Source organism: Choloepus didactylus, chromosome 14 (assembly GCF_015220235.1).
Source record: "Choloepus didactylus isolate mChoDid1 chromosome 14, mChoDid1.pri, whole genome shotgun sequence".
In the NCBI taxonomy this organism is placed as follows: domain Eukaryota; kingdom Metazoa; phylum Chordata; class Mammalia; order Pilosa; family Megalonychidae; genus Choloepus; species Choloepus didactylus.
The window spans coordinates 75607782-75751960 of NC_051320.1; the positions used below are offsets into that span (position 1 = coordinate 75607782).

At 39.1% G+C, this 144179-nt stretch overlaps 1 protein-coding gene across 4 annotated transcripts; it reads right to left on the reverse strand.

Annotated features, from left to right (window-relative positions):
- Window positions 1-15180: 15180 nt before the first annotated feature.
- Window positions 15181-115556, reverse strand: ENPP2 (ectonucleotide pyrophosphatase/phosphodiesterase 2). Of its 4 annotated transcripts, none has more exons than XM_037802798.1 (26): window positions 89746-89892; window positions 89412-89514; window positions 79389-79544; window positions 75335-75460; window positions 73196-73256; window positions 70880-70977; window positions 70542-70621; window positions 69644-69763; window positions 62325-62380; window positions 57751-57816; window positions 56997-57069; window positions 52415-52570; window positions 50424-50532; window positions 47590-47715; window positions 44341-44372; window positions 43490-43617; window positions 41399-41486; window positions 41149-41236; window positions 36346-36530; window positions 33845-33896; window positions 26562-26698; window positions 25582-25717; window positions 24854-24931; window positions 21529-21661; window positions 19358-19514; window positions 15181-15779 (listed from the first exon to the last, which is right to left on the reverse strand). In XM_037802798.1, exons 1-26 carry the CDS (start codon window positions 89776-89778, stop codon window positions 15609-15611), a joined length of 2748 nt encoding a protein of 915 aa, XP_037658726.1. In that variant the 5' UTR covers window positions 89779-89892; the 3' UTR covers window positions 15181-15608. The 4 variants fall into 4 exon arrangements, with proteins under 4 accessions (XP_037658726.1, XP_037658723.1, XP_037658724.1 ...); XM_037802795.1 differs by lacking the exon at window positions 52415-52570 and adding an exon at window positions 28023-28097 and having other exon boundaries at window positions 89746-89778; XM_037802796.1 differs by lacking the exons at window positions 52415-52570; window positions 89746-89892 and adding exons at window positions 28023-28097; window positions 115324-115556 and having other exon boundaries at window positions 15609-15779.
- Window positions 115557-144179: the final 28623 nt, after the last annotated feature.

Below are 144179 nucleotides of genomic sequence, written 5' to 3' on the forward strand. Positions count from 1 at the left end.
TAAGAATAGTCCTTTCATTTAACTCTCTTCAATTACCCCCTTTGAGTGTGCCTCGTTTCCTGCCAGGACTGACCAATAACAGGAATGAACAAGACCCATATCTTCTCCAAGAGAAATTCCAAAAAACACCTCAAGAAGACTAGGAGAGAGAAAAACGAAAAACAAGAACAAACAAACAAAAAAAACTGAAGATGATCTTTTTCTTGAATCGAATAAAATGCTGATTTAGGTTTCTATATAGAAATCTTCCCATTTAGAGGTCAGCAATGATTTAATTTGGCATTTGGAACATAGTGTTAGATAGCTAAGGTATAATAAAATGGAAACTGCCCAGACTCCTCCCCATATTTTCTTGGGTATCAAGATTTTATTGGCCCAAACTGTCAGCTTTAGCCACCCCGAGTGAAAATTCACCTTGGGCGAGAGAGTAAAGCGTGGTATTGTCCCATAATTTGTATAAGCCAAAAACTTTCATAAAGTAAATTAACCCCAAATCTAGAAGCTTAGCTTGTGAAAGAGAGAGGTAGATGGAAGAGGGGAAAGTAGTTTCTCCTTAGCACATTCTAGAACATACTTTTTAATAATATTTTAAAGGTAACATGTTGATGTGACTGTTGGGTCTATGAAAAAGACAACAGAAGAAGCAGTGGGGAAGCTTTGAGACATGCAGAAATATAAGGGGACAGTTTCAGCTTCTTAGGGCTGTTGTAACAAAGTACCATAAACTGGGTGGCTTAAAAAAAAATAAACAGAAATGTATTGTCTCTCAATTCTGGCAGCTAGAATTCTAAAATCAAGTTGCTGGCAGGGCCAAGCTTACTCGGAAACCTGTGGGGTAGAATCCTCCTGACCCCTTCTACCTTCTGATGTTTGCCCACAATCCTCAGCGTTCCTTGGCTTGTAGAGGCCTCCCTCCAATCTCTACCCACTCCATCTTCACAGGGTCACCTTCCCTGTGTCTGTCACTTCTCCGTTTATTATAAGGACACCAATCGTATTGGATTAGGACCCTACCCTACTAGAGTGTGATCTCATTTTAATTTAACTAATTCCATCTGCAACTACCCTATTTCTAAATAAGGTCACATTCTGAGGTACTAGGGAGTAGGACTTTAATATCTTTTTGGAGGACATGGTTCAACCCATACCAGAGGAAAGCATTCTTTTTTTTAAAAAAAAGCAGTTTTGAGGTAAATTCACATACCATACAACCCATCCTCAGTGTATAATCACTGTCTTCTAGTATATTCAGAGTTGTGCACACATCACCATAATCATTTCTAGAACATTTCACATTTCACCCTAAAGAGGGTTCACTAGATTATACAGTCCCATTTTTCATCCTCTGGCTTTCCCTCTAGTGACATGTGACCCTAAAGTTTCCCTTTCAACCAGAATTGCACCCATGTATCATCACTGTTGGTTAATTCACTAAAATGTGGTCCCATCACCTCCATCCATTTCCAGTCATTTACAATCAACCTTACTACATATTCTGCACAAATTAAGCATCGGCTCCCCATTTTCTGCCCTTATTCTATCTTCTGGTGGCCTATCTTCTAGATCTTAACACCATGAGTTTTCTAGTTATATTTAGTTCATATTAGTGAGGTCATATAACATTTGTCCTTTTGTGTCTGACTTATTTCACTCAACAAAATGTCTTCAAGCTTCACCCATGTAGTCGCACATGTCATGACTTCATTTCTTCTTACAGCTGCATAATATTCTATCATATGTATATACCACATTTTGTTTATCCACTCATCAGTTGATGGACACCTGGGTTATTTCCATCTTTTGGCAATTGTAAATAATGCTGCTATGAACATTGGTATACAAATGTCTGTTTGCATCCCTGCTTTCAGTTCTTCTGGGTAAATACCTAGTAAGGGGATTGCTGGATCATATGGTAGTTTATACTTAGCTTCCTGGGGAACCATAAAATTGTCTTCACCAGCAGTTGCACCATTCTACGTTCCCACTAACAGTGAATAAGTGTTCTTATTTCTCTACGTCCTCTCCAACACTTGCAGTTTTCTGTTTTTTTAAATAGTGGCCATTCTAGTAGGTTTGAAATGACATCTTATAGTAGTTTTAATTTGTATTTTCCTAATAGCTAGTAATGTTGAACATCTTTTCATGTGCTTTTTAGCCATTTGTACATCCTCTTTGGAAAGATATCTCTTCATGTCTGTTGCCCATTTTTAAACTGTGTTGTTTGTCTTTTTATTGTTGAGTTGAAAGATCTCTTTTTATATTCTGGATAGTAATCCCTTACTGGATATGTGGTTTCCAAATATTTTCTCCCATTGAGTAGGCTGCCTTTTCAACCTCTTGACAAAGTCCTTTGAAGCACAAAAGTATTCAGTTTTGAGGAAGTCCCATTTATCTACTTTTTTCTTTAGTTGCTTGTGCTTTGGGTTTAAGGTCTAAGAAGCCCACTCCTACCACAAGATCCTGAAAATGCTTCCCTCCATTTTCATCTAGGAATTTTATGGTTCTAGATTCTATATTTAGGACTTTGCTCTATTTTGAGTTAATTTTTGTATAAGGTATATGATAAGGGTCCTTTTTTATTCTATCACATATGGATGTTCAATTCCCCCAGTACCATTTGTTGAAGAAACTGTTCGGTCCCAGTTGGGTGGACTTGGCAGCCTTCTCAACAATGAATCGGCCGTAGATATTAGAGTCTGTTTCTGAACTCTCCATTCAATTCCCTTTGTCAATATGTCTATCTTTATGCCAATACCATGCTGTTTTGACCACTGTAATTTTGCAGTATGCTTTAAAGTCAGGAAGTGAGAGTCTTCTAACTTCATTTTTCTTTTTCAAAATGTTTTTAGCTATTCATGACCCCTTACCCTTCCAAATAAATTTGGTAATTGGTTTTTTCATCCCTGCAAAGTAAGATGTTGGAATTTTGATTGGGATTGCATAGGTTGAATTGACATCTTAAAAATATTTAGTTTTCCAATCCGTGAACACAGAATGTCCTTCTGTTTATTTAGGTCTTTTATTTCTTTTAGCTATGCTTTGTAGTTTTCTGAATACAGGTCCTTTACATCTTTGGTTAAGTTTATTCCTAGGTATTTGATTCTTTTATTTGCTGTTGTAAATGGAATTTTTTTCCTGATTTCCTCCTCAAATTGCTCATTATCAGAGTATAGCAGCACTACTGACTTTTGCATGTTAATCTTGTATCCTGCCACTTTGCTGAACTCTTTTATTAGGTCTAGTAGCTTTATTGTAGATTTTTGGGGACTCTTTAGGTATAGGATCATATCATCTGCAAATGTTGAAAGTTGTACCTCTTCCTTTCCAATTTGGATGCCTTTTATTTCTTTTTCTTGTCTAATTGCTCTAGCTATAACTTCTAGTATGATGTTGAATAATAGTGGTGACAGTGGGCATCCTTTTCTTGTTCCAGATTTCAGTGGGAAAGCTTTCGGTCTTTTACCATTGAGTACCATGTTACTGTGGGTTTTTCATATATACCCTTTATCATGTTGAGAAAGTTTCCTTTAATTCCTACCCATCAAAATGTTTTCATCAAGAAGAGATCTGGCTTTTGTCAGATGCCTTTACGGTGTCAATCAAGATGCTCATGTGGTTCTTCTCCTTTGATTTGTTAATATGGTGTATTACACTGAGTCATTTTTTTGTGTTGAACCACTGTTGCATACCTGGAATAAAACCCACTTGATCATGGTGTAGCATTCTTTTAATGTGCCATTGAATTTGATATGCAAGTATTTTGTTGAGGATTTTTGCATCGATTTTCATTAGAAAGATTGGTCTATAATTTTCCTTTCCTGTACTATCTTTATCTGATTTTCATATTAGGATGATGTTGTTTGAGGGAAGCATCTTTCTAATGGGAGAGTTCCCTTCTACCAAAGCAGAGGTCACAGTACTCCCCACCTGCTGGCCACAGTCCCAGGATCCAGCCCCCAGGTGACTTTGCTTCTTGGAACCAGGAAGGAAATGCCCTAAGGATACCCACTGTTTCCTGCTTCTCAAGTTACTGCAGGCATCTGAGCTCCCTCTCAGGTCACTCTTGCTTGGCCTCTGTCCCAGGATCATCTCCGGCACAACACACCAATGAAAGGCATATTTTCATTAGAGAAGCCCAAACTATTACCCACCCATCAAGCATCCCCATTCAAGGGACAATGAAAGTCATTTTTTTATTATTATTATTTTTAATAACGATTGCTGAGGAAAAAAATTTTGTTGGATTTAGGAGAGAGTTAGTTTTGCCCTCAAATACTTTTGTCATTACGGGGGCAGAGAAAATATACACTTGTTGTCAAAGACAAACTGACACTTCTATATTCAGATCCAGTAGAACTGTTCATAGCTCTCTGAATAGAACTTTTGAAGTTGTAAATACAGAGAAAGGGATGCTTTATTCACCCTGATTCAAAGCATCAGAACTTCTTTTAATATCAACAGATTTTGATGTGGGGGGGGTGGGTTGCACTAGCTACACAGCTGTTTACAATGACCTTGAGAGGACTGGGTTTATCTTGTGCTAGGAGTGCAAAAAACAAGAGATCAGCCTTTACCCCACCCCCACCTAACAACCCCTACCCTCATCCCTAGTTTAAAATACTTTGTATCTGGTATTAAAGAAAGGCTAGTCTTTAAAACACTCCTCTCCCCACTTGCCACCCCCCAAAATGTCCAGGCTGCATATGTAGCTGGATGATCAGCTAACTGCCTTTTGGGAGGGCAACTGCAGAATTAGACAGTCTAACTCTCCCACATCCACTGCTGCTAGAGAAGAGGAGAGAAGTATTGGGTCAAGGTTGAGAACTCTGGATCTGACCTCACACATGCATGGCTTGGGTTCCCAGCTCTGCACAGACATGTGATCTTGAGCAAGTTACTTAACACCTCCAACCTTTAACTTCCTCATCTATAAAATGGGTAAAATAATACATTTAACTTATGGGGGTTGGTGTGACCAATTCATCTCAGTTTTCCTGGAACTGTCCTAGTGTTAGAAAGTTAGAAAGTCTCCATCCTGGGAATCCCTCAGTCCCACGGTGGTAGGTCACTCCAAGTAAAGTGAGGATTAAATACAATAATGCACATGAAGGGCTCTACACAGTGTCTGGAACATAAGTTCTCAAAATATTAACATGATTAGTATTCCTGTTGCCAGACCCTTGGGTATTCTACTCAACAGAGATAAGAAATATTTATCATACTAGGCATAGTACTAGGTGTTGCACTTTCATTATCTCAGATTTTCACAAATATTCCAAGATGTAGATAGGTGTATCCCTAGTAAGTAATGAGTTGGTCACAACTTGAGAAGCACTGCCAAGAACTGGTACATGGGAAAGCCAAGACTTGAACAGGTATCTGTCTGATTTCAAAGTCCCAGAGTCTTCCCTCATGTTGCAGATTTAAGGTGTTTACATGAAAGGAACAGCAGAGAGACTGGAAATTTATGACCAGGTGGACAACTGAGTTTTAGCAGAGTGGGGATACAGGACAAAAAATCTTGAGATCCCCCACTGGGGTGTTTTGTGGCCCAGGGGAGTTGTCATCAGCACACAGAACAGATGCAGTTCTCATTTCAGGAAGCCAAAGGTGTGAGGAAGATGTGAGCTTCTGGACTACCCTTTAATCTTTATCTCAGACTTAGGTTTTCACCTGATGACATCACCTATCTCAGAGGGTGATGAAAGAGTTAAGTTTGATCAGTCACTCAGCGATCACCTAATAGTAATCAAATCTGTGCCACATGCTATGCAACATTCTCTGAATATAATGACAAGCAAGGCAAGCTCCACCACTTTGGAGGTGGGAGAAGTTGATAGATTGAAGTGTAATGCTGGCTAGAGTTATTACTGAGATGAAAGATTAATTAATTAAAATGATGATGCTTTTCAACTGTAAAGAACTCATGGAAATGTAAAATAATGTAAACAGAGAGACAGGGTGACCGGTTAATCCTGGTTTGTCCAAGACTTTCTTGGGTTTAGCACTGAAAGTTCCTCTACCCAGGAATATCCTCAGTTCAGGCCAATCAGGGAAGGTTTGTCATGCCCTACAGGAGCCAGATCAATCTACAGTCAGGTATATTACTGATATAGACTAAGTGTGAGAAAAACAAAAGCACAAACACAATGGACAATGGCAACTGGTAGTCCAGGCAGGGTGGAGAAGGAGCAGTAGCCCAGCAGTGATCTACAGCAAGGGGTCACAAAACCCATGGGCCCAGTGCTCTCCCTTGCCTGTTCCTGTCTGCTCTACAAGCCAAGAATGGCACATTTTTTTTAATGGTTGAACAAAAAACCTAAAGAAGGATATTTCTTGATGTGTGAAGTTATATGAAATTCAAATATCAGCATCCCTAAAAAAAGTTGTAGTGGAACACGCAAAGCCCATCCGTTCATGTATTGTCTACAGTTGCTTTTGTACCACAACAGCAGAGTTGAGGAGTCGGACCAAGACTGTATGATCCACATAACGGAAAATAATTATCATCTGGCTCTTTGTGGGAAGAGTTTGCAAACCCCCCTGATCTAGAGAATGCTTGCCCTGCCTAAAGGGCAACCAATTAGGCTCCAGCTGAACATTGACAGGTTCCGATCCTAGAAACAATGATAAGGTGAAAAATCTTTTAGCAAATTAGGAGAGGTCAAAAAACTGTATCTTTATGTGAAATCTGTTGATTTTTAAATATTGGCACTTAATTCCATTTTTTAAATATGTAGACACAACAAAACAACTTATGGTCTGTAAGCAGCCTGCAGGCTACTATTTTGCAAAGTCTAATGTGCATCATATGTTCTGTAATGCCACCTACCCCAGGAGGTAATTATATTAGTTCCCTAATTTGAAGGCAAATATATTACCGCTGACTATTCATCAATAGCTTTCAATTTCAAATTTGCTAACAATTCATTTGCTTTACCCATTAGCCCCTTTCTAGAGTCTTCAAATCTTCTTCCTGATAGCATATAATATAAAGCTTTTTCACAAACTAAATAGGATAAAATCCTCCCTCAACTCCATCTCCCTCTTCCAGTTAATATCTCTCTTATTTCCTTCAAAAATTTATTCAAAGGGAAATATGTCCCCAGTCACTGCCTCCAGTGTGGTCTCCCATTCTCTCCTCAATCCAGTTGCAATCTGGCTGTTTTCCTGACCATTTTATTGAATGTGCTTCCAGGAAGGTCACTGATGACCACCTGATTGCAAAATTCAGTGGAGACTTTCAAATTCCCATCTGATTAATTCTCTCTGGCATTTAACATCAGTGACCACTACTTTCATTTTTAAAGTGTCTCTCTCCTTGGATTTCACAATACTTGCTCCTTCTTCATTCTCTCCCTACCTCTCATGCTACTCCTTCCTTGTGGCTCATTTTCATTTAGCTAATATTTATTCCTCACCTGTCACATACCAAGCACTGTGCTAATCACTTTTCAAATGTAGCTGGAATATATCTCACTCCAGAGGAATTAAAACTTTATTTCCTTAACATAAAGGTAATTTCTTATTAAAGCTTCCAGCTTGCAAAGTTTACCTGATGTTTCAATTCACACTATGGAGGCCCTCATTTTCTCCCCCAGGGCCACACCAGAAACTAATAAATGGAAAATGAGAGGAGAAGTGCAATGGGCATGCATGTCTTCACCATCCCTGTCCCTTGGTCCCTTGAAGTCTGTTAACCTTCTCCTTTATTCTTCTTCATGGCCAGGTCCCCCAGGGCCTAGGGTTACATCTCCTAGAAGGATCTCACATTACCTCCTGGAGTATAACTACTGCTTAGGTCCATGGACTTCTCTCCACTCCTCAATCCAGGGAAATCTTTTCTCCCTTGGCTCTTTAAAGGCTATTTATTTTCACATTTTCAGTGGGTTTAAATTTCACAAAAGACAGGGAAATCCATTAATTTCAGGCTGCTTTTGCCCCAGCTCCCATTCTGCAAAAAGCCTCAAATCCAAGGAAATATTTTAAAAGGGCATACCTTCTTTGGTGGGAAGGGAAGATAAAAATACAGGGAGACATTTACCAACTTATGTTTCAGTGAGCTCTCCTGCCATATTCTTATGCCCACTCTGAGGAGTGGATATTATTATCGCCATTTCACAGGTGAGAAAATTCTCATCTAGATAGCTGAGCTGCCCAAGTTGTTGAGTTTCAAATTTCCAGTTCTTAACCACTGCCTAATGTGGCCCGTCTCCTTGCCTCTACCCTGAAATGCTTAAATGTCCTTTCTCTCTCTGTTTTCTTGCTCTGTACACTTCCCAAGGGCAATGTCACCCATACATTTGATATTAACTGCCACCTACATACAGGTGCCCAAACCCTTCCTTGGTTCAGGTCTCCTCCTTCAGCTGTCACCTGGCCACCTTCACCAGGAGCACTGTTCACACTTCAAATTCCACTTCAAGTTCAAGACTTAATTGATCTTCTCCTTGTACCCTGTCATCCTTCTACCTGTTCCTGCTCCTAGAATTCTTGGTTAATGGCCCCAACATCTCCCCCATTGACCAAATTAAAAGACTCCACGTTTATCCTTGATTCCTCTCTGTCTATTAAACATACTATTTGTCTTTCAATTTTTCTCTCCTTTCCATCTCCAAAGCTACTGACATTGTTTAGACCTTCATCCTTGCCCCCAGTGACAGTAAGACTTTTTACTGGATGTCTACTCAAATTATACACTACATTAATAGCATAAAGAGCTTTCTAAGTCCCAAACCTCATTATATCAGTCTCTAGCATTAAAATTTTCAGTGATAACCAAGCGCCACTAGGATGAAGATCCAATTTTTTAGCAAGTTCCTTTGTTATTTGAACTCAACCATACCAGTCTAACTTTTGGCCGTAATACCCCAATTTCAAACCCAGCATGAGTATGCTACATGATACTAATTTCCATTCCCTGAGCAGGCTGTGATCTCTCAGAGCAGTTAGTTTTACAAGTGTTAGCTAAAATTGGTTCCTTTAATTTCTCCATGAAAAAGATTTACTGATCTTTCCAAATGCTTTACTGGCTTAAATGGCTTCACTTCTTGACTTTTTTTGATCTGTTACTCCCCTCTTCCTTCCTGAAAGGTAGCTTAGCATGTAGTAATAGCATGGGACTTGATGTCAGAGAATTGAAATGCTGCCTTTCTTTTCCCTACATGATCTTGGACAACTAATTTTGCATCACTGACCCTAATTTATCTCATCTGTAAAAGGGGTGGGGGTGGGGGTGCCATATGTACCTCAGGGTTGTTGTGAGTAGTGAAAGAGATAAAATATGTAGAGTCACTGTTTCAATGTCTGGTATGTAGTAGTTGCCAAAAAAATGCTAATTTCCACATTCAGATAGAGTTATTCTTCCTTTCTCTTTTCACCAAATGTATTTTGTGTTGTAAATATGTTTTAACATATATGCATGACCCATTATACTGTAAGGTTTTTAAGGTTAAAAACTGTTACTTATGGATTTTTATATCCCCGGAGCCTATGTCACCCTTACTCATTAAATATTAAAGGAATTCAATGTAGAAACAAAGGTATCTATTACCTACTATGTGCAAGGTTCAGTGCTCAGGTAAGTAGGGACTACAAAGACAAGGGAATACAAAGACAAGTAAATTCTTCCCTTCAAAAATCAAGTAGGACATTTCCAATTTCAATCAAGTTGGAGTAACCAGGACTGGATTTTCTCTCCCACCTGAAACAACTAAAATCTGGACAAAATATATATGCTAGTTTAAATCTTGTTTTTTAATTACCAGAAATGCGAATAAGCAGAGAAATATAATCCATAATGAAGAGAAAAATCAATCAGTTGAAACTGATCCAGGTGTGACACAGACAATTCATAGACAAGGAAAATAAAATGATTATTATGATTGTATTCCATGTGTTCATGAACTTAGAGGAAAGATAGAGCATGTTAAGTAAAGACACGGAAGACATAAAAAAGATTCATATTGAAGTTTTATACATGAAAACTACGTTTGACATGAAAAGCAAACTAGTTGGGATTAATAGCAGATTCAACATTGCAGAAGAAAAGATTGGTAAATTTGAAGAAATAGCAACAGAAGTGTGAAATTAAATTCAGAAAGAAAAAGTCTTAAATGAACAGTGGGACAAATTCAAGAAACCAAAGGCATGTATAATTTGAGTCCCTAAATATTCATATTGATAGTGTTCAATTTATCAAGAGGACATGGCAATCCTAAATGTTTAACACTTAATAACAGAGCTCCAAAATAGATGAAGCAAAAACTGAGATGACTGCAAGGAAAAATCAACAAATCTACAATTATAATCAAAGATTTCAACACCCCTCTTTCAATGAAAGTCAGTAAAGATATAAGAAGTCTTAAAAGACATTATGAAATAACTGACATAATTGACGTCTATAGAACAGCATAACCAAAACAACAGAAAATGCATCCTTTTCAAGTGAGCATGGGCCATTTATTTACTCATAAAGACAACACACAAAAAAATGCCTGAGTGTAAAAGGACTTAAGTCATACAAAGTATGTTCTCAGAACCAAATGGAATTAAACCAGAAATCAATACAAAAAGCTTTCTGGAAAAGTCTGTAATCTTTGGGAATCAAATAGCACACTTCTAAATAACCCATAAATCAAAGAAGAACTCAAAAGGGAAATGAAAAGTATTTTGAACTGAATGAAAATGAAAATACAAAAATTAACATTTTGTAGGATGCAGCCAGCAGAGGGACATTTATAGCATTTAAATGTGTTTATATATTAGAAAGAAGGTCTCAAATAATGACTTTATCCTCCACCTTAAGGAAATGGATAAATAAAAGCAAATTATACCCGAAGAAAGCAGATGCAAGAAAATAAGGTATATGAGTGGAAATCAATTAAGTAGAAAATAAAAAATAATAAATGGAAACCAAAATCTATCTTTTAAGATCAGATATGGATCTTAATACTGATATACCTATAGCCAGATTGATCAAAGAAAAAATATAGAGAAAATATAAATTATCATTATCAGGAATAAAAGAGATGACATCACCATAGAGTTTACATATATTAAAAGGATAACAAAGGAATAAATATTATGAATAATTTTACAGTAATACATTTTACGCAATCTACCAAGTTGACTCAAAAAGAAACAGATAACCATAAATCTTTTAAGTTTAATTTAAGATTAAACATCTTATCACAAAGAAACATCTAGGCCCAGATGTTTTCACTGGTGAATTCTACCGTACATATAAGGAAGAAATAAAAGCAATATCATTTGCAATAGCATCAAAAAAAACATGAAACACTGAGGAATAAATTTAACAAAAGATGTGAAAAACTTGTACACTGAAAACTACAAACTATTCCTGAGAGAATTTAAAGACCTAAATAAATGGAGAGATATAGTTTGTTCATGGGTCAGAAGGCTCAATACTATTTAAGATGTCAGTTCTACCCAAATAGACTTATAGATTAAACAAAATCACAGTCAAAACCCCAGCAGGCATTTTTATAAAAATTCATAAACTGATTCTTAATTCATATGGAAATACAAACGACCTAGATTAGACAGAATTACTTTAAAAAGAGAAAGTTGGAGGGCTAACACTACCTGATTTTAAGAATTATTATAAAGTTATAGGAATTAAAGCAGTGTGATATTGGTTTAAAGATAGACAAAGAGATCAATGGGGCAGAATAAAGAACCCAGTAGTAAACCCACAGGTACCTGCACAACTGATTTATGACAAAGGAGGAAAAACAATGCAGTGGAGAAAGCATTAACTTTTTTATAATATGGTGCTGGAAAAATTCGATATCCATATGCTGGGGGGAGAAAAAGGAACCCAGATCCATACCTTACTCCACATAAAAAAATTAACATAAAATGAGTCCCAGACTTAAAAGTAAAACCTAAAATTATAAAGTTCAAAATAAAGAAAAATTTTGTGACCTTGGGTTAGACAGATTTCTTAGAAACAATACCTAATGTGTAATCTATAAAATAACAAACTTATAAATGGGACTTCATCAGAATTTTAAAATTCCAGTCTTCAAAAAGCACTGTTAAGAGAATGAAAAGACAACACTTAGACTGGAAGAAAATTTTTGCAAAGCATATATCTGATAAAGGACTTGAACCCAAAATACGTAAAGATGTCTCAAAACTCAGTAAGAAAACAAACACCCCAATTAAAAATTGGGCAAAAGATTTAAACAGACACTTTGCAAACAAGATATATGGATGGCAAATAATCACATGAAAGTTGTTTAACATTAGGAGTCATTAGGGAAATGCAAATTAAAACTACCATGAAGTACCACTACTCACCTATTAAAATGTCTAAAATTAATAAGGCTGACCATAGCCAGAGTTGGCAAGGATGTGGAGGAACTGGAACAAGAGTTCAGTATATAAAATTTTAGAAAATGCAAACTAATCTACAGCGACAGAAAACAATTTATCAATGGTTGCCTGCTTGGGGATGGAGGAGGCAGAGTGGGAGGAAGTGATTACAAAGGGCCATGAAGAAACTTTTGGAGAAGTTTGAGAAGAGAAACCCCTTTTCTCAAAGCCATGGGAGAATTCCCACTGCCTTTACCACTTTCCCACTTTCCCACTTCCCACCCACAAGGCAGCCCGGTCCTGACTCAGCACGAGCACGAGCGAGGGAGAGCAAAGTACGAAGACAAACGGGCAACTTCCCCTGCCTGTTATCCCCAACCACCACGAAGAATAAGAGATGGGAAGTTGGGTGTTGTGGCTCTTGCGTTGAGTTATGTATACCCAGTTGGCACCAGACACTGTTTTTGTTCAGAGAAAAAGATCAACCCCTCTAAAAACAATTTGGAATGTTTTTGCCGTTTGTGAAACTGTGGCTGCTTTCCTGGTTTACTCCAATACAATGAGCTCATTTTAGAGAGTCAGGTTATGAAACCGTCCGCTAGAACGGGACCACCATGCTAGCGAGTGGTTTGCAACTTGCTCAATGAAAGCATGAATGGACCAAGGTCTCAATATAAAAAAAAATAAACACCCCAACTTAAAATAGTCTCCCAGACCTCATTTTAATAGAGTCCCTGTCCATTCAGGGACTTTCATAAATAACCCTACAAGTAATTACATGTATTTATCGGCAAAGCCACTCACCTGAAGTACACTGGTGGATATTCTCTGGGTATGGAGTTTATTTATGAGAAAGACTTAGCCTGAGACTAAAAATAGAGCAATAGCATTCAAATAAATTTGCAACTGCTCTCCCCAGAAACCTTGGGTATAACTTATTTTGAGAAGAGTTCAATCTGAGGTGATGTAGAAATTTAGCTTAGTAAGGAGCTTGGAACTTAAAAAAAATGTATATGTATTGACTCTTCTCCTTTGTAATGCTACTGTTGGGAGACAGAATTACACCACCTATTAGGTAGAGCCTTTCTCATCAGATGTGTTTGTGTGGAATTATATCAACAGCACAGCATGTGATGATTGCCTATTCATGTCAATATGCATCATCGCCTAAGATTCTAAATCAGATTTTGTCACACCCCTTCTTGGGATTTTTCAATTATTTTCCATTGCACTTAGAATAGATTGCAAATGCCTCACTGGTCTATAAGGACCAGCCTGAGCTGACCCCTGCTGCCCTCACCAAACCATCTCAGGCCACTGTGCTCCAGGCATGCTGGCTTTATTTCAGATCTTCACACGCCTCAAGCTCTTTCCTTCCCCCAGTCCTTGTTCCCATTGTTCCCATTCCTCCGGAGGCCCTATTCATCCCTGGGGCACTGGCTGAAAATGAGGGGGCCCTTCCCCTTCCAACCCCTTATCACTCTTTACCTCAAGACTCTGTTTAGTTCATATCCCACCTAAAATTTATTTTTTGTTGGGGTCTCTTTATTTCATTAAAGTGCAAGCTCCATGAGGTCAGGAACCATGCTAGCCATAAGTCACCACTTTATCCCCAATGGAAAGTGTAAGTCCTGGCATGTAGTAGATGTTCAATAAGTCATTGTTGAATACCGAATGAATAATGAACTATCTTCCATTTCATTTTTACCATACTTTAACCCAACCCCAAACCTCAAAACCCAATTCTTTCCCATTCCTATCTGTCTTCCTCCCTCTTTCATAAAATCTTCCATGCTCCCCATTTTTCATGTGTAGAGATAAAACACCAAAACATCAAAGACATGCCTGGAACATAGTGGTGCTTGATAAATGTAGCTATCATTAGTATTACCATGATCACTTCTTCCAGTGAATTCCCATAGCTGTGTTTCCCCAAATGTCTGTTTTTATCTTACCACTGTCATGATTTTCCCAAATCTTCAGTGCCATCTGTCCTACTTTGTAGGTAATGAATTATTTGACACAAATTCTTCCTTTTTAAATCAATTTATTTTTAATGGAATATTTTATAGAAATTAAAATCCCATTTCACTAACCATAAAAGGAGGTAAGCTGTAAAAATTAACATTATGAAAACAAAACAATATGCTCGTTTCTTTTTTTAAAGGGTGTTTAATAAGTGTTGTTAGAGAATTGCCAGCACCAGTGTGAGCCTTTTTCCATGATTCAACCAGAAGGACTAAAATAGTTTTAAAGAATGACTTCATCATTCGGGCTTCATTATTATTTACTGCCATAACTGTGTCCATCTGAAACTATCCCGCATACCATCAGACCCTTCAGTCATATTGTGTTACTGACACTTCTCACTTGGCACTTATTATTTTCTACTTTGATGGGTAATTACCTTTTTAATGTCTGTATCCCCTCCCACGGCCTTATTTCTCTTCATCTCTTCCATGGTTCTTATGTAGACACCTGTAAAGAATATATACTTAACACAGTCTCAGCTGAGTCTAATACTAAGAGTTTTGAACCAAGTTGATCAAGAGTCTACTCTTCCAAACTTCAAAATATTTTTTGAAGAAACATAAAAAGATCTTCAGGAGTTCTTCTGTTCCCTCTTTCTCCTTGCCTTCTGGTTTCCTATAGATGCGTACCTAAACCATTTCATTCAGGCCACTGTAGTTGAACATCCTGGATGCCCCTTTGGCCACATGAACTACATCCAAATAGGAAGAGGGCCCAGTCCAGGAAATGTGCTCTTTACTGCATGAATACAGTTGAAACAAATGCTCTAATTTATAAGTGAGATAAAGGCCAAATAAGACAAGGAAAAAAACTGAATGTGTGATTTATTATATTTAAGATTGGTCTATAAAGCTTAAATATGTCTGTCATAGTTAATAGTAAATGAATGCAACTTTACAAAATCAGTATTTTGAGACAGTACAGAACTAAATGTGGCAACTGTCCATTGGAAAATTAGTATTTCCTCAATGCACATCTCAAAACTGCAACACCATTTAGAAGCCTCCACTAAAAACGCAAGCTGCAGTATGTATTACAAGCTCTACTCAGAACACGACACTATCTAAATCAAGCATTAGAGAAAAACAGTGGAGTCGTTCAGGCATAATATGTCAGATTTGGTACAGGATTAAAATACTAACTTTTTTTAATGTCCTGGTTTCAAATTAATAAATACAAAAACAATACAAAAATATACACCACTTGATAAGACTGCACTACAGATGATCAGAAAGTTAAATCTCGCTTTCATACGTATGCAGGTAGGTCTTTAGTGACAGAATCTCTGAATAACTGCGGCTGGTCTTTCGGAAGAAATCCAGACTGGTGATTAGTTCAATGTCCCGCACCCGAGCTGTGTGCATTTTTATGAGTTCTTCTACCCATTTCGACTCATCCTCTGAGCTCTGCAATGGAAAGAGAAGACGTTCAGGGTCAGAATTTTCCAGAGGAAGTTCTCCAAATAGTCAGTTTGCTCCAAGTCCACAGTTGCCCTCTACGTGCTCCTGCCCAAGGGCCGATCAGTACCTGTTATTCCCTCCTGGCCTCCCTGATACTCAACTGTATTCTTGTTGGTAATGTGCCACAAATACCTGCTTTTGACTATAAACATTTCCAACTGCAATCAGCTGTGCCACATAAACAAGACGTTGTGTGAGAGGGTATTGACTCAATAGGTTCTCAGAATATGAATCAAAATTAGGAAAAACCAAAGGCTCTGGAGAATTCAGTGATTTCTTGTCCAGCTGTCAAATTGCAACATTGCAGCACAGAACACAAGTGATTTGGAATGTTCTTCTGCCTCCCAAGGAAAGTAAAGAGCTTGCACCTGATGTACAAGACTGTGTGTGTGCAGTCCTAGTCTTTCCAAAGAACCTGCAGCATCAATGGCATCATCTTTTATACTGGAATGGCTTGAGTTTTGAATAATGAGTTGGACCAGAAGGAGCTCAGTTGATACAGGTGGGCTTGAGGTGGAATTGTGGCTATGAGACCTTGGTCAAGCTACCTGATCTCTCTAAGCTCCAGTTTCCTCACCAGAATTCAAGGATAATGCTTGCTTTGGGAACTGAGGTAAAAGGTGAGGAAGGAGGGAAAGAAGGAGCTCTCTGTCTTAGCTGCTTGCCAAGAACTACCTCATTGATACAAATTCCTGATGAAAGTCCTTCAGATGTCCCGCAGTGAACAATTCTTTTCATGTCTAACTTGGAACTAAAAATTAATCCAGGCAAAGCTGTTCTTTGCATCTTAAAAATATCTTCTTTCACTTTTGAGGGAAGTTGAGGGAAAGAGATCTGAGGACCTGTGAATTATGGGGAAATACTCCATTCATTAGTAGGAACTGGGAAGGAGAGCTTTTACAAATAATTTCATCCCTAAATGCCTCCAGAATTTCAATGGCTCCCAAGAGTCTTTCTACAAATTTAAGAGGGAATGCATGTCCCAACACTTAGAATACACAGACATGCTCTCACCCAACTCTTTACCACTAGTGGCCTCAGTGAACTACCCATCAAAGCCCAAGAACCTGCAATGGGTTTTCTCGGAAAGCTCTAACCCACACAGACCTGGACAGGGAGCTACTGCAGCTTGTGCCAGTGCTAAATATGTACCAGGAGGGTGTTGGTTCAGGAAACTGATTCCTGGGCATCCCAGGCAAATTGAAGAAATAGGAAGACATTGCTTTGCAGGCTGGGGAAGTAAGGATTTTAACCCTCCACACCCCACCCTCCTATCCCAACTTAACCAAGATCTCTGCAATTCATAGGCAAGGACAAACCTAAATATAACTCTACCCACAACGGTACTGACCAACCTTCAATGTGACCATATAATTAACAAAGTAGGAGGTCTCTACGGGTCAGGACCCCCTCAGAATAAGCAAAGTAAGCATGAAGCTCTATATTGGGAGAATTTTCATATTCAGCTCATTTGATATTTCTATAGCCAGTCCACTTATGCCTTTGTAAATACAGTCATTTGAATGTATGAACACAGGGTGAAAAAGGTTTTTCCTGATTTATATGATGGTCAGCTAGGATCATAATAATGTAGGAAAAATATGTCTTCCTATTTGTTTACTTGGGAAGTGATATATATATGTGGGTGTGTGTGTCTTTAAACAGAAACGCATAAAACAAGGTTACATATCGAATGGTTGACGAAATTGTAACCAGAGCCTCACAGAAACCAAAGTGTATTTTCCCCAGAAGCAGTGGTTTAATATTTGCTAATTCAGTGTTAGCAGCAACTCTATAGAAGATAACTACTGCAAATACCAAAAAAAAAAAAAAAAAAAAAAAACCAACTGTATGTGTGTTTAGTCTTTATGCAAAAAGTTTACCTCCCTACAACAAGTTTTAGTAAAACTGAAACATGAAGAAAGGATGTCATGACACATTCCCCTAGTGTAGCATTAGCTCTTCTGTGGTTACAAACAAGCAAGACTGAGAAGGTCAGGACATTAAGACAATGATAGCTTGTCTCTGACTTGCACTTCCCCACTCCTACATCTCCCATCCAGTCATTTATAAGATCCTATTGATCCTTGGGGTAAGGAAGGCAGCAATATTATACCCATTTTTAAATGCCCAAGACCACAACCCCATTTCGAGTTCTGTTACTTAACTCCCATGGGTCTTGTCAAGCCCTTTGAGTACATGCTTGCCCTCCTCCAATTCAAATTTATCTCCCTAAAAGCAGAGCCTAAAATTGCCTTGGAGCATGGGCTTTCCAGCACCTCACAGACATCTAGAGAGGTGATGGGATTTGTCCCTGAGGGCAGAATTAGTACAGGGCCAGGGGTACACAGCATGAGTCCCGGCTTCTTGACTGGGACTTTTTCATCATACACCACTGTGCTGGTGTGGATGTATTATGTCCCCCAAAGTGCCATGTTCTTTGATGCAATCTTGTGAGGGCAGACGTATTAGTGTTGATTGAGTGTTTCCATGGAGATGTGACTCAAAGTATTCCAGCCCAATCAACTGTGGGTGAAACGTTTGATTGAATTATTTCCATAGAGATATGAACCCCACCATATCTTGATTTAATCACTGGAGTCCTATGAAAGAGCTTGCAAACAGAAGGACCTCAGAGCAGCTGAGAGCAACATTTTGGAGACAGCCATTGAAAGCAGACTTTTGCTGATGATTTGGAGATGCTAGCCCGGAGTTTGCTCCAGAGAAGCTAAAAGAGGACAAAACGCCCCAAGAGCAACATTTTGAAGAATGCAAAGGAGCTGAAAGAAGAGCTGGAACACAGCCCGGGATCAGCAGATGCCAGCCACATGCCTTCCCAGCTAACAGGTTTTCTGGATGCCATCGGCCTTCCTTTGGTGAAGGTGTACTTGTGTTGATGCTTTAATTTGGACATTTTCATGGCCTTCAGACTGTAAATTTGTAACCAAATAAACCTCCTTTGTAAAATCCACTGGGATTTTGGTATTTCTGGTATTTTGCATGACAGCAGCATTAGCAAACCGCAACAGCCCATCTTCCAGCTGTCACCAAGTTGAAATAATTGGGAGTTAACTGCTACTTGAGAATGGAGTGACTGTTACATCTGTCCTCATAACTAGTAGCTAAAGAAAACCTTGCTTGTAAGGTATATATTCCTGTGTGTCTTTTACAGAAGATTTCTATTACTGAAATTTTCAAATATCCACAAAAGTAGAGAACATACAATAATATTAAAGCTAGGTTCATGGGAGTTCATTATCAAAATGTTGCTACTTTCTACTTTCCTTTTCAAAGTATATATACCTTTTACAAAGCTAAAAATTACATGCTTGGATTTTTTTTTTCATAACACCCACACACACCAAACCCTTGCTTTGCAAAATAAAAAGATATTAAAATACAAATTTCCTAAATGTTAACCAAAGCTCTGTTTTAAAAGTGTGTTCCAGTTTAACCATGAGAGTATAAGCTCAGAAGCAAAGGTGAATTCTGTAAGCAGAAGCAAAAGGACTTTATGAACTCACATTGCAGCTCTCCTCATTGTCAGGTCGGTGGGGAAGGATGAACGAGGAGACAGAGAGGGGACCATCACACTTGTCGGCAGGCTGCGTGAAATCCAGGCAGCTGGTGATGATGCTGTAGTAGTGAGTGGGAATGGGAATAGAAGTGCCTTCCACATACCTGGAACAGGAAAGTAAAATAAAATTACAGAAAAAGAAAATGTGATCAATCAGTATTGCCTAAGTCATGACAATTAACTTCTACTCAGTTGGGTCATCTCTCACTTCTAGGTGCTAGCCTGCCTCTGTATCTTTGAATATGATGTTTTCTCTGCCTGGTAGCCCCTCCCCCTCAACCTGGCAGACCGAGAAAGGTATTCCAGGCAGAGAAAGCAGCTTGAACCAAGACTTGGATGCTGGAAATGGTGAGTAGATCAATGCAGCAAAAACATAAGGCTGTGGTAGCACACTATGGTGAGTGCAATGAACAACACTGAAATATATGTGTGATTGTGGTTGAATGGGGAAGTTTAGAGTCATGTATGTCACTAGAAGGAAAGCTAGAGGTTAAAATATGGGACTGTATAACAGTGAACCTGTGGTGGATGATGACTGTGATTACAGTACAAATATTAAAAAGTTCTTTAATGAACTAAAACAAACGTATGTCACTATTACAAGGAGTTAATAGATTGGTATATGGGGAAAAATGCACCTATTGCAAACTAGGGACTATAGCTAACAGTAATATTTTAATATTCTTTCATCAACAGTAACAAATGTACTACATCAGTGCTAGGGGTCAAAAATGGGGGCTATGAGGTATGGGATGTTTGGGGTTTTTTTTTTAGGAAGGGAGGGTAATGAAAATGTTCTAAAATTGTGGTGATGAATGCACAACTATATGATGATACTGTGAGCCACTGATTTTATACTTTGAATGGATTGTATGGTGTGTGAATATATCTCAGGAAAACTGCAAAAACAACAACATCAACAAAAAAAAAAATAAAACTACATAAGGCTGGGAGAAGCAATAAAAGCCAAATTATGGAAGATTCTAAGTGCCAGGGTATAGAGTTTGGGCATTGTTGTTTAGGCTGTAACAGTCCATTGAAGGTTTTTGTGCTAGGGAATGTGATTATTAGATCCATGTTGTAGGAAGACAACTTTCACAGAATTGTATAAAATGGATCAGAGGCAGAAGACATTGAAGACGGGAGAATAGTTTTTTAAGCCACAATAAGACGCTGAACTCAGTATATAGAAAACTGACTTACCAAAGGAAATCCTAAGGGTGAATGGTAATGATAAGCATAGAAATATAAAAAGTCTTTTCCAGTAGAGAGAAGTATAGAAATTCACAATTCCTTAATGATTGTCTATTAATTTTGTTTTCCAAATATCCTGATCAATAACTTATCCTAATAACTTAATATGCGCTCAAAACTATAATAGTGATCAGAAATAAAATGCATAATTAGATCAAACTGCTCTTATGAATAACTAGAAAGCAAGTGAAATATTAACTTCTATTTTGCTAATTGTTTGCTACAGCTAAGTAGTAATCTGTTCTAATTATTTATAAATCACAAACCCTTTCATATTTTGTGCTACTCTGTTTCATACATGTATAAAATTAAATGAAGACATATTCAGAATTTGGAGTGTTTGTATCTTCTTGCCTTCTCCATTAGACCATGAGTTCTTTATGAGCACAGAGTATGTCTTACCTTCTGTATCCTCAATAGGGATAGAGACATAGCAGATGCTCCACATTTGTTGTCTATTGGATTCACTCAACATCCACATGCAATTTCCTATTGAGATGTATTGTCTCAGAATATCCAAGGGTTTCCAAAATTCTCTCTCCCCCCCAAAATGGGGATAAGTAGAAATTATTATCTTTCCACTGAAGAGTGGTTGAAGAACAAATGAATTTTTAAACTTTTGATACATACTTTTTTCACAGATTTGGAAAAATGCAGTCAGTTACCACAAACTCAATTCCATTCCAACCACCAACTGCATGTCTGGATGAAAGGTTTAAAAGAACTGAAGAACTCAAAGGAAATTCTCGGAACAAAAGATTTAAAGGGTATCAGCCCTTCCTTAGCATATGAATATTTGAGGAAGAGCTTTGAGTGAGATCTTGAAATTTGAAAACTCACCCTGAATGGGAATGAAAAACTTACTGTTTGATTTTTTCCTGTGTGTCATGTAAGCCATCGTAGTCGTAGTCAAAAATTGGTCCACTTATCACATTAACTCCATTTCTTTCCAAAGCATATTTCTTCACCAATACCCTTTGGAAATAATTCCAGATACCTATATAGAGACCAAATCAATTTTTCATGAACAAAACTCCTTCCTTTGACCAAATCCTCTCTAGTAGGTGTTCTGTAAGCTACATGTCACAAGCCAACAGATGGAAGAGCTACTGTGTTTCAGGAGAAAAATCTATCTTTAAACTATCCGTATGTGTGTCTTTATGAGCTAGCAAAGGGAAAGATACAAAGCTATGCGACAGTGAAGGAGAGGGGGTTTATCCTAGTCCAGAAAGTCAAGGAAGCATTCCCAGATGAAGTGGTTACTGAGCCGAGATCTGAAATATGAGTAACTGAAAGAGCTGCAGACAGAACATTCCAGGCAGAGGGGATAGTATGTGCAAAACAGGAAGTATGGTACTTCTGAGGATTGAAAAAAAAAAAAAAAGGCCTGGACCTACCTTCTCATCCTTCATGATCTTATCCACATGCTATGTCTCTATCTGTGACCCTTCCACAGAGCTCCACACATGCCAACCAACCACCCATGTCATAATCTCCTTGGCTACTTGAGAGCCACGTCAAATGAAAATTAACTGAACAGAATTTCTGATTTTTCTTCCCAATGCAGCTCCAGCCCTAGGCTTCTCCTTCACAGTTGACTACACTCACTTTCACCCTGATATTCCAGCCAAAATTCTAGAAGTCATCCCTTCTTCTCTCCTGACTTCATATCTATGTGAACAAGTGCTATCAGGGCTACCTCCAAAATTCATCCCAACAGTCCCAAATCTGACCCTTCTCACCATGTTCATGGCTTCCTCCTTTTCTAAGTTACCATCCTTTCTTCACTGAACTTCCTCTCTTTGAAATGGCTCCTTCTTGGGCTCTCTCTGAAAAAGTCTTCCTGCCCTATAGCCCATTCTTCATACAGTAGCCAGATGGATCCTTTTGCGCCATAAATCAGATCATATCACTCCCCTACACACATCCATTTCTAATGCTCCAGGTGATTTATCATTGTAATTAGAATAAAATCTCAACTCCCCACTACCACAGGGCCTACCTCCATGACTTTACTTTCTACTGATTTCTCCCTTACTCCTCATTCTCGAGCTACACAGCTTTCTCCCTGTCCCTCAACCTTGCCAAAGTTGTTTCAGCTCAAACTTTTGCATTTGCTTTTCCTTTGGTCTGGAAAACTCATTCCCTAATCTGTGCATGTCTGACTTCTCCCCATTATTCATTTCTCAGCTCAAATGTCACCTCCTCAGAGCATACTTCTCTTTGTCCACACTAATTCCAATTTATATTATGGTCAATCAGAGGGGTACGAGAGGAGCAGAAAAGGAAAAGAAGAAAACAGGCAAAATAATGGAATAATAAAATAGGACAGAAAAGATAAACAATGAGTTAGTTTTGAAATGTTAGGTTCAACCCACACATTCAATACTATGTGGGGATTGTGCATTTCAGGCTGATATTACGTCTTACTTCTACTTATTAAAAAGTACTTGGCCGTTTTTCTCATAGTGCTTCACCTGCTCTTTGTACCTTCAGATGCTCGACTCTGAATGAGAATGACAGAGCAGCCCATCAAAGCCAAAATCCCTTAGATAATTATTTTCAGGAAAGAAAGGAGGAGGATAGTGGGAGAGGCGTTCAAATGTTAAATTGAGCATAAAAAAAATGGAGAGGCAGAGAGGGAAAGAAATTACAATGAGAACAGTCAAAAGGCCAAACCCGCAGAAATGTGGCATGTGAAGAAGCCATTCCCCTGGGAAAGAACAGCAAGCATCTGTGAAAGGCCTGCTGCCACGGCAGCCTCGGGGTGGTGCCTCTGTTACTGCTTGGTCAAAACACATCAATAAAGAAGAAAGAAATCCAGTTAAACCCTGGCTTGTGGAATTAAATGAAGCTGTATTCCATGTAATATTGTGATAATTGTATCTACAAGGATTTCCAAAATGTTTCCCAATTGGTTCCAAGAACAAACTAAGGAACCTCCTTTTAAGAGCATAATTTAAATTTTCACTCATAAGCAATGGGTTCTACCTTTGAATAAGGCTTTATTTAATAACTAGGTCATCAAATAAACATTATTTCTGTAAAAACTTGTGGGCCATTTCGCCAATGTCAAGATGGGAGGCCTGCCACTGTGAGGTGACTCTCTACAATAGCTAGTCTCTATTTGAGGTTATATATCAGCCCCGAGAGCCCTATAACATGGCCCAACCCTCCTTTACCAAGTGGCATTAAGAAAAGGAATAAAGTCTACCCTCTTTCCCACTAGCATATGGCTCTGCTCCCTAAAAAAATAACTAAATGGAAGTAAAAGCTATTCCCAATGTCTTCTCTCTCTTTGAATACATGGATGGATGAAAGGATGGATAGGTGAAGGAACTCTGTTATCAGATTTTAAAAAATGAATTGTTTGGTCTATTGGACAATTAAACCACTGATCCTTATAAACCTTAGCAGCCTTGCAATCAAACCTCTTACTTTTACAAATGAGAAGTTAAAAGGCATTTCTGTCATCATAGAGTGAATGGCTCCATGGTAGGGTGGGGACCCATTGTGCCTAGCCATTCACAGTATCACTGTCATTCACGAATATTTGTGTCACAATACAAAGAAATTACAACTGTTCAGAGAAATTAAGACTGTAATTTGCACGCCCTAAGCCATCTAACACTCTGGTGATTCAGAAGACTCTTGAGGCTCTTGCTGGGTTTCACGGTCAACATTCAGAATACATCATCACCCCCAAGGAAAGAGGTGCTAATGGCTCTTACTGTAATGTGCAATAAATAAATATAAATATTGTTTATATTTAATAAACATATTTATTACTGTAATGTGCAATAAATATAAATATTGTTAAATGTCAGTTGGCTTCCAAAATACAGAGAAGACCCTTTTGACCATCACAATAATGAGCATAGAAATAGAAGAGCAGATTAGAAGGAAAACACAAACTTGGTTTAGTTCAGTTTCTGCCATTTATGACCTCTTGAGACTTCAGTTTCCTAATGATAAACAAAGGATAAACTACCTGCCTGCCCCACTCACAGACTCATACTTTGGATCAACAGTAGAAAATTTATATAAAAGGTCTTCAAAAAACTATAAACTCTAAACACATGAAAGGTTTTATTATTAAAAGTAATATAGAATCAGAAAAGGTAAGAGGTAAATTTAGAAGTATTTGTTTTCATAAATAACAGCATACTAAGGTAAATATTGGACTTACGTTTGAATGCAGGATACATTGGAACCATGTTGGTTATAAGGAATGCGTCATATTTAGCTTCTGGTGAAGAGCTCAGATCTAAGCATTAGGAAAACAAATAGTGAACATCACGCATCAAAATCTACACCAGTATACAAGAAACAGTCCAAAATGGTTCAAACAGCATGAAGTGAATGGATCTACTCTTTTATTCCAACTCATTACTTCCTTTAACAGCATTTTCTCCTCCCCCCACTGACCCCGCTCAATCTCTGTCTTAATAGCTCTCTCAAAAATTTTTTACAATGCTTTTTCTTCCTATCTAGTTTGAGTCTACTGAGTATTATGTATAAGAATTCACTGCCTCCAGTCAAGCAATTTAAACTTTAAAATGGTCATCAGGATAATGAGAGACAATTAAAGGACTCTGCCTATTTCTGAATGATTACCTCTACAGTGCTATTTAAAGGACTAATATCTTAATGATTCATTATTTCACTTTCAGATTTTCATTAATGAGGTGAGGGGGACATTGAAGTTTCGCCCTGGAAAACAGGGCTTTTGAAAGTTGGTCTCTTTGGGGGCTGATTTTGGAAGGATTCCAATATGTTTAGGCCTGTAATCTCTCGAGGGTCCCCTCCTGAAGATATCCCGAGCTACCGAAATCCCATCTGCCAAGTTATATGCTTCAGGCTCCACAAAAACAGCATGCTTCCAGTGTCATCAGACCCTGATACTCTCTAACTTACAAGGAGGAAAGAGGAATCCATAGGACATCTGCTTGTCGTTTTTGTAGGCCAGACAGCTCTGACTGAAAAGTGGAGACACACGGACGTCAGGTCGGACACAGCAGGTGAGGTGTTCAGGAATGCCCGAGACTTCGGCCTGCGTGGGGAGGAAAAGGCGCTCAGCAATGGCAGCTCAAAGGCAGGTCAAACCAGTAGGACACACTGAGATAATACTGCTCTCTTATGAGCAGCCCAAATCAAAAGCCTTGAGCTTTTAGTAAGCTCATCTCTGACTCCATAAAAAACATCCTCAGTCTTAAATACGATAAGCCAGTAATTTTCAAACTTTTGTGTTTTTTTTTTTAGCAGCAGAGCCATTTTATCAAAGTCTTAAAACAATATAGAATGCAGAATATAGAGCAGAAATCCCATTGTTGAAATAATGAGTAGCTCTCAATGGAACACAGTTTGAAGTGAATACCTGAAGGAATAATGTAGGCGTTTCCCCTATAAAGACTGTGTGTGCGCACATGCACACGCAAATGCATACATGGGATCACACAGTACAAATGAGCAAAAAGCTCAGTTTGGGGCAGTTGAAATATCCTCTTCATTTGTATTCAGAAATTTAAAATATCCCTCAAATGCCAATTTTACGATACCTGATGTAACCTATCTCATCTTTGTCAAAACTAGACTCCAACATAAAGCCTTCATTGAAAGGCAAGCAAACAAATCTTGGGGACTTCTGCAACTATTAGCCAGTGACTTTAAGCAGTGTAAAAGAAACTAAAAGAATTAATATGCTTCCTTCAGTATCATGGAGTTATTCGAACATTGAATAAAGCCGAGTTCAAAGAATCTTAATGGATCCAACACAGAATTTCTCTTGTCAAGAAAAATTAAGTTTTTTCCTAAGAAATATTATATTAATCAAGAAACCATTGTATTTATGCAAGGATTAAGATGAAAAGAAGATTAGACCCAATTTTCTCAACAACCTGTTTGGAAACAGTGTATGATGTCCAGAGTGGCATTAGGAATACTTCACTATAGCCACTTTCAAAATCAGTGTGATATAAGATATCATATCTAGTTCGATAAAGCACTGCAGGTCGTCCATAGAGGAGGTGTCTCTCTAGGAAAGAAAAAATAAACTGTATTAAATACATATTAAACTTTACCTTGACTATTAAAGAAATTCTGGAAGAGAGTCAGTTGTCCAAATTTTGCTTGCTTTATTTATTAATGATGTAGTGCCTTCCCCTTAAACAAATTAGTTGTCCTGTCCCTTTTGTGGTTTATCTGATCACCTGAGCATGGGTCAAGTTTAGAGTTATCAAAACTGTAACGTAAATGCCATATTTATATTAATGCTTTTGTGTTGTAAAAATTTAAAATACATGGAAGGAAACATTATATAGTAAATTTTGAAATGACTCAGCTGAATAGAAATTCAACAGCATCGAATTTTTGTAAAATTTATTTGACCCCTGAAGAGGCTCATCAAATTAACCAGTGATTTAATTAAGAGGAAGCCTTCTTTGATTATTATTTGCAAACTGCAACTCAAATATACATTATTTGAGTCAAAAAAGTGAGTAAGTAACGAGCATTTAAAGTAAGCAGCTTTGCCACCGGGAGGAAAACTTAGGTAAAAGGATTTAAAGGAACATGTATAGATAAAATAAGTGGGCATTCAAGAAGGGTCCTTTAAATACACAAGTAGAAAGGTCATCGGTTACTGAAGAACTCAGTTAAGACCCAGAATGCAGATTCAGACCCCCAAGGAAAAGCCCTCCTCTTAGGAAAAAAGGTCTGAGACCTTATTCTTTGAGGAAGAAGAGATGTGAACTTAGCATGCAAACCTTCAGTTCACAGCCAGAATAAATGCCTGGAGCTTGCTCTGCACATTTTGGATAGGCTAAAGTGAGAATTATCAGAGATCTTGGAAATTGTGGTCTGAAAGACCAAAATATTTAGAGATTGGAGCTTAGGAAGTCACAATTCCCTAAATGATAATCAAAATATTTTTTATTTGTTTCTATTAGAGAAAGGCAGTTCTGGCGATCACTTCTTAAATTATGTATACATGTTGCTTTAATTAAAGTGGTACCATTCTATGCAAGTTATTGAGAAAACACTTTTATAGAATACTTCGGAAGACTCTCCCAAGTAGAACTGCTGATTTGAGGCAAAAGGGCCCATGCTGTTACATCACAAGCCTGCTCTGGGTATTTTGGCTTCTTCAACATTGCAGTAAATGTAGAAGCCTTGGTTAAGCTTTCAAATTTGGGAACCCACCCCTAAGAATTAGAACATAATATGATAATATTATATAAATAAAACATAGATGGACATCAACAACCCCACTCCCACCCCAAAAAAAGCCAGCAAATCATGACATTAGTACTTGAGGACAGTTAACCAACCCAGACTTTCTGTCAAAACTTAAACCAAACCTTTTCTAGGCTCAAAATTTCCATTAATGCTTTCCTTGTTTTCATTTTTGCTGCCTCTGAATTTCCTGGTTTCAGCTAGAAGCAGAAGTATCAAGACTCTTTGAGAAGCTATTCTCTTTTTACCACACAAATTTCATTGCTTACCAAACACATTCCTCCAAACTCAGACACAAACCTAGCATCCAATCTATTCCATCAGTCAAAGGAACAAGATGGCAGCTGTATTTCTCCAAGCAACACCCCTCCTTAGAGCAGCCACCAAACAGCAGCGTTGGACCATTTATAGGCTTTACCAACTCTGGTCCCTCCTGCAGTCCTTCTCATTCCTCAGCACAACAGCCCATTCCATGAAAGCTGATTAATGGGCAACATTCTGCTCATCATCGTGATTGGAAAATTTATGTTTTTATATCTGTTATTCCCTTTATCTTTACCAGGAATACCCTCTTCAGTCTTCTCTACCAATCCTATCACCTGTCTCCTTTCAAATTTAATCACTAATGCATTCCCCCACTCATCCAACACTTACTGAGTACCTTCCTTATGCCAGGCTTTGGACTATAGTCTGAAGATACTGTGAAAAGACAATTAAAATAGAGCTCTTATCCTCAAAGACCTCACAGTTCAGTAGGAAAGACTAATGTGGCACAAATAAACTAAGATGCAATAGGAATTACTGTATCAGCAATATCAATAGTGATGGGAACACAGACAATGCCTAATGCTGCTGATGGAGGTGAGATGGCACCAGTACAGTCCTTACGGAGCATATGAAGTTAAGTCAGAGGGACCCTACATCCCGGTTTATGTCTGTTGACCTGGCAGAATTGTTAGCATGACCCTTCTCACTCTCAAGAGGAGATGACAAATAGTATGGTCACATAATTCAGCTTACCTGGAAGAGAAGTCAGGAATAGAAAAGGAGAAAGGGAAAGAAGTGAGAAGAGACATCTTAAGATTCTCTTTCTCCTGAAAGATTTCCCCAATTAAGCTTCTCCATCTTTGCTCACTCGTCTCTTCTGCATTTATACACTCAGATTTCCTCAGAAATTTGGACCTCTTAGCTTCCACTTGGCACACAGCTGGACCACGAGTATATAGTTTTCTAACTGATCATTGCTCAGTTGTTACTGGACATAATTGGCACAAAGAAAAATGTAGTGGCTTTCACAGCCTCCTAAAATCCAACCAAGGTCCCCTACTGATGAAAGAATCCACTTGGGTCTTTCTGAAGCATAATAGCTTCATTGAAGGAAAAGGGGAAGTCATCTTTGCAGCCAGAAACACAAACTTTAGGGTCCAGAATCAAGATTTCTATTTGATTTTTTCAGCATATCAGAGTGTCAAAGAATCACAGGTGCTCAGTCAAAGCCTGACTCTGCTACTCTGTGACATCTTGGGCAGCCCACCATCTGCACTTCTGCTTAGCTAAGGTTCTACTTGAATCTCAGTCTCTGAAGATATGCTTGAGCTCTGTTTCAAGACCAGCAGCCTTGGAGAGCCTCTGCTTTTGAAACCTATTTGTCATGATTTCTTGATGTGGGTCTAGGATGGTCTCGTATCTTCTCAGGCTGGGTTCTTACTCCATGGAATTCCAGACAGAGCCTTCATTCCACATCCTGGTCCCCTGTTTACAATAGTGTCTCTGGCACTTTTGTTATAGGCCTAGGTTCTCCTCCAGATACCACATTTGGCAAAACACCGAGAGGCAAATCTTTTTAAGTGGTATGGACTTCCCCAGTACTCATTCTTTTTTAAAGTCTTCCAAAATTTGGTCATCCAGATTTGAGTTTGTGTTTCTTTCCCCTCCTTGGCTTCCTGATTCATATTCCCACAGATTGGCTGTCTGACTTCAGAGCCACATAAAAATCTCTATTTTTTTTAAACCTTCATTCCCACAATGAGGTGCTCTTAAATTTTACCACAAAATTTCTATCCAAGATAGTTCCTTTTCCTGCATCCATTCCCCTACTTTGCCATTCACTGCCATTTCAGTTCCTTCTGGGATTAGATTAGATGACTCTATGCTTTCTTTCCTCAATCATTAAAACACTATAATTCCTTAATGGGCTAAATAATAACTTTATGATAGCAGGGATCATATCTGCCTTGTTCACTGTTGTATCTAACCTATCTATAACAGTGCCTTGAATATAATAAGTACTCAGTAAAACTCAGCTGAATAAAAGAATAACTGCTTTTTTTAAAAATACGATTCTTTATGGCTCTCCGATTTTCTATATATGATCTGCCTAATGTAACCCTCAGAGATAGACTGGGCAGATATCAGTATCATTTCCATTATACTGATGAAGGAACTGAGGTTTAAGATTTGTACAAGATTATTCAGCTGTAGAGCAGCACCCAAAATCTCTGCCTCCAGCCTCCTGGTCCATTATTCTGCTCCTTATTCTTTTGGGCGTGCTACAGTTGGATGCTGACTGCTGGGATACACCAATGGAGGGCAGATTGGAATGAGGGTCTGACTGGCCTGGGCACGAGTTCTCCCCGAGTCATGCCTGCTGAGAAGCTAATGAGGACAGTGGCATGTCTCAAGGCATCGAGTACTGCAAAAACAACTTCCAAACCCTGACATGCACCGAGGTTCTCTTTGGGCATGTTCTTTGTTCCAACCCTTAGGAACAGTAGCATTTTTGGAGGAGGGCACATGGCTTTAGAGTCAAAGAGACCGGCAGTCAAATCTCAGCTCAGCTCTTTATATTAAGCTCTGTATCTCTAACTTACCCTCCCCAAGCCTCACTGTGACATTACAGTGTTGAGAGGCAAAGTAAGATTTTAGTAAAGAACATATGCTCTACTTCAATATCAGCAAAGAATATTGGTAGACAAAGGCTATTAAAATTCAGTTTCTCTATTCCATCAAATTCATCTTAAATCCTACTATAGTCATATACAATTGTACTATGTATTGATTTCTTCCAAGTCTTCCCCAAAACATGCACACACGTGCGCATTAATCCACACAGACACAGGGGTGCATCTCCTTTCTTTAGCACAGCTAGCATCTGTGGCGAAATAACAAAAGTGAAAAACATTTCAGAATTGAGAAGAACCTTGGAGATTATCTCTCTAGCTATATTCAGGACTTTGCTTTAAAGGTAACAGGAATTTCCAATGTTGAAGGCATTTTTCTGTCCAAATTTACATCTCATTGTGTGTGACAATGGACCAAACATATATAAGTGTTAACATAATTTTTAATTCATTTTTTACCAAGATAATACTGCTACCTAAGACAATTTAAAACATTTCTTGTAATAATATATTTCAACAGAAGACCAAGATGAAAATAAATGGTGGATTACTTTTATAGGAAAAATTGTATCTGGCTAAAATGCTTAAATTGCTTTGTTATGAGAGATTTAATAATTTCCATTCCATCCATTCATTTGTTCATTGATCAATTCAATGTCTCAATGAGTTTTTAATGTTTCAGTAAAGTTTGCCATTACCTTAGAGACATATAAGCCAGAAACAACAGTCATGCAATTAAAATCTACAATCCACCATCTATCTAAACATATTTTAGCAAGCAGTTTAGAACACTGTTTAAAAATTATATTTTCTTCCTCTTCATTTTAGCAATGGACTTTATAGGAAAACATTGCCTAAGATTAATTTACTATACCTCTCTCTTATTTCCTAAAATATTCCTCAGGTTGTTTGCCACATGGAATATACAGCTTTTGCACATCTCTTTTCTACAGACGTATCAGTGATTTTGATGGCCTATGACATTCAAACAGTTGCATATGAATGTTACAAGGGAAATAACCAAATTAAATGCAGGAATTCTTTTTTACCAGACAGAAATGTTTTACTACCATGAATAGTCAGAACTTAAATCAGCAAAAGCCTGGGAGTTCAATAAATGCTATTACAACTAATGATTTCACTGGTAACTTTTGGAAGAGAAACATCTCATTACTATTTCTCTGCCTTGATGACTGAATATTTGAATCATGAGCCACCAACCCACTGGTCCTGGCAATGTTCCAATTTTTCTAATTATTATGATACTATGATGATTATGACACTATGATATTATGACACTATGATTCCATAGGAGCTAGGTGTCAAGCATTTCACATCACTGGTAGAGTTTGCGAAGGATTTGTGTACTCTTCCACCAACTAAGCCCTATCTTCAAAGCTGTGTTCATTCAATTGTATACCAAAGGGTCTGTGTGTTCTATGATCAAAGCAGAAGGGGGAAGGGTGGTGATCCAGGAAAGGGAAGGAGGAGGCAGATGAAGATCTTTGAAAAGAGGGAATATAAGTCAAGTAAATAAGATCTTATACTGCCTTCCTCAGCTTCTACTTAATCAGATTGTAAACCATGTGTATGATAAACATGATAAACAAAACCATATGTAAGCTAATAAAGTCAGTAAGAAGAAAGAACATTCCCAGTCATTACTTTGCAAAGTTGGGGAGATACAACAGTATGAGGTTAATGTATAATTTTTAAAAAGATGACACAAAATAATATAATTAATTACAATTCTGGGAATAATTTATTTCTGGGTAGCTCAATGCTTACCATTTTAAGCATGAAACTACTTTATTTTAGCCATTTGAGGAGAATCTCTCTAAACAACCCCTTGCCCTCATAAACAGAGATTTAATACAATTTTTTTTTTTTTGCTTTATTACAAAACTATACTGACATTACCAATATTAATTACAATCCTGTGCACAAAAGTGATGCTTTCAGGAGGATTTGACTGTGCGATCTTTACAACATGACTTGGGACTGCTGTGTTTGAATTCTATCATCTTTTTAATAAATTTTTAGTCATTCCCCCTTGCTGTTACAACATGCTATCCCATCTACCGTAGTAATTTGTATGGGTCTTTCCCTCTCCTATTTTCTTCCAATTTTCCAGAATTTCAAATTCAGAAAATAGGGCTAGTGTGGTTCCCAGTTATTCACTGCCCTTCTTGTAAGACCATAAATGCCCACCGACTGCCACTGACGGCCACCAATTACAGGACAGCATCCCTGTGGGGAGACTATACTTCTCTGTCCCACCAGCACCCTGTGCTCGGATTTGGCCAGGGAACTGTGAATGGAAGTGACACATGCTTTACTATAAAGCAGAGGGACTAAGCCCATTGCATGGCATTTCCATTCCTCTTTGCCCTCTGCCAGGAAAAAGGCATGTCCTGGATAGGGTCTGTTCCTGCATCCTGGACTCCAGAATAAACAGTGTACATGGGCAGGGCCACACTGGGCCTACAGCAAGCAAGAAATACATCCGATTTCTTGGTACAAATTGCTGGGATTTGGGGCTCTCCCTCCCAATCACCCACCATAGCATAACCTTGCAAAGTTAACTAATACATGATTGCTATCATTGCATATAAAATAAGAGGAGAACAAGTTGGGGTTCTTGTCAAGAGAGAGTTCTCATTCAGTTCCTTCTGTGTATCTCTCCCACCACAGCATACACACTGACTTTCTAGAAAGGTGAACTTCAGTACAGCTACCAGCTGTTATCATTTATAACTGTGACCACAATTTCTTTATAAGAATTCCCATCACCACCGTAACTTAGGACCCATTAGATACAGAATGCATGTCTGTTTTTCAGAGGGTTTAAAAGCTATTGGAGGGATAAAGTGAACTGAATTTTTCTATTATACAGCTACCTTTTTGGAATATAATAAACCAGCAGCCGGCCAGATATAAAAATCACTTTGCAATCTAAATTATAATTTTAAAATATATTGTGCCGACTCCATAAGGTAAGAATTTTCTTCAGTTTTTGAAAACTATCCTTTGCATAAACCCCTTACCTTCTGTACACCCTTTTAGAGGAAGGCATTTGTTGAGTCCATCCAATTTGTTCTTCATGTGTGAAAAACAGAAAAGGAAAAAAAAAAAAAAAAGCATATCAGAAATGTTCTGTCTTTCCTGTACTCTTCTCTCTACTTTGCACCTTGACTCAAGTTAAAAGGGGATCCTAAGCTCCATCACTAAGCATAAGCCTCATTGAGGAATTATTATTTTACCTCAAACGAACATTTTAGGTTCCACTTCCTAGTAGTACTAAAGCCATGTGCACCTTCTTGAATCTCTTCACAATTCTGTTTCCTTTTCTTAAAATTGTGGGTAATCATGGTACAAACTTCCCATCTTGATAATGATGATTATTTTGAAAGATAATATATTAGAAACGCACCTCAATTTTTTCAGATTAATCCCAGGTCCACTTAAGTGATTCCTATACTGGTTTATGAAATCACTTTTTCCAAAGCTGAAAAGTAGTGACTCAGCAACACTACCCCTCACTACCTATCTTGAGGCTACTCTAACATATGTGTACAATAAAACATTTGTAATAACGTCTATTGCAGCACTTTTTGTAAGGGATAATGTCAGAAAAGACCAAATGTTCTCAAATAGGAAAATGAATGAGATTATGGTATAGTTATACAATTAAATACTATTAGCAGTAAAAAAGAATTCAAATTTCATGTATTAACATGCACAAATCTCAAAAAGATGAGGAAAATTATAGAATTCATATAGTATAATAGCATTTATATAAAAATTTACAGTATGCAAAATTATACTATGTATTATTTAAGGAAACTATACTAAAAATTACTGAAGATATTATTTAAGAGATACATGCTACGGAGTAAACATATAGAGACACATATATTCAAGATACTAGTTACCTGAGGTAGAAAGGAGAGGGGATAGAGTGGGGGATACACATGGAGCTTCAACTAAATTTGTAATGTTTGCTTTCTTACAATGTATGCACAGAGATATTCATTTTATTAGACTCTATACCTTTTCAGAATGCCTGAAAAAGGTTTTTCAAGAAAAGTAAGGTCATTTTGGAGAAACCCATAAACAAAGTAAAGGCAATCCAGAATTTCTCTAAAATGGTTTAGGGAGAAGATAGCCCAAAATTTCTTGATCTCCAGAAGGAAGGTAATTCCAAAAACAGTGTACAACTAACAGATTCCTCTAAAACTCTATCTGGGATCCTTTTCAAAGGATGACCTTTTCAAATGACCTGTCTTATAGAAATTAGACTCCTTGTTCCTGTCAGAAGAAAAAAGGAAGAAGGGGAACAAAAACAGGGAAGGACAAAGTGCAAACTGAATTTCTCCAGTGGTGAGCCCCCCCAAACTGACTCCTAGACCCCTTAGGAATCCTGGAAGGTAGTAAATGGAAGGAGAAAGGGGGGGTGGGGGATGGAATAGGACAATTTTCAATTGTTCTGAGGTCTGACAGAAAAATCACACATCTACCCATAATAATACCATACAGACAGAAACATCAGATTTCCCTGCTTTAGACTGGAATCACATCAACTCAGTGGGGTAACACGGGTTACTTCCTATTTATCAGAAGTGCTGACTGGCAACTCTACAGGTCTTTGATCAATATATTTCAATAAGCAAGCTATTGCAAAGCGTTTGAAGTCTGTTTGGAATTCAAAAACAACCAAAACATGGTGTGCTGGGTAGTCTCCATTTCCACCTGAGATCCATTTTGCAGTCTCCCTCACTGTGGCCTCTGCCCGGAAATGCTGCCCTCTAGGGACTGCATCGAAGAGGAAGCCTGCCCTCCGCTTCCTGTTGGGCTTCACTCGCAGGAGTCTAAAGGGAGAGGCAGTTCCCTCCGTGACTGGCTGCAGTGGATTAGCAGTGCCCCTCTACCAAATACCACAGTTCCTTCCCACACTGCTCTCTTTCCACGTTGTGGCAACTGCTCCGTCCCTTCACCCTTCAGACCAGGAGGGATAACCTGCTAGCCCCAGGGTACATCACCATCCCCCGTGGCATCCTTCAACCCTGCCGAGCCTTTGGAAATAGTGCTCTCTCGCTAAACATAATAGAAGCTGCCCTGTAAAACCCTTTAAAAACCTCTACTGCACAGGCCAGCTATCTATTTCCTTTCAGGATCCTGAAAAATACACACACAATCCATGGTTGAAAAAAAAGAAAATCCTTTCATTGGGAATTCTGACTCCAGAGAATAGCATCATGAATTCTATCTTTTGCCCTTCATTGTCAATTCCTGTGCTATCCAATATTCCAATATGGCAGCCATGAGCCCTTTCAACTTAAACGTAAAGTAATTAAACTAAACAAAATGAAAAATTCCTCAGTCACACTAGCCACATCGCAAGTGCTCAAAAGACACACATGGCTAGTGGCTGCCACTTAGGACAGCTCAGAGATGGACCATTTTCATCATCACAGAAAGAGCTATTGGACAGCACTACTCTACACCCAACAAGCTTCCCCATGATAAACACAAAGATTATTTCTACCTTTGTCTCCACCTTATCATCACAGATGCAGCCCAGATCAAAATCAGACTGAAGGAATGTAATCCCTGGATAATTGGGCCTGGTCACTTCCTCTGGCATGGTTGGCCTGAAGGTATTAGTACGTAGGAGATGATTCAAACTTCCATGGGTCCCGTTATTAGGAGCTGGCTTCAATCCCAGGAGATCTGATGAAAGAAAAGGGGCCAGGTGCTTCTTAAATGGTTTTTTTTTTTTTTTAGATGAGATAATATTTTATTTTTTATAGATTTTTATATTTTCTAAATTTTCTATAGTTTATTTTTTTTAATTTAATTTTATTGAGATTGTTCACATACCATACAATTATCAAAGATCCAAAGTGCACAATCAATTGCCCATGGTACCATCATACCGCTGTACATCCATCACATTTTTTTATCAATTTTCAGAGCATTTTCATTACTCCAAAAAAGTAATAAAGACAAAAAAAGAAAACTCATATCCTCCCATACCCCTAACCACCCCCCCCTCCATTATTGACTTATAGTATTGGTATAGTACATATGTTACTATTGATGAAAGAATGTTAAAATACTACTAACTTTAGTACATAGTTTGCAATAGATACATATTTTTCCCCCGTATATCCCTATTAACTTCTAGTTACAGTGTCATACATTTGTTCTAGTTCATGGAAGAGATTTCTAATATTTGTACAGTTAATCATGGACATTGTCCACCACAAGATTCACTGTTTTATACATTCCCATCTTTTAACCCCCAACTTTCCTTCTGGTGACATACGTGACTCTGAGCTTCCCCTATCATTCAGCATTGTTAGTTATTCTGACAATAACATGCTACCATTACCTCTGTCCATTTCTAAACACTTAAGTTCAACCTAGTGGAACAATCTGCTCATAATAAGCAACTACTCCCCATTCTTTAACCTCATTCTATATCCTAGTAACTTATATTTCATGTCTATTAAGTTTACCTATTATAATTAGTTCATATCAGTGAGACCCTGCAATATTTGTCCTTATGTGTCTGGCTTATTTCACTCAATGTAGTGCCCTCAAGGTTTCTTCATCAATCTTTTTTTTTAAAGATGGTTTTGTTCACCCACCATACTTTCCATCCTAAGTAAACAATTGATGGTTCCTTGTAAAGTCATATATGTATGTATTCACCACCATCACCATTTTCTATATAAGGACATCTCCATTTCTTCCACAAAGAAGGAGGAAGAGTCAAAGAACATAGAAAGACAAAAGAAAAAGAAAAAGAAAGAAAAAAAAATGACAGCTAAGAAAGCAACAAAAGGAAAGATAGAGTTAACCTAAAGTAGAATAAAAGAGTCAGAGAGCATCACCAATGCCAAGAATCCCATACCCCTCCCTTATGTCCCCCTCTTAAAGGCATTTAGCTTTGGTATATTGCCTTTGTTACATTAAAGGAAGCATAATACAATGTTTCTGTTAACTAGAGTCTCTAGTTTGCGTTGATTGTATTTTTCCCCTAATACCACCCTATTTTTAACACCTCGTAAGGTTGCCATTCATTTGTTCTCCCTCATATAAAAACGTATTTGTACATTTTATCACAATTGTTGAGCACTCTAGGTTTCACTGAGTCTCTGTCTTTCCTCTTTCCTTCTGGTATCCCACATTCTCCTAACCTGCCTTTTTCAACCATACAGTCATCTTTGTTCAGTGTACTTACATTGCTGTGCTACCATAACCCAAAATTGTGTTCCAAACCTGTCACTCCTGTCTTTTCCTGTCTGTCTGTAGTGCTCCCGTTAGTATTTCCTGTAGGGCAGGTATCTTGTTCACAAACTCTCCCATTGTCTGTTTGTCAGTGAATATTTAAAATTTTCCCTCATATTTGAAGAACAGTTTTACTGGATATGGAATTCTTGGTTGGTGGTTTTTCTCTTTCAGCATCTTAAATATATAACACCACTTCCTTCTTGTCTCTACAGTTTCTATTGAGAAATCCGCACATACTCTTATCACGCTTCCTTTGTATGTGATGGATCACTTTTCTCTTGCTGCTTTCAGGATTCTCTGTCTTTGATGTTTGATAATCTGATTATTAAGTGTCTTGGCATAGTTCTATTCAGATCTATTCTGTTTGGGGTATGCTGCGCTTCTTGGATCTGTAATTTTATGTCTTTCATAAGAAATGGGGAATTTTCATTGATTATTTCCTATATTATTGCTTCTGCCCCTTTTCCCTTCTCTTCTCCTTCTGGGACCCATGACACATACATTCATGCACTTCATGTTGTCATTCAGTTCCCTGAAACATTGCTCTTATTTTTCCATTCCTTTCCCTATCTGTTCTTTTGTGTGTAGGATTTCAGGTGTCTTGCTCTCCAGTTCCTGAGTGTTTTCTTCTGCTTCTTGAGATCTGCTGTTGTATGTCTCCATTGTGTCTTTCATCTCTTGTGTTGTGCCTTTCAAGTCCATAGATTCTGCCAGTTGTTTTTTCAAACTTTCAATTTCTACCTTATGTTTGCCCAGTGGTTTTTTTTTTATAGCCCTCATCTCTTTTGTTATATCTTCCCTGAACTCATTGATTTCGTTTTCTGTTTGATTTAGCATATTTCTTTGAAAATCTTTAATAGATTTTTTTCATTAAAGTGAAATAATATCTCAACTGTATCGTGATTTAGGTGTAAGTTTGTTCCTCTGACTGGGCCATATCTTTGGTTTTCCTAGTATAGATTGTAGTTTTCTGTTGTCTAGACAGATTTTCCTTGGTTACCCCAGTCAGATTTTCCCAGACCAGAATGGGTTCAGGTCTCAGAATGGGCTTATATTCAGGTTGTATCTTAGAAGAATGACAGACTTTCCTGTGAGGTCTCCAGTCATGGTGCTTTTCCTAACCTGCCCAGCAGGTGGCACCTGTCAGCCTGTCGCTCCCGACTGGTGTAAGGAGATGTAGCCCCTTCACTTTCTGATTTGACTGTTTTCCCCCAGGCTCTGAGGTCTGGTTCTGAAGGGAAAGCTGGGGCCCCACCTCATTACTCTTAGGGAAGATACACCCCCTAAGGAATTACTATTTGCATTTGAATTGTCTTTCTGACTCTGTTATCTCTATCCCTGTCTGGGTCAGAGTGCTGCAAACTGAAAATGACTGAGGCTCTCTCCACTGAAAATGGCTGCAGCTGTCTTCTCTGAGACCCTAGGTTGAGAAAGAGAAAAAGGGACAGAAAGCCCCCTTTTAGAGCCAGTACATGGCCCTCCAGTTTTACTCGTCAGTCAGAGGTAACACCTGGTATTCTGGGCTCCCCCTCCCAGGACAGATGAGACTTCTGGTTCTTTAAGATCAGTCATCACTAAAAGCCTTTGCTTGTTGGGGGTCTGTAGCTTGTATTCAGCAGTCCATACTGTTAATTGAAACCCCAGTTGGAGCTTGGTTGAGCTATATTTGCTTGCTGGGAGAGTGCTGCTTTTTACCACAGCGAGGCTTTGCAGCTAAGCCTGCCGTGGGGGGAGGAGCTCCCGGCACAGTTCAGCAGTTCTTACTTACAGATTTTCTTCCGTGATTTCAGGCATTCCTCCCAACCCAGGTTGGTGTACAATGTGTGGACAGTCACGGTTGTCCCCCAGCAGTTATTCCTAATTATTTACTAGTTGTTCCTGGTTGTTCATTAGTTGTTACAGGGGACTAACTAAATTCCACTTCTCTCTATGCCGCCATCTTGCCATCCTCCTCTTAAATGTTTTTTTGATGAGGTAAGGTAAGAATCAAAACTATTCAGCTTCTAACAGCCTGAATGTTCTGAACACAAATCAGAATCGGATGAAACAAAACTAAGATGGTAGACACCCCCTTCTTATTTCCTGAACCCTTTTAGCCTGATGATGTCTTGCCTCAGCTTTCTCAAATAACCATATTCCATGCTTGACCACAGGGAGAGATATGCCCAAAAAAGAAAGAGTGAAGGAATAGGGCCTTACTCAGCTATTGCCTATGTCTGTGATAGTTACAACCAAAGAGGAAAAATGGGGCCATAGTAGCACCACTTTCCTGAACCTCTATGGGCCTTTTTAATCCCAAATTTCAAAACAAGACTTGCAATCAATAAATAGTCACAAGTGTGCCCTCTAATGCACTCTACAGAAGAATGGGGGCAAGAGACAGCTTTGGCCCTGGGCCTTGAAGCACCGCTGTGAGATGAACAGGCCGATTTCATAGCAAGTGAATGGTTGCCAAGTGGGCACACAGTGACTTGCCTAAGCTGAGAGGCAGGGCAGGGGAGAGCCAGCAGCCAAGCTGGGAAAAGAACCCAGGAGTCCCGACTCTCAGACTCCCCCTCTAACCACCAGCCTGGCACTCCTTTGCTAAATAGGAAAAGTTGTCCTCATTCAGGAACTAAAAGCTCAAGGAAGAAAAATAATTAGAAGTACATAAATAGCTGGCCAGGATACATGCTGGCAAAATTTTCAGTGGGCTGCAATGTTAAGAGATGTAGGTGGGAAAAAGTTCTGTGCCGAACTCTTGCTTCACCAGGTCTCTGACCAGCGGTGTCAAACTGTAATGCTATGTTGGATCAGTCAGAGGCTGCCAAGAGCAATACTGTGAAAACTCCCCATTAGTCAACTGCTGAAGGAAGACAAAGAAGCCTTAGAAGGAAATGATATTCTGTCCTTCCAACCAATAGTCAAGTTGCAGCGCTTTGATGACAGTAGGGGTGGGAAGGGATGAGGTAGTCCCAGAAAAGAGACACCCCATTCCTTTCTCTGACACTGAGGAAGTTCATGTTAACTATAGATTGTTTCGTTAGTTTTGGTTAAATAAGTGACTTACCACACATAACATTGTAAAGTTCTATGTTTTCAAATGGAGGCACTTTAGTCTTGTACTTAAATGTTGGGCCATAACCTACAAAGACAGTCTTCCCAAAGAAAAGAAAAACAAAATGAATCACACATTGCCAAGGTCTGGTAGCAACTCTTCTTCTATTCACAAATACTACACTATGTCACTCACACCACCTGCCCCATCCTTTCCAAAAATCACTAAAACCTTTTTTCAATTCATGGTTCCATGATCATACCTGCATGCTGTTGACCTTGTTATCAAATCCATGGTCTCCCTGGAAAAAACATTTTCCTGATGGTTTCTTATAAACATCCATGGGTTTCCTACAATGAAGCAATTTTAAAATCAGTCAGGATTTCTCATGACATCACTCTGATAAAAAGCCAATTATAGTGCACAAAGAATCTCTAGGAAATAGTTTTATTTAAAAGTATATTTGTCTCTATTTGACTTGCATGATCCATGTGTTGATGAGAAGATGATGCTGTTCATTTTCCCAAGTGCTTTTGCTTTGACCATCACCCCAGGATAAATGGAAACCTATGAACAGTTTATTCTACTAGCGCCAAGGCTGTAAGATCCTCGTCTGCTAGGGCAGTGTTTGGTTCACTTCTGTATACACATTACTAGGCACAAAGCCAAGCACATAGTAGGCACTTTTTAAATGGTTAATTTTTAATCAGTGGAGATCTGTATTTTATAAAAATGCTGGCTTACAAAATCATCTATCAGTATATAAACCAGAGAATACAACTGAGTAGTAACTTAACAGTGATAGCAACAAAATTAGTAAAACCCCGGTCTCATGTAGACAATGTCTCTATTCAGAAATAAAAAATGGTACCATTGACCTCTAGACATCAAAACCATTTGACTTTCCTTCTTGTGGAAGGAAGACACCTTTTGCTTCAGTATCATATGGACCCTTTCCAAAAATTCACGTTTATTAATAAAAATATTTCCTATGTACGTACAGGGTAGATAGCACTAAAGTCAAGTGCTTTGGGGTAACCAAAGAAATGGAAGATATGGGCCCCCACTGTTAAGAAAAGTATCTTCAGCTTGTGATAATAAGATATGTAAATAACAGAACTTGACAGTACAAGAGTTAAATTAAAAAGGATTTTACTACTCATTAAAATGCCTGGCTTTGTCTATAAGAATAGCGTCTACCTCTGAGAAGGCAATTGCCCGCCTGTCATCATCTTTCATTTAACTTCTCAAATCCTGTGTTTCATTCAGCTTAATTTACCAACTGTCCCCTACGTTGGGTTTGCCCTCTCTTCCAAGTGGTCCCATATAAAAAAGTCCTGCAGAGAACTTTATCAGCCGAGCCTTATAGGTCACATCTTTGTAATTTTTTTATAAAGACTCCCTATGTCTATTCTAAATGATTCCAATATTTCTAGTCTTCATATAGCTCTCTTCATAATCCCATATATTTAACTCTTAATGTACTCCCCTGTGTAGTTACAGAAGGATATTTATGCATTTGTCACATGTGGCTTTCCAAGTGTTCCATATGGATACAAGTATCTAAAGGATCAAAATTTTCTCATTTTCCTTCTCTTATTTTCCCTTGTAATGCAGATTACCTTCCTAGAATGCATGTAGGGTTTGTTCAATTATTGTTTACAGACTGATTCACAACACTTTTCTTGAGATTGGAGTAAGAATGAATGAGGGAAAGTTGCTGCCAAGTCTGTGTGATAATGGATAATCCTTTCACGATTAACTCTTTGTAAGAGGTTATCACATTCAGAGGCTTTCTACCTATTCAGAAACAAGGAATAATTTCTTCCATATTGAACACCCCCTATCAGAGCGTGACCTCCTAAGCAATTACTTCTTTTCCTAAATTGTGGGAGAGTCTTTTGTAATGTAAAAGAAGGCAAATACCTGAACTATTTAAGGCAATGTAAAACACACAACAACAGAGGTTTGAAGATTAACATTTTCTGAAGTCCTCTATCAACATTACCACAGGCAAAGTCTGGTCAACTGAGACCAAATCAGCCCAATATCCTAAGGCAAGGTCCCAGTCATTCTCTTGTCTTACTCAAGTACAGAGAAAAGAAGCTAGAATGTAAATTCCAAAACTAAAAGAGACAGACAGACACACAGGTACATACACACGAACGTGGCGCTGCATCACCTCACCTCTAATTGTTTAGAGTACAGAACTTTGGAAACAGATTTCCAACCGAGATTCCATTTTCCTAACCTTGTTCCTCTTTCTAATTGCAAAGGACCTTAAAGCATTCCAGTTGCCAAATCAATTTGCTGGCTGTCAAGATGAGAAAGGGACAGTCCATCCCCAGGTTACCTTGCGACGTGCCATCTGCGCTCCACCAACAGATGAATGTCTTCAATCCTTCTGTTGTTAGCATAGTGCAAACGTTTGGGAAGGTGCTGCTTCATGTAAGCCTTAAAGTGCTGATCTGGCTTTTTACACTGAAAATAGAAATGGAAGTTGGACTTTATATGGAATGATTTCTTGAAAAAGTCCTCGAAATTCCCTCTCTAGAAAGTTGGAGGGTTGACTTAAAGTGAAAAGCTGGTTAGTGAATAAATGGAACTTGTTACCCCCTATCAAATAATACCCGCAGAAAACAAATAGGTTCACAAAGGTATTAGATAACTTTGGCTATGAGACAGCAGGTTATCAGAGCAGGGGTAGGAATTTTCAAGATATATTCCCAGCTCGTGAAACCATCAGTGAGCACAACCCAAACTCCAAGGCCTTTCCCAACAGCTTCAAGTCACAGGTGGGAGGTGGTGCAGGAAGACTGGAGACCCTGTGTTCAGACTGAGGTGATTTATGTGCTCTGTGCTTTTTACATCACCGTCCGGGATCGGGGACCCAGGATGGGCAGATCTGTTTCAGGGAGAGCAAAGATTTGTTCACCCATGAATGATTACTTTTCAGTTCTAAAGGAAGGATCAAATCATCTCAGTTAACATCATTGCCAAGGCAATTAGGGGCCTGCAGCTGTTCACAGGCTGGAGGTTTTGCATACTCTTAGGGAAACAAATATACAGGATGGCAGGGCAGCGAGGAAAATGCCCCTGGGCCCCACTGGGTACTCAGGAGTCCACTGTCCCGGGTCTAATTCACCACAGGACGGGAGCGTCTGGAAGCTGGCCTGAGGCCAGGGGCCTGGTGACTTCACTTACCGTGAGATTAGCGATGATGGCTTTAGGGTCATCTATTCAAAGAGAGAAAGAGATGGTGATAGTTATTGAGAGGAATCTTTTTTTTTTTTTTTTTTTTTTTTAAACAAGACATTCTCAATTCTTTCTCTCTTTACCCCCAGAAGGGCTATCACTTTAACGTTGTGCTGAAAAAATACATACAATTGCCTGAAGGTATTTAATATTTCAGTAAGGGAAATGCAGCTAAAGAGGACCAGATCCTATAGGAAGTAAACTGCTCTGCTAGGTTCTGGAAGGGAATTCCTGCTTTTACAGCACCAGGACACTGCCTGGTAAATTGCCTCTTTAAGTTCCCCAGATGGTCCTGCCGGAGCCTCAACTCAGTTTATTTGCAACTTAATGTCAGGAATTAAACTGGGCATCTGGGACTTTTAATGCAATTTCCTATTTATCTGCAGATCTTTGACAGAAGTCATCATTCATCTTAAAGATGGATCATTTAATCCATTGACTTATTTTTTTAGAGGGAATTTTGTGTCCTCAGTAATGTCATGGGTCTAATTACATAGCTGGCTGCTCCTCCCAGGCAGGCACACACGTATGCACCTCCTTTATTTTCACTACAGCAAACAAAGGAGATCTTAGTCAATACCCTAAATTAGCTGAAAGCAAAACTATGTAAATGATGGCTGGGTATTAACTGCAGACAACATTGTATTATCTAAAGGTCCCCTTTCGAGGGGTGTGGGGAGAAGGAAGAGATTGTAGGTTGGTTGGATTTTGTTTTGCTTTCAAATAATTTGCTTCAGTTGGTCATTATGGCAGCAGCAGCAAAAGGTTCAGAAGAGATCAAATGCCGTGCTGTGGCTCTCCCTGGCACTCGCCAGCACAACAGACCTTGTCATTTTCATCTGCAGCTGTATCCCTGGTACCTGCCACACAGCAAGCACTCAATGAATATCTGTCAGGTATTTGTTCATATTTGCTAAAAACGCATGAAAAAAGCTTGCATTGGGGGTATAAATATAAATACCCACAAAGACTATTTGCAGAATATTAGTTCTAAAGCCAGGGAATTCAAAGCTAAAATGTGGATTACGTTCTACTCCAGTTGGGACTAAATTTTACTCTCATTTTAATGGTATACAAAAAAGTAATAATGGTTATAATAATGGCTAACATGAATTGAGTCCATACCACATGCCAATCTCTCTATGGGAGCTTTGCTGGCACTTTTCTCTCTGGTCATTCACAACATCCCTGAGAGGCAGATAATGTCAGTGCCCTCACTGAATCAGTAAGTATTCAGAAGGGCCAAGAGTCTGCACACTGGGACCCAAGCAATCTGACTGAGCAAGCCATCACTTTTAATCGCTACCCTCTTTAACCTCACAAACTGCGGTCCTCCAAGGCACCAAACAGGGGAGTCCACATTCTTAGATAATGAAGAGAAAGAAATAGCACAGCGCAATCGTGCTCAGATGAATCTCAAAAGCTAGGCAAAGAATTATGAGGAATTATTAGATTACTCCTAAATCCATGTTAAGGAGGCCGATCCTGCAGTTCTGAAGTCCCTCAGCCTTCTCTTGCTAACAGTCCTCTGTGTGAGGAGAAGAGGTCTTCAGCACGGTGTGGTGGTTCAGAATCAGGAAATTTGAGTTCAAATCCCAGATCAGCCATATTCTAGCTGTGCCATATTCCAAGCAAGTTACTTTACCTGTCTCTGAGCCTTTATTAAGGAGAATATGGTATGTATCACACAGGGCCACTGGAAGGATTAAATGAGACTGTGTGCATATCTAGCTGAAATAGTGATGTGAGGAGACATCATCACAGCTAACAATTATATAACCTTGACTATGCGCTAAACACTAAGTACACACATGCACATCTAATCTCTCATTTGACTTCAACAATCCTTATTTTACAGATGAGGAAACCGAGGCACGGCGTTTAAGTAGCTTGCCCACAGTCACAGAGATAACACCTGACAGAGCCAGGATTTGAACCCAAACATTCCGCCACCATTGTCTGTGCCCTTGACCACTCCCCTCTACCACCTCTCACAAAATGAAACCCCGTATGTGAAAGCGTTTAGTAAAATACAAAGCATTTAACTATTGGTAGTTCTTATTTCCTTGGCCCCAGGAAAGTTTCCCCCCACCCTAAAACAACCTCCCCATTATATTTACTGATGTCTGAAATGCCTTTCAAAATAAACAAAACCTTTCTTGCACAAACTTTCAAGTGTGAACACTAAGATCAAAGGTGCCAGAGTGACCAGTGCTCCGTCTTTGGCGAAGGCCCTGCTGTCTCAAGCGGACATAGGAGAAGCAAGCAAGGACACTGAGGACAGGAAAAGGCACAGAAAAGAGAAGCCATCAATTCTCTGTTTATTTCACAACGTTGCCTGGAGCTAACCTTGGAGCATGTCCCATGTGTGTTGACTCAGGAACGTAATTTGGGAAAAACAATTTTCCCATGTTTTCAGCTTGGTGTCAATGGTTTCTGATTCCCAAGGCTAAAAGCTCCAACATTTGTCCCCACCACCACCCAAATGCTGTATTTCTCCAATAAAACCGCGGACTTCTCAAAAGCCAGGCAGACAGCACCTAAAACATCTTAGTCCACAAATTAAAGCTCTTGTCAGTGGCATGTCATAACCTGAATGGGTAAAATATAAGCCGCAAGATTACTCTTTTTTTTAATTTTATTTCTTATTTTCAAAATAGCTGCTGCTCTCCAAGGCTTAATGTTTTTCCTCCTGGGTTCTGCCAATTTTCAAAAGTAAGAAGGCTCCGAAAGTCTCCTAAGGAACATTCGGGGTCAGACTGTGGTTCTGACAAGCCTGTCATGGACCCTGCAGTTTCAGTGAAAGAGCAAGCTTGAAACTCTTGTTCAAAAGTTCTTCCTTTGTAAACAAAAATCGATGGTTATAAGCATGCCTCAAAGTAAGTGCATTTTCCACATGATAAAAACAATAGCAAATATTTATGTAATGCTACTATGTGCTAGGAACCATTCTAAATGTTGTAGATACATAACTATTTACAACAACCCTATAAGGTAGCTACTGCCATTATCATCCCCCATTTTTTTCAGATAATAAAACTGCGGCTTAGAGAGCTTCAGGAACTTGTTCAAGACCATACAACTAAGAAATGGTAGAGCCAGGACTTGTACCCAAATATTCTAGTTTGGGAAACCAAACTATTACCTACTCCATTGTGTTACCGCTCTAACAACTCAAAATTTTAAGAAACAACTTACATTTAGCATTATTGCTAAATTTGGATCGAATTCTTCCTAGAGTTCCAGGCACTAAAAAAATATCATCCACATTTGTCAAGTAATTGCTCAAGAACTCAGTTCTATCACATGTGACATCTTCCATTCCTGTGGGGAGAAGGAAAAAAAAAAGTAATTTTCAGGCAATCTTGAAATTAAAATCTTAGCACAGACACAGAAGATAACACCCAGGCATCCCGTTAATTAGTTTTTAACAACTTAATGAGAGGCACTCTCTCTTTTGAGTTTTCTTAACTTGACTTTAAAGTTTTAAATGCTACTTTAAGTATCTTTCACAAGACGATTTTGCCACATCGTCTTGCAAGCATTAGAAGATTGAAAATGTATCCTCCCAATTATCATTTCAAGTCATTCAGCAAGAACAGCCAAGACAAAGGAAGTAACCATGATTAAAAAAAAAAAAGTCTATTTACATAATCATTATGAAAAAGATCTACTCTTTAAAAAAAAAAAAAAAACTGCCAAGATTGCTTCAAACTCTTCCCCAGTTGGGGGTGGTGTCCATAACTGGAATATACAATTCGGTGTCTCTTTCACAAAATGTCATTGTCCCGCTCTCTAATATATCTCCTGTCTTGAGGACATAATCACCAGTCCTGGCTGTCTCCATTGGTGGCCTTGGATGTTACTGACAAAACAATGTTGGCAACAAGAGATGAGAAAGAAAAATGTCAGCCCAGTGACCACCCAAACTGAAAAACAAAATAACCCAGAAATCAAGTTGTAAACAATGTACTCAGGCAGAATTGAAAGCTAGCAACCAGAATACAAAAAGAGGTCTAGGTAGGGAATGTTTTTAACCAACAAATAGTCCTCTGCCCTAAGATTGGTTTCCTGGCTCCCATCCAAGGATAATTTCTTCATCAATGTTAAAAATAAATAAATACTCAAATCTTAGAGACAGAGGCTTATTGAGACCTTTGTTGTCATTTTCACAATTTATGAGATGATTTGGGATTTGCAGGTTAAAATACTGCTTTGCATAATTCATCACCATGAATAATCTCTAAAAGGGAAACGAAGTGATACTATAAAGGACACCCTAAGGTTTTCGAATAAAGACATATAATCCAGAGTGGTCCACATCTGGTAAAATTCAAATTATCACCTTCTGGGATCCCAGATCCAGGCATTTTTACAATATATATATAAATTGGTATGAAAAGAGGGAAACATATGGAGAAATGTACTCCAACATACCACAAAAGTTATATATCCTGCCCTTTTACTTTTAAACCCTGAGGAAAAAGTAAACACAATAAACAGTCACCATGTGCTAATACAGTGTTACCCCAGGAATCTAGGAAGCCACACTTGCGCTACCCCAAAGGGTTAACAATCAACCTTGCTTTCAAAGACAGCCAAGCCCTGTGCTCAGTGCTGCTCAGGCTTCATCACCCTTCACTCTCCAGACCCGCTCTGTGAAGCATCTGTCAATGTTCTTATTCTATAGATGAAGAGACTGAGGCTTGCAGAGGCCACCTAACAAAAAGTGGACAGCATCACATAGCACTTAGGTGGCACCGTGCAGTTTGAACTCCCTTCATCCTGACTCCAAAGCTTGTGCTCTGAAAACCAAGCCCATACTACTTTTTAAGAAAGATATGTTGTGGCTTCCCAAAACCAAACGAGTCCACTCATCTCTGAAGCCTGCACACTGGCAAGACAAGGTTTAAATCCGTGGATGGCCTCAACGATGTTCCAGCACGTGACTCCTCAGAACCTATCTGCTTCTTAGACATATGGCTCCAACAGGTGACCAAATGCTTTGACACCTCTGGGCAACTTAAACAGCATCAGCCATGTCACATGCTCCACATTCCCTTTCCTGTCTGCAGCTCGCCACTAAGCCAAACTTACGGAGCATGATTTTGCAGAGGGTAGCATTTAGTCCCTGCAGAGGAGCAAGTTAATCCCAGCGGCTTTTTTGTACTTTCTCATAGATCTACCCCTGGAAGTATGTTCTGGAACGAAATCTTTGCCTAGGGAGATTTGCCTGTCATTCTTAACAGAGCTGCCACAGATCATACCCAAAGAGCCAACCAATTTTCTTCTTCCAAATCCTCCGCTAAAAGGGGGCATCCCAGTACTCCAGAGTCACTACTGCGATTTGATAGTTCTGGAATGCAAGAGCCCCTCTCCAGAACTGTCTCCACACCTGGGAAATAAGAATGCTCTCTAAGCTCCCCACCCCCACTCCCAGCTCTATAATTAAATAATATTTACAATGCTCTTGATCACCTCAAAAAAGTGGTCATGAATTTCTCTTTTTAAAGTAACTTCAAAAAATTGTTTCTTCCTCTCTTTAACAGCCTTCTCTATTCTAGCAGTACCCTCTGGTTTTGGCCTTGAATTCCCTCAGTGAATAGAAACTCTTTTACTTATATGCTACTTCTTTGACAAGAATTCTATCTCTGCTTCCTTTTCATATTTGGATTTATTTTTTCACCACATCAACTCGGTGGGCTCTTTTTGGAGATGTGGTTGGCAGGGACCATGCACTGTCACCTAATGTCACATTCACAGGGAAGCAACTAACAGCACAAGCAAATTGCCAGCAACACTTGAACAAGAGACAGAGTTTTGTAGAACAGCCTTTCCTGGAAAGAATATGGAGATAGAGCAAAATGAACCCAGGGTCCTCTCAAGACATACTTTGGAGTCATGGCCTGATGATTCCTTTCCCAACCTGAAGATAGGGGAACCAATTGACAGCAACCGGAGAGGGCAAAGATTCCTTTCTACAACCCAACATTTATGTTTCTACCCTATTAGAAAACAAAACAAAGTTTTACCGTGGTCTCCAACAAAGATGACATTTACACAGCGATGCAGATTTAATTGTTTCAGTCCATCCATTAATTGCCCCACAATCTTGTCAATTTCCCTCAGAGGATTTGTCATCTGGAAAAAGGAGCAAGTTAGTCCCCACGGCGTCAAGTTTCTCACAGATCTTCTACCCCTAGAACATTCTGGAAAGAAAATTTTCAGCCCAGAGGCAGAGCTTTGTCTAGGGAGATTTGCCTGCCATTCTTAACACAGATCTGGTCTTTGAAGAGAAGACAAATACCAGAAATATTATCAAGGACAATTCTTTTTTTAGAGATATATGGCCTTTCTAAAATGTAACAATGTTCTTAAAACACAAGAATTTTGAGAATGAGCAGAAAGTCAGATGGATAAGCCTCCGGTTCCCTGGTTGAAATTACAGTAGGCCTTGAGTCATGGCAAGAAGATGGAGACTAAGCGAATCAAAAGCAGTTCTGAAATGGTAACCTTCCACTGGATGTTGAATTCGGACATCATTAATACGATGGGTCCATCTTATGTTCCAAAGAACTTCACTGTCAATTTCTGAGATCAATAGCTTCCTAATGGAAGAACCTATTCTGAGAAAGAAGCTGCTTCTCAATCTAGTTCCTTTCAAGCCGATCTTGAGTGAAGTAAGAATTTACAAGAGTCCTAACCAACAAAACCACTGAGTTTGTTCTAGAAGCCTTCGTATTTAGCCTCACAAAGAAAGAAAACTCAGTTCTCTGAAGAATATTTCTAAAACCTAAGAAACATAACTCATCTCTCATTTTCTTGCTTCAAACGGAAGGTTCTAAAAGCATGCACAGAGGCCTGCCCTCTCGCTCTCATCTCTAACTATGCAATGGAAAGATTTTCAAGAAACATCTCATCAGACAACAACTCGACGGTACTTAAGATGACTTTCACAAATTAACTATGAGCAAACACAAACACCCACAATGACTAAGAACAGAAGGGATCAGTCAACATAATACTCTCTTCCATCAGCATCATTGTAGATTAATCAAGACCTTTCCTTATGTCATTTCATTGCCAAAATCAGGTATAAATATTTTTTTTCTTCATTCAGGAGTTGGTATTTCACTTCCTACCACAAAGAGTAGATCACAATTGAGAGCTTCAGGATGATATGTGCAGCATAATCTGAAGAGGCCAACAAATGAGGACCACATGGAATTTGCCTCTGAGGAAACCATCCTCTCCTCTAAGATCTTTGTCCAAACAAAGATATACCAAAAGCACAACATATGTCAAACCCTGGCAATGCCTGACTCAGCCTTACACAGCAGGACCTCTCAGGTAAGATCTCATGTCTGCTTCTTAGTGATCAGTCAGACAATCACAAGATACTGCTTCAGTAGCATTTGAAGGTTTCAGGAAAAGTAAAAACATATAGTTTGTTCTGAGAGTACTGGAGAGAGAAGATGACTCATATCTCTATGAGAAAGAAAATACAACTATATCTGCTCATTGTCTTCTCTTTGCTGTTTCAGCCATCCCCTTCTCTTTAATCTAAGACCTTGTTTTACGTCCAAAGGTAGAGACCACTAGTCTAAGCCAATTTCCTATTGATTTCTATTCTACTTTGTCTTTGAGGACCCTTCCCTATACCTTGCTGGGTAGCCCTCTAAGAACCAGGGCTACAAACCATTGGGATTAATTTTGTGAAAAAGTGCAAGCAAAACCAATAGCTTTCTTAACAGTCACTTGAGCCTAAATGTTAATACTAGTTTTAAGTTATCTAACTCCAGAGAAGGGAAAGAGCTCCTTTCTCCTGTCTTATTGGGAGTTCAGGAAGTCTTCAAATTAGTGTTAACCTCTGAAGTACCAGATTCTTTCAGACTTGAAGCCAGGGACAATGCAGCAGAGTTCTCCTAAAACTCATTCACCGGATTTTCAAATCAAGACCCTGAAGCAAACCTTCAACTCAAACCTGCCCGCCACAAAGCTTTGGAACAATGGATAAACTTACTTTGTCCTGGCGAGTTTCCGCAGCATAATGATCCATCCTATGTAATTTTCTTCTTCTTTTCTTTGGAGGAGCAACTGGTCTTTCCTGTCTCCTCTTAGGGGCAACCTTCCTCTTAGGTCTCTTAGCCGGAGTAAGAGGTGAGCCATAACTACTCTCCTGTACTGGCGGATAGAGATGTCTGGACTCAGAAGCCGTCTGTCCCTCTGGGTCAGATAACAAAGCTCACACTCTGCCATCGGGGGTCAGCAGAGTCTTAGTTGGAAAGACTAAAGCTCCTTCACTGAGAAAAAGTTGGTATAAGGGATGATTGAGGGCACTCTATAGAGAGAGGTCTCCTGAATCGATCTCAATGCTGTGGTCACAGTGTCTTCACTGGGAACAAGAATATATTTGAGGAGAACCTAGTCAGGTGGGTTTCTGCTGGCTGAGAGCCTCCTCCCAGATACACCTGAAGGTGACACAGTGGACAAGTTCTGTATTCCGTAACTCCTACATCAGGGAGAGACTGGTTCATGGTTATGGAAAGTTCCCCACTTACAAAATACTAGCTTAAAACTGAACCAGAATACTAGTCACTTGGCCATTTCAAAGTGACAATTAGGGTTTATGTGGGTGGTTCCAGTTCAGAATCTGACAAGTATCTGTTAATGCCACCAAATGTATCAGAGCAACTGTCACCTTCATGGCAGGTATCAGGAAAAAAATTTAAAAGCCAAGTATGGAATAAAACATAGCAAGTGATACTCCTTAGTCATAAATGCATCTCTACAAATCAGGACTTTCAGCAGGAAACAGAACTTCTCACTGACAGTTTAGGCTTCCAAAACAGAGGAAGTCTAAGCCAAAGGATAATCACAAATAGAACTGAATTTTTAAAATTCTTTTTGAAAAAAATCAAGAAGTCATCAAGATCTCTTCATCTTTGGTATGCATATGAAGAAAGAGTCCACTTATCCTGTCACCAGAAACCTCCAGAGTGTGGCCATGTTATGCATTTTGTTTTGAAAATCCAGAAAGCAATGAAGGCTCACACATAAACTGAGTAAGGACGAGAACCTTTTGGAACCTCCAAATGTTGGAGAAAAACAGCCCCCTGATTTACTGATGGTGCAAAGGTGAATTAAAGCAGCAAGCCCTACTGTCTGCCTAGCTGACTTCTCTCGGTGGGACTGTTTAGAGAGTCATTCAGATGCAGGAAGGGGCAGGAGGAGGGTCAATGTTAGTGTATCCAAGGAGGCTATCTGCCATGCGATTTCACTGTTTCAAGGGCAAGCGACTGCAAAGGCACTTCGGTTTCAGTCTCATCCTCCCTCTCTCCGGCGGAGCAACTGAAAGGCACAACCCCACAGACTTCGGGGTTTTTAAAAATGCTTCTAGCTTTAGGCAAAATCTCCACAAGAAGAGCAGTGAAAGGAAAAAGAGGGTTTTTCCATTTCATGGTCACTGAATACATTCAGCTAGAGCGCTCAAGTCTGCCGATCAGACACTAGGCCATTTGCAAGAGACCCTGACATTCCAAAGACTCCAAAGGCGAGCCCTGCCAATCGCAGCAGGTTAGAGGGGCAGCAGGAAAGACAGAGTTTAGTCAAAACAGGTGTTCACCCAGGGATTATGTTGCATGTATTTCCTCTTTCAAATGTTAGAGGTAGATGAAGGTTAAGTTCTCATTGATCAGCCATACTTTAGCCTGACTTGAGAAGATTTAGCCTGAGGTTATTTAGAGGATGGAGGGAATAGAAGGCCAAATTTCCCTGCTTTTCAGAAGGATATTTTGCCATCTGAAGGTAGGAACTAGCCAGCCAAAGCTCTGCCTCTAGGCCTGGAAGAGCAGCCGATTGAGGGTCACAGAGAAAGCATAGAAAGTCAAAAAGAAAGATTGCGCCAATGATCAAAAGCAAGCATATTTTTGAACATTCACCAGTACACTATGAAACCAGGAGTAATACACCATTTCTTGAAGTTATTAGCTCAACATTTGGTCATCTCATTTTTAGCCTTTGAGAAATAGTCCTGAAAACTTGTTCTCAAATATTAACCCAAAAAAGCACCAATGTAAATGAATTCTTATCATAGTACACAGCGTATTGCTAGACTCATTTCAATTAAACTTTAAATGCAAAGTATTTTCTTATTATATGTAAAAGAGAACGCATTACTGATTTTTAAAAATACTTTCAGCTTGTATAATCTTTTCACACACAACAGATGTATATGATGAATATATAATTATGTAAACCAATTAATCTATGCTAGAAAAGATGTTTTCTGGCTTGCTTTGGTTTCCTGTTTTAAAAGTGTAAACTACTTTGGTTTTCATTCATTAAGATAAGATTTCCTAGGATCCAATGAGAAATAGTTGAAATTTGAAAATTGTCTTATGAGAAGAAAGTAACTGGTTTACCATAACTGAAGAGACACTGTAAGGTATCCAATTAAGAGTGATTTACCCAGTGGATATATGAGAATACCCCAATTGCAATAAGTAGTAATGCTAAAAAGAACATAACATGAATACTTCCAATTCTTGACTCAAAAATACTACTGGAAAAATCCCTGTTTCCACATTTACAAGCAATTCTGGGCATAGAACCACCACTCCAGCAATTTAAAGCATCCTACGCCATGCTTCATTCCTCATTGCTCAGTATTTAAAGAAAAAATTGCTTGGTTCTTGATTAGAAAACACATACACATATACTTTCAAATCGGCCATTGTAACTAACTATATACATTAGATATCCAAAGATGTGCATAGGTAAAGAACGTTTGTTAAGCCACATCACTTTTAAGGAAATGAAGATCATAAGTTTTACCTCATCTATTTTGTTCAAAGTCAATTTTCGACATAAAGAAAAGGTCCTGTATGATTTGAAGATATTTACTGGCCACTTTGTTTATCCTCTGGAGTGAAAGTATCAAATGTTCCTGTGGGAAGAACTCTGGCTTGGGAGTCAGAAGTTCTGAGGTTCTGTCTCCAAGTTCACCATCTACCAGCCAAGTGATTTGGTGGCCTCAAATCTCTTTACATACCAGCCTCCTTCTTTTAAAAGTCACTAAACCAATCCATGTTTTGCCTACCCCACAGGGATTTTTAGGGAATTCTGCCCAAGCAAAGTTGAGCTTTTAAATAAGGCACATGGAACTGCTTAGTAGTTGTTTTTTTTTTAACATTTTAATAAAATGTCATACTTTTTGTTCACTTTAGTGTAATCTCAAAGAAACTCATCCTAAAGATAAAACAGCCATTCTAGCTCTGTTTTCCTTCCTAGCAAAATAAGATTTGTGTTTCATGTATGCAGATGTTTATCTCATTTTATCATTTGTGTTTCACAATCATGGCAAGACTAGTTAAACATCAAAGGGATAGGGAAAAAAGCATCAGACTTACATGACTAATGATTTAAGACAAACTAGGAATGGTTTCACGTAGCCATAGTTTCTACTGATTAAAAAAAAAAATCACCAATGAATTGATGTTAAAATATCCAGAAATACTTATGGTTCCTTAGCATTTACTGTCTTTCTTTAGACATGCTGCATTTTGCTCAAACTATTTAAACCACAATATTATTTATCTGTATCTCCAAGTCATCCTTATGCTGAATACATTGAACTTAATTATCGTCAACTGTGTTCTCATAAGCTATTAGAGAAGTGGAGGTAATTTCCATCAACAAAGAGTTTTTGAAATAATTTCTCATCCAAAATCAAGTTTGGTTATGTTGATGTAGACCTCACCCCTCTATTAAGAAAGAGGTGGGAAAACCTCTGCAATATAAAAAAAGGTTTAGAATTGCAAATTCTATCATATTTTCAAATGATCTATGCTAAGACTCTAGGAAGATTTTCATGTCTAGATGAAAGAAGAACATAACAAAACACAGTCATCCCTTTCCCACTTCTTGAATTTGGAGCTATATTGGGTACTATCTTACAAATAAGCTATTTCTACTAAGATTTCTGAGTGATTCATAAAAGGGTGTCCATACTGCTTGGCTGAACAGATTCTTTCAACACACAACGTTCTGTTCCTCTCAGTTAAGAATTAGTTTCACTTTTGGAAGTGATGGATATGACATTTGGTAATGTCAAAACTTAGCAAATTAAGTGGCCAATACTCTAACATATATGCCAGGTTGATTTTACCTACTTAGCCTACTGGAGTTGCTTAGCTCCATAATCCTTTTAAGGCAGCTGAGACTCAACTGCAATGCTTGGCGTTGCATGTATCTCCAGATTCCTTTCCACTCCAATCCCAAGGATGGCAAATGCCTACACTTCCCAACCCTTCACCTTATGACTGATGCCTGCCGGGCTGGAATATATCCCGTTTCCCATTAACACCAAGTTTAGGATATGTTTGAATATCAAATCAATCTGAAATGAAGTTCCTGTAAGAGAAATAGGTATGTTTAAGATTTTTAAAAAATGTTTTTAGTCTTGTAATTATCTGAACACGAATAAACCTCGTAGATATCAACATCCCCCAGAGACTTTGTTCAAATCCTGAAATAAGGTCAGTAGATCAGACAGCCCAGTGACACAGGCTTTCCTCAGGCAGATGATGTAATAAACTACTAACCTCCGGGCCAAAAGGGCCGTATTTGTGTCCAGACAAATCAGGTTGTTCCGAATAGAAGGCATAGACTGAGGGCCTATGGGAAAATTGAAGGGTTCAGAATCTCTCCCAAACCACACATAACAAAGAACATCAAATATCCCTACACATTAAAAATAAATCCTCTCAAATCAAGTTACTTAATCTCCCAACCACTGTTATTATTACTAATGAAAAACCCATCTCCCTCTGTTGTTTTTTTTTTCCCTATTGCTTCCACAACCACTGCCACCCATACCACCCCATTGGGGCAACTGCCTGGTACCACCTTCAAAAACCAAAAGTCACAAAGGAAAATCTGAAATTGTACTCAGGGCTTTAATTCCCAAGATAACAGAGCCAAGCCATGTCATCTGTGCCCTAAAGAATGACTCCACTGAAGTGATATCAGTCTTGATGCTTGCCCAATCCTTGGGAGACGGCTTGTCCACTTTATCAAAGCCAGGACCTCCCCCTTAAGCTCTGCTGCTGGGACCAGGAAGGACCAGGATTAATACTTGCAGTAATCCATGTAATTAAATGGTCTCCATAACCCAAATTCATTGCACTCTTCTTAGGGAAGTAATGCTTAAGGATAAGAACCACAAAACTTTTAATAACACCAAACCTTGGCAATGATTCTGTTTCACGGTCCATCTAATTTTTCACACAATTCTAACAGTAGATGGAAATTTACTGAAGGAAAAAGTGAGAAAGGCAGGGAGAAGGAAACAAATACCTCTCATTGTCTGGCAGGGTGAGCCACTGAAGTATGGTTAATATTCTCCGCTCATGAGGGATGACACTGTGGGGTAATAACAAGCAGAGCATGTTGTTAAGTTGCATCTCTACAGACTAGAGCCTGATGAGCCCCTGGCTCTTGCACCCTGGCCAAGTGCTCTCCGTTCACCACAATCTGTTTTCATTTCGTTGTAGTAAAAGGCCTTCTTTCGAATTAGTGTTTAAACATGCATTTCCATTGCAACATATTACATTGCTCAAGCTCTGCCACAGAAGGCAAGACTGGAAAGTCTGATTCACCGTCCAAATGGGGAACCCGCCTTGCTGATCAGAGGCTCCACTCCAGGCAGCTGAATGTGGCAGAAAGGACCCTGGGTTCAGAACCATCGTGGTTTGGGGGTAAGATGGTAAGCTGTGGCCACAGACTGATCAGCACTCACATCCCCGATGTGTCATTTGCTGGCACTGTCCTTAGACCTCTTGTCTTCTCTCAGCCTCAGTTTACTCATCAGCAAAAACAGAGATAACAGCAGAATGCACTGCATAGCTTTGTTATAAAGACGAATGAGATGAGGCATTTAAGGAGCGTGTACAATGCTGAGCACATAGTAAGGGCTAAAACGGTTTTAATAGTGATCATAATTAGCTGTGGTTCTGCCTCAAATTAGCTTTATGACTTCAGAAAAATATTTAACCTAAACCTTAAGTTTCTTCTCCATAAAATAAAGGGTTAGGGAAGGCATTCTTGAAATTCTCTTCCAGCTCTACAAAACTCAATCAAGATAGTCACGTAAAATTATGAGACTGACAAAGAGTATATAATCTTCATCCACAATGACTTTTGTGTTTAAGTCACATTCCTCTGTTGAAATATAATTACCCTAAATCTGGCACAAGCTGTAAGAGCTCAGTTAACTCTGTCTTAGACTGACATATTGAGATGCTCAAAAGCTGAGTGGTATCTTTACTTAAGAGGAAATTTGTTCATGCCTTTCCAACTAGGAGAATAAAACTCCCCTCCACCCAGCCCCCATCATGACCACACATTAGAAGTATGTCCATAATGAATTCAAACCAAAGAACAAGTTTAATGGTGGTTGGTAAAAGTTATTTCAGGACATTGAGCGAGTCGGTTAATTTTTCAGTTTTGCAGGACTTGAACAAGGGACACACCTAGGAGAAAGACAGATCTTCAGGGCCACCACAGATGGCTAGAGTTGACGGGGGGGCTCCAGCCAGGTGTCCTGCCTCCTCCCACCACCACCACACCCACCACTAACTCCAGCCTTTGCCCTCCAGCCCCCTCTGTCTAGAACTATCATACAAGCCCAGAAAAGTCTAGGCACTAGATCATCTATACTATCATAGTTAGAACATTGGTAAGAGCCTATTTACTATAAAATGAGCCCTCATTTAAATATATTCAGATGCCATTGAATAAATGTGACCCAGCTTATTATATTCTATAATTGAATTAGAAATAGGCATGGCAAAGCCAGGTTAATCACTTACAGCATTTAATTCTTCAAGCCTTAGAAATCCCTTGTATCTGAACAAAATAATTACATATTTTGAATTCTTTCCTAACTTAAAAAAAGCAAATGCTGTAGATTTTTTCATTTTACCTTACTTCACAACCTACCTAAAAGCTGCTTTATTTTATATAATTGGTGTTAAGTCACAAAAATGAGACTCTGATGAATTCACTTGATGCTAATGGAAAAATATAAGCTAATAGAATTTGCACACAGCTCAGAACTCCTAACCCTTTAATTCTGCCATCAGTGGGGTACTTGATCCGTGGAGGACAGGGGATCAAAGCACCCAGAGCAGATCACCTGGGTTTGAATCCCGACTCCAACATGTTCTGGTTATGAGACTCTGGCAAGTTTCTTAACCTTTCCATGCCTTGGTAAAGTGAGGATAATAAAAAAATCTCTCTCATAAGGTTGTTGTAAAGATTAAAGGAGATAATACATGTAAAATACTTAGAATAATGCCTGACACATAGAAAGCCTTTTCAAAATGTTAGCTTTTATCATTCTGTACTGGATTGAGGTCCACAAAGATGATACACTCATTCATGAACTATTTGTCAAAGGCATATTATATTCAAGGCATTTGTATGAATATAAATAAAGATATAAGACGCCCATATCAAAAAAGACAACTATGGAGAAATCACCATCATCTTCTTAGAAAGATAATCGGGTCATTATTATTTTGGGGGCAGGGACTTAGTGTGTATGGGAAGACTCGAGGTTTGAGTATTTGTCCTGAGTATATGATCTCTAAAATGAATTGGACAAACTGGTCTCTAAGTTTCCTAGGCATGCTCGATTATCTTTATGAAATGACTTCAGAGACCAAAAAGACAACAGCCCTTAGATATGGCCAATATGTTAAAAACAGAATGCAGAAACAGCACAAACAAATCTAAGGAAGCATATGTTTCCAAATGGAAAGGAAAATATGGCTCGTGTTGTTGTCTTTACCATCGTTGATTGATGCAAAAAGAAAAAAGAAAAAAAAAAGAGGAATGGAAAACAAAGGGCTAGATGAGGTATTTAGTGGTAAAGGGGAACAAATTACCTTAGGACATATATATCATTGGCTGGTCAATGTTTAAAGAGGTGATGTGAATAACAAAATGCATATAATTTATTGGTTGTTCTCTATGGATCAAGTACCCTGCTCAGGACTTTAAATACATTACTTCATTCCATCTTCACGACACACTACAACACAGGTAACATCATTCTCATTTAAAGATGAGGAGATTCATTCACTGAGAGAGTAAATCACTTGTCCAAGGTCATCAAGCCAATAAGTAGCAGAGCTGGGATTAAAATCAATCTAAATACTCATACATTATAGGAATTACTGCCTTTGAACATGAATTGACATAAAAGACCATAGCAAGGTATTAAGCTGAGGATGATTCTGGAATGAAATATTATCATTTTAAAAGCAAGACTAATTCTAGGTTGCAGGGCAGCACCATGCTAAAAAGATGGCCTTCAAAGTCTAAGCCTATGATTTGAATCTGGTTTTAAATTTCACATTTTTTAGAATGTACTATGTGGAAATATCGTTGATCAAGATTTCATTCGATAACTGCATGTATAGTTATATATATTTTTTAAGTTACAAGAAGCTTCAAAAAAAGAAAAAAAGAAAAAATATGAAAGCAAGTCACTTCCAGGATATAGAGATAAAAGAAGAATAGTCCAAAAAGCAAAGCAAAACTGCAGACATCTTTGGAGCACACAAATCTACCTTCTTAAAAATAGTTTGGCATGGGTGGAGAAAATTGCCATTCAAAACCAGAACACTGTGCCTTTTCAAAGAAGCTTTGCAGTTTCAGGGGAGTCAGGGTAGGGACTAAGTATTAATTATGTTACTGGCTCCTGTCCATTTTGCCAGGCAAATATGTTGTGGAGCAGAAGAGCTTCTATAAGCATTAAAGACAGTCACGAGTTACAAAAAATAGGTAATACAGAAGAGTAAATCGGTAAGTCAGCATGCTGTTTACGTCAAGCAGTGTCATTTCTAACATACACTTATTTCTCCACTTAGCAAACTCTTAAAAAAAAAAAAAAACCTTTTAAAGACATGCCCTTAGCTTCAAATCACCAAATCCAATTTTTATTTAGCCCTTCAAATCTGAAAAAGCTACTTCATTCCCAAATTTAGAGAATATGGATGCAGCCATTCTGCATTAATTTGAACCTATGAGTTCTCTCAGCACACTACTATTAAGGAATAGTCAGAATTCTGTTAAGGCATAAGAGGCAAATATGGAAACAGATTGAGGTGGCTTTAAAAAAATATGGAAAGAATATCTCAGTGGGAACAAAAGCCTCATGAAAGTTGAAACAGATTCCTTTTCTTACTAAAGTGCCTTAAAAATAATCAACATGTTGACACTTTTATTAGGTAAGTTTCATCCTAAGACTATTTTATGAACATTAACTACTAATCCACCGTCACCTCTGTGGGGAAGAAAAGTAAGCCCATTTTGTTATTGGGGATATCCTGGAGTTGCAGTGGGAAACTGAGTGAAAATAGAGGCCTCCTCCTTGTCTCCTTTCTGGAACTTCCAGTCTCAACCATTAGCTCCCCAGCTGCCTGAAACCTCACTAGCTTTTTAGAGTTGTGAACCACAATAAAAGTACAGCACATGGTAATATATTTACAGAAAATGATATCGCCAACCACAGCAGTAAATAAGAGAGTCCAAAAGAAATATACATTCCCTAGGTGGCCAGTTACCCAAAACCTATAAATAGGAACAGAAAATCCAAAGGATGGCTAGAAGAAGAGAAAATCCTTACTCACTCTGTTAAGAAAGGCTCAAAAGTGGAGCGGTGAAAGACAGTATGGACGGAAGGGGTAGGAGAAGGGAGGGATAAAGAGAGAGATGATCCCTGAAAAAACACCTGGAAGATGATTTTGTATCAGCAAATATTCAAACGCTCTACTACCTTTGCCCTTAACTGGAGTGAAATCAACATTAAATTGAGTCGTAATTATAATTTTATGAACATTCACAAAATAAAGGTAACTTACACAGACCAGAAGAACGTCCCAGCTTTCACCCCTTGCTTGGTCGCTGTAATCCATAGCTAATGAGGAAAATATAAGAGGCTCACAATATGTTCTGAGTTTTGGTTCAAAGAAGAAAAAGGTTTTAAAATATATTAGATCAGATATCTTATATTTTACGCACACCCCACCATAAATTTCACATTATTTGCAACCGTTTCTTTTTCATATCTGGAAATCAGAATTGTTATTTCCATAAACGTTATTCAAAATGTTCTCTGCAAAAGCTCTTAAAACTCCTATTATGAATCCAAGAACTTTAAAAAAAAAAATCTTATTTCACCTCAAAACTCTGTACCTGTCTTTTCTGATCATTGGTTTGACTGTATCACTGGTGTGGCAGAATTCTGCTCATCAAAGGACCCAGGATTGGACCATATGTTTCCTTAACTATTTAAAGCCTACAAAGAATACCCCTAATTTGGCACACAGATGCCAGAATTTTGGAGCCTAGCTTGTCATGTTTCATTTTAAACTAGCTGAATGAAAAAAAAAAAAAATACTAATTTTTAATCTGGATTTTCCCTGTATCTTTTTACCTAGCCTTTTAGTAAATGGAATTTAAGGATTAAGTTCCTGGGATAAATTAGACGAACCCAGCATCGCATTAAACTTTTTAAAATATTCTTTACAGTCCATACTGTTGGGAGGCAGAATTAAGAACCTGGGATCTATCAAGAAGCTTTGATTTTAAGCTTTGCCTCTGTCACTTATCAGCCATGTGGTCTTCCAGCAAGTTACTTAACCTTTCATCAGTTTCCTCTAGAATGTAGATTATATTACCTAGAACACAGGATTATTTTAAACTTTAATGAGTTAATACATCTAGAGTCCTTAAAAGAGCATCTTAGCATTTGGTAAACACTCGATAAATTTTAGTATTTATTGCTATGCAGTAATGGTAATAAATATAATCCAGCTATCCTAGGAACATTATGCACACCTTGGAGTGGTCAGTGGCCCCTAGAATAGAAGTGTGCAAGAAAAAATCTGCTCACATTATAGAAGAGAATGGAGGCAAGCAGAATTGAGAACTGTGGCTTGTATTTATTTTAAGGCCAAAGCAAAAATGTTCTATTACAGACAGTCCCTTTCTGGTTTCAATGTATCCTGACTTTAAGAGTGTCTTACGGACTCCAGAGAAAATCTTTCATCAATTTTTTGATTAAATGGTTCATCTGGAGGCATGGGGAATCCAGGAGCTCCACCACAGTTTCAGAAAAATCTGGAATGCCTGGCCTGGAAGAGCTCAGCAAGGTTCCCCAGATCCTCAGGTACCACAAGGAACCACAGCTGCTGCAGCTGGCAGGCACGGCATGGGCAGGAGAAAATACAGCGTCCTTTCAGATCCATCCAGTCCTGGGCCTCTACTGGATTTCACCTGCAAGGACTTCAAACCCTTACCCTGTTCGCATGACCCTGAGGGACTAGAACTGGCCGGCCAGGACCTGTTTTCCTGGGACAGATGAGAGATAAGGGCCTCAGATTGCTCTGAGCACCCTCCCCTCAGCTTGGTCCAGCGCATCCTACACTTTCCAGACAACTGGTCAACCAACTGTGGTACCCTAAGCCTGACCCGGGTTCAAAATGTGGCCTGGAGTCTCGTTCATTCTTTTTCCAGCACCTCCACTGCAAAAAGATGCTGCACACCCAGAAGTGCCTTAAAACCAGGCCAGATCCCAGGGGAGCAAGTTTCCTAAGTGATCTATGTCCATACTTATTTTAATTTCACAGACACAAACTTAGTGAACTTATATCCAAAAAATTCCTAGAAAATCCCGTGCCTTACTATTTTCAAGGGAGTTGTACTAGGCAATGTCTGGCATATGTGAAAAGTTAAACTCATTCTGGGGATTTATGAAGCAAACATTTTTTAAAAAATATGAAGTGTGTATGCTTACAATCAGTTGATATGACATTTGTCAAATGATGACCCTGCACTTTCAAAAACTATATTGTACAATACATGCTGATGCTGGCATTATCTGGGCACTGGGACGCCCCATGACTAACTTTTAGCTCAGTAGCCTTCCAGGGAAAAAAAAAAATCCCCCAAAGTGGCCATTGCACTGTAAAAAGGAAGAAGCGCCCATAGGGAAAACGACAGAAGTGAGGGTGCTCAAACTATTCCAACAGGGAAAGTCGGGGTCATTTGATTCTTTATGCTATTCTGTACTTTCCATGCATTTTACAGTGAGAATTAACATCTTTTTTAGAAAGCTATGTGAAATACGAAGTCAACTTGAAGGTTAAAAAAACACATTTTTTTCTAAAAAAAAAAAAAAAAAAAAAAAAAAAGCAGAAAATTTCTCTCCACTTCTTGGTAAAAGTCATGAAGACCATATTTTCTTAAAAAAAAAAATTGGGAGCATGGTCAGAAAAGCACATTGAGTGAACATATAGAGATTGTTGAAATAAAAGCCACATTAAAAAAATCTCAAACAAAAGAATCAGCAGCAATGAAGCTGATCTGTCAAGGTTTAGGAAGTGGTACAAGACTGAAGCATAAAGAAAACGGACCCTTAAGTCATATGATAAACAACTAGAAAAGTCCTGTCACAGGTCATATATACATATTATATTTCAGGGCTCAGAAGTTAAACTTGGTAATTATTAAGTGGAAAAAAGGCACTAAAAAGTTAGATTATTTCTGCAACAGAAGAAAAAGTGAAAACGACTCTCAGATTATGAAAAAACAAGTTTCTCAGTTTCTTGTTAATTCAGAAAAATGGGAATTATGATTTCTTTGAATTTGAATGTAATAAAAATTTTCTCATAGATTGGTAAAACAACACAGCTAAAATAAAATAAAATAAAATAAAGCCCAATGAGTTTGGGCTCCCTGCCTTTAATATCAACGTTTCTTCCCTTGTCCCACTTTATCTGGAGGCACAGTTTTCAACTTGTGTGTCCTTGATGCTACATTTTGTAAAGGGGACAAATGGGAATAATATTGTACTTCTTAATATGTTACCAGGAATAATCACCTCTTCCAGGAAACACTTAACCCCACTCAGCCCTACCTTTTATTCCTTAATTTTTATTCCCAAAACTTTATGTATTTTAATCCTTTCATAATAAGCATAATAAAGAAATGAAGGGAACATGAGAAAGCTACCCTACTGGAACCACAGGGGTCTAAACAGGAGATCCAACAATCTCTCAAATTAAGTAACGTGTGCAGCTATGGGAGAAAGGGAGAAGTTCTGAAAAAGAAAATAAGCAAAAAACATTATCAAAAACATGAACTACTATTGTGGTCTTTCTAGCAGTTCTTTGCAGGGAAATTATTCCTTTGCTTTCACAAGCACAGAGCTAGGATAAATAGAATTTGGGGAGACCAGAGGGATGGTTGGGGACCTAGCAGCAGCAGAAACTAGATCTAGATCAATTGCTAAGATTCACAAGTCAAAGTATATGGGAGCATGTGAGGTTCAGGCCGGGGGATGTGGACCAGTGTGGCTGCTTTCCAGGTGGTCGGGCCTGAAGAATGTGGGTGTGCCAGTTTGAATGTATTATGTCCCCCAAAATGCCATTATTTTTGATGCAATCTTGTATGGGTAGATGTATTAGTGTTGATTAGATTGTAATTCTTTAAGTATTTCCATGGAGATGCAACCCACCCAACTGCAGGTGATAACGCTGATTAGATAATTTCCATGGAGGCCCATTCAGCATGGGCCTTGATTAGTTTACTAGAGCACTATGTAAGCTCAGACAGAAGGAGCAAGCTTGCTACAGCCAAGAGGGACACTTTGAAGAATGCACAGGAGCTGAGAGTGTAGCTGCAGCTGAGAGACACATTTTGAAGATGGCCATTGGAAGCTGACACTGACATTTTGGAGAATGCCATTTTGAAACACAACCTGGGAGTCAGCAGACACCAGCCACGTGCCTTCCCAGCTAGACAGAGGTTTCCCGGATGCCAATGGCCTTTCTCCAGTGAAGGTAACCTTTGTTGATGCCTTACCTTGGACACTTTATGGCCTTAAGACTGTAACTTTGTAACCAAATAAACCCCCTTTATAAAAGCCAATCAATTTCTGGTGTTTTGCATAACAGCAGCATTGGCTAACCGTAACAGTGAGCAATTAAGCTGCTAACTTGTGGCCTGGGGTCCACAGGACTAAGATGGAGCACTGTTCTTAAGGATGAGATACCCTAGAGGAAGCACAGGCAAAGCACACCTCAGAAGGGGGTGCCAAAAACAGTAGCAGAGCACTAAATGTCCCAGGTTCTGGGTTAGATCCTGAGAACAGAAAGATAAATAAATCAAGTTCCTACACCCCCATGGGCTCACAGACTAAAGCAGACAGGTAAATAACTAATTCGAAAGAATGTGGTCAGATTTATGATAGAAATAATGTGAAACTCCCATAGAGAGCCATTGGAGGGTATACCCTAATGCTACGTAGGGTATATGTCCCCTGAAATTTGATGACTCTGTCTTTTAGGCAAAGGGACAGGGACAGGCAAACTGAGCTTATCCTGAATACATCAAGATAGGGATTTATAATAGCATATGGAAAAGAAATAACAGAATAAAGAAAAGGTAAACAAATACCTGAAAAGAAAGTAAAGCCACCGGCCTCCATCTACCCAGGTAATAAAGTACACAAGAAGAGAGTTAAGCAATGACTTGACTTCCCAGCAGGCCCATCCCGTTCACCTAGAAGTTCACCCATATTCTAACTTCATTCTTCTTCTCTTGGCTGTTTCTTTCTTGAACATGCCATCTTTCTTGCATTTTTACCCTGCAGCAATTCACTAAGCGTGATCTCACTGCATCTCAAACTGGCAGAAAGGAACTTTGGCCAAGAAACATAGAATGTGATAAGAATACATCAGCTCCACCTAGACATGTCTTATTTAAGAAGCTCTCACTTTAGAGGATTTGAATCCTGGCCGGTATTGGACTTGTTTCTCAAATCTCCACATTTAGAGTCCCATTCGTTCTCCCATTGAGATATCTTAGTATTAGAAATTGAAATTTCAAAACAGAGGAAATGTTCAAAGAAACAAACACACTTAAGTACCTCCATTAAAATACGTATGCATTCTGAAGACTAGCAAAATAAAAGCACAGCTAGTATGGCTCTATGAGAGTAAAAAATTAAAAAAGGAAATGACAATATTTTCCAATGGACACTGTACAAATAGATGCCTTATCCTATCTATTAGATTTTAAACTAGGAGAGGAAGTGGCTCTTATTTGCCATTTAATCTGACCCCTATGTTATTTAACCAGATGTCTTGCATGGTTTAAGCACTCGGTAAAGATAAATTGAGCTTAATTTAATTACCAGTCTAAGATTTTAATAATGTTTCCTCTTCTCCAATTACTTTTTCCACTGATGACTTTGTGAAATGTACAACCCTCCGAGTGGATCATCTAAATGCTCAGGGAATCTTATGAAGGCCCCTCCGTCCTTATAGAACATTTCTGTCCCATGTTACTCCTATTTGCCAAATTTCAAATTTTTTTTAAAATTTTAGATACTGCATGTACTTGGAATTCGTATGGCAGTCATCTTGCTCAAGACGATAGACAGAAACAACTCCGTTTCACCACAAGTCTTGGTAAGAATTAGGAGAGTACTAAATTTGGTTAAATGTGTCAACTTTGAGAGTTAGTGAGGAACAGGCAAACAGAGTTGAAACAGAGACTTTGCTTCATCAGGCCAGTTAACAGCATCCCCTGGCTCCTTTCTGCGGAAGTTAATTAATATGTGGACTCATCTTTTGAGTCATGCTAACCCAGAGGAAACCTAATGTCAACACTTGGCGTAAGGTGATCCAGTTTGATAAAATTACTATTTCTCTCAATGTCCTTTGTGGTTCTTCAGGCAAGTTGGCTTTCATGAGGAAATTAATATAAAAGGTCAAATAGCAATGGCTTGACAGAGCTTTAGTTTGTGTAATTTTTATTTACTCCTAAAATGCTCCTCTATCATAAACTGTGTTTGTGAAATCCACCCTGTAAACAAATTTCACCTATGGTCACAGCCTGGGTCCTCACAGACTCCTGGGAGTCAAGCCTGAATAAAGAGAACAGCGTCAGAACCTCCGCTATAAAGAAATATTGCTGCAGACACACAAGAAGCCTCCCAATGTCTAATTTTTAAAAAGTAAAAGCCCCTATTTATCCTTGCATGCTGATTTTATCTATTGTGCAATGTGATCACAATGAGCTCTTCTCAAAGAGCGGTACCTTCCGAGGAAAATAGAAAATTTTTTTCTTACGTTATATTCCCTATTCTGCCAATAAGCTTTAGCAAACATTTCCAGGTACAAAATCATTTAGGGGTGGAAGATACATGGGAGGTGCAGACACTCCCCACTTCTTAAGCCATGGCCGATACCACAAGGTATCACAGTCCTCTTTCCTAAGCAGCGCTCCGAGGAGCCACGACCACCAGTCAAGAGTCAGCATAACATAGACCCATTTGCCATCTTTCTTCCACGTGGTTCTGGTGACCATCTCTGTTCTGACCAGGGTCCTGTGCACCCTGCACATTCAAAAAGCCATAGCTTTAGGTTGCTGCTTTGCTTATGTCTGACCAAAGCAAAATTGCTTATCATACACAGGGCCCCTGGAAACACGTTATATAGAAAGCCAGTTACATCCCTTTTTATTTTCTGCCCAACCATCTTATCTGAAGTAAACAGGGTGATTTCTTTCAAATATTGAATTTCCTGATTCAGAATCAAGGTAAGATTCCACCCTACTTAATGTCCGTAATTAAAAAAAGTAAAATAAAAGAATTCATGAATTTACCGTGGATTTTAATATGCTCCCTTTTTTTCAGCAAATTTCTGTTTCTGTTCATCATGGCATTTGAGCCAAAATCTTGGGGTTAACATTGACTTCTCTTTTATATTGTACTCCCAAGTTTGGTCAATCAATAAGCTCTGACTATGTATTCCTTCTTAAAATATTTCTAAAATTCACCCCATGCCACCATTTCCTCCAATATCAGCCTAGTATGGACTCTTATCTCATCCTTTTATAATCAGTCTTACACCATATACATAAATACACATGTACATATGTATATTACAAGTATAGCATATGTATTCACATATATAAACACATATACGTGTTCATATTATATACACATATAACCATATATACATCTATGCATATACATTGTACACATACATAACATACAAAAGACAGAAATTGCCAACATGAGGAAATTATGTTTTTTTCCCCACAGGTAACAAATTTGAGGATGAAATGTTTCAATGCACACACACATACCAAAAATTGCAAAACTTACCGGTTGACCTCCCCACCATCTGTGGTTGAATTTCTCTCGCCCTCGAAGATGGAAAGTGGCATCAAATACAGGATCGTACATTGAATTGCCAACAATTCCATGTGATTCTGGATAGAGACCCTTTGTGTAAAAGCAAATTTATCATTACAATTAAAACAGACTAAATCACACATATTAGTTCTATTGTAAGTTTCCTTACCATAGAAGGTTTTATAGCACTTTTAATTCTCAAAACTGTCTGACATATATTACCATGACCATGTGTCTCTCGTGAATGATTCTATGGCACTATTTATAAGCCTTCTGAGAAACTTAACACAACTATAAGAAATTATAATGTTTGGGTTTTCTTAATTATTGTAATTTAATAAGATGACTTTATTACTCTAACTTTTTGTTTGAAATCTATATATTCGCCTACAACTAAGCTTCTATTTTTAGTATACTTCTCCTTCTCCCTGAGTTCTATTTCTCCCCAAAACAACCAAAAATTAATTAATAACAATAAAATAATAAATACATTGTGTTTAACGACAAAAGCAAGGTAGAACTGGGAGTACCTAAAAATTAAAACATAACAGCCCTGAAGTCAATATTTTTATTTGCATACCGAGAAAATAAATGATGGACCCTTTGGTATTTGAGAAGGGCTTAAAGTATTTGTTCAGACAGAACCGCACCAGTCAAAAGGGTTCAGTTTTAAAGTTGCAATGAAGTTCAGTCACCCACAAAGTTGTAAAAAGCATTTGCTGCGAACAACTGATGCAGATAAGATGGAAAACAGAAAGATTTTCTTTGAACACTAAGGAACATGTTTTAAAAGTTTCCCCCTTTAAGTCCTTCCAGGATGAAATCAGCCCTTCAAATATATATAAAGCATCATTGCAAAAGTACTTACAGTGGCCAACGTGTACAGGTTCGGGAAGGTTTTTGTTGGGTACACGGGCCTCATGTAGGGAGAGTGAGTGCCACAAGATCCTGCAAGTAGAATTGCAGGTATCAAAACAAGAGAACCAACAGAATCACCTCAAGTATGGAAATCTATTTTGTAAACCATCAGACATGTTACCATTACTTTTGTATTTTATCCATAAACATCAGCACATTTTGTGTAGTTATTCCAATAAGAAAATATATTTGAAGCAATGTGTCCACAGATCCCAAAACCCATGGCAGAGCAGTTAGCATGTAGATAACGGATTACAGGTGAAGGCACAGAGCCCGAAAACAACTTACTCAGTTTTTCAATGTTCGGCATGACCTTGCTGCCTTTCTTCATGTATGATGCCCGGAAACCATCCACCGAGAAGATGATTAATGGAGGGTGAACAAAGCTTAAACAGTAACACATTAAGCTTTAGGAAACACTACTGCCACAGACTTTCCGTCATGCCTAGTCGTCCTCAATAACTGGGTCCAATAATTTTCAAGACAAAACTTCAAGGGAAGACATCTGTACATGCCTGGGCTTCCAGCCACATAACATTGGAGGCTATTGATGGCCAAGACCATAAAATGGCCAGAGAAGGGCCTGATTTCAGAAGAATCCCCCAACCTACTTCCTCCACTGCCACCTCCTACTCTGTGAACAAGGTTTTCACAATGTAGAAAACGATTACATTTTCCGAGAATACACTTTCTCTCACGTACCATTCGGCAAACTCCTATTCATCCTCTAAAACCCAGCTCAAGGTTTCCTTTACTATAATGTTAGTTGTCCACTCTTCTGAATTCCTTCAAGATACTAACTCCTAACTCTTTACGATTCACATTATAGTATGTTGTAATGATCTGCTGTTATGGGTTGAATCATGTCCCCCACAGAGGCATCTCCTAATCTTCAGTCCTGTGGATGCGAACTCATTTGTAAATAGGATCTTTGAAGATCCTATTAAGACGAGGCCAGACTGAATTAGGGATGGCCTTGATGCCTTGTGTCTGGAGTCCTTATAAGCAAAGAAAATTTAGACACAGAAGTTGGAATAGGAGACAGAAGGAGACAAACAGCCACTTGATAGAAGCAAAGGTTGAGTTGTGGCTTGCCAGAGAGTCAACACCAGAACACCAGAACCGTGCAGACTTCAGAGAAAGCCTGATCCTGTTGACACCTTGATTTTAAGACTTCTAGCCTCCCAAACTGTAAGATAATAAATTCCTCTTGTTTAAGTCAACTAGTCGGTGTACTTTGTTATAGCAGCCTTGGCAAACTAAGACATGTGTTATCTTATTTCTCTGTCCCACTAGTTTCAAAGCACAGTTTGTGTCTTACTCATCTATTTTGCAGATCCCTAATAAGGGTTCAAAAAATATGTATCAAATATATGAATGAATGAATATGAAATTAACAGCAGTAGTACTCCCTTCACTAGACTTCAGCACTAGCAAAAGACAGCCCTTTAAGTTTAATTATATATAATTTCAAAATTATTTAAATTATGATATCTAAAAAGTATATTAATAAAGGATTAGATTATCCATCTAGCCAGGCCAGGATCTGATGAAATGGGCCCTTTATTATAAAGATACATCATTCAGTCAGACTTGAGAATACTAAAATATGTGAAAAATTATTTCTAATACTTAGAAATAATTCAGCAGGTATAGGCTTCAGTTTATTTGAAGCCATATAGTAAATTAGGCATATGTCATAAATAAGGCACTTAGAATAATGCCATCTAAGGGCTCATTTTAAGCATTACTATTATCATTTCATTTAATTGGACTTCTACCATTGTGCCTCTGTTTTCCTCAAAAAAATTTTTTTAAAAACGGAACAAATTTTAAAAAGTCAAATTAGTTTCATCCCATTCCTCAGATATAAGCCCAAAGAAGTTCAAGGGACCCTCTCAAGTTAAAAGGGTGGCAAAAAATAAAGACAACAGCTAAATACTTGAATTTTGTGTCCCAGGCTGTTCTTCCTAAAACAAAAATACATTTAAAGAACAAACATGAATGAAAACACATTTGTTGAAAATGTATTTTCTGTGAGGCATTTTAAGGGTCTATGAATTTTCAACAGTTTCCTGGAAGGCGTAATAAATGCCTTCTGTTGGTCACACTTGGGCTGTGGGGTGTCACCGAAGTGTGGCTGCACCCCAACAAAGAGTGTTTCCAATGGTTCATCAAGTTTCTGCAGCATCTGGTAGAAGTTAGCATCTTGGACAATATTTTTTAGAAGTTAATATCACCCCACCCCCGTATCAAAGGAGCACTCCCAGGAAAATCACTGGCTGGGTGCGGGGGGCACTGCCAGAGATGTTTTCTTCCTTCTTCAGTGATATTCACATATGCTTTGCAAAATCTTCAGCTAAGGTGAAGGATAGAAGATATTCACACTCTAACAAGTGCATAGGTGATAGGAGAAAATAAAATCCTATCGCTATTTTAAGATATGCTTTCTAGCTTTTGACTAGTGAATTATTCATAAATATTTATAAGTCTGCCCTTTTAAAAGAATTTGAGCTTTACATTGCTTCTAACCATTTACTGTGATATTTTAAGTTTATCAACTAATGTATGAAACTTCATAATATTCATATAAAATACACTTACCCTGCAGGGCATTCTGGAGCTTTTATTTCCTCACAGTCATCATCTACCCAGTGTGACTCTCCTATAGGGAAAAGTGGATAAATTTATTGGTGAATCTAATTATAAGTGACACCTAGATCTTCGAAGGGCACAATTCCTGGGCCCGTGTCACGGCTGATACTTATTGGGCTTATGAGACATTATCTAGAGAGAAATTCTGACATAAAACCTAGTGTCTGGTTTGACTTACTGAAGTACACCCATACATGGTGGGAAAGCTAAAATTTAATAACCCCAAGTGGTGTTTATTTGAGCCTTCAGAGTCTAAACGGTTTGTAGATAAAAACACCAGTGGCGTCAGTGAACAAAATTTCATGTTTGCATCCTTCCAGAAATAAACTCTTTGGTCATTAAATGGAACATTCTTTTCTCGGCCACTGAACATCTCAAAGCCATAGAAAGCATGGCCAATTTCCCTTTAGAAGAGGGAAGAAGGCAGCTTAGAATATACAGGGATAATAGCTAGAAGATTGCAATAGAAAGATTATTCGTCAACAGCTCTGTGTGCAGCCCTTACTTTTAGAATAAAAGCCAATCCTGTCTTTCACTTTTATCTCCCACCAATATCTAAAAGCATAAACCTAACTCTTCCCTGAGTTACCCCCATCTGGAATAGAGAACAGGAAAGGGCTCAAATTTTTAAAATGAGGCCTCCCTTTGAGAAAATGAATATTATTTTTTTAAAATTTGTCTTAATTGTCGTAGGGCAAATAAAAATCCTATGTCTTAAATGGAAGAAAAATTTGTGACCAACACTTTGGAGAAATGGCTCCTATGTAAAGAGTACTGGAAATCTGCCACGGTCATTATGAATCTAACTACAGATGACTGTGTGAGGAATTCCTATGCTCCTTAAAAAGGGGAAACTTTACCACACATGTAAAGACCCAGGGCATACACACATGGGCCTCACAAAAACAACTGGAGCAGTATTTAAAACAGAAAGGTCCAGTGCTTCATGATTCAATGATGGATAATACCTAGGACTTTTCCTCTTTTTATGTTTCTTTTAATTGCTTTTGTGGCCTATTGATACATCCACTAAATAGCTAAATAAGAAATAAGAGGAACTAACTTCTCAATTTTATGCTTTCTTAACAATTACAATACTGATTTAGGTGGGGGAAATTTTTCAAATTCAAGATTAATATAATATCCTCTTGCACATCTCAACACTGAACATATTTCAGAGCTGACTTGCTTTTTCCCTGAAATCTTTTAACAGAAACTCTTCTTACATATTCCATGTCACTTTGCAGTGTCATAGGCAGGAAAAGGGACTTAATTTAGAAACTAAAAAGTGTTTTACAAACTTAAAGATTCTTGGGTCTTTCCATTAAGCTTTATTGTTGGGAACCATGATAACTTAAACTCCTTAAAGACAGGAACTGCCTCTTTCATATGTAGTCCTTTATTATTAATTACTAGAATAAAGGCATCATATTCTACAATCAACCACAGAAGGCTGATACATATGTATGTATGGCTTTGGGGTATAACAGGAGCTATTGGTGACCTGATCCCCTTTACCAATAAGTACCCCCACCCTCAGGTTGCTGCCAGTGGCTCCACTAGCAGTTTATATCTACTGGGCACAAAAGCCATGCCTTCTTGCCTCAAGGGTCACAGCTCTGGGTTTGACTTTCAAGAGGCTACTGTGGAGCTGGCCAAGGTAACACTTGACCTGAGACCACATCCTTGCCCCTGCCCCCTTCCCTATTTTACTTTCCTTGCTCCCTTATATGTGTTCTCTACAGAGCTCTACCTCAATAACAACTTTGCACAACACATGTACCACATGTACCACATCTCTGCTTCTAGGAACCCAACCCATCACCAAGACAGGAAGTGTTTAGAAGTCTCTTTATTTTTACGAATCTATCAAATTATGGAATTTTGATTTATTTCCTTGTTATTTCAGATTGATGACTATGCAGGGTGGCAAACACTAAGAAAGAAGGACTAGAAATTAAAAAGTACAACTATTTCCCTCCTCCCAAACCCATATCCAAAGTGCTCTACCAATTGCACCCAGAATCTCTGGAGCATGTCCAGTTTTTTATTTTTTCTAAGCTCAAGCCAATCGGAGGAGACACATACCTTTGCAAACCACTTGGTAATTAGTGCAGCAGTCTCCCTTGGACAAGCAGTCCTCCGAGCAATGACAGGCATTTTCTTCATTTCTTACTTCTCCACATCTGTCCTTAGTACACTCCCAGCCACGAGCTGAAACCATCACAATGAGATACTGTCACTGCTGTACACAAACCAAATGACACAGGCCACAACTGGTTACAACAAGGATTGCCAACCTAAAGAGCCATATCATTTAATCTGCTTGTGAAGTTTGCATTGGCCTGAGGCCTAGAAGATATTTGGAGGACTTGGAAATAAGATGAATTTCTAATTTTTCAAATCAGGGTACAGAGTCAAAGTGAAATTAGACTCCTTTGGAAAAATGGAACCCTAAAAGGCAAAAAACTATCCCTTCCATTCTTGAATTATTTTAAAGGATCCCCAAAAATGTATTGTATCTCAGGTTTGTGATAGGGAAGTAATCATGGTAGGGATAATGCCTAGAGCTCAGCTCCTTTATTTTCAGAAGTAGCTTTACATTACTTCAGTCAGCTTGAGTTAAAAACAAATGACGGGGCAAATACATGACCTCTACATGTTATAAAATGCACCTGAAGGTGAAAGGCCTAAACAGATATTAAGTGTATAAAGAGGCATTAAAACAATTCCTACCCACTGACCAAAAGTGGCACTTACCAGGACAGGTCAGAGACCTCCCTTTCAAGAAGGCCTGTAGGTGGCTTGCAGATGTCAGTCTGAGTGCACCCGATTGAGAGCTCATGGCTCAACCCACCAAGAGGATACATTTACAAAAAATAATATTTTTAAGAAAGTGCCCTATTTGTTGTTTTTTTTTTTTGTTTTGCTTCCCCTAACCATAAGCCCCATGGCAGGAGAAATCACATCTTTGTCTTCAACCTTTTAACTCCAGTGCCTAAGACTGTGCCTGAAAACTGTTGGATACTCCATTAATATTTATTAAATAATAAATGAAAATTCCCATGGGAATAAAATATGACTCCTGAAATTCAGGGTTGCTATACCAAGAAACCTCAGAGTTAATTCTTTCATTCAAAAAATAATTATATATTGGCTTCCAAGTTTTAGGTGCCGGGGATATAGCAAAGCATAGGACAGATGAGTTCCCGGACTTTATGGAGCTTGCATTGCAATTGGAAGAGCTTGGCCATAAACAAGAAACAGGAAAATGTCCAGTGCTGTGAAGGAAATAACAGGTTATCATTGACAGGGGATGGGGTACTTCCATTCTACTCGAGGTAGAATGGGCAAGGGAGGCTTCTCTGAGCTGAAGGAACTGTGACAGCTCTGGTTTTTCTCTCTTAAAACATGTCCAAGATGAAAAGCAATGATTTTAGAAAGCAACACTGCTCTTGGTAATAAATATTCTGCCAAGAGATGCTACTATATGATGAATAAATGGGGAAAGATATCAGTGGCTATGTAAAAGTGCTGTCCCTTTCTCTAGAAAACCATGCAACTACTGCTTTGCTTCCATTCTTTTAGAATTAATTACATTTGCATGCTGATCCTAGTCTCTGATTTTTTAGAATCTCCTATTGTACGCCCTTCTCTTCCCAAGCAGATCAGATGCCTGGAATTCCTTTATTCAGGACCTACTATTCCCAACAGGGTTGGCAATTTTGCAATTTTCCAAAGTTAGCAATTTTCCAATGTAACTTTGATACAGATCGTGGGCATTTTTTCCAACATCAAGGGTGATTCCATCCACCAGTATTCTTTTATTCCTCCCCTAATTCCACGTGAATATCTTTTTTCTTACAAAATAGTGCCACTTTTACCAAGCTACATTTACTGAGGACCTACTGACTTTGTGTAAGAATGGAGCAACAATGAAAAAAAAATGCAGGGTTCACAGTGAATACCAGCAAAGCATAAGCCAGTCAAGCTAAGTTTCAAACAAACATGGGAATAAATGTAAAAATATTTAATTTTACTGATAATCAAAAAAAAAAAAAAAAAAAAATGGAAGTAACACTGAGAAAAGAAGGTGACCTACCAGAAAATAATTTTTTTTAAAATGAGAGTATCCAATGCTGGCAAAGGAGTGATGGAAGACTCTTGTACCCTTCGTTAGAAATATAAGCTTCTGGAAGCATAATTTTGTAATACATATTAAATTGACCCCAAAATACCACTCCTAGGAATTTATTTTAACGAGAATAGACAAAAGCACTAATATGCATGGATAACAATCACTGATACATCATTCACAACAGCAAAAATTATTTTTGGCAAAAATATAAGTATACATCAATTATTCAATGAATTATGTGTCTGTTCAGGACAAACTATGGAACCATTCAAAAGGATACACACACACACACACAACTTGTATACATACATACACACATACATGCATGTGTACACACACATACACATACACATCCATAGAGAGTAGTCAGAGAATTTACATCAAAATACTGATTGTGCTTGTCTCTGGAGAGTGAGTGCGTCAAGACAGTAGAATCTTGGAGACTTGTTTTTATTTGATATTTGGTCTTCCACACTTAGTATACGTTGTCTTTGTATGTAGGAGACTAATTTCTAAATTTATAGTCCATTTTAACTAAACATGGAAAGAAAGGCACGAACTACGTTCAAAGAGAGCTAAGCTAGAGTCAGGCAATCCAGCAAAGCTTGCACTAAGGCCAGGAAGCCAGAGGGTTGAGACGACATGCCTGAGACGAGATCCTCAAAGTGCCGAGCAGGAAGCATATAATACTAGTAAGCTCCTTGGTGCTAAGCAAATACAGACTGCTGGTTTGAAGTGTTTTTAGAGCCAAAGAACTCTGCTGGGACATCTGTTTCATCCATATGTTCAGTTTATAATGTCCTCAGCTCTTGAGTTTTTAAATCCACAACTAAGGAGTTTGGGAGATGCTCCAGAGAAAAGCAATTTTTTAAAAATGGCTAAATGTTAGAAAATGTGTTATATAAAAAACAGCCTCATAAAGCTCTTCTTATTTGGGGTAAAACAAGAAAAATCAAAACTATAAGAAAGTTCATGACAGTTTTCATATAAATCAAGGGCTATTTCTTTAGCAAAGGAAAATATGTCTCTGCTTCTAATGATATAAAGATCAGACTACTAACAATGATAATACGAGTTAGATTTTCTAAACAATCATTTAACCATAAAAGTCCAAAGGCAAGTAATAACTTGTCAAAGGAGTTGTGGATCTCTGTATCTAGAGGTCTTAAGAACAGAGTTGATTATTGTCTTTTATAATAAGTTTGAATGTGGTTTTGCCCAGAGGCATGGTTAACAGCCTACAGGGTATCGCAAAAGCTCTGTCCAACTGATTCTAAACTGTCAGACTTTGAAAACAGAACAGGTAGCATATAGCAAAATACCCCCAAAGTGCTCACATACAGTCATTCAGAAACCTGTATATTCGAGTGACTGTTCCAGAATAGGAATACAAAATAGGAATACAGAAACCTGTATATTCGAGTGACTGTTCCAGAATAGGAGAAATGTAAAGAAAGATCAGGAAGATTTTAGAGGTGATTGCAAAGCTCCCAGAGCATGCAACCTAAGGTAGAATTGCCTAACAATTTTTCACTTGCACAGAGGGGAGATGATATCAGGGTAGACCAACTGTATGATAAGATGGAATCAAACAAATGCTGCAAACTGAGTAGGCAAGCAAAAAACCAAAAAACAAATCATAAAACAACAACATTTTAAGGATGTGCACAATTTCAGCCCATGTGCCCTAACAGTGAATATGGGAATAGACAGCAAGAGTGGAAATGGAGAAGATGGGGGCAGGGGGAGGGGGGGAAAGCCACAAATACTTTCAAAACCAGCAAATAATGACTACAACTACAAAGAAACTTCTTGGGTTTGAACCTGGTGAGAAAACAGTCCGTCCCACAGGGTGTGTTCAACATGCAGTGGACAATTATTCAAGATACAAATCTAAAATCTGGAGTTTGGATAGGCCAAAACAGAGTGGCAACACCAGAAGATACAACAGCAGGGAGCCTTTAAGCCATCTAATAAGGCTAGAGAGAGCTAAAAGTTACATACCTGTCTTCAAACAGTGCTCATCAAAGTCATGGCAGCAACTGCTATAGCTCTTACACAAGTTGTCACACCTACAATCAGGGGGTTCAAGCTCTTGAAGTTCAAAGCATCTGCCCTTGCAAGATCCGGAGGTGGCGATCCAGGCTGAGTCTGATAACACTGCAAGGAACAAGAGGCAAAGACAATGAGGTTGGAGGTGGGTTATGCCACCATGGAGAAGCAGTACAGTGTGGTGATGCAGACAGACGTGGTTTACAAGCCCGGCTCTGTCACCTACTAGCTTTAGACTCTGAGCAGATTGCTTTTCTTCCTTGTACTGTTTCCTCATCTGAAAAGTGAGGGATAGTAAGAGGAACCCTAAATTGTAATGAGAATTAGATGAAAGAATCCATGTAAAACACACGGGAGGTGTCAGGCATATAGAAAATGTGACACATGTTGGCTATTGGTTTTGTGACTATTAATAACTATTATTAATACAAACCTATGGCTCGTTAGTGTCTCTATGGATGTTAATGACGACAATGGAGACCAGGATTTTGAGATACACTTTAGAAGCAAGAGTTCATTTGTCTTTTTGAAAAGCTATAGCTTTTTGTAAGGAAAATTGAGCCCATGTGTTTTAACAGTCTGAGCATATGGGATTGGAATAGAAAGAAGACTCTGAAGGACTCTTCCAACCATAAAATCTCCTCCTATAGCTAGGGTTACAAAGACACAAATGCCACAGTCTTGGCTTGTCAAAAAAAAAAATCCTCTATCATTTCATTTGACATAATTGTAGATCTAGAAATCCCAAGATTCAACTAAAATCTGGAAAAGACTAATTCAGTGACATGAAAAGTCTACAGCTTTGTAATAAACAAGCAATGTAAGTTCAAAAATTAAATGAAAGTTCCATTTACAATAGCACTCAAAAGATACAATATTTAGATATAAATTTAATTAAGATGTATATATACAAACACATTAAAACTCTACAAAAAATTTTTTAAAGATCTAATTAAATAAAACAACATACCATCTTAGAAGTAAAAATATTAACAAGGTAAAAATATACATTCTTCCTAAACCTAAGGATTTAATGCAATTGCAGTAAAAATTTCAAAAGGATTTCTTGAGACTTCAGATAATGAAAGTTTATCCAAAAATAAAAATATGAAATTGAAAAGAACTGCAAAGGAAAAATAATTTCATGGAGACTAAAGAGTAAAATATATTCTGAAGTTTAATAATTAAAACAGATTGTTGATGGAGAATAAGTGGATCAACAGCAGGGACCAAAACATATGAGAATTTATTTATAATAGAAATAGTATTTCACATCAGAAGAAAGATTAATCAGTAAATAGTGCAAGAATAACTAACTGGAAAAAATAAAGTTAGATTCTCATCCACCTTATAACGTAATTAATTTCTAAAGAATGGTAAAAGAACAGTGTCAAACCTGTTTGTAAAAATGTAGATTTTTGCAAAACAGATTTGGAAATATCTATCAACATATAAAAATGCCTATGTATCTTTGACCCAGAAATTCCACTGCCAAGAATTTATCTCATATGTATTTACAAAACTTTGCCAAGATAATACATACAAAAATGTCCATTGTTCTTTGTGGTCTTTTATAACAGGGGAAAGAAAACCCTGAAATCAACCAAAGTTGCTTCCCCCATCAAGAAAGAATCACTATATCCATAAGTGGAATATTGCCAACCCTTTAAAAGAATGAGTCAGATCTGTATACACTAAAATGGAAAGATCTGGAAATATATAAATAAGCTTTTTTAAAGAGCAAAGCGCACATGTTATAGTATTAAATATCATATATTCTATTTGGTGTTAAAATAGATGTAGATAGCAATATTGATAGCGATAAAGAGAAATAAAAATGGAACTAGAGCTAGGGATGGACAGGGAGGGAAGGACATTGGAGGGGAGGGAAGGAGGAAGGGAGAGACTGAGAAAAGGTGCAAGTGTGTATAAATTTTTAAAGGCAGAGGTATGAATAACTATTTTTTCCTATAAGAAACTGTTCATAGGAATTACCTTTAGGGAAAATGACTGAGAAAGAGGGAGGCAAAGAGACTTTTATTTCTCAATTTTTGCCTTTCTATAGTTTGAAATTTCTTAACATTTTACATGTGTCACACTTGTGATGGGTAAGCTCATGTGTCAACTTGGCCATGTTATGGTGTCCAGTTACTTGGTCAAGTGAGCACTGGCCTATTACGGTGAGAGTATTTTGCAATTTTATTTTATTTACATGTTTATATATTTTCTATTCTTTAATAATTAGTATATATTACTTTTTATATCAAGGGAAAAACAAGAAACAGGAGGAGAATCATTAGTCAGTTGAGTGCATCTGTAGCTGATTATATCTACAGTCAACAAAAGAGATTGCCTTCAGCAATGAGAGAAATCTCATCCAATCCATTGAAGGTCTTAAGGGGAGCCAGAAAGACTTTCTATCTGTACTTCAGCCCTTCAGTCAGCCTGCTCTCCTGGGGAATACACTGAAACCTTCATTGGAGTTCCCAACTTGTGGCCTGCTCTATGGAATTTGGATTTATCAATCCCTAGTCATGTGAGCCAATTCCTATAATAAATCTCATACTATTTCCATATGTATATATATGTCCTGTCAATTCTGTTTCTCTGGTGAACCCTGGCTAATGTATCACTTTATAAAAAATTAACTGGAGTCTTCTGGTCTTTTGTTTTTTTGTTTGATTGCTCACTTGCTTCTCTTCCTCTAACAAATGTTCTCTCATCCTAACAAATGTTATTTATTACATGCTATTTGCAATTTTATTTTATTTACATGCTTATATATTTTCCATTTTTTAAAATAATTAGTATATATTACTTTTTAAATCAAGGGAAAAACAAGAAATAGGAGGAGAACAGCTGTTAAATGATATTTATAGGCTCACCCAAGCCATTTATGTGAACATCCTGTTCATTCCTTACTCCTTTGTCCTCTTTTAAGTCAGAATCACCCAATCCTAGCCTTTATGGCATCAGATTAGTTCAACTAAAGCAAACAGATTTACTAGACCATGAGATGTGAAATGCTTTTGCATGGGTGATTCTAGGATGTTAAAATATATACAAACCACACCAGTTCAGTTTAGGAAATAATGTAAGGTTTCCAAAGCAAAGCCTTACTTCTCATCCATAAACCACATTTTCTATTGACTTTGGCCAACCTATCAACATGCATACTGGACCATAAGAAGCTATGGGTTAAGGAGTGAAAAAAAGAAAAATAGAGAAAGCCCTATAAATAAGGAAAAACTTATAATGGAATTATTCTTTTTATTAAAGGTATTGCTTAAACAGAACCATTCCAACAGCTCTTCAATAAACTGAGTTGTATTCATTCCCATGAGCTAACTACATAAACCTGTATGCTTATGGCTGAGATTATAAGAGATCTACAGACACAGATAAAAAAAAATTCGATTGCTAACCATCGTTTAGTTACCTTATCTCCTCTTCTGTATGATATCCCATCAAGAATTTGAAATTTTCCTGATTCCATGCCCTTTGCTTTCCCCTCATCATGATTTCTTCCCTATTGCTTTCTTTACTTTCAAAATATCTATATGGTTTTATGGCCTTTCTTCATCCATTCTGTCAACATGATTTTTACAAGTTTCTGACAACATTAATGATTCTCTAAGTTTGTCCTACACTGTTTTTGGAAAAAAAAAAAAAATACATATACACACACACACACACACACACATACATAAAATCTAACTCAGGAAATTGCCCCTATCAGTTATAGTCCCCCTTGCCAATCCTTAGACTGAGGACAGCTTTGTTAGAGTCATGATTACACTCATGATGCAAAGATATATTGCATTAAAAATACTATACTCAAGATTGGGTTATCAATAGCTTCAGTAAGAGTAAATTTCTGGGCTGTGTTGATTAGAGGATACAGAAGTCCAAATTCATTCTCAGAGACATGGATTCAGCTTACAATAGCAAGGGGAGAAATGAGAAGATTAACTGAATCATATAGGACTTCTTCAAACCCAATCACCTCAGGAAGTTGGAGCTGCTAACCCTTTTAAAATAAAACAAAGTGCTAGAGTAGAAGAATATTTACACAGCATTTCCAAGGCTTACTCCACTCCAAAACACCTTTTCTCATGACCAGCTCTAGCCCCTATTTTTTTCCCATGATTTCTACGATTCATCCTGATGTTCTGGCTTTTCCATTCCATGACCAGGTCCTGTGTCCTTCTCCCCACACCCAGCCTGAGGACAGATTTCAGGACTTCTTGCTTTACTGTACCTGATTTAATGGTCAAATATGAAAAGAGTCCCTGACTTAAGTCTGAGATCTAATACCTAAACGCCATCTTTTTCTTAACATAAGTCAAGAGAATATCCATGTGAGAACTTCAATTCTGTAACTTATAAAGACATATGATGAAATAGAATGTTCAACAGATTTGTTGTATCCCATAATTTGCACCTTAGCTCATTACTGAGGCCTCCAAAAAAGCTCAGAACTAATATTTTTTAAAAGTTAAAAAAGAAACAAAAGTATCAAGTCAGAAATGTGTGATAAGTATGATGCAACCTCGGGATTTCTTATGAGGCATTTGCCAATACTTTATGAGATTCAAATTTTATTTGCCACTTTAATTACATATTTTAAGTGATGCTATTTTACTTCTGAGATCCAAGTCAGTTCCAGAATCTTGAAAAATAAATGCTGCTGGTCTATAGAGACATAGATATATAGGGACTTAAAATTTCAAAATGTGTATGTATAAGATGCATAACATTTCCATGCATTTCATATTTTTCACAGAAGCATAATTTCATGATTTAAAGAAACATTAATGTAAAACTTGATTTGTTTCATACAAATTCATAATTCTGATAGAAATACCAGCTGTCACGAAGATATTTTTACTTAGTCAAGCAAAACTTTATTTCTAAAATATTCCATCTTACCGTCCATATTCAGAGATACTATTACAGAATTCTGGTGCCATTTATTGTGTGATAAAGGGGAAAATTACTGATAGCTTAATTAGACTATTGAAAAGAACCTAATTCATGACCAGAGTTGCGACCTAAACATAACTTCAATCTGGGCTCCCAATCTACATTTCCCTCTAAACCCGCCGCAAAACAGAAACTTAAAGATTTGAATGTTGGCCAACGAGGAAAGCAATATTTAAGTTTTAAAACACTTAGCTCAGTCTAAAGTTGGAAGGTTCTTTAAGTTTTGTCTGGGGCTATTTTTCAGGGTTTGGGATAGTGCTCCCTTTCTGTTCTTCTCATTCTCCTTGGTTCTCGGCCCAAGTATTTCCTGAAAGTGAGAGTCAAGTCTTGAAAAGGGTTTCAGCCTGGCTGTGTTGCCTTCTTTTCTCAAGGGCATGTCTGCCTTGTTTGGAGTATAAAGTGTAGAGAAGGAAAAGGAAAGAGTAGGTGATCATTCAGGATGTGGCCCAACTCTAGGATTTAATGCTGTATTGTGCTGCTTCTTGAGCATATGACTCATTCTATCTTGACATGTTATCTTATAACAAGTTAAAGTTGCCATGTTTTCTTGATGCTTTTGACCTCATCTCTTAGCAAAGTGGCACTTACATGTGGGCCTGCATGTCAGTTTTTCTGCTTCCTAAATATGTGATACCACTTTCTACAAATACACATTACTGTGGCATCACTGTTCTCACCTCCTATTCACAGCTGCTGGGCCAGATCTCATAGACTTTTATATGTATATAAATAGGTCAAATAGGTCTACCTAGAAGTTTCCAAACATCTGCATTTTCAGTGCATCTGTAAATATGGCATCTGCATGTAGAAAGACCTCTCCAACTAAAAGAAAACAGATTTCTATGTGATTTAAATAAGTTGAAAACTTTTAATTCAACTTCTAAACCACTCAAGTGGCATTTAGTGATGGTAGGTTAGTGGTCTGGGTCTGGATGATTTGCAAATCTGCTACCAAAGAATGAAAAGTTTTCATTTTAAACTACAAGTATTGTTAACTTAATAAAGGCATAATTTCAGACATTAGACTTCAATCCTAATTGAAGATGAACTAAATGAATTCTCATCAGCCTTAATAAGGCATGTTTCTTTCAAAACTCTTTAGATAAATAGAAGCAACATCATGCCCATTTTCAGGCGGGAAAATTAGATCTAGAGTCCTAATTTGAGCTAGCAAAATCCTGACTAGATTTTAGATAATCTGACTATAACCATAGTATCTTTTTCACTAAAAAACATTTTTTTTCAAATTTTGGTTCATAGGTTCCAAACTTTAGAAGTTCCTTTTAAAACATATAATTTGGCGAGATTTGTTGATTCTAGCATCTAAATTGAAATCTATAGACGACTGAAATTTCTGGGTATGCAAACAAAAGAGAAGACTCTCTACAGCTTTAAGATGTATGAGAAACTACTACACCAAAGCCCCATTTAGCAAATAACTGAAAACATCTGTGGCATCCTTAGATTCTAATTCAATCATTTCATTTCATTGAGCTAAATTCCCATGATTTCTATAGACTTAACATGAAAATCACCTGCTGTGATATTCCACATGATAGTTATCCTCATGAGTAATGGCTCTCTCCATCTACTTTACAGCTTCCTACATCTGACTCTCCCACTGTTAAAAGTTTTCCATTGTAGCATGAGGTTCCTAAAGTTATCGATAGGCATGGACCTTCTCATTTCTAGTACCAGCCTCTGTTCTTTCTGCTTTGCAAAGAAAAGCTTTACTCATAAAGTTGTTAGCAACATGCTTCATAATTTATATTTGCCTATGAATTTCACATACTTTGAAACTTCCCTTTCAAGCCACTAAAAATGATGATGAATTGGACTATGCTTTCAAGTCTCTATTAGTCACCTACTACCAACTTCACAAATTTTCCTTTGTCTTTCAAGTATTAAGTTGCCTGTATTTCAAAAAAGATATTCCATTCCCACCTGGAGATTGAAAGAGTATCTAAATGACAAACTTCGGTGAAACACACACACACAGACATGTGCACATGTACATGAATACACACATTAAATTCTCTGTCATAAAGGCAAATCAGGTCAGCCACAACAGGTGTATTGTACAGAGGTGTCATGATTTGCATTTTAAAAAAAAATTTATTCCAGCCATCTCATGTACCAGAGTGCCCATTCCTTTTATCCTACAGAATTATACTTAGCTATGTTCATTTCATATCTTCTAGTAAATCTATAGGTTTTTCATGATCTGGTAGAAGAAAATATTCCACCAATACTTCACTAGGTGCTGACAGTAACTCCAGCTAACAAGCATGCTAGTTAATTAATTATAACAGTTTGTTTGCACTGCCACAACCTTGAAACTAACTCCCCAGTCCATAGTACAGCAGGAAGGGTGCACATGTGTGCAGGACATTCTCAGCTATTGCTGATGGCTCCGAGAAGCTGCAACATTTACCAAACAAGAAACGCATGCTTTTAAATGGCCGCGCCTGCTCTGATTAGTCTGAAGCTGGCCATGTAAGAATACCTTTTGTGTTCCTTCTATTTGTTAGAACAAGCTAGAAACACTGAGCTTCCCAGGATTTCTTTGGAGCCTGAAAGTGTCGTTGAAAATGGGCGTGGCTGCATTTCCCCCTAGTGTCTTGTTTTAATATGCATACAGAAATTTGCACAATGTTCTCTGATGTGAAGGCTTTGCTAACAGAATAACCAATCAAATGTATTATTTGAGGTGAAAACTTTCTAGTTATAGGTAGCATTTTAAAAGACTAAAAATGCTTAACATTTTCTGCACTATCCTTTCCCCCCGTTTTCAAAACACATCTGTGGTCCTTAGGAGAAACCAACCCCAATGCCTAAAACAGCAAAAGAAAAATTTTAAAAGGGTTTGCAGACTTACCAAAACTCTAAAACTCAGACTCCAATTGCACTGTACCCCAAGATTAAGCTTCAAATAAGTAGAAATTTAATATATATTTTTAATTATACCATAAAGATTTAAAGTAATCAATGATTAATTCAAGAAGATAACATCATCACTTAGATTGTATAGCAATCTTTTTGCATGCTTTTGTATTATATTTCAAAAAGTAGCATTGATTCATTAGTTCTTATAACTGTTTCTTATCACATATGGAAATAATTTATTATGAACAAAACAGTTTCAGGGATTAATAAATCTGGTCTACACTTTGCCAGTTCCCTAACAGAGAGAAAACAAATTCAAGAAGCAAAGAAACAAAATGGATAGTATCATAGACTTTTTTTTAATCCAGAAGGAAATGAGAAATCTAGATCTGCTTCTGGTTATACAGGTAAAGAAACAGACTCCACAAGTGATTTGCCCAAGACCACACAGCAATTTACACTAATCCAGGGTGAGAACTCAAGTCTCTAGGATGCCAATCTAGGGCTATCGTGACCATTTTCTTACAAAGTCAACTTTGAAAATGAGTGACTCGATTTTACAAATTCATTAAGGAAACAACATTTCATTCTTTTCATATCGGTTTTAGCTGAATTAGTATATTAAGTCAAAACAGGAAAAAAGTCCCTCTTAGGGTGCATTGAAAAGAACCAGCAGTGGGCTCTCAAGCTTTACTTGCCCACACGACCCTTCTAAGGCTCAGAATCCCCTGTCTGTGCAGTCACAGCCGGTGTTAATGAGTTATGCTCTTCCATCCATAAGAAAAGGAGGCCTTTGAAGAAAGCATTTGTTACTAATAAAAACAGGATTTGCCCGCCCAGCGAACCACCCTCCTCTCCCTTCCCAACAGAAGACAATTCTTTTTATCCATTTGCCTCCCTAGGGCTGCAACTCCCTAGGGCTGCAATTTTTATGATCTATTTTCTCACTCCTCACCCCAACCACACCCCACTTCGACTCACTAACCCACTTCTAACATTATTCTTTCAACCCTCTGAGATGACTCAAAAGTAACCTATTTGATGTAAGGAAGACTTAGTATTCCATCAATGTATACATCATGACTTGGTTAATAATAAAAGCACCGGCTGGTTTAAATAGAGACAGGTGATAGTCATGTCAAGAAACACAGAGAAAAACAAACTTAACCAGAGACAGGTGATAGTCAAGTCAAGAAATACAGAGAAAAACAAAATTCACAGGAAGGTAGACAGACATGCTGGGATGTCAGAGAAAGTCAAGAAAATATTGCCCCCTAGAGCACCCATTACTTAAAATATAATTTTTATTTATGAAACCATCAGCAGCTCCAATTTCCAGGAAATTAACCAACTCATTACTTAAGACCTGGTCAGCTCAGTCCCCTCAATCTGGACAAGGAGCTCCTTTATAAGAATTCCCACACTGCTTTGGAGCAGTATATTGTAAAAGGAAACTCTTTCACTTCAGTTCTATTAAGTCACGGTACACTGTTAAAACTTACCTTCCCTATGCCAAAAGGAAAAAACGAGTACAAGTCAATTCTGTGAGCTCTTTTAAAAAGTCAATTCTGTGAGCTCTTTTAAGACCTCCTGTATCTTATATTTTTGCCCTTCTAAGTAAATCTTAATCATATAGCGTTCTAAATTTCTGAAGTTCCATAAAGACAGTTCACACCTTTATTTCCATCTCTCCTTGTCCCAGATCAGAACTTTTGGGTGACAGATACACCACATCCCTTCACATTACAACAAAAAATCAGATTCAAGTATCTCCAGTATTAAACCAACACCTGTTCTCACCACTTCTACCTTAACATTAGAGATCTATTAACAAGAGTTTTTATTTTATCTTTACATTCATAAATTTCAGAGTACAAAAAATTTAAACAGCCAGTTCTCACAAAGCTGTCACAGATGTTCACTCTAATTAAAACCATATTCTCTCACCTGGATTATACCCACAGCTGGTTTTATTCCAGAGAAATCTAGGATTAAAGTAGTTTCTACTGGAAGGATATCTTTAAAACAAATTCTTAATGAGCTTTATTACCTATTGCATAATAGTTTTAAAGGATTGAAAATAGGAATAACTGCTACACTTACCTGCAGGAGGGCCTTCGTCATATCCTTCGGCCCTCTTAATTCGATTTGCTGTGTATCCTAAGCAGATATTGACTCCAATAGCAAAAGTGAACAGCGATATTACCTAAGGGAGTCAAGAGATCGAGTTGTCAAATACAGCCAGACAGGACTAAAGCAAAGTACGCGAAGGAAATCCAAACGACTTCAACATCACCCTCCAATCCTACAACTTTCAAAATGCATCATAAAGTGCCACCTTCCCTTTAAAAACAACCACCACCACAAAAGGGAATTCGAAATTGTTAACTGATTCTGAAGAGTAAGCATTTCCGCTGCCCTTCCGTCCTCCACCTACCTGATGCGACTGGAAAGAGCTGCCCCTTGCCATCCCAGAGGATTCTTGGAAAGTCTCTTGCAGTGTGTTCTCGTTCCCTATCCCGAATGCACTGCTTTTGGGGCTGAGTTCAATTAATTGCAAGTGATCCCACCTGGGAAGTTGACAGGCTCATCTGATTTGCCCAAAGCTCGATTTCATCACAGGTCGTGCACAAATCGCAGCTCTGAGCAGAAGAGACTGCAAGCATCACCCTCCGCTCTCCCCACCCCCTTATCGGTCCCTCCCCGGCACGCAGACTTTCATGTGGTCTCCTCTGGCTACATGAGGGTTCCTTAAGTTGCCGTGGCCAATAACAGTGCGTTCCTTTTCCTTCCCTCACAAAAACATGGTTTTTAAAAAAGAAACCAAATGTATTTTATCCGATAAAAATGAAACAGGGCCATAGAAGGATTTCTGCAGGCTTCAAGTTTTGAAGGCTTACAATGCAGTTATTCAATGCAGGCAACCTCGCAACTTTACTTTTTTTTTCTCAACAGAGAAAGTTTTATAAATTTATAAACCTAATAACTTTCCCTGCCTTTCCCATGTATTTATTTTTCTGGCGTTTAAACGACCCGGTCCCTATTGCCAGATTCTCAGCTCCGCCTGCCTGGCTCCCCAAATGTTTCTCACGATGAAATCCCCCAAGATTGTAACTAGCACAAGCGATAGCATTATTTTGCCCGGTGTCTGTTGTTAAAGTTTAGAAAAGTAACTTTTATCAAATTCCCGGGAGTGCCAGCTAAGCAGCATACAGTCCTTCTGCCCTATGAGGAGGGACAAAATAATTTTAGTCACTGCCCCTTCTTCCTGAAAAAGTTGTCAGCTTTATTTTATTGGGGGGGGGGGGTGGGCTGCAGGGACTTGAGGGCGGGGTGAAGCTTTATTAGCAATTGAATTTAGGGAGGAAATCACAATGAAAGCAAGCATTCAGATTCAAAGAATTGTTTCCCTAGTTTTTCCCCAATTAAATTATCATCCAGCCACCAAATGCTGTATCCTTTGAGGCTATGATGAGTTTTAAAGTCTTTTCACTAAGCCATTTGCCAGCTATGACACTTTTTTAAAAGGAGAAATCAAGACCTCTAAATTGGAAAGTTGTTTAAATATTGTACACTTTTAGGATTCAAATGAGGGAAGAAGGTTTGTTTTTGGTTTTTTCCCCTTTCCTGGCCAGGTGGCAATCATTCTTGCATGGCACATATGTATGCACATAAACAAATACAGGGTTTACCATGCAACAAATTACTAAGGGAGCAGAGGCTCTGCTCAAATAAAACATGATAGCACAACAGCAAGAACTTGTTTGTAGTGGATTGCACAGTAGGCCTGGGTTATGTTACATATTCCAGAATTTAGTAGCAGCTAATTGAAAAAAGAAAATACATTACCAAACTTTAAGTTGCCTTCCTAAAATCTCTTGCAGAGATGGCAGGCATCTGAATTTTTCTGTATAAGCAAAAATCTCTTGCTTTAGTCTGTGTGCCACACTGAAATGATTTGAAGCTGCTTATTTAGCAAGGCTTATAAAAGATGATAACCCCATGTAAGATTTTTCTACTACTCCTGTTAAATTTCAAGATGGAGGCCTGCCATTCCAGAGAGGGGGAACACATAAACCAAAAAGGGAAATATCAAAGCAATCCTGTCATTTCATTCTCTGCCTCAGTGCTCCAAATGGTCTAAAAATCAGCCTCTCCTCCCCAACCTCCCCAGACCCCACCAGCGTCCATTTGAGTGTAGAAATATGGCTTGAGGACAATGAAGGCTCCTCTTGAAAAATGTTTAGAGCTGAGAAGCTGAACATCATCCATTATTTTTTTTTGACATTGTCGATTAGCTATCAGGGGGATAAAGCCTTCAATTTAACAGACACGTTTCCATAATTGCCTTCTGCACAGCACTTGTTACCCATTCTCTCAAAGGATCATGCTCAGCCACTGTTTCTGTTTGCTGTTCTTACAAAGAACTTTATCTACTACCAGGTCATTATGCATAAGGAACTCATTAACAGTGAGAAAGAGAGAGAGAGAGAGAGAGGGAGAGAGGGACATCTAACCATAGTTAAGCTGAGTTTTACTACAAGATATCATTACAAATTAACTGTCAAAAGGATAACTAAAATCAGCCATCAAATCAACCACAAAATACCCTAATCATCTAGAGCTGAGAAAATCAATACTCCTGATAATCTATCAAGTATGTCTGTAGACTCAACTCAAACGAGTGGAAGATTGTCCAAAATCTTCTGTAAGCAAACCAAATTAAGAAAGTTCACTTGTTATGGTATTTAAGACTTTTATATAAGGTCACACTTGGCTGGGTCGGTAAACAAGAAGGTGTATGAGAAAGACAGAAGAAATTAATGCCTGGCATGGTTTATTAATACAGCCATATTTCAGAGAACACTGCCCCCTGGCAGAAGAAAACCCAGAACTTTAAGCAAATCTTTTCAACAGTCTCAGCCCCTAGAAATCACTCTGTGGTTCTCAAACTTTGTTGGACATTAGACTTACCCTGGGAGCCAGTTTAAAATGCTGATGTTTAAGTTCTACTCCCAAGGCTCTGATTCATTATGTCGAGAGGGCAGAGGGGAGAATGGAGAGTTTAGGGGCCAGACGAGAACCGGTACAGCATATTCTTCCAATGCAAGTAATCTAAGGACCACATTTATTAGAGATACAGAGCATAAAAGTAAACTATTCTGCGTTAATTTGTTTACGCTCTGAATGTTGAATAGCTTGAGCTGATTCATAATATAATTTTAACACATTATTAATAGCATTAACTATTAATTGGACACTGAAGTTTAGATCTCCCAATGATAAACCATGGCTGTTCCTCCATGGGAATCATCTCCAAACTGTATGCAGCAGAACAGTATTTTATTTACTTTGCTGGTGGTACAAAGCAGCAGTGTGTGTATTGCTTAATTGAAATACAGTAGATGCATTTATACAAATGCACAGTCCATCTTTTCATGAAAGGATTCTATGAGTCCTTGTTCTCAAACTCTGATTAAGATAAGAGAGCCTGAGGTCTAGCAGTGAGATTTGAAAGATACGTAAGGCAGGGGTGTCATTCTTGCATCCAGCAGTAATTATGGAATTTTCATGAACTGATGGAACTTCACATGCCTTCGTTTCTTATTATATAGAATCCATGTGACTTAACTTTCTACATTATTTCCAGAAAAATTCTAAGACTCTGAGGTTAGATAATTACTGACCACCCAATTTTCAGTAGTATCATTTAGCAGTAACTATAGTGTATACACTTGGAAAATAAGAAAACAGTACTCACATATACTCTTCCTATTCTGTTTTAAAACTCTTTGAGATAGACCTTGTCTTTACATTCTGCTCTGGTTGAGTGCTATTAGGAAATTCAAAATAGTGGACAAAAGTCTTTGAAAAGGGGATTACCACTCTAAATTGAGCAGAAAATTATGATTATTAGAGGATCAAGCTGACCCCCATGCTGTAGCTACATCACTCATCTGCTACTGCAATACAGGACTGCGAATATGTTTAAGGTAGACACCACTTAAGATTCTAAATCACAGAAGCAGTTTTATGGGTAATCTCCAGTCCCACAGGGCTCTCTAGTGGAAGAATAGCATAAGCTTGTTCAAATGCAAACAGGACTTGTGCTATTAGTTTTTACATGATTAAAAGCTGGAATCAGCACTGCCACATCTTTTGATGACTTCATTTTATATCATAAACTTCCATGCCTCATGTTTACTCCAGTGGAATCTGAGCATGAGCCCCCACATCCGAATACTCTCTGCCCTCCAGAAAAATTTCTTCCTTGCACAGTCATTAGCCCCTACCATGTACCAACCACTGTTGTAGGCATCAGTACTACAGAGGAAGCAAACCAGACATAGTCTCTGCCCTCCACCTTAATCAAATATTTACAGACATAAATATAAAATGCAGCTGTGGTTAGTGCAGAAATGTAGAGATAAAATGGGGCTATGAGAACATATACTTCAGGTTTGACTTTGTCAGGGAGGTCAAAGAAGATTTGGGTAGTCTCAGTTGAGCTGTGATCTGATGGGTAGACAAAGGTAACTAGATTAAGAGAGGAGGGAAAATGGGAAGGGGGGTATATGGGAACTCTATATTTTCTGCATGATTATTTTTTGTAAACCTAAAACTTCTCTAATTAAAAAAAAAAATTGAATAAAAAGAGAGAGAGAAGGAAAGGCATCGCAGACAGAGGGAATGGAATGTACAGAGGTCTGCGTAGGGCAGAGGCATGGCACATGCGTAAGACTGAAGGAGAGCCAGTGTGACCATCGCAGGGAAAGCGAAAGTGAGCATGGAGTGAAATGGGCCTGGAGAGGTCAGTAGAGACCAGCTCACATGGGGCCTTGCAGGCCATCTTAGGCCATGCTGTCTTTACCCTAAAAGCAATGGAAAGGTCGTAAAAGGCTTAAGCAGGTGACAGGATAATCCGATTTTGAAGCATTAACCTTTCTAAAGTGTGGATATGAATTGGAGGGAGTCAGGAAAGGATACAGTAGATCAGTTTGGAAACTATGGCAATAATCCAGACAAAAGATAATGGTCGCTTACACAAGGAGGTCATGGCAGTGGTGGAGATGGAGAAAAGTGAGAGAGTTAAGAAATAAAAGCCTTTTTATTGAATTTGTTATTGAATTGGATTTGGGAGTTGAGGGACAGGAAGGTGTTAAGTGTGACTCCTGGGTTAACGAACACGGTGATTATGATTACTAAATACATCCTCAGTAAACTCACTTCTTAAATTTTAATTGCATTGTAAGAAAAATATAGAGATATGTGTCCATTTGCTAGAATTAAATAGTTAAAATAAGGGATACAGCTAATAGCTTTAAACATTTGTCAATAGTTTTAAAAATCTTTTAAGACAGTTGATTGAAAGTAGTGTTATGTTGGACTTTGAACACTGAAGATACATTTATTCATAACTGAGATTTTAAAAAAAATATCACCAGGAAATAACTCAGCTTTGTTCCTAATTTTAGCTTATTATAAAACATTTTAAAATGCAAAACTCAATTTAATTAAATCTTTTTCTTTTCTTCTACTATAAAATCTGTACTTTAAATTTCCAGGTGAACAGAGAAAGGATATAACCGTTTGGAATTTTGGCTCATAGAATATGTGAGAGCCTAATGAAGGTTTGCATCTTTGCATCAGCTTTGTAATGTTATTGTTTGATATATAAGCATGAATGGGTGGGGCTTTAACTAGAGAAAAATATTTTACCAAATACTTTTTTTCCCCGCAGGGTTGAAGACTCTTACCTGTTACCCTCCTGTCTCACATAGGCACTAAGACTCTATTGTCACTCCACTTGCAAATGAAGAAGTTGAGACTCAAGGAACAGGTGATTTCTCCAAGATTTTGGAATAAAAGTGCGCCAAGTCTCGAAATTAGGTGTCCTAAGTCAACACGTCTAAAACACAGCTACCTGAACAACCACTTCGCCCTCTCAATTCCATTTCTTATCATGGAAACATTAAAACCATTCTTTGTTTTACTACAGTCTTTTCACCTGTTGCTTCTAATCAGACACCATGTGTGTAGATGATAGTTATTTGATGATAACTATCTCCATCACTTTTAAGTTCCTAAATCATCTTCCTGTGTGATTCCTTGCAGGTTCATCCCTCTGGACACTGGTTGGACGTTCATCTCAAAACTTCTCTTCCTATTTGTTCTCTCTGCCTCCTCCAAACACCACTTTGAGTCCCTCTTTAATCCAACCTGTAACTCATTCCCATTCATTGCCCTGAGAGCTGCATAAAATGCAAATATAATCATTTTCCTCCCAGACTCAAAACCTTTCAGTGGTTCCTTACCTCTGCGGTTCTCAAAATGTGTTCCCTGGAGCAGAAGCATCAGAATCACCTGGAAACGTTTTAGAACTGCAAATCCTCAGACACTACCACAGATCTACTGAACCAGAAACTTCAGGGGTGGAGTTCAGAATCTGTGTTTCAACAAGCCCAATTGCAACTTTGAGAATCACTGATGTAGAAGATAAAATCAAAACAGCTCAACAAGGCATATAGGACTTTAAATCGGGAATCAAGTCACCTGGATTCAAATCCCAGCCCTACTGCTATTTAGCTGTGAGACCTTGCATGACCCTTCAGCAAATTACTTCTCCATCCTAAACGTCAATTTTCTCATCTGTGTCCATCTCATAGGATTCTTAAGAGTATTACATGAGATAATCCACATAAATCACCTAGTGCAATGCCTGGCACAGAATAATGCTTAATAAATGACAAGTCGTCTGAATTAGAGAAATATTTGCTATTCCATGAGTAAGCTGTGTTCTCTCACACCTCCATTCCTTAATGCATGTTATTGCTTTTGCCTAGAATGCCCTTTTCCACCTAATCTCTCTGGCAAACACCAGGCATTCCTGAAGACTTGGGTCGGGTGCCATGCCTCTGTGAAGGCTTGCTGATTTTGCCTTCACAGTGCAGAGTGATGGGCTACCCTGGCTCTGTTCCTATGTTTTCTGTAATCTCCTTTTAAGGTATCTCTATCCCTTGTGATCTCTTTGAAATCTGGGACTATTTATCTTTGTACTCCATAGAACTTTGTATCCTGCCTGGGATATAATGGACAACCAATGAATGTTTGTTGAATGAAGTACTTGCCAACAGAAACTTGAATTGTAGTCTTTGCTCTGTTACTAACTAGCTATATCCCTTCAAGCCCATGTTTCTGCATGGGTAAAGTCTGGTTATTGGGCTAACTCTGACTTTTTAGCCCTTTCTTCAACCATTAATACCTTATACTCAAATGAAATCTTAAACTGAATTCCCCCATCTGTGTTTGGAGTGGCTCTATTTGAAGTGGGAGTGGACAGCCAGGTTGCCACCTAACCAGTCAACCCCCACTCCTTACAGCCCTTCCTAATGACATCTCCTCTGAACCCTAGAAGTTCAAGGAAGGCCTCTTGTGGAAACAAATAAAAAAAATCAATAGCCGTGTTAATTCCTTTTTTAATATGTGGTTCTAAATCTAAGCCCTTGGTTTCAGTATTCAGATACCCTCCCCACACCAAAATCTGGCCAAAATTTATTGATGAGTGGCAGAAACTCTTACTCTAGACAACTTCTTCTTGCAAGAAGTCCATGCTTATTTCCGCCTTCACCCTGCTGCCATGCCGTTTCTCCTGCCCAAAAGTGCTCCTCTTTCTATTCTGATCACCCAAATGTCAGTCAGGCCAAAGCTCTCCCCAAGGCTCAGCAGGCTCACAAGCCACCCCTCACTACTGCGCCCCCTACTACATCATCCTCATTCTAGAACCTACAGGTTCTACCCAAGGCATTTATCCCTTGTCATTCTAGATCTCCTGTTTTCTATTTGAGCATTTCTAGTCTCAGTAAGATTGTAAATTTCCAGAGAAGAGGAGAAAGACGCATCGTGTGGAGGTTAAGAGTCTAGATTCTGGAGCCTGACAGACCTCTAAAATTATTTCTTTTCACAAAAATAGTTACAGTTCTCATCACACAGGGTTGATATGAACATCAAATGAGATAATGCATGTTCAACAAGTAGCCTAGTGTCTGAAACACAGAAAACACACAGATATTAGCCATTACCACATAGGGAAGAAGAAAGACTTCATCACCCACTATCCAGCATGTGACAAAGCTCTGGGCACATGTAGGTGCTTAGTGGTCTCATAGGTTCTAGAAAAATGCTCTTTATCTATACAGAGATTATATGGAAATTAAATCTATCAATGTTAAAAACCACTCCTTTCCCCTTCTCTCTAACCTCAAGAGAAAATGAGAAACACTTATTTGGTGAAGGATAGGGGTGCAGGGCAGACCTGCAGGTTTCAACCACAATAATGAAGACTCTCTATGTGTTTTGGAAAGCCCCAAGAAGTTGAGCTTCAACTTAAGAAATCCATTTGAACTCAAATCTAAAAGGAAGTCTGTGCTTGCTATGGGAATCTCATCATCACATGCTGGGCAGCACGATGGTACTCTCTCTGGGAGGAAGCAAAACTGCCAGTTGTGTGATTCCCCTTGCAATCGAATAACAGCTAGTGACATTCAACAACTAGGAATAAAAGGGAAATTCCTCTGCCTGATAAAAGACCTCTGTGAAAAACTCACAGCTAACATCAGACTTAATGGAAAAAGACTAAATGCTTTTTCCCTAAGATAAGCAATAAGACAAGGATGTTTGGTCTTGCCATTTCTATTCAGTATTGTACTGGAAGATCTAATCAGAACAATTAGAGAAGAAAAAGAAATGAAAGGCATCCAAATTGGAAAGGAAAAAGTAAAACTATCTCTAGTTATGGATGACATGATTTTGTATATAGAAAATCCTAACAAAGCCACAAAGAAACTATTAGAACAATTAAAGGAGTTCAGGAAGTTTACATGATATAAGATAAATGTACAAAACTCAGTTGTATTTCTTTACATTAGCAATGAACAATCTGAAAATGAAATTAAGAAAGCAATTCCATTTACAATAGCAATAAAAAGAATAAAATACTTAGAAATAAAATTTAACAAAAGATGAGAGAAATGTATATGTTCAAAACTAGAACACATCATTGAAATAAAGTAAAGAAAACCTAAAAACATGGAAAGATATCCCATTTCATGGAATAGAAGACAATATTGTTAAGACAGCAAAAAAATGAAAAGAAAACCCTTGGAATGGGAAAAAAAAAATCTTTGCAACTCATAGATCTTATAAGGGCCTAGCATCCAAATATATGAACAACTCTTAGAATTCAACAACAAAAGACAAGCAACCCAATTATAAAATGGGCAAAGTATATGAACAGATATTTCTCCAAAGCAGAAGTACAATTGTCCAATAAGCACACGAAAAGATGCTCAACATGTGTTGGTGATGATGTAGAAAATTGGAACCCTCATGCATTGTGGTAGAATTATAATATGATACAGCCACTTTGGAACACAGTTTGTCAGTTCCTCAAAATGTTAAACATAGAATTACCATATAACCCAGAAATTCCACCCCAAAGTATATAGCCGAGAGAATGGAAAACATATCCAACAAAACCTTGTACACAAATGTTCACAGCAGCATTACCAACTGATAAATGGATAAAGAAAATATGGAATATTGATACAATAGAATATTATTTGACAATAAAAAATGAATCACTGACACATTCAACAACATGGATGAACCTTGAAAGCATCATACTAAATAAAAAACAGCAGCCACAAAAGGACATATTGCAGGATTCCATTTATATAAAGCATCCAGAATAGGCCAATCCATAAAGACAGAAAATAGATTAGTGGTTGCCAGGGGCTGGAGACTGCCTTTGGGAATGAGGTTTCTTTTGGGGGTGACAAAAATGTTCTTAAATTACATAGTGATGATGTTTGCACACCTCTGTGAATATACTAAAAACCATAGAGCTGTACAGTTTAAAGGGTGAATTTAATTGTATCCCAATAAAGCTGCCATTAAAAAACAAAACAAAGCAAAACAAGAGCAAGGGAGATTATATCTGCAGAGAAGCATCTGGGCCAACAGAGGAGCAGCATGACCTTTAATCTTCAGTTCTCAGGTCTTTGTCATCAAAGCTGACTCCAGAGTCACCTGGGTTTCTCTCTGAGTCTGACAATTCACAGGAGGACTGAAGCATGTGAACCATGGTACGGGCCTCTTAATCGACTCATGCTTGACGAAAATCTCAACATCCCTAAAAATAGGAGGATTTCCTAGGAATTGCTCCGAGTAATTCAGGCCCTCTGCCATGCCATTTTCATCAGGTTTCCTCTAGTATTTCATTTTTAAATAAAATAGCACAAGAAGAGAATCCAGCTCTTGCCTGCAGATCTCAAGGGGCTTGAATCTTAATGGTAACAAACCATAAACAGAGTTTGTGGGATTTTAAGAACAATAATGCCTTGCATTTGAGGAAGACTTCTGTGCCGGTTTGGATGTATTGTGTCCCCCAAATGCCATTATCTTTGTAGTTTTGTGGGGCAGAAGTTTTGGTGCTGATTAGATTTGCTTGGAATGTGCCCCACCCAGCTGTGGGTAATGATTCTGATGAGATGTTCCCATGGAGGCATGGCCCTGCCCATTCAGGGTGGGCCTTGATCGGTGGAGCTATATAAATGAGCTGACTTGGGGGGGAGGAAACTGAGTGCAGCTGGGAGTGATGTTTTGAAGAGGAGCAAGCTTGCTAGAGAGGAACGTCCTGGGAGAAAGCCGTTTTGAGGCTGGAGCTTTGGAGCAGACGCCAGCTGCCTTCCTAGCTAACAGAGGTTTTCCGGACACCGTTGGCCATCCTCCGGTGAAGGTACCCGATTGCTGAGGTGTTACCTTGGATGCTTTGTGGCCTTAAGACTGTAACTGTGTAGCGAAATAAACCCCTGTTTTATAAAAGCCTATCCATCTCTGGTGTTTTGCATTCTGCAGCATTAGCAGACTAGAACAACTTCTTTAAAAAATAAAACCAGCTCTATAAATTAGAAAGATCTAGGTTCCTTCTTCGCAATTTGCAATAAACAAAACTGAAAGGCAGGATGACATAACTGAACTATCTCTAATTGGGAGATCAGAAAAGCTTGTATGGCAAACAGCCATCTGATATAGTCACTGAAGAATAGATAAATCTTTTTGAAAGTAGACTAAGTGGGGAAGGGCATTCCAGGCAGAAGAAACCTCAAAAGCAAAGACTCAGGATGGGCTCTGTTTCAGAAAGGGTGAAAAGAAAGGAAAAAGCAAATATGTATACATGAAACCATATCTGGCATGGAGCAGAGACCTCATAAGTAGAAGCTATTAATTAGCAAGTTCTTGCTGCATGCCAGAGATCATACTAGGGACATTCACATATATTGCTTCATTTAATTTTCATAAAACACTTTACAATATTTTCATTGTCAATATATGAGAAAATAAGCTCAAAGACATTGGGCAACTTGTCCAAGTTCAAGTACCCATTAAGTGGGAGAGTCAGTGTTTTCTCCATGATTTCCCAATGTGGATTACAAAACTGGCACGATCTAAACAGGATGAGAATTCCAACTATGAACGATGATGTGCTTAAAGAAACCAGACTCTATTAAAAGTAGAGAATATGATCAATTTTTGATGTCTTGATACTTCACAATATTTCCTAATTCAGAAGATAACATAATCCACAAGATTAATCTCTATTCTAGACTGACCTTATTCTAACAACAACAACAAAAAAAATGGTTGGTCAATGAGCAAGTGACCAGAACTTGGGTGTCATAGACAAGTTGTTTCAAAGCTTCTAAGAGCTTAGAAGAGAATGCTGGTCATTGTCAGGCAATTAACCTAAACTTTGTCAGAGTTTTAAAAATGCAGTCAGTATTGGCTCAACATCAATTTAGTAAGCACCCACTGTAATAACATTAGCTAACACTTATTGAAAGCTTTCTTAATGCCAGGTACTACTTGGTATCAGGGATATGCAGATAAAAGAAACAAACCATATCATCAACGAATTCATGTTTTAGTTGGGAGATGGAGACGTCAACAGTTTGTTAAAACACTATGGTGTGTTCTATGATAGAGGAATGGAATGGGTATATGCAAGAGATACTGAGACTTGGCTCACTCAATCTCTATTCAATCTGCTTCCGGGGTGACCTCCTGTCTGCAGATTTTTTGTAGGAAGTGTAGTAGATGTACTTTAGACTAGGCCAATTATGCACTTGAGATTGCCATTTTGCATATGAGATTTGGACAGCAGAATTAAGATGGGGTTCATCTTTCTGCCCTCTTCAGCTGTTTTTCTGTGCAAACTAGATTGTGGAAATGGGAGATCTTTTGCAACACTGTTTTAATGGCCTTTTTCCATCTTCCTAAGCATCAGGAGGCACCTGTGGGTGTAACAGAGCTTGCAACTTCCTGATTCCTAAATCACAGCTATGGGGTACATTTTGCACTCAATATTCCAGTGGCAGCTAGCTGCCATGTAATATGTACTATGGGATGAATCAACATTTTAAAATATCACAACAGGCTGAAACCATGAGTTTAAAAAAAAAAGACATATACAGAGAGAGAGACTCAGATCAGTTTCTCTGGGATAACATTCTTAAAATAAGAATACTAAATTCAGTTACACAACTTCAAACTAGGAGAGACCAGAATCGAAAACAATTCTTATAAAACAAACCGTGGACTTTTTGTTACCTGCAAGCTATATATGAGTCCATGTTTGACCACAGCTCAGAATGACTTCATTTTATCTTGTGGTCCTTTAGGAGAATGATTACTGCCCACACTAGGAGAGCAAAGTTCAGGTGACGGTGACGCTGCCCAGACTCCATCTATCTTGTGTTCACTTCTGGATGTCTCATTTTAGGAGGTCACTAAAAAACTAGACAGCATTAAGACAGGCATGACCACGGTGATGGGGAGTCCATATCACCAAATTCATTCATTAATTCACTCATTCATTTGTTTACTTCTTTAACAAGCTTTTACGGAACAGCTAATATGTGCCAGGCATGGGTAGGCAGCAGTGAACCAAAGCCTCTGCCCCATGGAGCCCATGTTTTAGTGAGAGAATAAATGGATAACATAATTCCGTTAGTGAAAAATGATAAGGAAACTAAAGCAGAATAAGAAAACAGAGTAATGGGAGGAGCCATTTTTAATTGGGTAGTCAAAAAAGGTCCCTCTGCAGAGATGACATTTGATTGTAAATCTGGATAAAGTGAAGGAGCAGCCACTTGTCTCTCTGAGGAAATAGCTAATGCAAAGGCCCTGAGACAGCGCCACGCCTGGTGTTCGAGGAGGCCAGGGTGACTGTAGTGGAGGCAGAGATAGGAGCAGTGGGTGACGATGTCAAAGGGGCCCTGCAGGCCATGGGGAGATATTGGGTTTCATTTTGGGTATGATGAGACGCTACTGGAGGAATGTGAGCTGGGCCATGATAGAATCTGATTTATGTTTCAAAAGGCTCACCCTGACTGCTTTGCAGAGAATGGACACTTAAAGAAGAACCTGTGACTGTGCGGCCAGGACACTTTGTATGGGTGAGGGGAGAGGGTGGGTGTGGTTGTCTTCCTCAAATATTTGAAGGGCAAGGCAAGAAGGATGAGTCTTACTTTGCCTGCTTCCTCAGGCAAAACTAGAAGTTACAGAGAGGCATGTAGCATCTCATAGTAAGAGAGAACTTTCTAATAATTGATGCAGGCAGACAATGAAATGAGTTCTTTTACAAAGAATTAGTAGGTACTATTCAAGCAAAGGCTGGGTGACATTTGTTAAAAATTCTTATAAAATGTCTGTAAATTCAGAAGATGGCCTACATTATTTTTAAGGTCCTTTCCAACTCTAGGCATCTCTTTCTTTTCCTCTCTTCTTAAAATTCTCTTAGAGAGCTGAGTTCTCTCTCTCTCTCTCTCTCTCTCTCTCTCTCTAATGACCAGCAAAGAGCTACTCAAATCAAATTAACTGGAATTAAGTTTAATTTTTTTCAGGATAAATCAAGAGGAAAGGTAAGATCCTTATACACACCTTATTCTTACTATTTCATCTCCTGAATTAAATAAATATAGTTAGATATAAATAGATAATTGGTATGCACAATTTAATTTATGCCCATTAACGGGAATAGTTGTCTAGGGCTAGGCGAATCAAAGGGGACAGAAACACCTTTCACAAAATCATGGTGACTTACATAAGAGATCAGTTAATGAACTTCTGGGTTGATCTAGAAGACAAGCTTAAGATGAGCTGACCTTACCTTGCCTCTCAGAGCCCAATGGGTCTCTCATAATCCTTTGTAAACAACGAGCCAGTGTGTATTTGAAATTCAGTAACCTCAGATTGCCACCAGAGTATTATGCAAGAGAATGCAGACGATCTGGGCCTTAAGTTGCCCGCCAAGCTTCTGTTGCTCTTACGAGGAACATTATACAACTTGTCAGTTACTAAAATCCTGAACTCTTACAGACTTGGCTAGAATCAGGGCTTGGACGCTCACTAGCTGTGTGGCCTTGACTGAGTCAGGTAACCTCTCTAGACTTCCATCGCCTCATATGTAAAATGGGAATAATCTCAGTATCTTCCTCAGAGGGTCGGCATGAGGATTAAAGAAAATAAAATAATCTGTGTAGCTTGAATCATGAATAACAACAGCTACCATCCATTAATGTGCCAGACGTTTCACAGAAATCAACTCACTGAATTTTCTCAACAATTTTGCAAAGTACCTATTGGTTCCTCTTTTCTACAGAGGCTCAGAGAAGTTTAAGTTACTTGCCCAAGTTCACATATCCAGCAAGAGACAGAGCTGGCATTCAAACTCAGGCCCACCTAACCAGCGCTCAGCTCCTAAGTATTTCTTGTTGTAATCTGCTGTGCTACGGCACACTGAGTTTTATTACTTTTAAAAGAAATTCTCCCAATCTCACATGAAGGGGGCAGTTGGGAAGTTTTTCACTGGTGCCTTTAACAGCTCAGAAACAACAGATTTCATAAAAGACAGTTTCTCACTTCGCCACAATCTCAGTCTGGAGCTCTTATGCCAAAGGGCTCTTTTGGGGGTCACCTGACTGACGCAGCTGCTTTCTCATGCCTGCTAAGTTTAGGGCTGGGTAAATCTCGGTCACAGACTTGTATGTAGCCTATGGCCTCATGTGACAAAATGTTTTGCAAAAGATGCTTTTTTCTCCTTTTCCCAGTCTTCCCTCCCTTTCTGCAGTTGTTTCCCCTTCTTCCTGAGAATTGATTTTAAAAATTCTGAAACCCTTATTTTTGCAATTAATCTCATGTGACCTTGCTGTGACAACAACCCAGTTGTTTCACTCATCTACAACACAATTGAAGAGACGCCAGTGCTAAGAACAAGGATCACCAACTGATAGAGCCAGGAGCCACCTATGATAGTGAAAGGGACCCTAAACATGGTGACAACTACTGTTTAGCATAGCAGGTGCCTCTCACTTCTCATTCATTTATTTATTTATTCATGTATGCAGCAAATATTTTATTGAGAACTTATTATGTTCCAGGCACTGTTGTAGGCATAGAAGACACAGCAATTAACAAAAAACCCCAAGTACCTCCTCATGGAGCTTGCATTTTATTGGATGGAAAACAGACATCAAATAAAGAAACATATTGATGGGTGGTAAGAGCTAAGGATAAAAAATAAAACAGAGTGGTGAGAGTGATGAGAGAATACTATTAGCTCTTGAATCCCACATATAAGGTAGTTAGAATTATCCTACTTTACAGATTAAGGGTTTGAGTAGCAGCTTTCCCAAAGCCACAGAGCAAGTGATAGAACAAAAATTTGCCATCTTCTGATAATAATAATAATAATTATAAATAGAATGAAAATGATTACAGTAGTTACCATCTATGAAGGTACCTACATAATTGCATGAAGTCATTATATATTCCATTTTATGAGTGAAGAGACCAAGACTCAGAAAAATTAAGTAAGTTGCTCAAGGCCATACAGTAAGTAGTGGAGTAAGGACTAAAACTCAGTCTCTGTGGTTCAAAGTTCATGATCTTTCCACCACGTGAGGCCTCCTGCCTTGAGTTTGTTATGTCAATAATTCTTCTTAAAGTACCTCAAGGACAGGACATCATCTCCTGAAAGTTCTACATCTGGCAGAAAAAGCATTGGGCTTTCTATATCTGAACTAGCCCTAATCCTCAGATGATAGAAATCTAAATACCCCCAAAAGATGGCTATTTGATTTTCAGAGCCCCTCCACCTCCCTTGGCAGTGGGTTGCAGAGTGTGATTCGGTTGTAGCCAGCACTACTCTTGCAGGCTCCAGAGCTCCGAATTATTTTTGAGTTCACAATGTGATGGCGACCTACTGGCATCAGCTTATTTTTGCCAAAATACCCACGTTCCCAACCGGACTTGTGACCTGGACAGACAAGTTTGCCTCTTGATTAGACTTGCATTTGCCTAGGAAAGAAAGGAATATAAACAAGTGGGGTGTGCACGCCCTGCATGTTAATGAGCGTCATAATCCTACAGAGTAAAGGGGGCATTGTGATGGACTTGCAGAGCTGCAGACTCTTGCTGCATTAGCCCAACTCCAGTTCTAACAATGCTTTTCTCAGCATTCCTGGGCACTGCTGCTCACAGCTGCACAATCGGATTTCACATTTTGCCCTTAAATGCACAACGTAAACCACAGGAAGCGATCAGAAAGGATGAATGAAGACCCCCTGTTTTGAAATAATAGAATTTAACAGAAATAGCTAAAATTTAAAGACTGCATTTTAGATGTTGGTCAAATTTCCTTTTAGACATTATGTCATTTAATCCCCACTATTGTTGGCTCTAATTTAAAGGTATAGAAAACAGCTGGCGAAAGATTAAATGGCAGAAACGGAATTGGAACTTAGGTAGTGTGGCTTTAAAACCTGGGCTCATAACCACTAGCTATACTGTCTGTCTTGCCTTTGAAAGCCACTACATTCATAAAGAAAACCACAGACTCAGTTTCCCTATTGTTAAAACCATTTAGAGCAAATGTAGTTGATAATGAGCTTCTGGAATCAGCTGTAATGAGAGTGAAGGTTTTGGAATCAAACAGAACTCGGTTTGAATTCTGAGAGCTGTGAGACCTTATGCAAGTTACTTAACCTTGGTCTTTCCAGGCCTCCGTTTTTCATTCTAAAAATGGTAATAGCAGTTGCTCCTTCAAAGGGTAGTTTGGCCCAGGTGTAGCCAAATGTTTTCTTTAAAAGGCCAAATAATAAATATTTTAGGCTTTGCAAGCCACACAATGATTCTTGTTCCAACTACTCAACTGCTTTTGCAGTGTGAAAGCAGCCACTGACAATACGGAAACAAATGTATTTGTCCTAATAAATAAAAAAATAGAGAAATTAATTGCATTTACAAAAAACAGGCAGCAATGAGATTTCACCCTCAGGCCATAGTTCATCAATCCTTGGTTCTGAGGATTACATGAGATAATGTACATACTTAGCATGATTCCCTAGAATACAAGTAATTAAAAATAGTAGTATAATTGTGGTTTTCAGAATGAAATAAACAGTGCTATCAAGTTTGGTCCAAAAAATCTCAACCCAAATCAAGGAGCTATTACATTGTCAGTCACTGTGAAGACTTACTTGGGTAAATGCATGATTTCCATAGAGTTTGGAAATAATGAAAAATTATCAGATACAATAGGGTTGCCAGAGACAATACTTTTTTTAGTATTTGCAATATTTGGGAATATACTAAAACTTTATTCATTGTTCACCTGAAATTGAAATTTAACTGGGGCATTCTGTTTGTTAGTGTGCTTGTTTGTTTGTTTTTGCTAAATCTGGCAACCCAACCTATAGATATCTATGGTTCCCCAATTTGGGAACCACTGTTTTAGAGTGTGCATCCTACTAAGAATAACCCAAAAGAAGCAACATTTCATTTTGTTTTTTCAGGGCAGGAAAGAATTGCATTCTTATGGAATTATCCTCAAGTTCCAAAAATAATAACTCCCTGCATAGAACCACTGAAATGCTCTGAGACAATCCAGTACTCTGAGTTCACAGATGCCAAAACAAGCTTAGGTTCCCTAAGAAAAAGTGCAATAATCTTGCATTTGTTACTACTGATTAAAGTCAAGCAGCTTCCTGGAAAATGTCATGCACCCCCTCATGTCACTATGTTGAAGTAATATCTGGGCAGTCTTAATGTTGGAAAAACTCAAGTATATCCAACATGTCCAAAGTTTTGCAGTTGACTTTGTCACTAATCAAACTATATATGGAGAAAGTCCATTTTGTAAGTAATCAAAGCTTCTCAGTAAAGAAGAAATATTCTGTGTACAGAAACACCAGGATACAAATCAAGGATTTCCAAAAAATATTTGCTAATTAAGATGTGGGTAGTGGCAGAGGGATTCCAAAAGGAGCTGAGAGGTCACTCTGGTGGGCACTCTTACGCACAATATAGACAACCCTTTTTAGGTTCTAGTGAATTGGAGTAGCTAGCAGTAAATACCTGAAACTATCAAACTACAACCCAGAACCCATGAATCTTGAAGATGATTGTATAAAAATGTAGCTTATGAGGGGTGACAATATGATTGGGAAAGCCATATGGACCACACTCCCCTTTGTCTAGTTTATGGATGGATGAGTAGAAAAATGGGGGAAGGAAAAAAACAAACAAAGGCACCCAGTGTTCTTTTTTACTTTAATTGCTCTTTTTCACTTTAAATATTATTCTTGTTATTTTTGTGTGTATGGTAATGAAGGTATCAGGGATTGATTTTGGTGATGAATGCACAACAATGTAATGGTACTGTGAACAATCGAATGTACGCTTTGTTTTGTATGACTGCATGGTATGTGACTGTATCTCAGTGAAATGAATTAAAAAATAAAAAATAAAATGCATAGCAAACTAAAAAAAAATGTAAACATATAAATTTTATCTTTAATTCCCAATTTACAAAGTTGCTTTATAATAAGTTTCAATTAAAACCTAATCAAATAAAAAAAAAAGATGTGGATGTCGTAGATGCCTTCAGGCATTAGACATCTTTAAACAAATGGACTTATAAAAACCATGCACAGTTGGAATAGCTAGAAGTAAATACCTGAAACTATCAAACTGCAAGCCAGTAGCCTTGACTCTTGAAGACAATTGTATAGCAATGCAGCTTACAAGGGGTGACAGTGTGATTGTGAAAGCCTTGTGGATCCCACTCCCTTTATCCAGTGTATGGACAGAGGAGTAGAAAAACAGGGACAAAAAATTAATTGAAAAATAAGGTGGAGGGGGGGATGATTTGGGTGTTCTTTTTTACTTTTATTGTTTATTCTTATTTTTACTTTTTCTGGTACAAGGAAAATGTTCAAAAAATAGATTGGGGTGATGAATGCACAACTATATGATGGTAGTGAACAGTTGATCATACACCACAGATGAATGTATGATGTGTGAATATATCTCAATAAAACTGAATTTTTAAAAAAGGGAAAAAAAACATGCATGGGGGAGTTTGAAAAACAAAGAAAAATGTGGCTTAGCAAGTCACAATCCATGTCTTTTCACACTTTAAAGAATGATCATTAAAGATAACATTTGACATGTCCATGAAGGTGAAAGACATGGTATTTAAATTTAAGCAGCACAATATTTGTTCCAAAGACCCATGTTCGAGTTTCAGCTCTATGCTGCCAAGCTTGAACAACTCACTTAACCTTTCTGAACCTCCATTTCCTTATCCCTAAAACTGAGATATTGATAATTCCTATCTCACATGCTATGATCAGAATGAAAGCAGATAATGGATATGAAAATGTTTTGCAAACTGTAAAACTGCAATATACTGTTACCTGTTGTTCCTATGAGCAAAATGATTCTATATTGAGTGTTATCAGCCAAAGGTAGGCTAAGGGAACTATGCTTTCCTGGCATCTTTCATTTACTCCATTGTAAAGTCACAGAATGGCTTCACGGTGACTCCAATCAAGGCCTGCTTCTCCTCAGAGAGGGCAATCCACTCTCCAGTGGAGACCTAGCAGCTTGTGGGTGTCTAACATATTTACTTTAGAATAAGGATCCAACACCATGGCCTTATACCACTTCTCCAGACACCAAAAAACCAGGCAGGGTCCCTCTTTCAGAGAATTATTCATTATCCTGTAACGAACATTTCATCCCTTTCCTTATTACTTTACTTTATATTTGGAAACCAAAATTTGCCTCACACTGATACCCACAAAAGACACGAAGTTTTATATTTCAATTCAAAATCCTTTGTCCATAATAAAAAAAAATAAATAAAATTTTAAAAAAACACAAAAATTAAAAAAAAATCCTTTTATCAAGAAATGTATTATCAGGTAATCATTTCTGTATCCAGCCGACAGACTGTTGATGCATTTCCAAATCAGATACTTTATTATCTGACTAATAAACGCAAACACACCTATAACATGTTATATATAATAGATACATATTATATAAAATACAATGAAATGAAGTTTTTAAAAGGAAAATTAGACTTTGTTTTTGCTCATTCTTTCTTAGCCACTTGATATCCCTATTTTTCAGTCATCAACTGTCTTGCTGTTTTAGAAGATGTAAGTGCCCCATGGAGAATGGACATCTATAAGGGAGGTCATCACAGCATTATTTGAAACATCAAAAAAGTAGAACAGCCTGATGTCCAGCAATAGTCAATTAAGCAAGTTGTGAAGCAGCTAGAGGATGAATGCAATGCATTCATTGAAGATTATGCTTTTGAAAAATGTACAATGATAACACATGTGGTGTTGCCTTTTGTATGTTACTAAGTGAAAAGCAGGTTAAAGAAGAATATGCATGACTCCAATTTTAAGATTACACATGCATAAAAGAATAATGAAGGGATAATCACCAATATATTGATAATGCTTATTTCTAGTTAGTGAGACTGTAGACAAGTCTTTGTTTCTTCTTTGTTAAATTTCTTCGTATAATTTTTTCTACAAAATGCAGGTACCATTTATACACTGAAAATAAGACTTTTTTTTTTAAATAAATGAAAGTTTCCCTCTGAAAGTTTATTGTCTAGTCAGACAAAGCACCATTCAAACCACTGGATTAGTGTATTTTTCTTAGTATTATACCTCCAAGAAATGATATCTAGGAAATGGGATCAAATAAGTATAGAAGTAATTATGTACTCGGCAACGTAATGCAACCTACCATGTTACAAGAAGTCTCGATGAAGGACTCAGAATTGGCTTTAGGTTTGGCTTGATGGAAAAGTATATTTTCAATGAGGAAGATAGAATGTGGAGGGCAGAGGTATTCCTGACATTGGAAATGGCAGAAGTAAATGAACGTGCACCAAAATGCAGGCCTGCTCTGGGAGTAAAAAAATAGTTCAGTTAGAGTAGTTTGTGGGGTTTCCAAATGAACGCTGGGGGATGAGCAGGCAAATTAAGTCAGGGGGATGGATGATTATAGCATTTATCTTCAAACTTGGACACTTTTGAGGATCAAAGAGATGCTACTGACAGCTAGTAGGAGACAACAGGCAAACATCAGGGCTCCACTGGGAAAACCAGGACCAGTCTACAAAGGCCAGTCTACAAAGGTCTGGGTCACAGTGGGCCTTAAATGCCAGGCTGATATTTTTGAACTTCACATGCAGAATCTCGGAATCTTGGGGTTGAAAGGAAATGTTAGTGCCCTCTGGCCTGGCCACCCCTATTCTTGCCTCTCCAACTTTCCAATAATTATCAAGCCTTTGTTTAAGTTTCTCTAGTGACAAAAAACTTGCTGCCTTGGGACAGCTGTTAGAAAATTCTTCATTGTATTGAGCTGAAATTTGTCTCCCACTCATTTTGGCCTAGTCCTGCCATTTGGGAGAGACATACCTCATGCCAATCTCCCTTCCACATGAGAGTGACAAATTGAATGATAGATATCATGACTGTCTAGATCTTCTCTTTTGCAAGTTAAATATCCTGCAGCTATCCTTCCTACAGCATTTCCTAAGACCCTGCAGTTCATCACTATTCTCTTTCTATCTCCTAACTTGCTTTTGAATTGATACACTGTTGCCATCTCCTCTGCCACCATCCATTCTTGCTTATATTACCACAATGCCTCCTAAGTGCTCTACCTCTCTCTCTCTCTCTCTCTCTCTCTCTCTCTCTCTCTCTCTCGTCTACCTTCCCTCCAACCCACTGTCCATTCCGCAGCCAGAGAGATCTTTCCAAAACACAAACCAATTGTGACACTGACCTGCATACAACCTTCAGTAGCTCCTTATTCTATGAATCAATTACAGCACTGTCACCTTTACCATCTAGCACAGCACTTGGTACATCGTAGGTGTTCCAAAACCAATAAGGACAGAGCCCTGTAGCACACCACTAAAGACATACATCTGCTAATCAGCCCTCCTTGAATAATTTCATTCAGCCTGTCATCCAACCAGCCCACATGCACCCTTCTAATGCAGAAGCAAATCACAAGATCTGGGTTGAATGCCTTCCTGAAAGCAAGGTTTTGAACTCATTTAAGATGTATTGTGTATAATTGTGTTTCAGGTGCTTTCATAAACTTTATCTTAGTTAAATCTTCCATCACTTATTAGTCTTGCTTTGTTGATAGTAAAACTGTCACTCAGTGAGAAAGTCACATGACTAGCGAGTGCCAGGGCAGGGTCTGAGCCCAGATCCTGTGGCTCTAAGTCCACAGTCATTGCTGCACATTAGGCTGGGATCCTCTCTAAAAAGAAAATATGCCCAATTTCACTTATACCATTTCCTACTCATCAGTATCTACTCCCCTCTTTCAGATATCTGTTGAATGAATTAATCTCTTTAATTAGGGATTCTTAACCTAAGGTCCATAAAAACTCAAGAGATCCAAGGGCAAACTCTATGAACCCCACAAACGAGTGTGAAAAAATGCTATGTAGCAGTTTAAGCTCCACTTGAAGTTTAAATGACTCCATATAAAACTTAATCATCCTTCACTTCTCTTTTCTGGAGCGTCAGGATGCACATATTTCTCTCTTTAGAAAATCAGAACTGCACCATCTTATCTCCAGTCTTTGGAAGTCTCCACCGCTCTAGGAGCTCTCAAGCACTTCACCCCTTGGTCCTTTCTGAGGCCATTCTCTCTTAGAAGTTCACCTGTCTAGACTTCAGCATCCTCTCCCCATGCCAGTTCCCAGCCTGAGGAGATTCCTTTGCCTCCACAAAGTCAACAGAAGCAAAACTGCCAAAGGCCTTCCCTGCAGCTCTTCCTCTGGAGAGGCAAGGTGATGATGACATACAGGTAGCAACAGGAGCCACCCAGCAGTTGAGATGTGGATTGAGGAGGGAGCTGGTTGACCTGGAGACTGAGGTGATTATCTCAAATACCCAGGAAGTCTAAGCCCCTCCTTTGTTAAAATAAGCAGAAGACTGTGCCTTTTCTGGGTTATCACTGTTGATCTTTATTCTTTCCTCTTTACCATATATTGTAGATGATAATTTCCAGATTTGCTTTTGTATCTTGTCATCTTAATCAACAGCTGAACATAATAGTCATAGTCATTCATTCAATTGCACAATTCACAATAATTCACTGAGCATCCCAGTTGGGCTCCAAGGATACTAAGACAAAAAGGGTTGATCTCTGTCCTCAAGGAGTTTACAGACCAATGGGGGACAGACAAGTAAATAGGTAGTTGCAATAAAATATAAGTGCACTGATAATAGGAAATATGGGATGCTCGGTGACAATATCGGAGGGCCACCTAAACCACTGTGGAGGATGGGAAGCAGATGATCTGGGTAGCTTCAAGAGAAAGAAGGTGGCTCTCAGCTGGGTCTTTAAGGACAAATGAAGGTTAGACAAACACCAAAAAGAAGTACCTGGAAGAAAAGTCATATTTAGTAAATAGTTTAATATGCCTTAAATGTGCATAAAATGTGAATTAAGTATACATGCAATATGCAAAAATATGCATAAAATGTGGGGAGGGAGGGAGTGGCAGAGATGAAGTTGAAAAGGAAGGTAAAAGGCAAGTGGGGGTAAACCTGTGTATACCATATTAACCAGCTGCAACATAATTCTAAAAACAAAAAAAGAGATCTACTGAAAACTTTAAAAAAAAATAGATGCATGATAAGATTTGCACTTTAGAAAGACCATTTTGATAGTATGGAGACAAGACAGGGGCATGGGGATGGACTGGACTGGTCCAAATGAGATTAATGGGAAGTTCTGCCCAGAATCGAATTTGAGACCGTACTGACCTAAAACTAAAACAGAATGGGGGAAATGGAGACAGAGCTGTGTACATATGAACCATATGAAGCCAGCAGAGTAGATAGGATTTGGTAACCAACCAGATGCCATGAATGAAAGAGAGGAAGTCACCTAGGATGATTCATTTGTGTCTGACTTGGGCAACTAGGAATGCCATTTGAGCAACAGAGAATGGAAGGGGAGGAGCAAGGCTGGGAGAAGGCAAATTCGGTTTTGAACATGGTTCTAAGGGGCTCCATGGGACATCAAAGTGGCAATGCCGCCATCATAATGCTACCACAATAAAGGGCTGGAATTTAGGAGAAAGATCCAGATAGAGATAGAGATTTGAGAGATGCTGGCAGGTATGTAGGAGTCAAAGCCATAGAACAGATGAGATCATCTAGAGAGACTAGGATTTGAAAAGGGAGGTGAGTCAAGGAAAGAATAGAGGGGCATGACCAACATTTTAAAAGTGGCATTAAATAGTAACTCAAAAAGTCAGAGGGAAACCAAGGAAGCAGGGTATAGTGGAATCCAAGACAGAGTCAACAAAATTGAGGGAATGATCAACAGTTCAAAATGACACAGAGAAGACAGGAAACAAAGATTGAAAACAGGCCCTGTGGTTTAGCTATGAAAAGTTCTATGGTGGCGTTGTCAGATTGGTCTTCGGGGGTGAGAGCAGATGGCAGGCAGCTGGGTTTGAAGCTGGATGTGAAGAAACTGGGTGGGGAAGAGGAGGAGAAAAGCAAGTTGGCAGCTGGAGAGGAAGAGCTGAAGCTCAATAAATATCAGATGAACCCGTGTGGAAAACCCCCAGCCCTCTGTGGAACGGGATATGGGATCAATACATAAACAAACACCAGAACCGGGTTCCCTCTGAGTCCTGCAGCGCAGTAGAAAGGTTTTTGTTTTCATTTACTAACAGGGAGAAACTGCTCTGTGTTTAACTCGTTAAAATGAAGCCTGGCAACCACCGAACCCTTTGACCCCACCGCTCTGCACCTGAAGACCCGCTCTCCACCACGGCCCCTTCCAACGCGCCCCACCTGCTCTGTTTGCTCTGGAGATTCCCAAGTCCAGATCAAAAGCACCCAAAATCAGCATAGACCCCAGGTTCCCTCCACTCATACACAAAATTAGCCAGATCCATTTGAAAAGGCTTATTATTCAAAAAGGAAAATACAAAGGACGGAGAAAGTGACTCCCCCCTGATCTGTGGACGCCAATTAACATGTTTCCTTTGTAGGATCAGCGAGAGGAAGGGGCTCCTCCATCAAAGAGATGATTCTATTTACTTTGGAGCCACGTGTAAGAGTCCCGAGAATATTGTTGAAAGAGATGGCTTTAAAAATCCTCATCATTCTTGCAAACCCCGTGTCCAACAGGTAATAAACGAAACGACGAGCCGTGCGGCCGCCCCCCGGAGGGCAGAGCTCACCCGACCCCGCAGCTGGGTCGCCCCCGGGCCACCGCCTCCAGCGGCGCTGAACCGAGACTCCCCCACCGCCCTCCTCTGCGGGTTCCACTGCTCGTTTTCCAGGAACGAACTACATCTTTACAAACCCAAACATTCTCTGGCAAAGAAAACTCGCAATTAGTTGGGCTCCGCGTCGTGCGCGCCTGGAAATTGCCCCAGCTGAGCGCTCGGGAACGCAGCCTCACAGGGACCGTTTTCCGGCAAATCTGGAGGCCCCCTTTGCAAGGTTTCTCTAATGACTGAACAGCGGCTTTGACCCGGGAGCCAAGCAATGGAGGACAGGAAGGAAGAGAGCGGCGCCTACCGTACCGGATCGGCGTGGCGGGTCATTGCGGGGGAAAGGGCGCCTTCTCCGGCCGGGCGCCCAGGACGCGGCCTCTCCTGCCGGCCCTGGGAAGGCTGCTCCCGACTGCTCTTGTTTGCACTCGGCCGTTTGCTTTTGGGATTTTTCCAATGCAGATGTAGTCAGGGGGCCGCTATCCCGGGGGACAATGATTCCATTGGAGCTGGCCTTTGACAAGACACACACATGACCTTTGACTGAAATGGCTTTGGAGAAGGAAAGTGTCCGGAGGTTGAAGACCGGGTCATCCAGCGCAGCCCTCCGCATCCCCACCCCCAATTGTGCCGAGTTAATTTTTCATCCTGTAATCTTTCAAGAGTCTCTGGGGGGTTTGGTTTGCCATTTCTCCATTCTGCAGGATTCTTTCTTTCAAAAGGGATCTTGCTGCCGAGATTTCCCGCTGTGTATGGTCGATGCGTTCCCTGAACTAGCATTTACGGGTTAAACGGAGCAAGCATATATTGTTAAGCTCCTCTAACACTGTCTGGAATAATACCACCATTTTTTTTTTTTTTCCTAGAACATGCTACAGTTTACAAAAGGCTTTTCACAGCCCTGCTGTCATTTGGCCTCCTAAACAATGCTGCGAAGGCCCTCCTGTTATTACCATTTTATAAATAAAGAAACAGAAGCCAGGAAAAAATAAAATATTTGTCAGTCGCCCAACCAGAAAGTGGAAACCTGGGTCCTCTCCATCCGCATCCTGTCCGCAGCCACTGAATCACCTCCCTCGATGCAAGGCAACCCACCGCAGGTTGTGACCTAATTACACCGTTGACATAAAGCAACAGCAGTTATAATTATTTTTAATTTTTTCAATTATAAAAATGAGTGTTGGAAATTGTTTTTAACTCAGTAGCTGTTTTGGTAATTAATATCCACAGATATCTTGATTTTCTTTTTTTACTATATTTTTCTTTATTGTCTGAATTTTCCCTTTACCAGCTGCTAAGTGGATGCCATGGGAACCCGAATGGCCACCCAGAGGTATGGGGCCAAGAGAGGGGCTCTTGCAGCTGTGTCCTCCACCACTAACCACTGTCAGCACCTTTTTCTTTTCGCTCAGCTTTCTTCTCTTTCTGGGTCCTTGCAGATGGTGAAATTTGAAACCAAAGGGAACGGGCTATGGGATTATGGCTAGGGAAGGAGCACTGGACAAGGAGTCAGCAACCCAGAATGTGAGATGAGGAGGACCAGGCTGGAGGTCTGCAGAGAGCCATTGACCAGCCTGCAGTGTGTCGGAGGGCCGGGGGCATCGTTCTCATTTTCTCAGCTTAGAGATGGGAAAAGGGGGTGTACTCACACTCAGTTTTGAAGGATTAGGAGGAGTCAGCCAGGAGGAGAAGCAAAAGCTGTCGCCTGAGAGCATGGTGCTTTCAGAGAACTGAGACGATTTCAGGAAAGCAAGAGCGGGTGTGGGCGGCTGGGTCCAGAGAGGAGGGTGTGTGTCTGGACTCTGACCAATTTCATGTATCCCTCTAGGGAATTTAGACTTCATCCTGCAGTGTGGAATGGGTTAATATAACTGGCCCCATGTTCTAGGCTCACAAGAAAACAATGCACGAGTTATATATTGTTCTACAAAAAGAAAGAGAAAAAAATCAGCTTAGCTTGGTGGATATGGTCATTAGCTTTATCAAACAGATGCAGGTTATTCTTACCAGCTACAAAAAGGTCAGCAGTATATTTAACCTCACTAAGCCTCATTTTTTTGCATCTGTAAATGGGGATTGTGGTATATACTATGAGGATTAAATGAAATCATATTGGTAAAGCCCTTTGCATTTCTTCAAGCATTTAGTTAGTGCTTTGCTATTGTAAGTAACTATTATGATTTAAACCACTTTAATGTGTGCAGTGCCTGCCATGGAGCAACAAGGAACCCCCTTCCCTTCCAGTTTTCTCACTCCCTTCTTTTCACCATACATCTGGTTTTTTGACTCATTAGAGGTTTGTCCCTTGTTCCCTTCACTTCTTATCTTTCAGTTCCTCCTTAACCTTCCTTTCCTTTCCAGTCTAGACGTTAGTAGCAATTTCAGTCTTTCTCTCCCTTCGCCCCGGTTTATTCATTCCCTTGTCCTACCACTGGAAACCCATCTTCAAAACTCCCACCCAAAATGCAGTTAACCACTAGAGGGAAACGCTGGGACCACCATGTGTGGTCTGCAGCCCAGGCTCAGTCTCTAGCACCATTGCAATCCTTTGCAAGTGTCCCTGGCCAACCCACCTCTGCCGTTAGAGAGTCACTGTTCCCACCTCTGCAGACCCTGACCCACTCCTGCCTGGCTTGCTTTCAGCAAATAGCTTCCTCTCCAACAAAGAACACAGTCCCAGAAAACTTATCTCCATTCTCAACTCCTCCTCTCCCACCTCAGAGCTCCCTACCCCCACCCCCACTTCTGTATGCTATGGATTCTCCCCTTAACATTTCCTCTGGAACATTGTTTCATCAACCACCCCTTCCCTTCAATTCCTTCTCTCCTGACTGCATTAGTTTTATCCAGCAGACATTTATAAAACAACTGTTACATGCCCCTCAGAAACCTGGGGATACAAGGATAAATAAAACACACCACAGCCCATAAACACGTTCGAATCGCTCCCATACAATGAACTGTTGTTTTCTAAGGTAGTTAGACTGTGTGCCTGCCTGTTCTTTGCAACAACAATAAATATATATAGACACTCCCACACAGTACACAGACATGGCGCCTATATCCACTGCCTAGAATATTCTTTCCACAGATTTTGCCAATCTGTCTGTCTCCTTCTCCTCCTTTAGGTTCTGGTTTAAATGTCCTCTCTCAAAGGGACCTTCCCTGTCCAGCTAGTCTAAGGAGGCATCCTTTCCCTTGTTATTTGTTCTGTTCACTTTCTTTGTTCCCTTCATATCATTTATCACAAGTTGTAAAGAGAGACTCCTCTGTTGCTTACTTGCTTATTTTCTCTTGCTTCCGGTAGTCAGAAACTTCATGAGGGTTGGGGCTCTCATCTTTCATTTGCTTCTGTATCCCCAGTGCCTGAAGTCATCCTGAAAACACAGAGGAGACACTCAGTAGACATTTGTTGACTGTAAGATGCCAAGGGCAGGAACCATCTTTGCCTTCTCAGCCCCTCTCCCCCCATCTCCAACATGCAGCCTATTGGTTTTCAACCTTCATTACAGTTAGAATCCCCCCAGGGCCTTTGAAAACCCTTGTTCCCAAAGCATACTCAGACCAATTCTCTCTGGGATGGGACCTAGGTGTCAGTTTTTGTAAGTTTTCCAATAATTCCAAAAGCAGAGGCTGAGAGCCACTGACCCAACTCTGCCTGGCACACAGGTGTGCTCAGTAAAGGAATGAATGGAGGATTGAATGAATGGAGTCTTGAGCTCCTGCTTATCTTTCAATCCTCCTCTCCTTGGTCCTTCTGCACATGATCTGTCATTCATGCAAACCCCCAAACAAGCCACACCCTCTTGTGTCCCCAAACTTTCATGTTCTGCCAGTTCTATCAAGAACACCACACCCCTCTTTGCTACCTAAGGTATTTCCCTGCTTGTCTCCCTGGTAAAATCTGGGTTTGGACCCAGCACCACCTCTTCCACCAGGTCTCTCCCAATGCCCCCCAAAGGACGCTGGGCCTCCTCTCCCCTTGCACATGTCCTCATTGGGTCATCATGGTTGCTGCTGCAATGGCATGATTGGTCTTGAGCAGGAGCTCTTTTCTGCCCAGCCACAGATGGCACTCCACGGATATTGTAGAGTGACTTAATAAATGAATGGATTAAAACATTGGATAAATTCTTCATGAAATGCTCAACTTGTGTTTTAATTTGACAGCTTTGTTGGGAGATGATTCATTACATCATATAATTCAGTGGTTTTTAGGATATTCTCAGAGTTGTACAATCATCATCACACCACAGTTTTAGAGCATCTGCATCACCCCAAAAAGAAACTCCATGCCCGTTAGCAGGCTGTCCATGTTTTCCCCAGCCTCCCACCCTAAGCAACCACTAATCTACTTTCTGTCTCTAGAGCTTTTCCGATTCCGGCCATTTCTTATAAATGGAATCATATACTGTGAACTTTGTGATTGGCATCAACTTCTGCTTTTGAAGACCCACTTGGCCGTAAGCATCCCCTTCATAGCAAGTGCATGTGACAGAATATGGACTCGGGCAGAAACCTTGAGGGTCAGACCAAGGCAGGATTTCTTAGAACATGTTACACAGCAAAATGGTAAATTATCCAAATTCTTGAGACCTCCAAAATGAGAGAGAGAATAAGGAGGAGGATAGAGAAGTTGAGTTACACCTGCTGTCCCAGAAGAAAGAAAGAGGGGAGGGCTTCCAGGATGGCTCAGAATGTCTCACTGCGGTGCCATCAGGACCCCACATAAAGGGCAAATTTCCTGGGTCAGATTCTGGCTGTGCCACATATCGGCTGTAACCCTTCATGCCCAGTTTCCTTACTGCTAAGGGGAGAAGACAAATGCCTACTTTATAGGCGTCACGTCCGATTTGTAAAGATTGAAAGAGGGGATGTGTGTCAAATGCATAGCACAGTACCTGGGGCATTGTAAATGTCCGATAAATGTTGGTGCTTTTTGTGGCTATTGTTCTTTGACCACAGATGTTTTTATATTATTCTTCCAAGTAAGCTTTAATATGAAAAAAGGGGTTCTGCAAACTATTACCCTGGAAAAACTTCACATGCTGTGCAGATATCCTCTCAATAAAATCCCTGCCAGATGCTCATCTGTGCTGTGCTTGCTGAGAGTAGGAGCAATGGCAAGATTTAGCTGAAGCTGCAGGGATGTTGTTTAGGGGAAGTGGGGGGAGGAGGTGGGCTAGATCCATTCCTGGCATAAAAAGTTTACATAAGGAACTTAGTTCTTCCTGTCTCGTGTACGTCGGTGCCACTAGCAGGCAGTGTGTGTTGGCTCCATAGACCTTGGGTTTTGTCTGTTCATCCACAGTCCTCTCCAGCAATTTCTTTCTTTTCCTTCTGATATTCTTATGTGCCCAACCTTCTTGTGGCATCCTCTGCTCTGCCTTCCCAGGGTGTCTCTTAAGTACATCTGAAATCAGCACTTGGTGGAGGGGTGCTGACCATAGTAGGCAATCCAATGGTCAGACCCAAACCTCAGCATCAAGTGGCCACAGGACATGCTGATTTTGCTACTAACTTCAGACAATTACCCTGCAAGTCCCAGGGGAGTTGTTTTTCTATGTAAGCATCAACTTTCTATTTTGAGTTATGCAGAGTCAGTAATGGACCCTCTTCTGATTTCCACCACTCTGAATGGTCTTCCTTTCCTGCACATCTGGCAAACCTATGTTCAGATTCAGCTCAACCATCTGTCTTGCCTCTTCCCCTCTGTGATCCTACAGCTCTCTGTACATGCCTGTGTTATAAGGCCAAGTACAGTGTCCAGTAATCACCTGTGTAGATGGTGAACTAGCACAGAAAGGCTCATTCCTCCATTTGACAGACATTTATTGAGAACCTGCTATGTGCCAACCCTTCAAACTGCAAGCATGTCATGGAAGCACAAACTTTAATTCTTAGAGGAACTTCAGATATTACTTGATTCTCGTTTTACAAATGATGACATGAGGCCCAGAGGAAGCAGTGTCTTCTCAAGTATCGTAATTCCTACACTAAGTAGGGAAAACACTGAGGATGGAAGTCAGCCCTCTTAATGCTTTATTATTGTATTTTCTTTTGGTTAAAAGAACAGAGTTTTTAATCTTGGTTAGAAAACTAGAGAAAATATTTTTGTTCATTAATGGTTTTTCCAGCCCAAGCACTAGTCCACAAAGCACCCCTGAGTTGGCGATCGAAACTATTAACACAGACCAACTCAAATCTGTAATGTGCCTACTTCAAATCTTGTCTGACTTCCTGCACTTCCTCACACCCCCGCTCTGCTGGCTCACAACCCACCTACACCAAGCAGACCAAAGGCCTGTAAAAATTTAACTCAGTGGGATTGCACAACCTTGAATGTTTGAGTTGCTCTTTGGGGGTAATGAATGAGATTCTTCAATCACCTCATGAAAATGTTTCCAGTGGGAGGAAAAATAGAACAAGTTGTCACAAACATGAAATGCCATTGTCAGCCTCAGGTAGGGTTATTCTATAACTAAAGGAAGCAGGGGACACTCATTTGAGCCAGCTTAGGGGACAGACAGATACTGTTCCATTTCTCTTCCTACCCCATTGTGGAATTTCTGTTGTTAATGTAACATCTTCTCATTGAATCAGAGTCATAGTGCAGCAAGTCTAGGGCTCTGTCTCTGACCAGGACAGGCTTCTGGTGAGAAAGAGCAAGACTGTTATTCCTACTTTGCTCCTCAGAGGTTGCACACGAGTTCCCCTTAATTGCTCATGATGGCACTAACTCCAGTGAATGCCACTACCTTAGGTCAGGCCTCCATCATCTCTCATCAATTCACTGAGTTGGTCTTTTTACCATTCCCTTTGACTCCAATTTGAGTCTTACATACCTTCCATGCTGCAACCGGAGACATCAACCTAGAATTCTTCTCTGACCATCTAATTCCTCTGCTTAATACCCTGCAGGGGATGCCAGCCACATGCCTTCCCAGCTAATAGAGGTTTTCCGGATGATTGTTGATGTGTTACCTTGGAAACTTATGGCCTTAAGACTGTAACTGTGTAACCAAATAAACCCACTTTATAAAAAGTCAAAAAAAAAAAAAAAAGAATGAATCCAAAGTTCACTAGGGGCTTGTTATATATCTGTGGCACAAAAGAGGAGTCAGCCTGTAAAAATCTCTAAGATGGCCTTTGTGCCTTGATTTCCTCATCTCTACAATTTGGATAATAAAGCCACACATATCTTCTCGAGTTATCAAGATGATTGCAATGAGGTAATCCATGAAAAATGCTCAGAAGAGAGCCTGGTACATTGTAAATGCTATATGTGTGTGGTATTGTTATTATGCCACTAACCCTGATTTATTTTTAATGTGTGCTTTCAAAGTGCAGCACTAGCAGCCTTTGTGGAGGACAAGATCATCCAGCAGCAGGGCAGTAAAAGACCAAGATGCCAGGAGCACATAATATACAATTATTTAATCACTTCCTACCAAAGTAAGGAAACCTCTAGATTCCTGGGAAGTCAAGGAAGTTCATGAGGCTGGTGACAGATGTTAGGAAGGGAAAAGGCAGAGGGAAGGTGGTGAGAAAAGGCAAAAAGCTAAATTGAGTTTTTTTTTTTTAATCTTCATTTTATTGAGATATATTCACATACCACGCAGTCATACAAAACAAATCGTACTTTCGATTGTTCACAGTACCATTACATAGTTGTAGATTCATCACCCAAATCAATCCCCGACACCTTCATTAGCACACACACAAGAATAACAAGAATAATAATTAGAGTGAAAAAGAGCAATTGAAGTAAAAAAGAACACTGGGTACCTTTGTCTGTTTGTTTGTTTCCTTCCCCTATTTTTCTACTCATCCATCCATAAACCAGACGAAGTGGAGTGTGGTCCTTATGGCTTTCCCAATCCCGCTGTCCCCCCTCATAAGCTACATTTTTATACAACTGTCTTCGAGATTCATGGGTTCTGGGTTGTAGTTTGATAGTTTCAGGTATCCACCACCAGCTACCCCAATTCTTTAGAACCTAAAAAGGGTTGTCTAAAGTGTGCGTAAGAGTGCCCACCAGAGTGACCTCTCGGCTCCTTTTGGAATCTCTCTGCCACTGAAGCTTATTTCATTTCCTTTCACATCCCCCTTTTGGTCAAGAAGATGTTCTCCGTCCCACGACGCCGGGTCTACATTCCTCCCCGGGAGTCATATTCCACGTTGCCAGGGAGATTCACTACCCTGGGTGATGAAGACTTTATTTCAATAGAGATTAATCACAATAAGGTTCGTGTGATACTAGGACTTCAAAACTCAATTTACTCCCCCCTACGTGGGATCAGACACCCAGGGTAGTGAATCTCCCTGGCAACGTGGAATATGACTCCCGGGGAGGAATGTAGACCCGGCGTCGTGGGACGGAGAACATCTTCTTGACCAAAAGGGGGATGTGAAAGGAAATGAAATAAGCTTCAGTGGCAGAGAGATTCCAAAAGGAGCCGAGAGGTCACTCTGGTGGGCACTCTTACGCACACTTTAGACAACCCTTTTTAGGTTCTAAAGAATTGGGGTAGCTGGTGGTGGATACCTGAAACTATCAAACTACAACCCAGAACCCATGAATCTCGAAGACAGTTGTATAAAAATGTAGCTTATGAGGGGGGACAGCGGGATTGGGAAAGCCATAAGGACCACACTCCACTTCGTCTGGTTTATGGATGGATGAGTAGAAAAATAGGGGAAGGAAACAAACAAACAGACAAAGGTACCCAGTGTTCTTTTTTACTTCAATTGCTCTTTTTCACTCTAATTATTATTCTTGTTATTCTTGTGTGTGTGCTAATGAAGGTGTCGGGGATTGATTTGGGTGATGAATCTACAACTATGTAATGGTACTGTGAACAATCGAAAGTACGATTTGTTTTGTATGACTGCGTGGTATGTGAATATATCTCAATAAAATGAATAATAATTAAAAAAAAAGAAAAAAAAAAATACCCTGCAGGGCTTCCCATTGTCCTGAGGATAAGGCATCAACGCCTTCATATAGTTTGGCAATAATTTGGTCAAGGCTGCTGCATTACACCTAAGTGCCCCTATCTGAGGGACTGAGTGAGGCTGGAACCCAGTCCATTTGACACATGCCAAGCCATGAGCCCTGGCACTGGCCCACTTCTTCCAAAGACCCATGGTGGGCTGGAGGAGCCTCTAGGTGGTTCATGACTTCCTGTGTAGGCTCACATGTACTCTCCCCTACACCTGCTCCCCCCCCCCAACCTCAGCCCTATAATCTCACAATAACTAGCTTCTTAAAATTCTCCTCTGTTGAACTTTTGATTCTTTACCCATGTTCTCCTCTGCTTGAATTTCTCTTCCTTCATATCGTCACCTAAGTAAGTGATATTCTTCTTTCTGCTCTCTACTTAAAAATCACCTTCCCTGACCCTCTTGGACTGGGCTAGGTGTCCCTACTACGTATTCTCAAAGCACCAAGTGTTTTTCATATCAGAGCTCTCATCCTATACTCTATAATTGCCTTTTATTTATTTGTCTTCCCTTGAGAGCATGTCTCCCCTTAACCACATTACTTTGTAACTTCCTTGCCTGGGTAGTCAATAGATCTCTATTAATCAAAGAAATGAATGAATAAATGAATAGATGCATAAATACTTAAAATTTTTGAACTCATGTTTTCTATGAATATCAAGTTTTGGCTAAAAGTGCTCCACAAACTTATTACCTACTGTCTTGTATGTGTCATAAATGTGTTTTTTTCCACCTTCACAGAATGTTCTTGAAGTAGTGTATATCTACAAACTGGGAATTGATCTTAGCTCATCCAAACCCACAGCTTTCAGATTTTTAAGACTAAAAATGCCATGCTTCTTTCCCTTCAGTCTTGATGTTTCCAAATGAAAAGATGCTGATCTTTCTAAGGTGTCTTCACTCACAGGTCTGTCCCTCCGCCCTCATAGACCTCCCCTTACCTGCCAACACGGTACCCAAGGCAACATAATAGAAGACCTTGAATGGTTAGTTTGGTATTCATCCTGTGGGTGATAAGGAATTCATGAAAGATTTCAAGTAGGGGAGTGACATGACCATATTCGTGTTTTGAGTAATCTCTCTGGCAGGGGAAAGGAAGATGAGAGTCTTGGGGCAGGGAAATCAAAGAGAAAGCCACTGAAACAGCTCAAGCAAGAGATGTTGATGGTAAAGGGTAATGGAAATGGAGAGGAAGAGACAAAATCAAGAAATATTCAGAAGGTAAAAAATGTCCTAGACTTGATGAAATCTGAATATAAGGGAAGGAGAAGCAGGGATGATTTCAGGGTTTCTAGCTTCAGCAACTGGGTCCCTGGTGGTACCATCACCTGAGCCAGGTATCATGCAGAAGATGGTGAGTTCATTTTGAGATGTGTTCAATTTGTTATGAGCTTTCATAAGAAATAAATGTAGGTATACCTACTGTCTCTGTATATCTACTGTCTGGCATGCCTTATTCATAGCAAGTACTCAAATTGTTTCCTGAATTGAATTGAAAGTGCAGTATATCCTAGTTATGCAATTTTCAATTTTCATCTTCCACTGTTAGTGGCGTGTCTTTTATAAAGGTCTATGCAAAGACCCCTTCAGCCATACTGCTTTACTATTATATAATATACTGGTTATCCGTGTGACTGGCTAAAAAGTTTCAACACCCTGGAAAGTATGACTAAGAAATTTTACTGCAATAATAATTTTCACTAAGTGGTGAAGGGAGTCAGGAAAGGAAGTGGTTATTAAAACAACCACAAATTGGTCCAGAGCTACATTTGGCTCCCAATTTCATTAGAAATTTCAGAGAAGCCATAAAAGATTCGAGTTAAATCTGGTTGGTTGATTAGAAACATGTGAAGGAACACCAAACAGGCACGTGTTTCACATTTCCTATTCTTAAGTTTGCCAAGCATTAATCATCTGTCCTATGATATTCCAGAAGACACCCATAACCCCAGCTGGCCTTTGGAAGGGCAGGATCTGGGTCAGGAAACATCGACAAATCCACAGTTTCCAGGGAATTAACAAATTAATACCATGGAGGGGGAGGTTGCGACACTCAACTCACCAACCCCACTCCTTGTACTGCTCTCTGCACCATGCCCTCAGCCCAGTCCACGATCCAAATCAGGGAGAAGAGAGGAAGTCTGAGGATGGAGCATCTCAAGTCAGAGCCCTGTTGCCTCATCCTGACCCTCCCTTCGCCCCTGCCGTTAGAGCACAGGCTCCAGGATGGCCCAGGTACAGGCCTTGGAGCCCCAAAGTCCCAAATTTGAAATCAAACTATGCCACTTACTAGAAATGTGACTTTAGGCAATTCACTTACCCTCTTGGAGCCTCAGGTTTCCTCATTTACGAAACAAGGATAATATGCCCTACCTTGAAGGGCTATTATGAAGACTGTGTAGGAGAATTTATATAAAACACATACACGTATGTGATGTTAGGAAAAGTGTTTGGACTCTTCCAGCCCTTCCTTCCTATGATGACACACCTAAGCAATTTTGGAGCAAAGCCCAAAGTGTCACTAAACACAAGCTCCACTCACTGACGGTGGTTCTGGAAGCCCTAAGCAGGTGGGTCTAACTGGTGGCCTCATCAGGGTGCTCTGTCAGGAGCTTCATTTCACCTGAGCCGTTGGACCCATGGGAGCAGATGCATGGCAGCAGGTGAGATGGCACAAATATGGCTTCCCTCCAATTGGTGTGCTGCTAGACAAGGAGGGTGGGGATGTTAACATGGCCTGGAATGGTCCAATCAGGTCTCACGGATTTGAGATCTGACCAGGACTTAAACGATGAGCATGATTTTCTGGGAGGGAAAATGAGATACTTCAGGCAAAAGAGGTAGATGAGTAAAGACACTGAAGCCATAAACTGCTCAAGAAACAATAAAAAAAATTCGATATGGCTGCAGGAGCAGCAAAAGAGAGAGAGAGGCTTGGTGATTGAGCTGGCAAAGTCAACCAGGCAAGTTTATCAAGAGTTTTCTGAGCTAAGACAGAGCTTCTGGACTCGATCCTGTAACGTAATGCAGGCCCATTAAAGAGATGGGAATTTTTTCTTTTGAGTTTTATTGACTTTCATGTTTAGAGTTTTCTATTCTCATTATGGAAACCATTTGCACATGGTAAAAAAAAAATCAAACAGTACAGAAAGGATATAATAAAAAATTTATTTCCCTCTTTGTCCCAGACTTTCCATGTATAAATTACTCTTTCAAATCTTTCTGTGAATGAATATTTATACACTATACTGCACTTGCTTCTTCCCTGCTTCACAATGTATCGGAGGGATGTTTCCATTTCAGCAAATATAATTTCATGCCATTCTTTTAAATAGCTATATAGTATGCCACACATTAGATTCTTGCATCATCTTTTGTTTAACTTATTTCTGATAGATATTTAGGTGGTTCCCAATGGTTTGCTATTACAAACAAGGCTGCAATCCTTGCACTTTTATCTTTGCAAACATGTGAGTGTGTCCAAATAGAAAACTTATTAAAAGCGGAACTTCTGGATCAAAGGATATATGATTTCAAAATCTGAGAGCTATTTTCAATTTGCCCATAAAAAAATAAAAAGTACCAATTTATACTCCTACCACCAGTGTAGGATCATATCCATTTCCACATACCCTTGACCTCACTCTGTTATCAAATTTTTAAATCTTGGCCAATCTGATAAGTAAACATTTTTATTTCATTGTTGTAACTTGCATTCTTAAGCTGAATGATAAAGAGCAACTTCTCATATGTCTATAAGCAAATTATACTTCCTTTTCTGAGAAAAGCCTTTTATTTTCTTTGCAAATTTTTCTATTAGGAGTGTGGTCTTTTCCTTACAGATTTTAAGGGCTCCCCATATATTAAGAAAACAGGCAAATTGACTGTGACTTCATTTATGGCTTCTGGGCTCTAACCAATGCCTAGAAAGGTCTCGCCCTCTCCAATCTATTTAAAAATCCACCTGTGATTTCTTTCACACTTTTATTACTTCCTATGATACACTTACATTTTTGATCAATCGTTTATTTTGTTATAAGGTGTGAAATATAGATTGTATTTTATTGTTAATACAGAATGTTTCTTTTAATAGATGATTTTGCCCCATTTAAATTTATTGACATGAGAGAGATGTTTGTTCTTATTTATGTTTTCATTTTTTACTGGTTCCTCTGTTTTCTAATACTTGCTGCATGGTCTTTTGTGTGCCTGAAGTTTTTATTTATAGAAAGGTATTTGCTGGGGAGGCGGGGCAAGATGGCAGACTGGTGAGCTGTATGTTTTAGTTACTCCTCCAGGAAAGTAGGTAGAAAGCCAGGAACTGCGTGGACTGGACACCACAGAGCAATCTGACTTTGGGCATACTTCATACAACACTCATGAAAACGTGGAACTGCTGAGATCAGCGAAATCTGTAAGTTTTTGCGGCCAGGGGACCGGCGCCCCTCCCTGCCAGGCTCAGTCCCGTGGGAGGAGGGGCTGTCAGCTCCGGGAAGGAGAAGGGAGAACTGCAGTGGCAGCCCTTATCGGAAACTCATTCTACTGATCCAAACTCCAACCATAGATAGACGGAGACCAGACACCAGAGAATCTGACAGCAGCCAGCCCAGCAGAGAGGAGACAGGCATAGAAAAAAAACAACACGAAAAACTCCAAAATAAAAGCGGAGGATTTTTGGAGTTCTGGTGAACATAGAAAGGGGAAGGGCAGAGCTCAGGCCCGAGCTCAGGCCCTGAGGCGCATATGCAAATCCCGAAGAAAAGCTGATCTCTCTGCCCTGTGGACCTTTCCTTAATGGCCCTGGTTGCTTTGTCTCTTAGCATTTCAATAACCCATTAGATCTCTGAGGAGGGCCCTTTTTTTTTATTTTTTATTTTTTTTTTAATCCTTTTTTCTTTTTCTAAAACAATTACTCTAAGAAGCCCAATACAGAAAGCTTCAAAGACTTGCAATTTGGGCAGGTCAAGTCAAGAGCAGAACTAGGAGAGCTCTGAGACAAAACGCAATAATCCAGTGGCTGAGAAAATTCACTAAACACCACAACTTCCCAAGAAAACGGGGGTGTCCGCTCACAGCCATCATCCTGGTGGACAGGAAACACTCCTGCCCATCGCCAGCCCCATAGCCCAGAGCTGCCCCAGACAACCCAGTGTGACGGAAGTGCTTCAAATAACAGGCACACACCACAAAACTGGGCGTGGACATTAGCCTTCCCTGCAACCTCAGCTGATTGTCCCAGAGTTGGGAAGGTAGAGCAGTGTGAATTAACAAAGCCCCATTCAGCCATCATTTCAGCAGACTGGGAACCTCCCTACACAGCCCAGCAGCCCAGAACTGCCCTGGGGGGACGGCACTCACCTGTGACATAGCACAGTCATCCCTCAACAGAGGACCCAGGGTGCACGGCCTGGAAGAGGGGCCCACTTGCAAGTCTCAGGAGCCATACGCCAATACCAAGGACTTGTGGGTCAGTGGCAGAGACAAACTGTGGCAGGACTGAACTGAAGGATTAGACTATTGCAGCAGCTTTAAAACTCTAGGATCACCAGGGAGATTTGATTGTTAGAGCCACCCCCCCCCCCTCCCTGACTGCCCAGAAACACGCCCCATATACAGGGCAGGCAACACCAACTACACACGCAAGCTTGGTACACCAATTGGACCCCACAAGACTCACTCCCCCACTCACCAAAAAGGCTAAGCAGGGGAGAACTGGCTTGTGGAGAACAGGTGGCTCGTGGACGCCACCTGCTGTTTAGTTAGAGAAAGTGTACTCCACGAAGCTGTAGATCTGATAAATTAGAGATAAGGACTTCAATTGGTCTACAAATCCTAAAAGAACCCTATCAAGTTCAGCAAATGCCACGAGGCCAAAAACAACAGAAAATTATAAAGCATATGAAAAAACCAGACGATATGGATAACCCAAGCCCAAGCACCCAAATCAAAAGACCAGAAGAGACACAGCACCTAGAGCAGCTACTCAAAGAACTAAAGATGAACAATGAGACCATAGTACGGGAGACAAAGGAAATCAAGAAGACCCTAGAAGAGCATAAAGAAGACATTGCAAGACTAAATAAAAAAATGGATGATCTTATGGAAATTAAAGAAACTGTTGACCAAATTAAAAAGATTCTGGACACTCATAGAACAAGACTAGAGGAAGTTGAACAACGAATCAGTGACCTGGAAGATCACAGAATGGAAAATGAAAGCATAAAAGAAAGAATGGGGAAAAAAATTGAAAAAATCGAAATGGACCTCAGGGATATGATAGATAATATGAAACGTCCAAATAAAAGACTCATTGGTGTCCCAGAAGGGGAAGAAAAGGGTAAAGGTCTAGGAAGAGTATTCAAAGAAATTGTTGGGGAAAACTTCCCAAATCTTCTAAACAACATAAATACACAAATCATAAATGCTCAGCGAACCCCAAATAGAATAAATCCAAATAAACCCACTCCGAGACATATACTGATCACACTGTCAAACACAGAAGAGAAGGAGCAAGTTCTGAAAGCAGCAAAAGAAAAGCAATTCACCACATACAAAGGAAACAGCATAAGACTAAGTAGTGACTACTCAGCAGCCACCATGGAGGCGAGAAGGCAGTGGCACGATATATTTAAAATTCTGAGTGAGAAAAATTTCCAGCCAAGAATACTTTATCCAGCAAAGCTCTCCTTCAGATTTGAGGGAGAGCTTAAATTTTTCACAGACAAAGAAATGCTGAGAGAATTTGCTAACAAGAGACCTGCCCTACTGGAGATACTAAAGGGAGCCCTACAGACAGAGAAACAAAGAAAGGACAGAGAGACTTGGAGAAAGGTTCAGTACTAAAGAGATTCGGTATGGGTACAATAAAGGATATTAATAGACAAAGGGGAAAAATATGACAAACATAAACCAAAGGATAAGGTGGCTGATTCAAGAAATGCCTTCACGGTTATAACGTTGAATGTAAATGGATTAAACTCCCCAATTAAAAGATATAGATTCGCACAATGGATCAAAAAAACTGAACCATCAATATGTTGCATACAAGAGACTCATCTTAGACACAGGGACACAAAGAAACTGAAAGTGAAAGGATGGAAAAAAATATTTCATGCAAGCTACAGCCAAAAGAAAGCAGGTGTAGCAATATTAATCTCAGATAAAATAGACTTCAAATGCAGGGATGTTTTGAGAGACAAAGAAGGCCACTACATACTAATAAAAGGGGCAATTCAGCAAGAAGAAATAACAATCATAAATGTCTATGCACCCAATCAAGGTGCCACAAAATACATGAGAGAAACACTGGCAAAACTAAAGGAAGCAATTGATGTTTCCACAATAATTGTGGGAGACTTCAACACATCACTCTCTCCATATAGATAGATCAACCAGACAGAAGACCAATAAGGAAATTGAAAACCTAAACAATCTGATAAATGAATTAGATTTAACAGACATCTACAGGACATTACATCCCAAATCACCAGGATACACATACTTTTCTAGTGCTCACGGAACTTTCTCCAGAATAGATCATATGCTGGGACATAAAACAAGCCTCAATAAATTTAAAAAGATTGAAATTATTCAAAGCACATTCTCTGACCACAATGGAATACAATTAGAAGTCAATAACCATCAGAGACTTAGAAAATTCACAAATACCTGGAGGTTAAACAACACACTCCTAAACAATCAGTGGGTTAAAGAAGAAATAGCAAGAGAAATTGCTAAATATATAGAGACGAATGAAAATGAGAACACAACATACCAAAACCTATGGGATGCAGCAAAAGCAGTGCTAAGGGGGAAATTTATAGCACTAAACGCATATATTAAAAAGGAAGAAAGAGCCAAAATCAAAGAACTAATGGATCAACTGAAGAAGCTAGAAAATGAACAGCAAACCAATCCTAAACCAAGTAGAAGAAAAGAAATAACAAGGATTAAAGCAGAAATAAATGACATAGAGAACAAAAAAACAGTAGAGAGGATAAATATCACCAAAAGTTGGTTCTTTGAGAAGATCAACAAGATTGACAAGCCCCTAGCTAGACTGACAAAATCAAAAAGACAGAAGACCCATATAAACAAAATAACGAATGAAAAAGGTGACATAACTGCAGATCCTGAAGAAATTAAAAAAACTATAAGAGGATACTATGAACAACTCTATGGCAACAAACTGGATAATGTAGAGGAAATGGACAATTTCCTGGAAACATATGAACAACCTAGACTGACCAGAGAAGAAATAGAAGACCTCAACCAACCCATCACAAGCAAAGAGATCCAATCAGTCATCAAAAATCTTCCCACAAATAAATGCCCAGGGCCAGATGGCTTCACAGGGGAATTCTACCAAACTTTTCAGAAAGAACTGACACCAATCTTACTCAAACTCTTTCAAAACATTGAAGAAAATGGAACACTACCTAACTCATTTTATGAAGCTAACATCAATCTGATACCAAAACCAGGCAAAGATGATACAAAAAAGGAAAACTACCGGCCAATCTCCCTAATGAATATAGATGCAAAAATCCTCAACAAAATACTTGCAAATCGAATCCAAAGACACATTAAAAAAATCATACACCATGACCAAGTGGGGTTTATTCCAGGCATGCAAGGATGGTTCAACATAAGAAAATCAATCAATGTATTACAACACATTAACAAGTCAAAAGGGAAAAATCAATTGATCATCTCAATAGATGCTGAAAAAGCATTTGACAAAATCCAACATCCCTTTTTGATAAAAACACTTCAAAAGGTAGGAATTGAAGGAAACTTCCTCAACATGATAAAGAGCATATATGAAAAACCCACAGCCAGCATAGTACTCAATGGTGAGAGACTGAAAGCCTTCCCTCTAAGATCAAGAACAAGACAAGGATGCCCGCTGTCACCACTGTTATTCAACATTGTGCTGGAAGTGCTAGCCAGGGCAATCCAGCAAGACAAAGAAATAAAAGGCATCCAAATTGGAAAAGAAGAAGTAAAACTGTCATTGTTTGCAGATGATATGATCTTATATCTAGAAAACCCTGAGAAATCGACAATACAGCTACTAGAACTAATAAACAAATTTAGCAAAGTAGCGGGATACAAGGTTAATGCACATAAGTCAGTAATGTTTCTATATGCTAGAAATGAACAAACTGAAGAGACACTCAAGAAAAAGATACCATTTTCAATAGCAACTAAAAAAATCAAGTACCTAGGAATCAACTTAACCAAAGATGTAAAAGACCTATACAAAGAAAACTACATAACTCTACTAAAAGAAATAGAAGGGGACCTTAAAAGATGGAAAAATATTCCATGTTCATGGATAGGAAGGCTAAATGTCATTAAGATGTCAATTCTACCCAAACTCATCTACAGATTCAATGCAATCCCAATCAAAATTCCAACAACCTACTTTGCAGACTTGGAAAAGCTAGTTATCAAATTTATTTGGAAAGGGAAGATGCCTCGAATTGCTAAAGACACTCTAAAAAAGAAAAACGAAGTGGGAGGACTTACACTCCCTGACTTTGAAGCTTATTATAAAGCCACAGTTGCCAAAACAGCATGGTACTGGCACAAAGATAGACATATAGATCAATGGAATCGAATTGAGAATTCAGAGATAGACCCTCAGATCTATGGCCGACTGATCTTTGATAAGGCCCCCAAAGTCACTGAACTGAGTCATAATGGTCTTTTCAACAAATGGGGCTGGGAGAGTTGGATATCCATATCCAAAAGAATGAAAGAGGACCCCTACCTCACCCCCTACACAAAAATTAACTCAAAATGGACCAAAGATCTCAATATAAAAGAAAGTACCATAAAACTCCTAGAAGATAATGTAGGAAAACATCTTCAAGACCTTGTATTAGGCGGCCACTTCCTAGATTTTACACCCAAAGCACAAGCAACAAAAGAGAAAATAGATAAATGGGAACTCCTCAAGCTTAAAAGTTTCTGCACCTCAAAGGAATTTCTCAAAAAGGTAAAGAGGTAGCCAACTCAATGGGAAAAAATTTTTGGAAACCATGTATCTGACAAAAGACTGATATCCTGCATATATAAAGAAATCCTACAACTCAATGACAATAGGACAGACAGCCCAATTATAAAATGGGCAAAAGATATGAAAAGACAGTTCTCTGAAGAGGAAATACAAATGGCCGAGAAACACATGAAAAAATGTTCAGCTTCACTAGCTATTAGAGAGATGCAAATTAAGACCACAATGAGTTACCATCTAACACCGATTAGAATGGCTGCCATTAAACAAACAGGAAACTACAAATGCTGGAGGGGATGTGGAGAAATTGGAACTCTTATTCATTGTTGGTGGGACTGTATAATGGTTCAGCCACTCTGGAAGTCAGTCTGGCAGTTCCTTAGAAAACTAGATATAGAGTTACCATTCAATCCAGCGATTGCACTTCTCGGTATATACCCGGAAGGTCGGAAAGCAGTGACACGAACAGATATCTGCACGCCAGTGTTCATAGCAGCATTATTCACAATTGCCAAGAGATGGAAACAACCCAAATGTCCTTCAACAGATGAGTGGATAAATAAAATGTGGTATATACACACAATGGAATACTACGCGGCAGTAAGAAGGAACGATCTTGTGAAACATATGACAACATGGATGAACCTTGAAGACATAATGCTGAGCGAAATAAGCCAGGCACAAAAAGAGAAATATTATATGCTACCACTAATGTGAACTTTGAAAAATGTAAAACAAATGGTTTATAATGTAGAACGTAGGGGAACTAGCAATAGAGAGCAATTAAGGAAGGGGGAACAATAATCCAAGAAGAACAGATAAGCTATTTAACGTTCTGGGGATGCCCAGGAATGACTATGGTCTGTTAATTTCTGATGGATATAGTAGGAGCAAGTTCACAGAAATGTTGCTATATTAGGTAACTTTCTTGGGGTAAAGTAGGAACATGTTGGAAGTTAAGCAGTTATCTTAGGTTAGTTGTCTTTTTCTTACTCCCTTGTTATGGTCTCTTTGAAATGTTCTTTTATTGTATGTTTGTTTTCTTTTTAACTTTTTTTTCATACAGTTGATTTAAAAAAGAAGGGAAAGTTAAAAAAAAAAAAAAAGAAAGAAAAACAAGGAAAAATAAAAGATGTAGTGCCCCCTTGAGGAGCCTGTGGAGAATGCAGGTGTATTCGCCTACCCCACCTCCATGGTTGCTAACATGACCACAGACATAGGGGACTGGTGGTTTGATGGGTTGAGCCCTCTACCACAGGTTTTACCCTTGGGAAGACGGTTGCTGCAAAGGAGAGGCTAGGCCTCCCTATGGTTGTGCTTAAGAGCCTCCTCCCGAATGCCTCTTTGTTGCTCAGATGTGGCCCTGTCTCTCTAGCTAAGCCAACTTGAAAGGTGAAATCACTGCCCTCCCCCCTACATGGGATCAGACACCCAGGGGAGTGAATCTCCCTGGCAACGTGGAATATGACTCCCGGGGAGGAATGTAGACCTGGCATCGTGGGACGGAGAACATCTTCTTGACCAAAAGGGGGATGTGAAAGGAAATGAAATAAGCTTCAGTGGCAGAGAGATTCCAAAAGGCGCCGAGAGTTCACTCTGGTGGGCACTCTTATGCACACTTTGACAACCCTTTTTAGGTTCTAAAGAATTGGGGTAGCTGGTGGTGGATACCTGAAACTATCAAACTACAACCCAGAACCCATGAATCTCGAAGACAATTGTATAAAAATGTAGCTTATGAGGGGTGACAATGGGATTGGGAAAGCCATAAGGACCACACTCCACTTTGTCTAGTTTATGGATGGATGAGTAGAAAAATAGGGGAAGGAAACAAACAGACAAAGGTACCCAGTGTTCTTTTTTACTTCAATTGCTCTTTTTCACTCTAATTATTATTATTCTTGTTATTTTTGTGTGTGTGCTAATGAAGGTGTCAGGGATTGATTTGGGTGATGAATGTACCACTAAGTAATGGTACTGTAAACAATCGAAAGTACGATTTGTTTTGTATGACTGTGTGGTATGTGAATATATCTCAATAAAATGAAGATTAAAAAAAAAAAGAAAAGAAAAGAAAAAAAAAGAAAGGTATTTGCTGGAAGAACAAAAAGGTCTCTGCCTGGCACACAGTGCCAGGCATTTCATACATCACTAGTGTTCTATGCTCATGTGTCTGTCCGAGTATATCAGTTGATGCTGACATGTTGCCAACTGCCTCTCACTCAGACAATTCTTGTAGAGATGACAAGTCTGCAAGGTTCTCTTTCAGCTCCATCTCCCACAGCCCTCTGCAGTGTGGACAAGGGTACAAGGATGCTTTATCAGTCCACCCACCATACCGAACATTGCTATGCCAGGCATGCTTGACTTTTTGATGGAGCACCACCTCATTTTGGAAAAGTAGGTTTACCCTAAGTGCCTTGCCTTGATAAGATTTCAGTTTTACTGTGTTTAGCAATCATTCTTCAGTTCTTGAGGTTGTGGTTATTTCCTAAGTTCTTTGAAAATAAATTTTTCTTTTTTTTCTTTTAGTTGGTTTTGGAAAATAGAGTTGGGGTAGAAATGCCTTTATTCGCCTGTTTTTAACCAGAATTCCTCCACTTAAGATAGTTAAACAGGAGAGCATATTGATATAAAACTAATTATGATTTTGACAGTGGACTGGAGGGGAAAAGAGAATGGACCCAGGATAACCAATTAGGATGCTGATATGATCATCAAAAGCAACAGAGATGAAGTAAAGCTGAACTAGGGTGGTAGCAGCAGTAATGGGGAGGAGGGGAAAGTTTGTGAGCAAGTTTGTAACCCAATTGACTTGGAGTCTGATTGAAAGGGAAGATTAGAATAAGTGGGAAAGAAAGAGGTAACTTTGTGAACGGCCATGCATTAACTGAATCGGGACATATTAGAGGGAGAAAGTTCATGTTTTAGTATGTTGTTGTGCCTGGAACATTCAGAGGAAGATATCAAGCAGGATGCTGGAAATATGAAACTGGAATTCAGGAAGGAGTTGGGGCAACAGGTGTTGATTTAAAAGTCATGGAGGCTGGAATCGTGAAATAGGTTAATTTGAAAAGAAAGAGTAAGTTAAGAGGAGGGTAAGGATGGAACCTAGAGAATACAAGTGTTTAAGGGGCTGGTGGGGGAAGCTGAGCCCACAGAGGATAGAATTATAAAAGCAGGAGACAGTGGCATTGTGAAAAACAATAGAAGAGAATCAAGAAAGGGTTTATAGTCAGCAGTGTCAAATGTCAAAAAGGATTACAACAGCAAGCACTAAAAATTGTCCATGGAATTTGGCAATAGTGAGAGCAATTTTGGTGGGGGGGGGGGGGTGGAGGGGAAGATGACAAACTAATATTATACCTCTAATATGTACCAGGCAATACATTAGTGTCATGCATATATCAATTCATATAATTATCACAAAAATCCTCAGAAAAGGCAGTAGAGGAAAACAGACACTAAACAACCTTCCCACAATAGCACAGAAGCTAAGGGATGCAGTTGGATTTACTCACAAGCCTGTCCCCAACTCAAAGCTCCATTGTTCTGGTTTGCTATTGCTGCCATTATGCAAAATACCAGAAATAGAGCGGTTTTTATAAAGGGGGTTTATTTGGTTATAAATTTACAGTCTTAAGGCCATAAAAGTGCCCAAACAAAGGCATCAACAAGAGGATACCTTCACTGAAGAACAGCTGATGGCATCCAGAACACCTCTGTCAGCTGGGAAGGCACGTGGCTGGCGTCTGCTGGTCCCTTGCTCCTGGGTTGTGTTTCAAATGGCTTTCTCCAAAATGTCTCTGGGCTTCTGTCTTCAATCCTCTCTCTCAGCTTCTGTGTCTCATTGCTTCTTTCTCCCAGGACATTTCTCTCTAAGAGTCTGGGAGTCCTCTCTTAGCTTCTCTGGAGCAAACTCTGGGCTTCATCTCTTAGCTTAGCATCTCCAAACATCCTTCTGTCTGCATCTCCAAGCATCTCCCTTGGTTCTGGCTTCTCTTAAAGGAATCCAGTGATCTAATCAAGATCCACCCTGAATGGGCAGGGCCACACCTCCATAGAAGTATCTAATCAAACTGAGCTGGTGCAATGTTAGATCACCTTCCTCCTGTAAATTAGCTCATCTGCATTTGCTTCATTCCTGGCAATGGCAAGTGCTCAATAAATGGTAATTAAACTTATAGAGCTCAAGAATTAATGACAAAAGAGGGGCAATAATACAAATCTCAATATTTTCCCCTGCACATTCTATAACAGACATTTCTCCATATGAGTTCTGTACATTCATCTCTAACTATGTAGAGAGAAATAAATACTAACTTTCTTGACCTGAGAGCTGAAGCTAAAATGACTCTTCCTGAGGGTTTCAGCTTATGTCTTGGATTATTTTTTCATGTTTGTTTGTCCCACTGGACATCAGTGCTCTTCAGTGCTCAGTGTAATGCCTGCCATGTAAGGACTCAATGAATGATCAACTGAGCTGTTTTTCCCATGCCTAGTTCCCTGCAGGTGGTTCTGCAACCCATTTGCCTCTACTGGTGTGAAACTTCATTGCTCAGCTTATTGGAGAACAACCAACTGGAGAAATTGGCTGAAAGGGGGTAGCAATAACTTTATAGCGTTTGTGAATATGGGAAAAAGATATGTCTTATGGACATATTATAATGGGAACCTATTTAAAGATTCTGGATTTCCTCTCTGCCATTTATATCCAGGGCACCTATTCTTCATACACAGAGAATACCACAAGGAATGGTATTCCTCATGGGGCTACAGGAACAGGATCTATATATACAAAATATTTACAGCTATGGTTCCCAACCAACTTAAAGAAATAACTCTTTATTATTTCTTTATAACAAAGAAGGAAGAATAACTCTTTGTTCTGGGGCCTAATGACTGCAGCTTGTAAGACATACATCCTCCAAGCTGATTGGATGGTATATCTTTTACTTGAATTGTTTTTCAGTATAGATTTTCTCAACCAGGAAATTAAATAACCCCATCATTTATTGCATAATGCACATGTGCCAGGGACTGTGGTTTACTTCTTCTAAGAAACCTGAATTAAGCGCCTAAACCAAAGTCACACACATGCAGGAATTGCCAGAGCAGGGTGCAAACCAGCTCTGTTTATTAAAAAATCTACAATCTTAATCATAGAGACCTGTGACCCCTCTGCCCCAGTTAAAAAAAAAAATACAGAAACACAACAATGAAACATTTTTTTCAGGTGCTTAGAGCTATGTCAGGCCCTGCCAGTAATGTTTTCCCTGATCTTTCCTTCTTCCTTAGTAATTGAACCTCTGATATTTAGGTGGACCCATGACCATCTGGATAAAAAGACATTTCCCAGCATTCCTTGCAGCTAGCTTTGGCCCTGACTAAATTCTGGCTAATGCAATATAAGCAGAAGTAGTATATGCAATTTTTAAGAAGTATTCTTAAAAGGACAGTGTGATCATTCTTCATCACATCCTCCTTCCTGCTGGCCAGAATGTAAAGGTAATTGCTATAGCTCCAGCTGCCACTTTGGAGTGGAAGCCATACTCAGCAGTGCAACAAGAAAGAAGGCTTCTAAGTCACTTACACTATGGAGCTCAGGATACTGTCTGTGTTGGGTTGGCTATATTATGTCCCCCAGAAAATCCCATGTTCTTTGATGCAATATTGTGGGGGAAGATGTATTAGTGTTGATTAGATTGGAATCCTTTGATTGTTTCCATGGAGATGTGACTCAGTCAACTGTGAGTGAACATTTGATTGGATAATTTTCATGGAGGTGTTACCCCACCCATTCAGGGAGGGTTTTTATTGGATCACTGGAGTACTTTAAAAAGAGCCACACAGGCCCAGACACAGAAAGCAACTGAGAGTGACATATTGAAGAGCAGCTTCAGCTAAGAGAGTACAAAACACCCCAAGAGAAGCACTTTGCAGAATGCAACCTGGGAGCAAGCAGACGCCAGCCACGTGACTTCCCAGCTAACAGAGGTTTTCCAGACACCAATGGCCTTTCTCTAGTGAAGGTACCCTTTGTTGATGCCTTACCTTGGACACTTCATGGCCTTAAGACTATAACTTTGTAACCAAAGAAACCCCCTTTATCAAAGCCAATCCATTTTTGGTGTTTTGCAAAAGGGCAGCATTAGCAAACCGGGACACTGCCTGTAGTCATCTTCAATGTGGAGTAGAAACGCATTGGCACTTGCTTAAGCTACTGCCTTTATTTCCTGTTTCCCATAGTTGAATCTTATTCTATCCATACAGAAGCCTTACGGCATCTTTCATATTATTGTTGAATGTGAGTTCATTAAGTTAACAAAATGGTGTTCAGTATGCTAAGTGCTGTAGATAAAAATAACTAAGATACAGTCCTGCCTTCAAGGAGGTTTCAATTTATGAGACTACAATAAAAGGAATAGCTGGTATGTCAGAGAATAGTTCTATGCATAGTGCATTTTTAGGTATGTTTTGAAGTGTTTATATCTAGTATATTGTTCCAGTTGGCTAAAGCTGCTTTTATGCAAAATATGAGAAATACATTGGCTTTTATAAAGGGTTTTATTAGTTTACAAATTTACAGTTCTAAGGCCATAAAAGTGTCCAAACTAAGGCAACAACAAGAGGATACCTTCACTGGAGAAAGGCCAGTGGTGTCTGGAACACCTCTGTCAGCTGGGAAGGCATGTGGCTGGTGTCTGCTTGTCCTTTGCTTCTAGGTTCTGGCTTCAAAATGGCTTTCTCCAAAATGTCCCTGGGCTTTTGTCTCTCTCAGCTCCTGTGCATTCTTGCTGGTTCTCCCAGGCCATTTCTCTCTAAGCTTCTGGGGGTCCTCTCTTAACTTTTCCAGGGCAAACTCTGGGCTTTGTCTCTTAGCTTAGCATCTCCAAATGTCTTTCTGTCTGCATCTCCCAGCATCTCCAAGTGTCTAGGTCTGTGTCAGCTCTTAGCTTCTCCTGGGGCAAACTCTGGATTACATATCTTAGCTTCTCTCCAAAATGTCTCTCTCAGCTTCTCTGAGCTCCTTATCTCTGTGAGCTCTCTTAAAGGACTCCAGTGATCTAATTAAGACACACCCAGAATGGGTGGGGTCACGCCTCCATGGAAACGTTTTAATCAAAAGGTCTCACCTACAGTTGGGCGGGTCACATCTCCATAGAAGCAGTCAATTTCTATGACAGTTACACCCTAATCAAAAGACTAATAAGTCTGCTCCCACAAGATTGCATTAAAGAACATGGTTTTCGTGGGGGACATAATAGATTCAAACCAGCACACATACCAACACGGGATAGGGCACAGATGGAGTCACAATTTTTTGTGTTTGTTTTTCTGTGTGTTTTTTTGTTTGTTTGTTTTTTGTTTGTCTTTGCACACTAGCAGGTACTTGATAATTGACCAATTAATAAACATGCTGTTCAATTGACCCATTGCCCTTATGTAAAACTGGAAATTTGGCTAATTTCTTGTTGGAATCTCTAAGTCCTGTCCCACCAACTTCCCTTTGTGCAAAACAGAGGTGAAGACAGCAAAAAGAGAGACCCCTTGCTCCTCACCCCATGCTCCTTTCCCTTGTAAGACCAAAAGAAACAGAGTTCCTTTCAATAGCTCGGGACACAGTATTAATTCAGGATGCACTGGCAGAAGTTCTAGAGTTGGGTTCTTAGGCACCTGGAGAGTAAGAGGTAGGTTCCAGTTTCTGGCTCTGCCTTAATTCCCTATGGTCTGAAGCAGATTTATTAATCTCACCATTCTGAACCTCACAGTCCTTATGTATATAATAAGGGGGCTGGACTCATGGCTTCCAAGGTCTTTATTTAGCACAAATGCTCTGTTACTCCATGGCTGGACAAGCCCTTAGCAAGGAGTCAGGGAAACTTGAGTTGAATTCTGGTTCTTCCACTAATTGACAGAGTTACCTTGAGGGAGACATGTAGCATCTTTTAACCTCAGGTTCTTCATCTGTAGGATATGGGAATTGGACAAGATGCCTTACAATATCTCATGGAGTTTAATTATTCTATGAATGGTTTATGCAAAAATATTCTTTCCTGATGGAAGAAAAATACCAGGTTAACAACATAAATAAATCTGCGATCTGTAGGTTGTACCAATTACAATAACCTCAATATAGTGTTCCATGCACAAAATAAGGATGATTTTTTTAATGGCCACTGTGAAAAGAACAAAATTGGCAAAGAGATGGAATTATGCATCATCTCTCATAATTTCACACAGGCTCTATAAGCCATGACTGAGGTCAGAAATGAAAATGTCCTCCATAGGAAACAGAAAGCCTCTAACAAGCATGGAAGTTCCTGTTGATAAGCATAACCAACAATCTTAATGTCACGTTGTTCCCCACGATCCCAAGTCACAATGTTTCCTCTAATCCAAGTCCAAACAAGTAATTCATCTTTGTCCACTGGAAGAAAATTGTTCAACATCATCTATCCCCAGTTTTAACACCTTAAAATCCTCCTTTATAGTAAGTCTCAGCCTAAGGCCAGCAAAGTACTGTGTTTTTTCCTCTTTTAGAGCTTGAACAATGTGTACACATTTCTAAAGCAAGACATCCTACGTCATCCAGGCTGTAACTAAGGACGTAGTAAACAAAACAGTCAGAGCTGGTTAACATTGCTTAGTGCCAAAAAAATTGAAAAATTGCTATCTTCAAGTAACAAAATCCTACATGAATGGAAAGTTTTAATGCTTTGTATTTTTCAAGCTAGTTTTCTGTTTGTCAGAACAATGTATATTTATTTACATATTAAAGCTAGAAAAACAACTTGAATAAAATAAACACCCCCTTTCCTGAATTGAGGCCGAAAGTTTGAAGCTTTGTATATTCTGTCTCAGATTTATACAATGGTAAGTCCTGGGGGTCTCTCAGAGCTTAGCACAGTGACTTGGACTTGGTAAGCACCCCATTCATGTTCATCACAGGAATGAATAAATTAATTAAAAAATAGAACCAACACTCACCTTGATTCCCATGCTTAATTCTCTATGAGGGGAACAAAGGAAATGCCAAGACCAGTCCATTTTATTTTCAGTCTTTTGTCTTCTTTTTTGCCTCTGTCTCAGGCCAGTACTTCCATTTGAGATCTGGCTCATTCTATGATGGGAATCAATGCTCTTATTATAGTCCTTCCATATGTTTCCTGGATTCTTCTAGAATTAGATATATTTCTACCCAAACATCAGCAAGGGATCTTAGCCCCTTGCAGATAGCCTCACAAGATGGCTGGAATAGTGGTGGAAACTTAAGAGTCAACATCCAAGTCTTGGGGAGACTGATCTATCTTGAGAGTTAAGAACAGCTAAAAGAACAAATAATCACCTAGTTATTTGGGGCTATATTTGTTCATTCTATGTCTTTCCTTAAGTTACTTGAACTCTTCCCTGGTCCATCTAAATTGGCGGAGTCTTAATTACAAAATTTCTCTCGAGGTACCTTTCCCTTCCTACTTTGCATTTCAGCTATTTAAGAACATCTCTGCAGGAACACTGGAGCAACATGAGGTCAGGATCAATACCAGCCTAATCATGGCATGCAGTGCCTGGCCCACAAAGTGCTCAACAGAGTTTTTTTTTAATGAATGAAGGAACATCTTCAAAACATGCCATCATTCATTCAGCCAATTATTGATTAAGTGTGTAGTCAATGCAGGCACATTGCCAAGTACTGGTGATATAGAATTGTCATCCAGGAACTCAGACTAGGGAAAGGGGCCATGAGTGAATGGTGATGACACTATGTGATGTTAGATACAATATATTGGAAGTGTTAATGAGAACACAATAAAATGAAAAAACCAAACTATACTAGGAAAAGGGCAAGCTCTTTCTTCCCTACAGACTTTTGCTCCCGTCTTCTTCCCTACATATCCTAACTATCCTTCAATTTCATATGCCCCTGGAGTATTTAACTTATTAAAAAGAACATGTGTTCATCTCGAACATTTTTGTAAGTCCAGTTGGCTGACTTTTGTTAAAAGCACAGCTTAAATTTATCTGCTCAGGGAAATCTTTTCTGATGACCCCAGCATTTTGGCATCTCTCTGCCTCCCTTAAGAGATTCTTCAGTTATTCACTTGAACTTCTATTTGCATTGTGTGTTGCTTGTCTC

Bases quoted from the DNA above. Each gene is read 5' to 3' on its own strand.
- ENPP2 (XM_037802798.1), bottom strand. From the start codon at position 89,778: ATGGCAAGGGGCAGCTCTTTCCAGTCGCATCAG. The intron at 79,545-89,411 runs GTAAGTGTAGCA...TGTTCCTTGCAG, and splicing joins TGACGAAGGCCCTCCTGCAG to TGTTATCAGACTCAGCCTGG. The intron at 21,662-24,853 runs GTAAGTCCAATA...GTCTCTATATAG, and splicing joins AATGTATCCTGCATTCAAAC to GTATCTGGAATTATTTCCAA.